This window comes from Grampus griseus, assembly GCF_964374135.1.
Source record: "Grampus griseus genome assembly, chromosome: 19".
Classification (NCBI taxonomy): Eukaryota; Metazoa; Chordata; class Mammalia; order Artiodactyla; family Delphinidae; genus Grampus; species Grampus griseus.
The window spans coordinates 46,127,472-46,270,924 of NC_139013.1; the positions used below are offsets into that span (position 1 = coordinate 46,127,472).

Sequence of the window (143,453 nt, forward strand, 5' to 3'; positions counted from 1 at the left end):
ATCAGTGAGTGTGAATATGTGAGAGATACATATTCCAAAGTGCAGACTTGGTCAGCAAATATTTATTGAGTACCTACTGTGTCGCAGGCCCTGTGGTGCGTGCCAGGATAAATGGTAAACAAAACAGGGGTCCCGCCTTGGACTAGGGAGTTTCTAAAATCACTAGTTCTAGCTGTATTATTCCATTTCCATGTCTATATCTTTTCACTTTTTATCGTACACCTAATGATTTTCAGGATCACATTTTAGCTAAGAAATCTATCCATTTGCTTAAGCCCCAAATAGGAAGTTCTGATCTACTGTCAGCAAAATCTGGAGTCACAAGTGCCCCAGTGAAAAGTATCCCCGAAAAACTAAAAATCCCCCAAATGCTAAGCTTCCTGACTTTAGGGGTTCTAGGATGGGGAACTCCGATAGAACTGACAGCACGTCCACCAGAGGGCGCTGTGGGGGCAAATTTGTGCCGGGAGGGGAGCTTGACCAGTGACCCTCAAAGCCAGGTAGGCGCCTAGAGTAATTTTTATTCTTCCCTGCGTTTCCTTCCCACACCTCGAACCATGGTCGCCCCTCCCCCCATAGGTGGTTCCCCTCTGAATCATCAGCTACTTTCAGGGGCTAAAAGAGGGCTTTTTTGGAAAGACGCCTTGCTTCTGTTCCTGACGCCCCATGTCTCAGGCCACTCAGTTTCCAGGCGGGCTGGGTGGGTGGGTGGGACCTCTCGGGCGTCAGAGCCCGGCGCTGCAGGGGCCGCGAAGGGGTTAACCCGGCGGGGGGGGGGGGAGGGGGAGGGGGAGGGGGCGCGGGCGGCGCCTGCGCTCTGCTTCTCTCCATTGTCTCCACGGCGGCGAGGAGCGCCGGCGAGCGCAGCCCGGGACCGAGCAGGGCGGTGCGGCTGGCGGGGCAGGCGGCGGCGGCGGCTGCGGCTGGAGCGAGAGCGCTACGCCACGCGACCGCGGCTTCCCGAGCTCCGCCTGGCTGCCCAGCGCCGCAGCCCGCCCGAGGCCTGGAGGGGTCCGGGTCGCCGTCCATGGTCGCGGCGTCCTGAGGCGGGGGACGCGCCCGGCGCCCCCAGCCCTCCTCCGCCTCCTGCTGTCGGGCGGGCCGCCTCCTCGGGCGCCTCCCTGCGCCCGCCCGCCCGCTCGCCCGCCGCCTCCCTCCCTCCTTCCTTGCAGCTCCCCCGGCTTTCGGGGGCCCGGGGGCGGCCTGTGGCGCGCCGAGCCCGCGCCGGACTGCGCCTCTTTGGACCTTGAGGGGAAACATGCGTTTGGCTTGGATCGTTTTAAATTCTTAGTTTGGGATCCCCGCTCGCCTGCCTCTTCCGCCCGCGGGTTTTCTTTTCTTTTTTTCTTTTTTTTCCTTTTTTCTTTCCCGGTCTCCTTTTTTGACTCCCTCCCCCTTTATGCTCGCCCAACCCTCCCCCCGCTGCTGAGAAGTGGGGGAGGGTCTCGGCCTCCAGGTTCCCGCCCCACCGGGGCCCGGGCGAGCATGGGGGGCAAGCAGAGCACGGCGGCCCGCTCCCGGGGCCCTTTCCCGGGGGTCTCCACCGATGACAGCGCCGTGCCCCCGCCGGGAGGGGCGCCCCACTTTGGGCACTACCGGGCGGGCGGCGGGGCCATGGGGCTGCGCAGCCGCTCGGTCAGTTCGGTGGCGGGCATGGGCATGGACCCCAGCACGGCCGGGGGGGTGCCCTTTGGCCTCTACACCCCCGCCTCCCGGGGGACCGGCGACTCCGAGAGGGCGCCCGGCGGCGGAGGGTCGGCGTCCGACTCCACCTATGCCCACGGCAATGGTTACCAGGAGACGGGCGGCGGTCACCATAGAGACGGGATGCTGTACCTGGGCTCCCGAGCCTCGCTGGCGGATGCTCTACCTCTGCACATCGCACCCAGGTGGTTCAGCTCGCACAGTGGTGAGTCCGCGGTTGGTGGAGGCCTCAGAGGGTGGAGTGCAAGCGAGGGCGCGCCGGGGCGCCCCACACCTTCGCGCGTGTGCGAAGATTTGGAGGTGGAGTGCGCAACCTGGATCTGTCTGCCTTCCCCTTGGTTTCCGAAGCCAAGGGATGAATGGGATACCCACCCTCTAGAAAAGAGGCTTTCTGAGAGGCTGCGGAGCCGGGCGTATTAGGGCTTCAGGTGTTGGTTCACTTATGGATGCCTATTGAAGTCTCATTCACTGGCATCCCCATCCTCAGATCTTGTCTGGCTTATCGCAAGTCGGCCTCGAAGCTTTCTTTCTGCAACTGCTGCATTGTGCTTGCCTCACCGGTAACAGAGAGAGAAGGATCCAATTTGACCAAGCAGTGTCTCCTAAACAAAGGGTGTGAAAAAATTGGGGCCAAGTGGTGTTTGGATTAGGGCTCTTGCTCTTGCTGGGAGAGACGGGTGCCCAGGTTTGCCACCCTGCTGGAAATCTGTTTGGATTGTTTAAAGTGGAGCGGCTGCTGTCATAGACAGGTGTGGCCTGCTGGATGGAGGGCCCAGCCGGGAGCCTCCCTGGGAGGCTTTGCAGGACCAGGGCCCTGGTTACCCGTGCTGCATGCAGTAGCCTTGGCTCAATGACTCTTGCATCCCTCCATCTTTTTTCTCCCCCTCCATGCTAAGTGCTTGGTCTTCTGGGTATTCTGCATCTTTTTTTAACCAAGAGGTGGCATTTTATTGCCTGACTGTTGGCACATGTCAGGGGGAAAGGAGGATTCAAAGAACCTGGATGAATTCATTTTGTGAACTTCTGGTGACAGGTCAGCGAAAAGCTGGAGGAGGATTTCCCAGGCTGTAACAGGCAGGGCAGAAAAGGCACTGCTCGGTGCTTCTGGAGGAAAACAGGTCTGTCTGCTTAGCTAACCTGAGAAGCCAGGTTAGGCTTCTAGAAAATTGGTCAGAAGGGGTGTGGGGCCGCTATTTGCTAATTGGCAAGTTGCAGTGAAGAAGTTAACATATTCATACTCCTTTGGGAGACTTCAGAAAATTTAGATATTGTGTAGAAGAAAGATTGCTTTATGGAAGATTTATTTGTTGGATCACTGTTCTAGCTATTGTGAAATAGGGTAGACTTTTTGTATCTCTATTTCTGTAAACGGTCTTAATCTTTTTTTCAGTTCTTTAAAATAATTGTGAAATCATTTTTAGGGAGAATTAGTGACTAATTTAGGGTAATATTTGAAAGTGGCTTTCAATTGCTAGGATGGAAATTTTTTTTTTTTTTTTTTTTTTGCTACGATGGAATTTTAATCCCTGAACAGACCTCTAGATATCATTGGAGCTTCTCTGACCTGCATGCCTCCAACTCTGCCCTGAATGAGATGCAAGGCATGACTACCTTTGGTACTTTTAGACATTTGATCAGCTTTAGACATCTTTTTTTTTTAAACATCTTTATTAGAGTATAATTGCTTTACAATGGTGTGTCAGTTTCTGCTCTATAACAAAGTGAATCAGTTATACATATACATATGTCCCCATATCTCTTCCCTCTTGCATCTCCCTCCCTTAGACATCTTGAACTTAATAATATTTCTTATAAAATTTGGTCCAGAAGGAGTCAGGTGTATTTTTGAGATGATTGTAGTTAAGTTTTTAAAAGAACTGTCATTAGTGTCTGATTTTAAGCTGAAGAGTACTGTAAGGAGGTTCTCAAAAAGCACAAGTAGAAATTTTGTGTTGCAAAAATGTAATCTTATAGAGGTTTCTCTGGAGAAGGAGTTCCCTTGCTGAAATTTCTTGTCTGTCTCTTACTAGAAACGTCTTTTTCCTTATTCCACTATCAAGTTCCATGCTGGAGCTATGAGCTTAAAATTGGATTCCAAAACAGACTCCTCAGCTATAAAACCTCAAGTTTTTTAAATCTAGTTGTAGTGAGGTTAGGAAGAGCCACTGAACCAGGGACTACAGGAAAAGTTGGAGCATATTAATCCCTTGAGGGATTAATATTAAATGGGGGGCGCTGTTAATATTTTGGGTAATATAGTTGTTATAGGACCATCCTGTCCTTTTGCAGGACATTGAACATACCTGGCCCTGCCCACTCAATACTCCCACAGATTTCAAAGTGCTCTTGGTGGGGGCGGGGTATCGCCTGATTGAGAACCACCTCCTTAGGGATTTGTTGTTTTATTCAAATAAAGTAATTAGTTTTTCCTGTGCAGCTCATTTGAGAGGAACTTTGATATTTCCGCTCTTCTGCAATGGTGGTTCTATCTCACCTTCTGCAACAGGCCACAGGCTCTTCCTTCCAGGACATCCTCTTCCTCTCTTGTTTGTTGCTGTAAGAAGAGAAATTTTGGAGCCTTGGGGAAGGTCTCAGCAGTTTTCACTCTTGTGTCTTAAGAGTAGAAGAGTGAAGATTTCAGTGCACAGTTGACTAGATGCCTGGAAGTTGATGTGATGTTGTTGCTTGTGTTCTCAAGGTGCTTTTGGAACTCTTCATAGGCGCAGAAAACAGCTGTCAGTGAAATAAGTGGGGGAGTTCAGTGAGCTAGAGGCTTCCTCAAAAGGCGCGAGCTGATGTTATGTCAAGAGGTAGAATACTGGGGTCTCAGCTCCTCCTTGGAGAAGCTGTGACTTTGGACGAGACACCTCACCTCTCTTGAGCCTTGTCTTTGTTATTTTTAAAATACAAATACAGCCAGCCTGTAAAATTTAAAATACAAATACAGCCAGCCTGTAAAAGTTGCTGCCCAAATGCTGCGAGGATACACACGGTCACATTTGCCTTCTCTGGGCTGTGACCCTTGCACGCCCTATTTCCTTTGCCTGGAATGCTTTTCCTTCCATTCCGCCCAGGGATAGCCTTTTATGATCCCTTAGGGCTCAACTTAAATTTCTCCTTAGAGACCACTCTTAAAAATTGGCTCCCTCCTGTCAGTCTCTCCAGTCACTCGCCTGTTACCTTAATAGCACTTAACACATTGTATTTATCCATTTACTCTTTCTGCTTTAAGTTGACTAAATTTTAAGCTCCATGAGAGGAAGACTGTGCCTCTTGACCACTGTTGTAACTCCTGCACTCCATGTGCCAGGCACAAATATTTGTTGAGTGAATGAATTAGAGTGCCGTATGTTCATCGGCTCATTTAATCATCACTATAACTCTAGGAGGTAAAACGTTTTAATTCCCATTTTACAGGTGAAGAAACTGAGGTGTAAAGGGAGGTTAAGGAACCTACACAAGGCCAGATAGCTAATAGGTGGCAGAGTTGGGATTGAAATGCAGCTCTGCCAGCATCAGAATCCACCTGGTCTCTTAGCCATCACCCTCTACTGCCTCTCAACCTAAAACATGAGGAAGCTGGATAGCGTCGTGGAAATTGCACTGCTTGCGTGTCAGAGGGCTAGGCTCCTCCTGCAGTTAGGCTGCTAGTTAACTGCCTGTCTTGTGACCTTGTGCAAGTGAGTCATTTAGCCTCAGAGTCACCATTTCTCCACCTGTAAGATGGAGATAATACCTGTTCTGCTTACCTTGCCGGGTCGCTGTCGTGGTCTCATGAGATGGTGTTTACAAAAGCCAAATAACATAGAAATGGGAAGTGGTGTTCTTACAGGGACACTTCTAGAGTTCTCTGCCTTCTTTCATCTCTTCAGAAGTTGCTGGACAGAGAGATTTAGGATCGTGTGAACTCTTTCCCCGAAATGGAAGCTAGTGTTCTCTACTGAAATCTGACCTGTATTGTGGGGGCCGTCCATAATAAGAATGCCACTTGAGAAGAGCTGCTTCATAGAATCCGAGTAGAGTCCCTTCTTTTCCACATAAAATGCGTTTTGCTATAAGGTGTTTAACTCCTAATGGTTGGGTGGTATTCTGGAGGTCTGGTCATCCATTTGTAGTCCTGTTTATCTCAGAATACAGATTTCTAGATGTGGGGGAAAAAATATAGAGGCTCCACCGTGTTGGAAGGAAGAGGTTGCCTGTTTCCTGGGCCCTAATATAAAATGGCTGGTCATTGAGGTCTCCCTCCAACTTCTTAGTCAGATGCATGTATACACGTGCACGTGCAGAAAACGAAACTGTTCTCTGTTGTTACCAAGCCATCAACAGGGGCTGATAGATGGTGACTTTTTGGTAAGTCTTTGAACGTGCCAGCAGGATATCTCATGGGTTCTACTTTGCTGCCACTCTAGGGTTCTCAAGTGATTTAATTTTCTCTGTTCTTAAATAGGGAGAGTTGCCAATTCCATCGGAGTGGATCAGAAAGCCTCTTTGTGCCTCACTATAGGTGTGCTAGATGTAATGGTTCTCTCCATCGTTTCTGGAAAAGGAAAAGCATTCTGTGGCCTCCTAAGAGCATGATGGGTCCCTGCCCTGCAGAAGTTTTATTCTTAATGAAGACTGGGTTTTCTTGGAAGACTTTTTAAAAAGCAGAGTTTTTTAGCTATTACCATGAGGGCTTATTTTCTATAAAAGAAAAAAACAGTTCCCTTGAGGAGAAGATCGTTTCTTGAAGGTAACAGTTAATTCTGCCTCACTGGGGTTTGAAAGGTGTTGCAAGAAACAGTGGTTTCACTCTTAAAGTGTGTGTTTTATGGGATGTGTACATTTTGCCATTAAACAAAGACACACCCCAACTAGGTCACGAGGAATACTCTCTGAGCCAAGCCACTCTTTACCAGAAATGCAACTCCAGTTCCTTTTGGGGAAAGGAACATGCTTTGTATTTGACAGATGTGACATTCAACCCAAGCTTATTGGGCACCTACATTTTAGCAAACCCAATTTTAAAACTAAACTTCAATTTTGACAGTTTCAAAATTGGAAAAAAGTCATAGGGAAGTGGTGGTAACTTAAGCTCTTGGTTTTGCTCTTACTAACCCTTAAGTAGGGTGTGTTTTTAATGACTGGGTCACTGAGGCTGAGGTACCAAAATCTTGAAGTGAGTCCAAAACCTAAATGCTGTTCCCCATCTTTTAGAATGATGGATGTGTACACATTTCCATTTGTTTCTTTTCCAAGCTTTGCCACGGCCTTGTCTCCGTCAGATGGTTCCTGGTGATTATGGTGGGTGTAGGCTTGAGTATGAGAATGGACTTCTTACAGGCCTGGCCGTTTTCACCTCTGAATCTTATTTCCTTATAAGAACACAGGTTTATCCTTGAAACCAACAGTTGGGTTCCTGATTTGGATAGGCTAAATGGATGAGGGGTGCGTAACCTGAAGACCAACCCTCAAGTGCGAAGCAAATAAAGAACCAGGTTTAATCTGAAAGCCGCAGCTGGGGTACACTGTAGGCTGATGAGACTGCTTACCTTGAGATCTCCCTCGAGTTGTTGGAATTGAGAGTACAGCCTTCCTCTGTTGGGAGTAGAGAGGAAGGAGGAATTCGCTGTGCCCCGTAAAAAGGAGGCATGGCAAGAATTTATGGTGCACTCCCGGATCTGTAAGGAGAAGGAGGCAGATGGAGACAAGAGCTCTCCTGATCTCTGTGAATGGTTCAAAGGGTTTTCAAGCTTGACTCTGTCCAGTCTTCTCTAGGGTCTCATTAACAATGCAGGGGACAGGACCCCGCTCCCAGAGTTCAGGAGAATCTGAATTTGTAACAAATGATTCTACAAATGTAGTCAGAATACCGTCTATATCTGAAGTGCACCCCTACCATGGATTTAACTCTTCTCTCCATAAACAGAGAGAAAGAACTCTGAATTCTTTTCTCATGCATTCATTAGCATCACTTTCAGTATCACTAAACTAGTCAGATATTTCCCAGGCAGAATACATACAAATCTTCTTTTCTATTGCTCCCAGAGGGTAGATCCACCCAGCAAGAGCATTGTTCATTCTTTGGCTGTTTTCTTTTACATGGTACTAAGCATTTTTCTCCTACAGATAGGCCTGAGCCAATCTGCCTTGGTCCCGAGTTGCTCCGAACAGAAGGTAGTTGTGGCAGTGTCCCCTATCCTTGTGCTACAGAAGGGCTTCCTGAGTTACATCCTCTTTCTTATATCCCCAGCTAGACAAGTACAAGATCTCAGGATGAATCCAGACTTTAAAGTGGACAAAATACCCTTTTTTTTTTAGCTGACTGAAAGTATGAGACTTTGTGTGTGTGTGTGTAGATCTGTTGAGCTAAGATATTCATTTATTCAACTGAGATTGAGTGCTTCCAGTATACCCAGACCTGTGCTAGGTGCTGGGAATGTATATTTATTATGAAGGTGATTGGCATTACTTTGTTCTTTCTAAGAATTTTTGCTTCCCTACTCCTTTAAGAGAAAGTCTGAATATTGCAGCTTGTGGAAGATCTTACCTTCTTCATCAGTTCCTCTGTTGAATAAACAAATTCAGGCGCTTGTCCATGAGGCTGCTACATGGATGATCTCCTCTCTACTCTTCACTCACATTATTCCTTGTTAACTAAATCCTCTATCTGGGCTGGGGCAGGTGATCTTTTCTTTGTGGTTCCAGTCAAGTGCCTGGTAAGAAGAAATTCCTCATATGTGCCAATATAAATGGTCCTCTTATCTTCTCAATGAAAATATCAAAAGAAAAACTGTTTTTTCATTATCTTTGACTTCAGTATCTTTGTCATCCCTAGAGCCACTTTTCTTTCTGGTCACTGAACACTGTTTTCTAGAAGCCTGATCCACCGCCTTTTAAACCCATCTCTCTAAAATTTATCCCAGGCCGAAATGTACATAAGGAAATGTAAGAGTTTTCCTCCTTGGTCTTGTGTTTGTCTCTGAGCTCCACGACATTGACACTTTAGTGCTGTTTTAAGTAATTTTTAAAGCCTTGTTTATGATAGGCAGCAGTAGTGACTGAAATGTCATTCCCCCCCTGGAATAATTATTAAATCTGTGTTATAGTTGAGTATTTTTTTGCCCAAAGTACAGAATGTAGGGAAATGTTCCATGCTGAAAGACTTTATGCAGACTTTGGCTGTAAGGTGATACCTTACTCTCTGAAGGATAATCTTTGGAGAAACCCCTCGTTACATTTCGGCATCTGTGGTCCTTTTGGTCTTGATGAATTAGACTCTGCATAGCGTGCCTCCAGCTTGCTGGTTGGTAGTACTTTCAGCCCTCTACAAAGGGTAATTGAATAAGCCATGCTTCAAAAGGAGTTGTTCTGAAATTAGCCACCTCTGTACTGTACAGTATCTTTTAAGGTCAAAGTTGATTTATTATGTGTGGGAGAAACTTAAATCTAGAGTCAATCCAGATGATCTGAGACAGAGGTAGGAGGAGAATGCAGGACTGAGACTCCAAGACTCCAGCCAGCTTGGTCATTTTGCCCATATTTCTCCAGTCTCTGGAGATCTTTTCATTTGTTTCCCTCTCAAATACCACGCCCCCCCCCCACCCCCGGCCCGCACTGAGAAGGTGCTTTTCCTTAGAGAAAAACTAAGAAATATTAAGACTCTTTTATCTTGATGCCTGCTTAAGTACTCCAGGAATCCTACAGGGATTTGAGGGAGCCCTTGGGATTCCAGCCTAAACCAATGAAGTACTTGGTCTACCATAAATACAAGTGAGCTTTCTGTAATATTGGTCTATTCTCTTTAAATCATACGCACATTTTTTTTTTGCGGTACGCGGGCCTCTCACTGTTGTGGCCTCTCCCGCTGTGGAGCACAAGCTCCGGACGCGCAGGCCCAGTGGCCATGGCTCACGGGCCCAGCCGCTCCGCAGCATGTGGGATCTTCCCGGACCGGGTCACGAACCCCCGTCCCCTGCACCGGCAGGCAGAATCCCAACCACTAGCGCCACCAGGGAAGCCCCCATACACACTTTTAATGCCCCCAGAGGCACAGCACCACCTAAGTCAGCTTTTCAAAGAAACTTTGTGGTAACACTGCCCACTACTGTGATAAGCATTACGAAGTATGACACGTATTATTAGATTTCCTCAATCCTGGTCAGAAATGGCTAAAACATTCAAAACTATTGCAGCCAGCCCTGGCGAACTCTGGTAAGTCCAAGGCCTATGCCCAGGGCTGGCTTGCAAGTTAGCTGCCTTCCATCTTAATATCTGATGAGCCCAGTCTTGTTGGCTGAGTTTACTGCATCCATTTCCTACCTCCTCTCAGCCCAGAGGCCAAATGCAATGTAAAAGGATAGTGAATCTAAGCATCTCCAGCATTTGGAGGTATAGGAATCTCCTATGAAGTGACAGACCTTTGAGCAATAGTATTATGAGCTGTTCTGTTTTTGCTGTGACTTTGGGAAACCTTTGGATTCTTCTACTGAACATTTGTTTGGAAAAAAAAAATCTTTTTAATGCAACGGTGGAGTCAGAAAGCAGCCGCTCCTTCTCATAATAGCATTTCTCACCAGGGGAATTTTTGGTAGCTTTTGGAGGAGGGTTTTGAGTAGGTTGTGGAAGATAAATCCCTCGGTTGAACATAACCAAAGGCTGCCATATCAGAACTCTGGTGCTTTCCGTGCTGACAGCAAGCCCTGAATTCAAAGTGCAGGACAGCAGAATAGAATAGGGAGGGCTGTGCTCAGTGAACTGTCCCAGTAGCATGACCAACGAGACTGGCGTTTCAGCATTCAAAGTCAGTTCATTAAAACACTATTGCAGTGTAAAAGGATCATGAAATGGAGGCCCTGGGTCAGAGGGCCCAAGGCCATTTACAAGAACAACATCATATTTCTGGATTAAGGGATGGCTGCAGGCCTAACGATGAGAATATAAGAGCCACGAGTGTGCCTCCTTTTTCCATATTGTGAAATGGTGGCATGGTGCTTGGCACTGACTGTGGGACTACCTCACATAGAGAGGATTCTACAGAGTCTGTGCTCTGAAGAATTTAGGTCTAATAAAGCACTTAGAATGTTTCCCAAAGTGAACAGTTCACCCAGTGTCTTTATAGGATGGTGAAAAGGGCATGCTGGAGATACTTAGAGTTTAGAACAAGCCAGGATTATAATACCAACATCCAAAATGCCTGTCCCCTGGGTTTCCCTGGTGGCTCAGTGGTTAAGAATCTATCTGCCTGCCAACGCAGGGGGAACACAGGTTCGAGCCCTGGCCTGGGAAGATCCCACATGCTGCAGAGCAACTAACCCCGTGAGCCACAGCTCCTGAGCCTGCGTGCCACAACTACTGAAGCCTGCCCGCCTGGAGCCCGTGCTCTGCAACAAGAGAATCCACTGCGGTGAGAAGGCTACACACTGCAACGAAAAGTAGCCCCCGCTCACCGCAACTAGAGAGAGCCCGCACGCAGCAATGAAGACCCAATGCAGCCAAAAATAAAATTAAAAAAAAAAAAGCCTGTCCTCAGCCTCTCTGCCCGCCGGAAACTGAGTTTTCACTGTTTCCAACTTCAGTGACTTAAGTACTTCTTAGGTCCTCATGTCTGAGCCACGTCTTACGTAAGCTACAGACAGAGGAAAGTCTAAAATGTTATTACAACTGTTGAGATTTGCTTTCCTTTGGAAAGTCATAGTTGTGTCCATTCTGTGTTTTCCTGGCTTTGTACTTTTCTTCAAAGCCTCTTACCAGTTCCAAGTCTCCAGAGCTCAATAAAGGGGAACAGGAAGCCAGCGTTTGATGCCTAAGAGCCAGCAATAACTAAGAGAAAAGGGCAGAAGCATGGAACTGGGAGGGGGAGTTCTGGGCCTTGAAGGTATCCAGGTCTCTAGGATTATAGATACATCCTGCAGAGATGACTTTAACCAACTTCTTCAAACAAGAAAAAAGCAGTAGGAACCTCTGTTCTGAGAGGACAAATTTCCCTTAGGTTATATAGTGGAGGCTCAACATTTTTAATTGATGGCATAATTACAAAGTATCTTTTACATAAGAAGCTCAAAACAATTAAGAAAAAAGTGATAAAAAATTACCACTTTTATAAAAGAGCAGGAATAACTTTCCTCTCTTTTCCCTGAGGGTCCCCAGGGTACATCTTGTCATGGGATCCAAGCTGGATCCTGACCCTTCCTTTTCCTGTCCATTCACATATATTAGATGAACTCTATAAAGTTTCAGTCCTGTGACTGTAAGATGGGAGGGTCACAGGGGTTTGTGCTATTTCAATTTTGGTTTCACTTGCACATTTTAGGAAATCACATAGTGGTGTGATTCTGAATAGGAGTTCTTGTCTCTTGGAATCTTTTCAAAAAATGAACTATTTCAGGCATGCAAAAGAGATAATGTACTTACCTGCCAAGCAGATTAATATTGGGTTGGCCAAAAAGTTCATTCGGGTTTTCCCATAACATCTTCTAACTAGAACATTGCAGATGTAATTGTATGGAGCTCGCTCAATTCCTATTTTTCTCCTTCCCTTCCCAAAAGTAACCACTGCCCTGACTCTCCTGTTGATCATCCTGTATGTGTTCATACTTTTCACTGCCTGTTTCTATCCAAAACAGTATTTAACTTATGTAAACTTTATAATGTCTCTATCCTTTCATATCTCTGTTTATAGATATAACTCAAAATGGATGTGAGATCTGTAAATCCATTGTACTATATGCTGCTATAGCACATTCATTTTTGCTGCTCTAGTCTATTGTAAGAATATACCACAGATATCACCATTTATCAATCCATTCTCATCAGTGGATATTAAAGTTATTTTCAGTGACTTCGAGGATGTTTTGCTGTTTCCTTGTATACTTGAATGAGAGTTTTTCTAGAGTACATCCTTAGTCTTGAGATAGCTGGGTCACAGGCTCATATATATACCTTCAACTCTTGATTAAATATTGCCCAGTAGGTTGCCAATGTGCTTGTACCAATTTATACTCCCCAAATAGCATATTTTCACTTGTTACGTGTTCTTGCCAAAACTTGATATTGTCATACTTGAATTTTTGGCAAGTTCTGGTGAGTGTGAAATGGTATATCGTTGTGATTTTTGTTATTTATATACTTGATATAATACATATTTACATATAATTAATATACTGATGTATATTTAATCATCATTCTTGTTCATGTCTTTTATCCATGTTTATATTGGATGGTTCATCCTTTTCTTACTAGTTTGTATGAATTTGTGTTTTTATTTCATTTTGTTTCCAGATATACATCTGTATATCCCAGTGTATGGGTTATCTCTTTATTCTCCTTGCGATTTCTTACGGTTAACTTACCTTTAATATAATTGAATATTCCAGTGTTTTCCCTAATGGCTTGTGCATTTTGTGTCCTAAGAAAGATTTTTCTTTCCTTGAGGTCGTAAAGATTATTGTCTTATATTTTCTTCTAAAAGTTTTAAAATTTTGCCTTTCATATTTGAGTCCTTAATCTATGGAGAATTAAATTGTTTGAATGAAGATAAGGATATATTTTCCTTCTTCCATATGAATAACCAGCTCTCCCAGCAGCAAGTGAGGAATGGTAAAGTCTTTTCCTACTGATTTGCAAAGCCGTCTCTATCAAGTTTCAAGATACCTCTATCGGGCTTCCCTGGTGGCGCAGTGGTTGAGAGTCCGCCTGCCTGCCGGTGCAGGGGACGTGGGTTCGTGCCCGGTCCTGGAGGATCGCACATGCCGCGGAGCGGCTAGGCCCGTGAGCCATGGCCGCGTCCGGAGCCTGTGCTCCAAAACGGGAGAGGCCACGGCAGTGGGAGGCCCGCATAGAAAAAAAAAAAGAAAAAGATACCTCTATCAAAATATCAAGTTTCCTTCCAGGCGTGGATTTGTTCCTGGGCTTTTTATTCTGTCCCATTGGTCAAGTTGTCTATCCTTGTGCTAATACTTTCTTAATTACTATAGTTTTGTCTTGCTGTGTAGAAGGGCAAATCCTTTCATATTGTTATTTATTCTCTTTCAAAGCTGTGTTGTCTAAATAAAGCTTTCTAGGGACAAATAAGGGAATCCAGGTAGAATCAACAAAATGAAGTACAGAGTACCAGGAACTGCTCTGTTTATAGCTGGGGTTTTTTGGTTTTTTCTTTTTACGGGTACGCAGGCCTCTCACTGCTGTGGCCTCTTCCGTTGCGGAGCGGAGCGCAGGCTCAGCGGCCCCGGCTCATGGGCCCAGCCGCTCCGCGGCACGCGGGATCCTCCCAGACCAGGGCACGAACCCGCGTCCCCTGCATCGGCAGGCGGACTCTCAACCACTGCGCCACCAGGGAAGCCCTATAGCTGTTATTCTTAATGAGGACATCTGGCAAACCGACCCTAATGGACAGTTTCACATTTTTTCCCCTACTATATTGCACAAACAGTAACATTTCCCCATGTCTTTGTATTGCAAACAGCAGAATAAACAGTTCCGTATGTTACAGATAACAACAATAAAACAACAGAAACTGCTTAGCTATTTTTGGCGCTTTTTGCTTCCAGATAAATTTAAAAATCAGCTTTGTCAACTTCTATGGGGGAAGAACTGTTAGGATATTTACTGGAGTTTTATGTTGAGTTTAGCAATTGCCGTCTTATAAAATTGGGTCTACCCGTGAACCTGATGGGAACGGACTTACAGATGTAAGAATAAAATTTTTTTACATTTTTAAAAACTTTGAAATAATTTCAGACTTACAGAAAAGTTGCAAAAAATGCAAAATAAAAACTGCATTTCTGTTAGCCAGAATCTTCAAATGTTACTGAAAAGACAAATAGTCGAATGTCCATTAAGTTCTTAACTCTGCAAAGCAGCTTAAAGTATTAATAAATAAAACATCTCAAGTCTGAGGAATCTACATGGACCTGTTCTTAGGAATGGGAAAGCCACATGAACTTAAAGTGACATGGTGTCTGAAGGGTGGCTAGCCCTAATATGGAGATCTACTTTCTTCAGAGTTGGTCTGTATCCTTATGTGATTGGAAATAGATCAAGTCCCAAGCTCTGCTCCCACGGTATGTGCTGTGATCTCATCTGATGGAAGAAGGGCTTCTTGCCCTTCAATTGAGAGTCTCAGACAGCTGGAGCCTGGGTAGTTCAGGTCAAGTCTGCCTCAGTATCACCTGAGAATGTCTTCTGGAGGCTTGGCTTGGCTGAGCCAGAGGTGCCTGCATAGGAGATGCCAGCCGTGAGACACCCCTTCTTGGAAGGCAGCTGTGCTCACCAGTATACCACTCACGCACACGTGAAACCGCTTCTTAGGAGAGGCAGCGTGGCGTAGCGGTTAAGGTTAAGTGAGGCTTATAATAATTATATCTATCATACAGTACTATTGTATCAATTAAATGAGCTTATAGGCATATCCACATCACTCAAAACATTGCCCAGCAGATAGTAAGTGATCAGTGAAAGCAACCTCTTATTATTATTTGATGTCTCTGGGTAAAGCTTAGTAATTATCTAAAGATCTTGAATCTTTTTTGTTAGATTTACCCCTGGGTACCTTATAGTTTTTTGGTTTATGCCGTAAATAGTATTTTTAAAATTTTTTATAATTATTTCAGGTTTCTGGTATATTTAGCAGACTTGTTGAACTCTTATAGGTCTAATAGTTTTAATGGAAAGCATCTACAGAGAAAATCCAAGAGAATCACGTTGGTAAATAATAACTGTTCTGTTTCTCCTTTTCTAATTCTCTTGTGTGTCACTCCTCTTCCTTACCTTAGGATTGCTGGCAATTTCCTCTGGAAAAAGTTTATTTGACTCTATAACCATAGGCATCCTTGTTTTCCTCCTATTAAAGGAAGTGCTTCTTGCATTGGAAGCATTGTGTATGTTTTCGATGGCTAGCCTTTATTTCCTTCTATTCTTAATTTGTTAAATTAAATATCACAAATGGTTATTTTATCAAAATTTCCCTTACATTTATTCACATCGTCCTTCTCCTTTAATTCATTACTGAGGTGAATTGTATCAATAGATTTTGTAGTGTTAAACTATCGTTATATTCTTTAAATAAACCCTACTTGGTTGTGATGTGTTCTATTTTTATATATTGCTAGATTTAATATGTTAATATTCTACTTGGGATTTCTGCATATGTTATAAAATTTCACTCATAATTTTTATACTCTCTTTTTCTTGTTATTAAGATTAATGTAACCTTTTATAAGGCAGTTAGGAGTGTATGTTCATTTTTTTCTCAAAGAGTTTGTATAAAGGTGCAGTAGAGTTCTGGCTGCAAACAGATGGCACACTCCAATTTAATTGAACAGACAGTTTACAAAGGTGTGGCCAGGATTAAAGGAACTAACAGTGGATGGTGAAGCATCTGGAGACTGGCCCCAGTGGGAAGTTCTTATAACACCTAGATCTGAAGTGCATGGGGAGGGAGCCATTACCAAACATGATGAGAACTGTAACCCTGGGAGAGGTGTCCCACAGAACTGTGGACTTACATAGGAGAAAGGAACCACTGCCATACCATGGCAAAGCGCAGAGAGCACCAGGTAATAAGTACCCCCAGTCTCTCTATCATCTTGTCCTCAGGTTTCTTGATTCCCATTGGCCAAATGCAACAGAAGTTTGGGAGGCAAGGAAACCGTGTCCAGACTTGTTATTCTTCTGGAGAGAAGGCTAACAGAGAGGAAAGTGGATCTGGAAGAAACAGATAAAGGCAAAGGAAATACCTGTATTTTGAATGCTTGGTGGACCTTACATGTAGAATTCTCCTGTAAAACTATCTGGACCTAGGACTTTTTTTGTTGAGTAGGCTTTTATCTAATGATTCAAGTTCTTCAGTGTTACTGGCCTGTTCAGGTTTTCTATTCTTGTGTCATATATTTCAAGACAGCCTCTGTGTCTATCTCTATATTATGTCCCCCTTTTCATTCCTAATATTATTTGTATGTTTTCTTTTTATTCTTGATAAGTCTTGCCAGACCTATTTTTTATTATTTTATTTTCAAAGGAGCATTTTTTGGTTTTGTCCATTGCCTCCCCTCTGCCTGCCACATTTCATTGCTTTATACTCTTAACTGTATTTTATCTTTCCTTCTACTTTCATTGGGCTTACTGTTCATGCTTTTCTAACTTATTAAGTGTACCCTATGCTCATTTACGTTTTAATCTCCTTTTCTAATATAGTCATTTAAGGCTCTAGATTTTTCCTTTGAGCACTTCTTTAACTGGGTCCCATGATATTTTAAAATATTTATTTTTTGGCCGCATTGGGGATTAGTCGCGGCATACAGGATCTTTCATTGCGGTGTGCAGGCTCTTTGTTGTGGCACATGGGCTCCTCTCTAGTTGTGGCATGTGGGCTTAGTTGCCCCGCGGCATATTGGATCTTAGTTCCCTGGCCAGGGATCGAACTGGTGTCCCTTGCATTGCAGGATGGATTCTTAACCACTGGACCACTAGGGAAGTCCCTGGGTCCCATGATATTTGATCTGTAGTGTTTCCTTTATCATTCATTTCTAGGTATTTTCTACTTTTTAGTATTTCTTTGATTCGTGAGTTATTTATAAGTATATTTTAAAATTTCCAAAAAATTTTAAGTTGGCCTCTAACATGATTGCATTATAGTCACAGAGCAGTCTCTATAATCCTGATTGGTTTTTATTGATGCTTGATTTGTGGCACACTGCATAGTCAGTTTCCATAAATATTTCATTCATGCTTGAGAAGATTGTGTTCTGATTGTTGGGTGAAATTTGATTCTGATATCCTTAGATCAAGCTTATCAGTTGTGTTGTTCAAATCTTCCTTATCTTACTAAATTTTGGTGTTCTTGATTTACCAGTTCCTGAGAGAACTATCTTAAACTCTCTCTGACCATGGCTTCGCCAACTTCACTTCATAATTTTGTCAAATTTTGCTGTGTGTAATTTGAACTTTTCTCAAGTATATGGTTGTTTAGAATTGTTTATGTCCTTCTGGAGAATTGCTTTTGTAGAGAACATCTTTATCTCTAGTAATACTTTTTTCTTTGGTCTATTTTCTTTCGTATTAATGCCAGCTTTCTTCTTGTAACTATTTGCTGGTATCTTTTCCTGTCCTTTTATTTTCAGTCCCTGTTTCCCAATGTCTTAGATGTGTCTCCTGTAAATGACAGATAGTTGGGTTTTTTTTCAACCTAATCTGAGACTTTTTTTTTTTTTGGTGCGGTACGCGGGCCTCTCACTGTTGTGGCCTCTCCCGTTGCGGAGCACAGGCTCCGGACGCGCAGGCTGAGCGGCCATGGCTCACGAGCCTATCCGCTCCGCGGCATGTGGGATCTTCCCGGACCGGGACACGAACCCGTGTCTCCTGAATCGGCAGGCGGACTCTCAACCACTGCGCCACCAGGGAAGCCCCCCTCAACCTAATCTGAGACTTTTAATTTGCAAGTGTAATCCATTTTTAAAAAAATATATTTATTTATTTAGGCTGTGCTGGGTCTTAGTTGCGGCATGTGGGATCTTTAGTCGTGGCACGCGGGCTCTTAGTTGTGATATGCAAACTCTTAGCCGCGGCATGCGGGATCTAGTCCCCAACCAGGGATCGAACCCGGGCCCCCTGCATTGGGAGAGTGGAGTCTTACCCACTGGACCACCAGAGAAGTCCCAAATCCATTTAAAAAGTATTCTGAATACCACTATATGTTAACTTAATATCTAATTAGTATAAAATATATTATTTAATATCTTATTAAATATATTGTTATTTAATATGTTGTTTTGTGTTATGTACCATATGTTTTGTTTGCATTTTTCTCCTTTCCTGCCTTCTGTTAGATAACTTGGGTTTTCTTTATCACCATCTGGAAGCTTTCAATTCTTTTAGAGGCTACTCTTAAATTTTTGGCTTGCATACTTGAAAAAAAAATCTAATGTTAAATCAGTATCTCTGCTCTCTTCCCAAATAAAAAAGAACCCACAGTTTGTCTTACACATTGTTGAGATTCAGTATTTTTTTTTTTTTTTGTCTGCTTTGGGTCTTCATTGCTGTGCGCGGGCTTTCTCTAGTTGTGGTGAGCGGGGGCTACTCTTCCTTGCAGTGCGTGGGCTTCTCATTGCAGTGGCTTCTCTTGTTGTGGGCTCTAGGTGCATGGACTTCAGTAGTTGCAGCATGCGGGCTCAGTAGTTGCAGCATGTGGGCCCTAGAGCATGCAGGCTTCAATAGTTGTAGCGCATGGGCTCATTAATTGCGGTGCGCAGGCTCTAGGGCATGCAGGCTCAGTAGTTGTGGCTCATGGGCTCATAGTTGTGGCTCACGGGCTCTGGAGCACAAGCTCAGTAGTTGTGGCACATGTGCTTAGTTGCTTCATGGCATGTGGGATCTTCCTGGACCAGAGTTCAAACCCGTGTCCCCTGCAGTGGCAGGTGGATTCTTAACCACTGCACCACCAGGGAAGTCCAAGATTCAGTATTCTAATTCCACTTCATTTTTGTACTCTAGAATTAGTTGTTGCTGTTCTTATTTGATAAAGTCTGCTTGTTTGGAGTCACCCACCTGCTTAGCAAATTCTTTGCCTACTGTTCCTTCTTTCATCATACTTCATCCTTCTGAGTTAAATTTCCTTCTTCCAGAGGTAGGTGTTAAGTTTTTTTCAGTGAGAATTTATTAAGCATAAACACTTTTTTTTGCTTGCAAATTAAAAAAGTGTTTTTATTTGCTGTAACTATTGAATGGTAATTTAGCTGGGTATAAAAATCTGGGTTGGCAGTTATTTTTTTCTCAGCAGTTGGACAAAGTTATTCTATTTCATTATCTTTTGGCATCTGATATTGTAATTAAGAAGTCTGATTCTCACATCTTACAGTTAATTTGTTTTTTTCTGTTAGCTGCTTTACAATCTTTTCTTCTTCTTTTTTTTTTTTTTTTTTGGTTTTTTTTTTTTTTTTTGCGTTATGCGGGCCTCTCACTGTTGTGGCCTCTCCCGTTGCGGAGCACAGGCTCCAGACACGCAGGCTCAGCGGCCATGGCTCACGGTCCCAGCCGCTCCGCGGCATGTGGGATCCTCCCGGACCGGGGCACGAACCCGCGTCCCCCGCATCGGCAGGCGGACCCTCAACCACTGCGCCACCAGGGAAGCCCCGCTTCTTCTTTTTTTAAAAAATTATTTATTTATTATTTGGCTGCGCCAGGTCTTAGTTGCGGCATGTGGGATCTTCATTGCTGAGTGTGGGATCTTTGTTGCGGCATGTGGGATCTTTAGTTGTGGCATGTGGGATCTTTAGTTGAGGCATGCAGAATCTTTAGTTGCGACATGCAGGCTCTTTGTTGTGGCATGAAGGATCTAGTTCCCTGACCAGGGATCTAACGCGGCCGCCTGCATTGGGAGTGTGGAGTCTTAACTGCTGGACCACCAGGGAAGTCCCTATAATCTTTGCTTTGTTCATGGTATTCTGCAAATTTACTGTTGTGTTGTGTGTTCAGGGTTTGATTTATTTTTATTTTTCTTGCTTGCTATTTGTCCCTGAATCTGAGAGTTCATGTCTTTCAAAGAATCTGAGAAATTCTCAACCATGTATCTCTTCAAATTTTGCCTTTGTTTTATTCTCTCCCATCTTTCCTTTTGGGAATCTTAGAAGTCATGTATTGGACCTTTTTCTTCTATCCTTCATGTTTCTTAAACAGTTCCATATTTTCTAACTCTTTATTTCTGTATGCTGCACTCTTGGTAATTTCCTGTCTCTACCTTTCAGTATAGTAATTCTTTCTTCACCTGTTTTTCAACCTGTTCATTGAGTTTTATGTTTCATTGAACTACATTTTAAATTCCTTGTGGGTTGTTTACTTTTTACCTTCAATTGTGTAAAAAAAATTTTAAATGAGTAAGTCACCTTACCTTCATGGTTTGTTTTTCTCTTTGGGAAAGTAAGTGCGGTTGGCTAGCTGCTTTCTGTTCTCTTTCTGCTCAGAAATCCCGTAAAGCCCTATCACTGGCATTACACTGTGGAGCAAAGAAGCACTATGAACAGGGAAGCAGGAAGCTGTAAGCCCATCATCATTTTGTTCTCTACTCCCAGAGCAAGAGCAGCTCCTGAGTCATATAGGGAAATCTTTGAGCACTGTACCTCTTGGGGGCCCACAGCTGTGGCAAGGATCTGTTTCTATGGCAACAGAAGACTTAACTCTTCCTCTGTACTCAGGATATGCAGAGGGAAGTTCCAGGATAAACTTTTAGAGCTTTCCATTTTCCAGGAAGCCTGGATTTATTCTCTTTCTTCTGTCCTGTATAGTAGCACTATGCAGTATAGTAGCCACTGGCCACCTATGGCTATTTAAATTACAATTAATTAAAATGTAAAACTTCCTTTGAGTCACACTAGCCATATTTCAAGTGCTCAGTAGCCACAAATTGCTAGTGACTACTGTAATTGGACAGCACAGATAGAACATTTCCATCATTGCAGAAAGTTCTATCGGACTGTGCTGTTCTGAAGTCTTCCATAGTATTCTCACAGTAGACAGAGAATTGGTAAGTGTGTAGTTTCAGAAAATAGATCAAGTGAACCTATTGATAACCAGAAACTAGAAGGCTTTCTTTAGAGTTATCACCATTCTGTACTGTCTATATGTGGGAAGAATTCAGAGAGGGTATTGCATTCTGAGAATGATTTGCGGGATGAAATGGTAAACCCAAGCCTACTTGTCTTACCTGTAGTTTGATACCACGGGAAGAGGGTAAGTAGAGAGGTGAATGAACCTGATGTTGAATAAACTTTGGGGAACATGGAGAAAAATTACTGCATGGGTCTATTGATTTTATGCAATTGTGATTAAACTGAGAATAGGGACGATGGGTTCATTAGTGACTGGAGATAACCAGCCCAAGGTCTTATTACTTGAAATTTGACTCAGGTTGGAAATTCCCTGTAGTGAAATCATCTTTCTCCACCCCCTTAAATTGCCATCTCATTCTCCTGAGTTGCAGTAGAACAGTTAAAGATTCTCAAGAGAAGAAAAGAGGTACCTTTTTCCTCCAACCCCCCCTCCCCCAACATATACACACCCACACCTTCTTCAAATTTAGCAACATTTCACAGCGACTGAACTCAAGATAGACCAAAAATAAGAACAATGTGGGTCATACCAGCCTGGCCCCAACAGGTTGTGAAGAGAAGGAAGAGCCAGTGACCCCAACCTTGTTCTTTGCCTATGACAAAGAACTGCTAAAAAAACGTACTTCACTCTTTATTATGGAGCTCTACATGGACTCAGAATCCTTCTCAACACAGTACTTGGGTCCCCAAGTCAGACTAACTAGCTGAAGTTGGCATGCGAGACTAAACCTGTTTACTGTTCTTTGTTAGGGATTTGAGGTTTGGAGTTTGCTATTCTGAGAAGGGACATTGTTCTCGTTGATTGCAGAGTACCATTATGAACCAAATATGGTAGTTGAGGAAGTTTTTTTTTTTTTTCTAATTCTATCTGGAGTATTCATGGCTCATGGTATAGAGTAGGTACCCAAATAAAAGTTGTTCATTGAAGATACACATGGAAAAGGAAGTTAATTCTAGAGGTGAAGATAAAGGTAATTTTTATGAGAAAGTATCCATTACTTATTAGTTCATCCTGGTGGAATTTGTAGGGTAGCTTGGAGTTGACTTTCTGGAAGAAAATTAATCCAAAAGAAAAAGATGGCTTGTAAGACAACTGGGAAGGATTTAGAAAGAATTCAGAGGCAGCATTTGTAGAAGAAAAAAGAAGAAACTGTAAAAGAGAAAAATGTCCTATAGCAGGTGAAAAGTTGGAAAGGACGAACTAATAGATGCTCTGCAGAAATAGAGAAGTTAACAGACCTTTGTGGTTTCCAGGTTAGCAGTTTTTTGTTTTTCAAGCAAATCTGGAAGCATGGATTCTTCCTGGGTTTTTTTTCCTGATCACAGAAATAATCAGAATATTCATTGTAAAGATTTCAAACATTGATGTATTGATAGAAAGCAAAAGTTCCCCATAATTCCTTTGGTATGTATTTCTCCAGATTTTTGCCCCCGTGGACTAGTAGATATGTTTAAAACAGTAGAAATCACATTCTGCTTATCTTGTTTCGCAACCTCTGTCTTTTTTTTTGTTTGTTTTTTGTTTTGTTTTGCGGTATGCGGGCCTCTCACTGTTGTGGCCTCTCCCGTTGCGGAGCACAGGCTCCAGACGTGCAGGCTCAGCGGCCATGGCTCACGGGCCAAGCCGCTCCGCGGCATGTGGGATCTTCCCGGACTGGGGCACGAACCCGTGTCCCCTGCATCGGCAGGCGGACTCTCAACCACTGCGCCACCAGGGAAGCCCAACCTCTGTCTTTTATTTAATGTTTTCTTCATTGTTCCATGTCATTCCATGTGCATGTGTAGATTTTATTTTGTTTTTGTTTCTGTTGTTATCTCCAGAAATTTGTACCTGCGAGGAGGGACCTATTCAGAGCAAATCCCCCCCGCCCACCTCCCAGCCATTGTGCCTGTTTGGGTGAACTCATGATGTAATAGGTTGATGCCCAAGAAGTTTGCCCCCAAAATGCTTTCACCCTTTTACCTCTTTGGTAGAGAGACCATATCTTTCATTTGGTCACACTTCTCTGTAAGTTGTTATAAGAATGCCGCAGGGAAAGATCACATATCCCCTCCTGTTAATTTAGTTTGTTCTCAGTAGAGCAATTAAATTATAGAATAGAAAGAGCCCAGAGCTCAGCCCCAAATGCAGAGAATATTTGGTAAATATATAACACCAGGCAATAGGATTCATAGGGCCCCTGTTCTTCTCTCCTTCAGCCTCAATCCTGAGACGATCTGAGTATGTCCAACTCGTTCCAGAGTTCACTGCTTCTTCCCATTTTTACTTCTGATGGGATGATTGCTTCTGCCAATAGCTAGACTTAGAGCATAAGAAAATTTTACCTTGGATCCACAATCTGAGCCGCCCTAAAAGAAAACAACAGGTGGGAGGCAGGGGTGGAGACATTTCAAGCCAGGCCTGTACAAGGCAGCTAATCTTAGGGCTCTGCACTCAATGGGTGCTTTTGCTTCCTCGGGGTGCTTCAAACAGGCAGCATGCTGGTGGGACCTGTAACAATCCACGGGGACCCGGACAATGTCTGGGATTACATCCCACAGAGGAGTCTCTGTCAGGTGACCGGCAGGCGAATGTCTGACTCTCCTCCCTCCTCCAGTGACCTATGGAGTAAGAAAATGACCAGTAACCAAGCAGGCATCTCATTTGAACTGTAAAAGAAGTCTAGTGTGTTTCTAAATGGACACGTGAAATGTTCCTAAATAAGAAAAAGCACCCTTTCCTGAGGTGGTTTTTTCGTGTGTGTGTGTTTTGTTTTGTTTTGTTTTAAGATGTTGCTATTCCATGTGACTATCAAGGCCACCCATGTGGGTAGGAAGTAAAGGAGCTGGCCCAGAACCTAGAAATTGAGTTTTGGATGAAGTTGAACCCATTATCCAACAGCAAAGTTAATGTTTGTAGAGTTCCTGTGAGCTCACAGCCCTTTTGTATGGCACGTGTTATTTCTCCCATGTCCCCAGAAAGTGGAGAAACTTGGAGCAGAGTGGGAAAAGTACTTGGAAGAATTCTGTAATGACTTGAGCCTGAGCCGGGCTTAATACTTGAGTCTTTGAACTCTTCCCTACTGAGACTGTTGCTTTTATAACAGTCTGTTTTTGTTGGTTATTGCAGCTTTTAAAAATAAGAAACATGCACAATCTTAAACAGTAGTATGTTATAGCAGTATTAGCAATAGCAGACATTTATTTATTGCTTACTAAGTGCCGGGCAGAGTTGTAAAAACTTCTCATATATTAACTCTTTCAATCCTCAACCTGTGGAAGTGGTTATGGTTATCATCCCCATTTAACAGATGACAAAACTGAGCCCCAGCAGTTAGGGAACAAGCCTAATTAGGTAGAAAGTGATATGACTCTAATAAATGGTATCTCATATTGTTATTAGATTGCAATCAGTTTGGCCATCAGAAATTAAATTATGGGAGGCTTTTTCCACCCTGTGTGCTTCCTACCAAGTACTACCAATGCCTATAGCATTCTTTGTGTTTTCATAAAATGATGGAGAAATAAAACACATTTCTTTACCATGTCAACTGTGAGAATTGCCACCCGTGACTGCATTTTTCTGCTTTTTGTCATAACATCAGTCCTCTCAACAGGTCCTATAGTCCATTGATCCTATTTCCTTCTCCATCCCTCACCCCCTCATGCCCTTACTCTTCTCCTTAAATAATGTTAAGTTCCAAGTCAGTCATTATAATCACTGCCTCTTCTAGTACACTATCAGTCCCCTTGCCCTCTTTTGCTTTGTCACACTTGCTTGGCCAAACCACAACTCCGGTTGAATCCAAATCTCTGCGTGCTCTGTGGGTGTTCTCCTTGGCTGGAGGGAACTCTGAACATGTTCTCTGGCCTCGCTGGTTGTTTTTTTTTTTTTTGGCTGTGCCGCACAGCTTGTGGGATCCTAGTCTGCAACTCATGATCGAACCTGGGCCCTCAGCAGTGAGTGCGGGGAGTCCCAACCACTGGACCGCTAGGGAATTCCCTGGCCTCACTGTTGATTCACGATCACTAACCTCAAGGAGACCCTTAGTGCTGCCTGGGAATCCTGCTGTATTTCTACAGTTTATTCATTCTCCTGCCCTCCTAGAGGATTGTTCCAGACCTTCTCCTCTCTTCTCAAAAGTCCCTTCTCAGCCTTTGCTGATGACCTTACTTCCTGTTTAATCGAGAAAACATTATTGGCGCTCACCGCCATATCTATGCACCTAATTGCATCTGTGCTATTTCCCCTTTCCTGTATTTAGTAGGTCTTTGCCGTCCATGCTCCCAGCAAAGCCCAAGGCCTCCACTTGCGCACTAGGTTTCGTTCCTCTTTGCTGAGTCAAGAGTGTTGCTCCAGCCTTCCTCCCCTCTCTCTTAAAAGTTACTTCTCTAGTGGCACATTCCTATCAGCATAAAACTATTGGTGTTTCTTTCATCTTGAAAACAGCAACCATAGATTCTCTTGATTATACTTTTCCTCCAGATACCAACCCGTTTCTCTACTTCCTTCTTGAGCAGACTCCTTAAGAATTCTCTTTTCTTGATTCTCTGATTTTTCTCCTTCCAATCTCCTTGATCCCACTGTAATCATGTATTTGCCCTCACTTTTCTATCAGAACTGCTCTTCTCGAGGTCACCGAGAACCTTCACGTTGCTAAATCAGTAGTCCTTTCTCAGTTCTCAGTTTGGGGAAGCCAGAATCATTTGACAAGTTGGTCTCCTTGAAACACTTTGTTCACTTGCTTCCAGGATACCACGCTTACCTGGTTTTCTTCCTGCCTCTCTCACTGATGTTATCTCCTTTGCTGATTCCTCCTTATCATTCTACCTCTAATGCTGAAGGACATAGAGGCTTAGTCCTTGGACCATTTCTCATTCTTTTGTATAGCGCAACCCTGGAGAAGTTTTTGAGGCTAATGTTATAAGTACTGTACATATGCTGATAACTCCAAAATTCATCTCTCCAGCTCCGATTTCTCCCTTGACTTTTTTTTTATTTAACTGCTATATTGAGATGTAATTCACGTGCCATACCAATCACCCATTTAAAATGTACAATTCAGTGGTTTTTAGTGTATTAAGAGAGTTGTGCAGTTATCACCACAGTAAATTTTAGAACATTTTCATTACCCCAGAAAGAAACCCCATAACCATTAGCAGTAACTCTGTTTCTCTCAATCTTACCCCAGGCCTAGACAACTACTAATCTACTTTCTACCTGTATATATTTGCCTATCCTGGACATTTTATAAAAATGGAACCATGTAATATGTGGTTTTCTTGTTTTTTGGTTTTTTTTTTGCGATACGCGGGCCTCTCACTGTTGTGGCCTCTCCCGTTGCGGAGCACAGGCTCCGGACGCGCAGGCTCAGCGTCCATGGCTCACGGGTCCAGCCGCTCCGTGGCATGTGGGATCTTCCCGGACCGGGGCACGAACCCGTGTCCCCTGCATCGGCAGGCGGACTCTCAACCACTGCGCCACCAGGGAAGCCCAATATGTGGTTTTTTTGTGTCTGATTTCTTTCACTTAGCATAATGTTTTCAAGGTTCATTCATATTGTAGCATATATCAGTACTTCATTCCTTTTTGTGGCTGAATGATATTCCATTGTATATTCCAATGGATTTTGTCTATCCATTCATCTGTTGATTTACATTTGCCTTGTTTCCACTTTGGGGGCATTAAAAACAATGTTGCTAAGGACATTCAAGTACAAGTTTTTGTGTGGACATATGTTTTCATTTCACCTGTGCATATACCTTGGATTGAAATTGCTGGGTCATATGGTTACTATGTTTGGTCTTTTCTGAGAAACTCCAGATTATTTTCCAAAGAAACTCCACCATATTATATTCCTACCCACAGTGCATGAGGATTCTGATTTCTCTGCATCCTTTCCAGTACTTGTTATTATCTGTTTCTTTGATAATAGCCATCCTTGTGGTTGTGAAGTGGTATCTCATTGTGGTTTTGATTTGCATTTCCCTAAGGATGTCAGGCATGTTTTCTCATTTGTTGCCCCTTTGTATATCTTCTTTGGAGAAATGTCTATTCAAGTCCTTGGACAATTTTTTATTTCGATTGTTTGTTTTTTTGTTGTTGAATTGTAAGCTTTCTGTATATATTTTGGATCCTAGTCCCTTATCAGATACATGATTTGCCAAAAGTTACCCATTCTGTTGGCTTTTCATTTTCTTGATAGTGTCCTTTGAGGCACAAAAGTTTTAAATTTTGGTGAAGCTTAATTTGTTTTTTTCATTTGTTTCTTGTACTTTTAAGAAATTGTTGTCTAATTTAAGGTCAGAGAGATTCACCTGGGTTTACTTCCAAGAGTTTTATAGTTTTAGGTGTTTGATCCCTTTTGAGTTAATTTTTGTCTGTAGTGTGCGGTAGGGGTCCATCTTCATTTTTTTGCATGGGGATATCCAGTTGTTCCAGCATCATTTATTGGAAACACTGTTCTTTCTCAGTTGAATGGTCTTGGCACCCTTGTCAATCAACCATAGATATTTGGGTTTACTTCTATACTCTCAATTCTATTCCTTTGGTCTATGTGTTTATCCTTATGCCAATACTGTTATGATTACTATAGCTTTGTCGTTAATTTTGAAGTCAGGAAGTATGAGTCCTTCAACTTTGTTCTTCTTTTTCAAGATTGTTTTGGCTTTTTGAGGTTGCTTTCAATTTCCTTTGAATTTTAGGATCAGTTTATCCATTTCTGTGAAAAAGGCACTTGGGATTTTGATAGGGATTGCATTGAATCTCTAGATCAATTTGGGGAATATTGACATCTTAACAACATTAAAGTCTTCTAGTGTATGAACATGGGATGTCTTTCCAGTTTTTTAGACCTTCCTTGATTTCTTTCAGCTGTTTTGTAGTTTTTGATGTACAAGCTTTGTCTTTGCTTTCATGGTTCATTTTTCCCCCTAGTTGTTTCAGCACCAAATGTTGAAAATACTGTGCTTTCCCCTATTGAATTATCATGGAACCTTTGTAAAAACTCTATTTACAGATAAAGAAGATGTGGTATATATACAATGGAATACTACTCAACCATAAAACAAGATGAAATCTTGCCATTTGCTACAATATAGATGGACCTTGAGAGTATTATGCTAAGTGAAATAAGTCAGACAGAGAAAGACAAATACTGTATGATTTCACTCATATGTAGACTATGAAGAATAAACAAACAAAATGAACAAACCAGGGGCTTCCCTGGTGGCGCAGTGGTTGAGAGTCCACCTGCTGATGCAGGGGACATGGGTTCGTGCCCCGGTATGGGAAGATCCCACGTGCCGCGGAGCGGCTGGGCCCGTGAGCCTGCGTGTCCGGAGCCTGTGCTTCGCAGCGGGAGAGACCACAACAGTGAGAGGCCCGGGTACCGCAAAAAAAAAAAAAAAAAAAAAAAAAGAACAAACCAAAGGAAGACCAGCGCGTAGATACAGAGAACAGATTAGTGGTTACCAGAGAAGAAGAGGCAGAGGAGAGGGGAAGGGCAAAATTGGTAAAAGTGATCAACTATATGGTGACAGAGGGCAACTAAATTTTTGGTGGTGAGCATGCTATAGTGTATACAGATGTAGAAATATAAAGTTGTACACATGAAACATATATGTTATAAACCAGTGTTACCAAAATAAGAAAGAAAGGAATAAGGAAAAGAAGAGAAACTATTCACCATACATCTGTGGGCCTACTTCTGGACTCTATTCTGTTCTGCTCTATATGTCTGTCCTTATGCCAATTCCACACTCTTTTGATTATTGTGGTGTTATAGTAAGTCTTGAAATCAAATATTGATATTGTAAATCCTCTACCTTATTCTTTGAAATTATTGTTTAGAGTATTCTCAATCCTTTGAATTTCCATATACATTTCAGAATCAGCTTATATGTTTCTAGGAAAAAAGCCTACAGGAATTTTGATTGGGATTGAGTGAAATTTATGAATGAATTTTAATATCGCAACCTCCAATCCATGAAAGTGATTTTCTCTACATTTATTTAAGTGATCTTTAATCTCTCTCAGCAATCTTTTACAGTTTTAGAATAAAGGTCTTGCACACATTTTTAAACATTTATCTCTAAGAATTTCACATTAAAATTATTTTAAAAAATTAATTGTGGTGAACATACACATAACAAAATTTACCATCTTAACCACTTTTAAGGGTTCAGTTCAGTAGTGGTAAGTATATTCATATTGTTGTGTGACCAATTTCCAGAACTTTTTCATCTTGAAAAACAGAAACTCTGTGCCCATTAAACAACAACTCCCCATTTCTCCCTCCCCCAGCCCTTGGAAACCACCATTGTACTTCTGTTTCTATACGTTTGACTACTCTTGCTACCTCATGTAAGTGTTTGTCTTTGCTACATCATATGGTGTTTGTCTTTCCGTAACCTGGCTTATTTCACTTAGCTTGATATCCTCAGAGTTTGTCCATTTATAGCAAGTGCCAGAGTTTCTTTCCGTTTTAAGGCTGATTAATATTCTGTTGCACACATATCACATTTTGTTTAACCATTCATTCATCGATGGACACTTGCATTGCTCCCATATTTTGACTATTGTGAATAATGCTGCTGTGAACACGGATATACAAATATCTCTTTGAGACCTTGTTTTCAGTTCTTTTGTATGTATACAAGGAAGTAGTATTGCTGGACCATATGGTAATTTTATTTTTAATTTTTTGAGAAACTGCCATACTGTTTTCCACAGTGGCTGCACCAGTTTACATTCCCTCCGACAATGTACGAGGCTTCTCTTTAATCCACATCCTTACTAGCATTTGTTATGTCTTGTCTTTTGGATAATAGACTTCCTAACAGGTGTAGGGTGATAGGTCATTGTGGTTTTAATTTGTATTTCCCTAATCATTAGTGATGTTAAGCATCTTTTCATGTGCTTGTTGACTATCCATATATCTTCTCTGGAGAAATTCTGTTCAAGTCTTCTGTCTATTTTTAAATTGGGCTATTTGTTTTTTGTTGAGCTGTAGAAGTTCTTTATATATTCTGGATATTAACCCCTTATTAGATATATGATTTGCAAATATTTTCTCCCATTCCGTAGGTTGCTATTTCACTCTGTTGTGTCCTTTGATGCACAGAGGTTTTAAATCTTGATGTGTCTAATTTATCTGTTTTTATTTTTGTTGCCTGTGCTTTTGGTGTCATATCTGTTGAGGGTACTTTTAAAAACTTCATTTTCCGGGACTTCCCTGGTGGCGCAGTGGTTAAGAATCTGCCGGCCAGTGCAGGGGACACGGGTTTGAGCCCTGGTCCAGGAAGATCCCACATGCTGCGGAGCAAGTAAGCCTGTGCGCCGTAACTGCTGAGCCTGTGCTCTAGAGCCTGTGAGCCACAACTACTGAGCCCACGTGCCACAACTACTGAAGCCCACGTGCCTGGAGCCCGTGCTGCACAACAAGAGAAGCCACCGCAAGAGAAGCCCGCGCACTGCAACGAAGAGCAGCCTTCTCCCGTTGCAACTAGAGAAAGCCCACGCGCAACAACGAAGACCCAACACAGCCATAAATAAATAAATAAGGAAAATATTTTTTTAAAAAACTTCATTTTCCTGTAGTTTATTGCCATATAAATATGATTGATTTTTGTGTGTTGATTTTGTATCTTATGGCCTTGCTAAGTTAACTTGCTGGTTCTAGTAGCTTTTGTGTAGTCCATAGAACTTTCTACACACATAACTACATAATCTGCGAATCAAGACAGCTTTACTACTTCTTTTTAAATCTGTATGCTTTATTACTTCATTGCAGTGGCTAGGATCTACAGTACAATGTTGAACAGAAGTAGTGAGACAGGCATCTTTGGCTTGTTCCCAGCCTTAGGAGGAAGCATTCAGTCTCCCATTATTAAGTATGATGCTAGCTGTTTCATAAAGTTTCCTTCTATTTTTGGTTTGCTGAGAGTTGTTATTTTCAGTGGCTGTTGAGTTTTGTCAAATGCTTGTTCTGCATCTGTTGTGATGATCATAAGATTTTTCTCCTTTATTCTGTTAATATGATGGATAACATTGTTTTCTAAGAGTAAAAGAATCCAATTGGTCATGATATATTATTCTTTTTATATGTTATTCATTTCAATTTGTTAAAATTTTGCTAAGGAGTTTTACTTTTATGCTTATAAGGAGTATTTGTAATTTTCTTTTCAAGTAATGTTTTTGTCTTGTTTTGGTACCAGTAATATTGGCCTCATACAGTGATTTGGGAAGTGTTTCTTTTCTATTTCCTGGACGATGTTGTGTAGTATTTTTTTTTTCTTAAACGTTTGATAGAATTCACCAGTAAAGTCTTCTGGGCCTGGAATTTTCTTTTTAGAAAAGTTTAACTAAAAATTTAATTTCTTTAACAGGTATAGGGCTATTCAGTTTATTTGTTTCTTATCAAATAAGCTTTAGTAGTTTGTCTTTTTCATGTAATTTGTCCATTTCATCTAAGTTGTTGAATTTATCAGCAAGAAGTTGTTTGTCATATTTCTTTATACTTTTAGCGGCTGTAAGAATGTTTACCCGTCTTTCATTCCTGACTTTGGAAATTTGTGTCTTCTCTTTTTTCTGATTAGTCTGCCTAGAGATTTATCAATTTTATTAATTGTTTCAGTGAACCAGCCTTTGGTTTCATTGATTCAATCTATTGTTTTTCTCTCTTCTATTTTGTTGATTTCTGCTTTTTATTTCTTCCTTCTTTCAGTTTAATTTGCTCTTCTTTTCCTAGCTTCTAAAGTTTGAAGTTTAAATCACTGATTTTAGACCTTTCTTCTTTTCTAAAATAAGCATTTAAAGCCATGAATTTCCCTATAAACACTATTTTAGGCCCTTGGGCCGCGCCCGGCGGGGCATGGCATCCGAGCAAGGCGGTCGTCGGCTGGTGGCCAGTGCTGGGTACCGGGCGGGGGCCGGGGAATCGGCTGCATACTGGGGCCGAGGGCCGGGGCAGGCGGGGCCGCTTTCTGCCTCTCGCTGGCCGCGGCAGCGACAGCGGCAGGCGCCAGCGAGGCCCCTGGGGAGTGGCGGCGCAGCCTGACGGGTGGGACCATCGGCCGCGCTCAACCGGCGCGATGCTTTTCTCGCTCCGGGAGCTGGTGCAGTGGCTGGGCCTCGCTACCTTCGAGATCTTCGTGCACCTGTTGGCCCTGCTGGTGTTCTCCGTGCTGCTGGCCCTGCGTGTGGACGGCCTGGCTCCCGGCCTCTCCTGGTGGAACGTGTTCGTGCCCTTCTTCGCCGCTGACGGGCTCAGCACCTACATCACCACTATCATCTCCGTGCGCCTCTTTCAGGATGGAGAGAAGCGGCTGGCCATGCTCCGCCTTTTCTGGTTCCTCACGGTTCTTAGCCTGAAGTTCGTCTTCGAGATGTTGTTGTGCCAGAAGCTGGTGGAGCCGACTCGGGAGCTCTGGTTCGGCCTGATCACGTCTCCGGTCTTCATTCTCCTGCAGCTGCTCATGATCCGTGCCTGCCGGGTCAACTAGCCTCGCAGAAGATAAGCTAGAATGCGGGACCCCAGGCTGAGGTCCTGCTGCACCAGAGGAGAATTCTGGGTCTGAAAGCCAGCTTGTGCCCTGCTGGGTGCCCAGCTTTCTCTCTATCAGTCATCTCTGAAATTGTTCCCTCAGCAGGGCTAAAAAGAGCAGCCTTGATTCTTAAAATGTATCCCCTCTTATTTCATGCTTTGAATAGCTAATCTTGAATTGAGATCCTGAGAAGGATCCTGAGAAGGCCAGACAGTCCTGAACTCCTCTGACAGTTGGAAACTGCATATAAGTAAAATGTCCTGATGGGCTCTGAGTATTTTCATGGCTCCTGGGAAAGTACCCACTGTGCAAAGGCTGCAAAGCTGGACTCGGATCTCCCCTGGCCAGCAGTGCTGACCTGAGAGCTTACTGCCCCATCTGCCCAGACAAGACTTCCTTAGATGCTTGAGCTCTAAAAAGTGTAAGCCCGCTTGTGTCTCCTCCCCAGTTGCGCTGGGAAGGATGGCTCTTTCTTCATTCCAGCCCAGGCAGCCCGGAGTATGTTGAATAAGCATGATCGGGACCCTATCTGGATATCTGTTGCCTGAGAAAAGAACTTGCTTTCAATGCGCTGCTTGTCTTCCTATCCCAGCAGACTGCAGTGTCACGACTTTTCCACTACCTCGTGGCCGGCATAGTGCACCTGAGACCTTTAGGCCACCCTAAGGGACCAGAGAGTGGAACAGGTGCTCTGAGGCGCATAGCCATTGAGACCTACACATGGGAAGTTTGCAGATGGTCTCAGGCCACGCCTGTTGGCCTAAGGGCTTTGGTTTGATGCCGGTCAGGTGCCAAATGAGAACATTTGCTGAGATAAAAATAAAATAAGAGAATGTTTTGCTGAAAACAAACAAAAAAACCCACTATTTTATTTAACGTTTAAAAATATTGTGAATTCTATAAATTTTGATATAGTGTGCTTTTATTTTCATTCATTTCAATATATTTTCTAATTTTTTGTGATTTTTTTTCCACCTATAACTTACAGGTTATTAGAAGTATCATATTTAATTGCCAGATATTTAGGGATTTTCCAGATAACTTTCTGGTATTGGTTTTTAGTTTAATTCTGTTGTGATCAGAGAACATACTTTGTATGACTTGAATCCTCTTAAATTTTTTTGAGATCTGTTTTGTGACTCAATATGTTTTAGTTTGCTGAACATTCAACATGCATTTGAAAAGAATGTGTTTTCTGCTGTTCTTGAGTAGATCTTCTATCAATGTCAGTTAGGTCAATTTGGTTGATGGTGTTTTTCAGGTCTTCTGGAACTATACTGATTTTCTGTCTACTTGTTTTATCAGTGATAGAGGGCAGAGTGTTAAAATCTCCAGCAATAATTGTAGCCACTCCACCTTTCTTTTGATTAGTGTTCACGTGGTTATCTTTTTCTATCCTTTTACTTTTAATCTATCTGTATCTTCTTGTTTAAAATGGGTTTCTTAGAGAAAACATACAATTTTATGTTGCTTTTATCCAGACTATCTTTGCCTTTTAACTGGAATGTTTGCATTTAATGCAGTTATCAGTATGATTGGGTTTAAGTTGACCGTCTTGCTTGTTTTCTGTCTCTGTTCTTTGTTTCTTTTTATCCTCTTTGCTTGACTTCATTTGGACTAAGAGAATTTTTTATTCTATTTTATCTCCACTATGAGCTTGTTAGCTTTTTACCTCTTTGGCTTATTTTTGTTTTAGGGGTTGCTATAGGTTTTACATCCTACATTTTTAACTTACCATAGTGTATCTTCAGTTAGTCTTATACTACTTCATGGATGGGCTAAGAACCTTGCAACAGTATTCTTCCATTTATTTGCCTTCAGCCGAAGATTTCTAAGTCCTTCACTGCTGCCTCAAGTTCAACTACTGTACCTGAGAGGAGGGTGAGTGAGTAGTCCCTAAATAATAAAATTGAGATTTCACAGTTCATAGAGCAGACATTATAAGATTTGAGCAAATCATATTAAGTTGAGACCTGAAAGCACATATAGTCTTATTTTTCTGGTTCTGTGGTTCAGGTGACTATAAGGGTGAGGAAATTTCAGTATAACAGAGACAGGTGAAGACTGAGCTATAAATAGTAGGAGGCTGCCAGTATCAATTTGATGCCAGTTAGAGTAGAAGATTCAACTTACTACCTTATATAAGAATCAGGGATCATATTGGGAATCTTTGGTCTCCTAAACCCTGGCAGAACTAAGCTCCTCTACCTGTTAGCATCCTTCTGAATATGAAGACTATTTGTCCTGTTTCAACCAAAGCCTTCCTCTCTCTCAAGCCATAAACTCAAGGACTTGTTACTTCCCAGCACTGAAGTGTTCACTAGCCAGCTCTCAGTTTTGAGTTGGGATCATTAAGACTTGCATAGCTGCTTTAGGCTCAGAGCTCATCTCTGCACTTCTCCTTTTAAGGATCTGTCTCTAGACAAGACTGGCCTGTTCTCTGGCAGCTAAGTTATCTGCTCTGTCATTTAAAAATTTTTGGACAACCTGTCTACAAATATGGAAGCAACTTCACTAATTTTCTTTCTCAAATGTTGAAATTATAAACACTTGAAAGGATAGTAATACCTGTATGGTACTTGGATCAGTAAGATTTATTCAGTGTACCTGGATACTTATGTTTAATTCCCCTGAGCACTATGAACTGAGCCATATGTGATTCAGTTTCTTTATCGTGTTTGCTTAGATGTTCAAGAAAATCCTTGGGCTATGCAATACTTTATAGGTTCAGTTGCATTGATTTGGGAGGGAAGAGAGAAGGTAAACATGAACTTGACATTTCTTGAGTGCTCATTCAGTGCCAAACTTCCCATCTTATAGACCGGAAACAACAAAGCCAGAATTTGAATCTGCCTGACTCAGCATCTGCTTGTGCAGCCTTTGTGATGGGTCGCATCTTAGATGTGATAGGGTTTAAATTCTCTTCCCTATTGTAAAATTGACAGGGGTGCTGGTATACAGAGGGAAGAGCAGACTGGATGATACTGTAGAAAGCTATGTCTTTAGGGTCTTTTGTTCCTTCTGTTTCAGTAAACTCTTGAGTGGAATCACATTGATAGGTTGGTGTGCAGTGGCAGTCCTGTGTCTGATTTGGCCTTTAGAAAAACATAAAACATTCATGTAACTTGATTTTTTAATATACTATTTGGGAAGCAACAAAATCTTTTGCCGACAGATGTGAAAAAGTCTGTGAAGCAGATTGGGACTGACTTATGAACACTTATCTTCTTTCCCCGGTAGCTAGATTTCAGACTCCTCCCACCCCTGAGGTGTATAGAGACCAAGTCCATACATGTTAACTACAGTCTGCACACCATTTACCTAGAAAAACGTTTGAGAGCAGACTTGAAACCTATTTTTATACTCTATTGTTAGGTAACAAAACCTACCCCAAAACTTAATGGCTTTAGAACACAGCCATTTTATATTTGCTCATAATTCTGTGTCTCAGGAATTGAGGCAGGGCTCAGCTGGCTGGTTCGTCTCTGTGTGGTCACAGGTGGGGCATTTCATGAGATTGTAGTTGATGGTGATGGGGGGGGTGGAACATCTAAGATGGCTTCACTCACAGGACAGGGACCTTGGTGGGCGTGGCTAGGAGGCAAGGATCTCTCCCTCTCCAAGTAGCTTTCTCACCACTTGTTTAGCTTGGGTTTCATTACTTGGGAGCTGGATTCCAAGAGCAAGCATTCCAAGCAGTGAAAGCAGAGCTGACGTTCTCTTAGGGTCCAGCCTCAGAAGTTACTTGCTGTCATTTCCTCCACATTCTGTGGGTCTAAACAGGAATCTGGGCTAGGAGAGGGGCCATTGCAGAGAAGCCTGTGGGATGGACAGTATTGTTGTGACTGTCTTTAGAAATATAATTTATCATTGAATCCTTCCTCTGGAGAGCTTGAGCCCCACCCCAGGCCATTTCAGTCAGAATCTGAAGAAACGGTGAGGTGAGGTGCTCTTAGGGAAGTCCCGTGTGTGCTCTTCTAAGCACTCAGCCTGGCTCTTTCTGGCTCCTGCAACATGGCATACGATGTGCGAGACCACTCCCTCTCCTTTGAACCATAGTGATCAGAGAAATTGAAAATAATTTAAGCGCTGTTTCATTTTTTTCTAGAACACAGTCCTACCTCTGTAAAAATTTCCCCCGTCTGTTCCCGCACACGCTGATGTTTAGTACTATTGTTTTTTATGATACTAAAAAGTATGGTGAATTCCCAGTACGAGCTTGGTCTTCTGTGTCTGTGTCTTCTGTGATAGCAGAACATTGGACTCCAGTAGTTACTGAGTTGAACCATTAAAAATGGCACCACTGCTGCTGAGGGTTTTCTGTGGTAGCCAGAATTGTGAGCCTATGGATCAGACAATTGCACATCCCTGTTAAGAACTCAGAAAGACATGTGATCTTGCATCTGAACAGATTTAAAATTAGATTCAGCCTGAAAAGTGGCCTAAACATTTTTAAAGGAGAAATTTTTTTTAAAAATGTGGAGGCATATTTAGAATGCCTTGAATAAATACAATTTACTTCTCTGCACATTACTTTATTTAGAAAGGCCTAAGGCAGAACCCCTTCTGATTTTGAACCATTTAAAATAGAGGACATTTACTTTATCATTTTCAAAACACACAAGTTTTACTCTTGAAACTACTGGAATTAATTGTATATGAGAGTGTTGTGGTTCATGAAGTGCTGAACCATGAGATTCAGCATGGGATTCTCCCTATACAGTTGGCCCTCTCTGTCCGCAGGTGCCCAATGCATGGATTCAACCATGGAAAAAATTCCAGAAAGTTCCAAAAAGCAAAACTGGAGTTTGCCACTCACTGGTAGCTATTGAATATTTACATAGTGTTTACATTGTATTAGGTATTGTAAGTAATCTAGAGATGATTTAAAGCGTATGGGAGGATGTATGTAGGTTTTATGCATCTTATGTAAGCATCTTGAGCATCCATGGATTTTGGTTTCCGCTGCGGGGGCAGGGGGTGAGGGTGTCCTGGAACCAATCCCCTGTGGATGGATACCGGGGGTGACTCTCCCTGTAAGAGGTGTGGATTCCCAGGCCCTCCTCTCCTGAAGAGGCTGTGTAATAGATCTCTGGTGGGACTTTGGAATCTAATTTTACTGAGTATTCTGGGAACTTCTTAGAAAGGCAAAGTCATGGGCCCCATCCCAGACCTTCTGAATCCATATCTGGGATGGGAGGATATCTGGGGTGTCTGGGTTTTAACAGGTTTTCCAGGTGATTCTTATACTTGCTAAAGTTGGAAAAGCACTGTTATAGAGAAATCCCTTTCTTAGTTCTCTGCCTGAAAACTCCATTTCTACTAGAAAGTATCCCAAAAGATTTTCACTTACAGAGTTGTACAACTATCACTAAAATCCAATTTTGTAACACTTCCATCCCCCCAGAAGTTACATTATATCTGTTTGTAGTCAGTCCCTGCTCAGTCCCACTGATCTGCTGTCCTGGATTTGTGTTTTCTGGGAATTTCTTATAAATGAAATCATACAATACGAAGTCTTTTGCATTTGGCTTCCTTCTTTTAGGTTCCTCCATGTTGAGCGTGTTGTTCTTTTTTAATGCTAAATAGTTTTCCATTGTATGAACTTACTGCATTTTGTCTGTCCATTCACCAGGTGGTAGACAATTAGACTGTTTTTAGTTTAAGGCAAATATGAATTATGCTGCTGTGAACATTCATGTGTAAGTTTTTATGTGGATATGTGTTTCCACATGGCAGGTCTTTGTTTAACCTTTTAAGAAACAGACTTTTCCAAAGTGGTTGTACATTTCAGCAGTGGATAGGGGTTCCAATTTTCTCACATCCTCAAGACACCTGATATTGTCAGTCTTACGAATTTATAGCTATTCTAGTAGGTGGGTAGTGGTATCTTATTGTGGTTTTTTATTTGCATTTCCCCAGTGACTAATGATGTTGAGCCTCTTCTCGTGTGCCTAATAGCAATTCATATATCTTTTTTGGTGAAATGTCTACTCATACCTTTGCCCATTTGTTTTTTACCAGGTTGGCTGTTGTCTTACTGAGTTTTAAAAGTTCCCTGTGTATTCCGGATATGTGATTTGAGAATATTTTCTCCCAATGTATGGCTTGTCTTTTCATTTTCTTATATGGTGTTTTTTAAAGAGCAAATATTTTAAATTTTGATTGAGTCCAGTTTATCAATGGTTTTCTTTTTTTTTTTTTTAAGATGTTGGGGGTAGGAGTTTATTTATTTATTTTTGCTATGTTGCGTCTTCATTTCTGTGTGAGGGCTTTCTCTAGTTGTGGCAAGCAGGGGCCACTCTTCATCGCAGTGCGTGGGCCTCTCGTTATCGTGGCCTCTCTTGTTTGGAGCACAGGCTCCAGACACACAGGCTCAGTAGTTGTGGCTCACGGGCCTAGCCGCTCCGCGGCATGTGGGATCCTCCCAGACCAGGGCTCGAACCCGTGTCCCCTGCATTAGCAGGCAGATTCTCAACCACTGCACCACCAGGGAAGCCCCCAATGGTTTTCTTTTATTGATCATGCTTTTGTTGTCATATGTAAAAAGATGTTTGTCTAATCCAAAGATCACAGAGATTTTCTCCTGTGATTTCATCTAGAAGTTTTATAGTTTTAGTTCTTACACATGTTTCTATTCCATTTTAAGTTAATATTGGGGTATGGTATGAGGTAAGGGTCTCAGCTCCTTCTTTTTTTTTTTTTTAAAGAACCACTTGTACATTCAATTGTCTTAGCCCCATTTGTTGAAAAGACCATTCTTTCTCCCCACTGAATTCACTTGGCAAAATCAACTGGCCATAAATGTAAAGGATTATTTCTGGACTCAGTTCTGTTCCATTGATTTATATAACTATCATTATCTTGGTTACTTACAGCTTTATAGTTAAGTTTTGAAATCTGGTAGTGTATGTTCTTCGAATTTGTTCTTTTTCAAAATCTTTTTAGCTATACTAGGTCCTTATATTTCCATCTAAATTTTTACAGTCAGCTTGTCCATTTCTACAAAATGGTTATCTGTTTTTGAATCCTGATGTTTTTCATTCAGGAGTCTTTGTGACTTCTCAGAGAGCAACTGAAACTGACTGCTCTTTGAGAGGTTATAATAAACGGTTCCTGAGAGACACTTGATGTACCGGCCTCTCTCCAGGTTAGGCGTATAGCGGGTTGAACAGCTAATGAGAACACAAGGCAAGGCCAACTCCTGAGTAGCGATGACTGGGGTGTTTCTCTTAACCTCGATGGCTCACCAGTAGTTGGCACTCCATAAATACATAATAGGAGTAAGAGACCATGTACAATAAAGAACGAGTTGAGGATAATGCCTTTATCTTCCCTGTTCTTTTTGAGCCTTCCATATTTTAAAGCCACCTTTGTAGCCATGAGTTGTGAAGCAGCCTGGCCAAGCCTGGTTCCCTCTTCGTTGAGTTACCAGCAGCTTCATGGTTTTATCAGATTTTTTTCACCTGTTCTTGCTTAAGCCTGTAACACATTATCACTCAAACCAGACATTCTTTTATCTTTTCAGAAGCTTGCCAGAGGAAACTCTGGTACTTCCCTTCCTCAGTTTTACTTAGAGGAACATTTTATCTCTGGCCTGCAAAGGATGGCTGTTCATCTTTTAACATTTTAAATGTGTATTTCTTTTGAACAGGCCTCCTTCCAGACTGTAGTTCTTATCTTCCTTCTCTTTCACTAGGCCTCTTTGGGCTGGATTTGCTTAAACCCAGCTAATGTTTATTGAGCATTTGACTATATGCAGGGTATCATTTTAGGCCCTACTAGATGTGCAGAAATGGACAAAACACGGTTCTTGCCCTCATGGAGCTTACGCTCTGGTCAAAGAGACAGTGTGTAGTAAAAGTACACAGATAGCTATAGGAGGGAGCATATAAGAGATGAGGAGGGTCTCGGGGTTGAATGGAGTACTGTTTTCCAAAGAATCTGCTGTGAATCAGAAGCTACCTTTGCTGCATGTTTTAAAACCCAGATCTTGGCTTTCACAATTTAATCCTTGGAAGTCTTTTGCAGTGGTTTAGCTATCAACCTTGCTGGGTAAAGGACAGGCGTCCTCGTCCTGTTGACTCACTTTGCTGCCATTGATTTTACAAGGATCAAATTGTTTAATGGACATTCTGCTTTCCCTTGGAAAAAAAGGGCTGTATATATAACAAATGAACCAATAGTGACACACTTATAAATGGAGTAACATAATATTTTAAGCACCTCATCTGTTATTTAATATTTTATTCTTCCAGGGGAGCTTAACATGGTTCTCTTTCATCCATGGGTCTCTTGAAAGTGGGATTTTTTTTTTTTTTCTCTCCAACACTGCTTAATATTTCCATCTGAAGGAGGCAGTGGCAGAGGATTTGAGACGGTGATTCTGTTAGCTGCCTCCCCTGTCCCTTTCTGTGTCGTGGGAAACCCTCGTCTTTACCAGAACGTCCTGGCAGGTGTCCTGGTTGGATCAGTGGTCAGTGCTTGTCTGGTGACCTCATGGATTCAGTTAGGGACATGTTCTTTGAGTGCCTGTTGTGAGAGTTTTGTTTATTTCTTTGTTTTTAATCTAACCCACACCCATGCAAAATAGATTCCCCATGCCAGAACCAGAATAACTCTGGCCAGGGCTCAAGAAAAACCTGGTAACTGACTAAAATTAAACACATGAACTCTCCCTGCCCTTTGCACTACAGTTTTTTATTAGGTATTCTTGACTGTTTTTTCCCCTTAGGAAAAGGCTGGGAAGTGGAAGCTTGAGTCATTATCCTAGGCATAGAGAGGGGATGGATGAGTGGGGAAGGTTACTGCTAATAAGCATAGGTGGGGCCAGTGCAGGTTTTTAACTGGATCTAAGATTTCTTTTTTAACCTAGCAATAAAGGTTCCATGACATTATCAATCCCTGGCTTTATCCAAGGGATCCCTATCGTGGTCCTAACTTGACTTTGAATGTGAACCGTATTGCACCTGGTGTCTATAATCCTGCGTTGCTCTTTTGACTAGGCTGAATCTTCTCTTTAATGATCTCCCTGATTACTCCCAGGTGGAGAATGTGGTATATTTATCCCTGACACCTTTCAGATTATAGTGGATCACAGCCCTGAGAAAAGGGCACTACCTAAAGTTGGTTTTTATTCTGACTTGAAAATCAATGTCTTGGAAATTAAATCGCTTTCTTTGCTGGTTTTCCCTTCCTGCTGGGGTAGTAGTAGTGTGGGAGTGAGGTTAAAGTCCCCTGAAAAAGCATGTGTGTACAGATAGTAGAGAACCGTGTTGTGGGACTTTTTAAAACATCATGAGCCCCTTAGAATTTAATGTTTGCATTTTTCTGGACCTCAAGAGGTTTTTATTTTTATCCAAAAAAAAATGAAGCCTTTCAAAAATACAGGACAGTACAGAAAATAATATGGCAAACATCTATGTTCCTATCACCAAGATGAAATGTTTAACATAAACACCCTTGCTGTGGATTTATCTGTTCTGTACTTATATGCATCTCCGTGATTTTGTGTGTGTATTAAAAATGAATAGATAGAAAGTATCTGTTTCTTTGTAACTTGGCTTTTTTGGTTTTTAATTCAGACTTGTGTTTTTGAGATGTATTTGTGCAGATCCAGCCCATTTATTTTAATTACTTTGTAGTGTTCCCTTGATATGTGGACAAATATATCTCAACTTTTTCATCTGTCTGCACAGTGAGGGACAGTTAATGAACATACCTGTTTGTTTTCTAATTGTTGTTGGCATATTAAGAGGGGTCCTGTTGACTTTCTTGTATGTAGATCTCACGTCTGGCAATTTTACTGAGCTTGTATTAGTTCTAGCAGTTTGTAGATTCTCCTGCCTTTCCTAACGCAGATAATCATATCACACTTGCGTTTCTTCCTTTCTGGTCCTTATATCTTTTGCGTCTTTTTCTTGTTGTGTTAGTTTGCTAGGACTGCCATAACAAGATACCACAAACTGAGCGGCTTACACAACAGAAATTTATTTTCTCACAGTTCTAGAGGCTGGAAATTCAAAATCAAGGTGTCGTCAGGGTCGATTTCTTCTGAACCTCTCTCCTTGGCTTGTAGATGGCTGTCTTCCCTCTGTGTGTGTATCCTAATCTCCACCTCTTATAAGGTCACTAGTCATATAGGATTAGGGCCCACCCTAATGACCTACTTTAACCTTAATTACCTCCTTAACTGCCCTATCTCCAAATACTCACATTCTGGGTTACTGGGTGTTAAGACTTCAACATAGGAATTAGGAGGGACACGGTTCAGCCTGTAACACTACGCTGGCTCAGCTGTCTCATACGCCACAAAATGGAAGCAGTTATGGTGGGCATCCTTGATTTGTTCCTGACCGCAGAGGGATTTTAAAGAGAACATTCTTAAAGTTTCACAACCGAAAGTGATCGTTGCTGTGGCTTTGTAGATGCTTTTCACTGGGTTAGAGAAGGTCCTTTCTGACCCTTCTTTGCCCTCAGGGATGGATGTTGGAGTTCCAACCTCATGAGAGCCTGCTTTCATCCGTTAGAGCTCAGAAAACTTAAATGCCTGGCTTTCCTCACAGCAGGGTCCAGAGAGATGACCTGGGCCCCATCCCAACGCTAATTTGGAAAGAGCAGTTAACTTGAGGCCATGGAGGCGGCATGCTGACAGGGTCAAATTCTAGCATGTAAATGGCATCGGGGATGAGGGGTGTGATGGTGGCGTTTTTCTCAACTGTCCCCGAGATGGGAGGCTCCTCATTGGTCCATTTGTGGTACGGTGTTTGGCCTTGTCCTCAGAAGCTTAGCTTCCATGTTACTCTGCCACCGTTAACCTTTTTGATGCCTAAACACCATGGTCATTTTCTGCTGGGCGCTGTGTTTTTGGCCAGTTTGTCCTCCCTTTCCCTCTATTTGGGTTTGCTCTGTAGTTCTTTCCTAGGTTTTTGAGTTGGACACTCTCAATAATGATTTTACGTTATTATCATTTTCTCGTATATTCATTTTCCACAACTTTTTAATATAAATTTTTTAATTTTTGGCTGTGTTGGGTCTTCGTTGCTGCGCGTGGGCTTTCTCTAGTTGCGGCGAGCGGGGGCTACTCTTTGTTGCGTGCGCAGGCTTCTCATTGCAGTGGTTTCTCTTGTTGCAGAGCATGGGCTCTAGCCACGCGGGCTTCAGTAGTTGTGAAGTAGTAGTTCTTTGCAGGCTCTAGAGCACAGGCTCGGTAGTTGTGGTGCATGGGCTTAGTTGCTCCACGGCATGTGGGATCTTCCCGGACCAGGACTCAAACCTGTGTCCCCTGCATTGGCAGGCAGATTCTTAACCACTGTGCTACCAGGGAAGTCCAGCATTTTCCACAACTTTATTGAGATACAATTCACATATAATTCATGCATTTAAAGTATACAGTTCTTTTTAGTGTATTCAGGGTGTGCAACCATCATCACCATCAATTTATCCCAGAAAGAAGCTCTGCACCCTCCACATCTTCTCTCTGCCCCCCCCAACCCAAGTCTCCCAGAATTAGGCAATCTATCAATACTTCCTGTATAGGTTTGCCTGTTCTAGTGTATGCATTTTAAATTTCCCATAGGTTCTGCTTTGCTGTCCCACAAGCTCTTTTAATCCACAGATGAATTATTTTTTTATCCCCTTGTATTGTTTTCTTTCTAAAAATCACTTTGACATTAACATAAGAAGCCTTTTGCTAATTTAGTATTCAGGATTCATGGCTGTAGAATATCTAGTGAAAATATTATTCTGAGATCTTTTGGTGAGGTTGGCAATTACATTTCCTTAGATGATCCAATACAAATGTATACTATTATCTGCTCTAAGTAGTATGGAAATTAAATCCCCTGAAATAAATGAACTAACTCTCCCTCAAATGATCTCCTGGGGACTTACTTCTTTCTATAAGTTACTTGGCTTGGAACCATATGAAATCATTCATTAAGTGCCTCCAGTTCTTTCAGTCTTTTTTAACCCCCACATTCATTGCCATATTTAATTGCCTTGATAGAGACATTGGTTTTATGTTTATAAATGTATAAGATATATTTTTTCTTTTCCCCAATTTGTTATTTTGAAAGATTTAAATCCTACAGAAATCTTAAAGAATAGGACAACAAATACCTATATTCCCCTCACCTAGATTTAGCCAATTAACATTTTGTCGTATTTGAACTCTTTTCCCTCACTCCCTTATCTCTTTCATGTATAATTTTTTCTGAACAATTTAAAAGTTGAGATGTAGGGACTTCCCTAGTGGCGCAGTGGTTAAGAATCCGCCTGCCAATGCAGGGGACACGGGTTCAGTCCCTGCTCTGGGAAGATCCCACATGCTGTGGAACAACTAAGCCCCTGGGCCACAACTACTGAGCCTGCGCTCTAGAGCCCACGTGCCACAACTACTGAAGCCCGCGTGCCTAGAGACCGTGCTCCACAACAAGAGAAGCCACCGCAACGAGAAGCCTGCGCACCACAATGAAGAGTAGCCCCCCCCCCCCTCACCGCAACTAGAGAAAGCCCGCATGCGGCAACAAAGACCCAACGTAGCCGAAGGGAAAAAAAAAGTTAAGGTGTAGACGTTACTGTATACGTATTTGTAGGATCTGTCAGACTGTACTGTTTTTGGAGTCTTGCCCTTGGTGGATTGTTTCCCTCTGTGTTTTGTAATTTTTGACTGCAACCTCATCATCAGAGTAGGAGGTGCAGGCCTGCAGCTGCAGAGCTCAGGAGAGGCTTTTCTTCCTCTGTAGCACAAGCAGACCAACCTCCCCCAACCCTCACTTTCTCTTTTCAGTTCTCTTGGTTTCTGACACTTGGGGATTTCCAGTTCTTTCTTTTGTTTTCCAATAGTATTAGGTAGTTGTAGCAGTAGGGTTTTCTGGTTTTCTAGGCTATCATATTACTGTAACTGGAAGTTCCCCTGGTTTTAATTTTGGGAATTGAGACTTGGCTCTTCAAATAATTTTTAAGTCTTAGGTTTGCTCTCCTGTGAACTTTCAGCAAGTGACTCAAGTTGGTATCGTTCTCACGATTTAACAAGTCCCGGATTCTTAGCTCCCAAATCATTATTAATCCTGATTACAAAGATCTTACCGGTTATTTTTTCTTAATGATTGGGGGTTGGAGAAGGGATGGGGTGGTGAAAAGCAGCAGGGAGGATGATGAAGTTGTTAAGTTGTAGAAGCCCTGAGGGCCCTGTTTTGCTTAGTCTTCCGGTTCTTAAGGGCATCAGCACATCAGCATTTAAATGTGTCAGAATGGTTTCCTTTTCTATACGATCAAGCTAGAGCAAAGTTATTACATTTTAAAAGATGAAAAGAATTGCGGTTCACTCCCCTGCTGAGGTTGTAGTTTGAAGGATTTATGACTTTTTAACATTTTCTTTTTTTAGACAGCATCTTATTTTCAACAACAGATGGAAACAGCTGTGTCTAGAGCATGTCCCCTTCTGCGTCTCATGAAATTTACTAGCAAATAATGGTTTAGAAGCTCTGAAAACTGAGAGAACCCTGTTTTGACAAACCTAGGCTTTGATATGATGGGTGTGAAACACTCAGTTTTTAAAAACTCTATAATTTTTAGTTTGCAAATTTGCACCTGCTCCAATGTCACTTAGAAAGCATCTCTCTCTCTCTCTCTCTCTTTTTTTTTTTTTCCCTCTCCTCTCCTTTTGGTCCACTTGACCTACTTCTTTTTCCCCCACATTACCCATTTGGATTATCTCAATCCTAATATTTCATGTAATGCCAAGATTACTATCCCAAGGAAGGAAGGGATGATGTCTTTAGGCACAAATGGCTCAGAAATATCAATAAACATTTTTGGTAATTGATTAAGTTTACTTTAGTTTTAGAATTAGAAGATGAAGTTTTTGTGATTAAGAGACCTCTATAGACTTTTGATTTTTCTTCTCTACAGTAAGTGGTCAGACTAAATGAGTAGTTCTTAACTAGGGAAGTTTGGAATCGTCTGAGGAACTTTTGTTTAACTTTTTATTTTGAAATAATTATAGATTCACAGGAAGGTGTAAGCATAATGGAGTGGTCCCTTGTACCTTCATGCAGTTCGCTTGCAGTGGTATATCTTATGTAACTGTGGCACAATATCAAAACGAGGACATTGGCATTGGTACCTTTGGGACGATCCACAGACCTTCAGATTTCACCACTTGACATCCACCCGTGTGTGTGTGTGTGTGTGTGTGTGTGTGTGTGCGTAGTTTGTGTAGTTTTATCACATGTGTAAGTTGGAGTACCAGCCCCCACAATCAAGCTATAGAATGTTCCATCACCACCAAGATCCCCAGTCCTTCCCTTTATTGTCATACCCATCCCTTTCCCCCCCATCCTTAACCCCTGGCAACCACTGATCTATTTTCCAGCTCTATAATTTTGTCATTTTGTTAATGCTCTATAAATGGAATCATACAGGTGTATAACCTTCAGGATTGGCTTTTTTCTTTTCTTAAAAAAAATATTTATTTATTTATTTGGCTGCACCAGGTCTTTGTTGCGGCACACGGGATCTTTAGTTGTGGCATGCGGGCTCTTAGTTGTGGCATGTGGGATCTAGTTCCCTGGCCAGGGATCGAGCCTGGGCCCCCTGCATTGGGAGCCCAGAGTCTCAACCACTGGACCACCCTTTCCAAGTTGTTGTGTATATCAAGATTTCATTCCTTTTTTGTTTTGTTTTTTTTTGTTAAGCAGTATTCCACAGTTCGGATGGACCACAGTTTGTTTAACCCCCCTGAGGAACTTCTAAAAAATACTTGTTTGCTGGTACAGCCATAACACCACCGCTGTCACTACCCACCCCAAATACGTCTTTTTTACTATACTTATTTTGTCATCATATTTCTTTTCATCTCGCCACTCTTCTATCTATCCATCAATCTTATTTTTTGACGCATTTCAAAGTAAATGCAGACATCTGTGTACTTTCCTCTAAATATTTCAACATGCATACAATTAACTGGTGTTCAGTATTTGTTTATAGTTTCTCTTGATATAAAATTTGCATACAGTGAAATGCACACATTTGAAGTAGACATTCACTGAGTTTTGACAGTGTATACGCAAGAACGATGCAAATCCCCATCGAGATAGAAAAAGTACATTACCCTGCCAGCCTCAGCCTGTGGGTCAGGAGAGTGAGAGTGGGGCCCAAGCATGAGTCGTTTGTAAAGGACCCTGACTCTGAGGAAGCTGATGCTGATGTATGCCTTTGTAAAGTACCGTTGCTGACCTGACAAGCCGCCTTCAGGCCAGCAGGCATGTTTAAGGTGAAGCCAGGGCTTCTGATCTCACAAGTGTGGGCGCCCCCGCTCCTGCAAGGCCACCTCCATCCTCAGGCAGACGGATCCGCCAGAGACAGTGAAATTAAGAGAGTTATACAGTGAACATCCACATAACCACCACCCAGACTCTACAATCAATATTTTCCTGTATTTGCTTTATCACAAACTCTCCGTCCGTGCAGTCCTCCATCGGCCCATCTTATCATTTCGATGCATTTCACCAAATGCAGTTTTAATCTCCCCATGATCTCCTCTGTGATTCTGCTCCATTGTGGCACCAACTTTTAAAATTAAAATAGAGCGGGTGACCCATGTGAAAATGAGGAGAATCTGAGCCCGCAGATGGGAAAAGCATTTTCGTTTGCTGCCATCAGGGATATGGCACGTGTGTTCCAGAGGCTAGACATCCTGTGACTTGGCTCCACGAAGCGTCTGTGCTGGAAGTGAGGGAGGAACCTCCTGAGGAAACGGGCTTTTCTTTTCCTTAAAGTCCTGCCCCAGGTAGGCCGACTGCCTTCCTGAAGCTCTATTCATAGATCCCAGAGGAAATCTCGGGGATTTTTATCTCACTACCCACCTCACCTTATAAAATTCAGTGAGTTCGGGTGGGTGGCTAGAACCCTAACGTTAAACACCAAATATCTAAATATATGTGTAAGGTGGGAACAGAGGGTCAGAGAAGAATTATATTCTCCAGCTTGAGGACTCCAGCTGGAGAGATGAAAACTGCAGCCATCAAGGGCTACTTGTGGGCCCAGAGGTCTTCCTCTCTTTGCATCTGTAATTCCCGTCACAGGTGTGCCTCGTGCTGCAAAACACAGCGCAAGTATTGAATAAGCAGACTTGACTCACAGAAATAGAGTTTTCCTCATGCGCTCAGATGATGTCTTTTCATTTTGTGCATTGGGATGACATGTCACATTTTCAAGAAAATCTAGACTTTAGAAACAATCCTTTAGGGGTTTCCTGATTGCTCTGGGCTCCTGGGCTCCCTGTGCAGGCTGCCTCTGCTGTAGCATCGTCCACTGGCTTGTTTGGCTTGTCATGGTAGCTCACTCACATTCTTCTGTTATATTCCCTTCGGTGGCAAAACTTCGCTTTTCATTGAATTAACTTCCTTCAACCCATAGGTTTGCTTCCATTTAAAATCATTTCTTCCCTCCTTGTTGACAGTTCACTTCTTACCCCCTCTCCTCCCAGCAGGACTACTTAGTTCCCTCTGGATTTGGGGTTCCTGTGGAAATGGCGGAGCCCTGTGGAAGATAATCGGCCTGCTGTGTGTTTCAACAGCGTAGCGTTTTCATGTACAATTTGTCTTCCGGAGTGTGAAGCGCCTTGTTAACTGTATTGATCCAGAAATGTGGTTCCTGGTTTGGAGAAGGAAAATAAAACCCAGCAACTGTTGTTGTGAGGGGCGGTGTACTTTCAGGGGTCTGGTTCTGGAAGTCCAGTCATGGCCTTCCAGGGAGAAGCTGACGCCCCTTTGCCTTCCTGATTCCCTGGGTGTTCTGCCGCCGCCTCGCTGGCCTCCGTGGGTCCAGGGATAAGCTAGGCACTAGCTCTTGGTCTCTGGTCTAAGATCCTGGGCAGAGAGAAAGAGTGGGGAGGGCACAGCGGGTAGAGCTGACACAGAGGAGATCACTGTGGGCTTCTCAGGTCTTGTGCTGGATTTTCAGCCCCTATTCTGATCTCTGAATCAGGCACGTCTACTTAAGGGTCTAGAATCATTGCTTTTTACTTTAAGAAGTGATTTAATAATTGACCAGTCAGTAAGAGCAGCGTTCTGTGCTTCCCTGACCATCTCCTCCATGCCCATCCTGTGATGGCATTACCGCACTGTGCCTGGTTCCTCTCCTGCTATTAATTCCACTGGGGGATTGGCCTCACCTGTTCACGTGGAGCGTTGCCTCTTCTGGAGTGCGAGACCAACTCTGTGGCGATGGTGCCTTGGCTTTCACTGCCCCCATCAGCTGGACAGTCTCAGCCCCTCCTTGTCTCTCACACCTGGCCTTTCATACTGGTCCAGTCCAAACAAGAGGGTCTGACTCTCTTCCTGGTCGGTTCTCCTGTGTAGCTCTCTTGTTTTAGAACAGTAATTAAAGGAGCAGGGTGTCTGGATGAACCTATTATTGTGATCTTATCAGCTTCCCAGAGCAAATGCAGAAAGAAGGCTTTCTAAGTGGCAGAGCAGGTGGGCCGATGTCCTTGTTCATTTGTAGAGCTGGCTTCCCTCTCCCAGCAGGCAGGGCCAGGTGTCGTCCCGTGCAGCACTGATGGGAGAAGAGAGCTGAGAAGTGTGGGAACGTCATTTGGGTTTTGCCCCTTGCTTCCATTGTAGTGATTTCTAAAGGAACTATTGCTCTGGTTTGAATAACGTGGTAGTGCTGGCCAACTAGAACTAAGTACCGGCCCTCCCTTTGTGCATATTCACTCCACTTTCCCAGTCCCCGACCTGGGATTTAGAATCTCTCCCTTCTTGTGCGGAACCAGGGTCCTGACTTAAGGTCCTGGGTGTCTCTTGTTGGGAAGAACTTGGTCCCCAGCACTTGCCGTGCTGCTGGGCCAGCTGCAGGTCCTGTTCTGTTCTCAGACAGTGAGGTCTTCTTGGAAAGGCTGCAGGCTTGATGATGGCACAGCTGCTCCCTCTGGGAGAGAGCCTTTTCCTCTGCCCACAAAGCCAGAGGCATCGTGGACACAGCAGCTCCGTCTGGAGCAAGAAACCCCTTCCTGCCGGTCTGTGGAGAGTCACTTCTGCTAGACAGGCACGGGAATGTTGTTCATGACCGCTTCAGGTGAGCTTGGAGACAAAGGATCTTGATTTTACAGAAGAGAAACAGCATAAACATGTAGTCTGTAGGGGGTGATTATTGCCTTTCCTACTGAACTGAGCTTGCCCTGGGCAAGTCAGCCTCGCCTCTCACTGGACGTACCCTCGAAGGACCGAGACCATGTCATTCGCATCGCAAGCTTTGGGGAAAACAAGTAGTGATTCTGCTCCGGTATTTCCTCAATAAAGACATTTGCTAGCCAGTGACCCAGAGCCATCCCGGAGCTGCTTAGAATCTGGATCCATTCCTTTGCTGAGCTGGCAGGTTATATTTATATGTAATGAGGACTATTTGCTGCTTCAGAAAATTTTGAGGGCTGCAGCCATTTTAGCTATTAGTAGCTGCTGGTTATTTCTATAGGTCCCCCTCCCCAGTTCACTTCAGAAGTCTTTTTTTTTTTTTTAATATTTGAAATAGAGGGATCCATAAAGATGAATTAGAATCTTCCTCTTCAGAGGTCCGTGCTTGAGGAAGTCGACTGTGAAAGGATTTGTCTCCTTCCATAGGTCCCAGTGGCTGTAATGTCAGTTCATGTGTCTATCTGGCGGCTCTGGTCAGAGACCCTGGAAATAAGGTGCTGGGCTGAGGGTTCCACCATTTTCGATGACAATACTGCTCATAAGTTCTAGTGGTCGTGGCCGGAACAGGTTTGAAAGTCAGGTATATAGTTCTGTCTGATGTCAGTGTTTCCCTTTCTTGGTTAAAGAATGAACGTGGCATTAGCACTCTTTAAAAAGAGTGGGAACTGTATCCTTGTACAGACTTAAAGGGACTGAAGTTCACAAGTAGTGCGTGGGAGGAGAAATTGCCACATACTTGTCTCATGGAAGAGACTTTTAATACCAGTAAGTTCAACCGTCCGCCTTGGTAAGTCCCTTGAGAAGCAACTGGAAAACCCAGTGTTCTCCGGCTCTGGTCATTTTATTGTCAGAAAAAGAAAGCAAACGGGATTGCAGCGCACAGACGTCGTTCATTCGGTAGCTAGACAAAGTGAGAATGCGTCAGGGTGTCTCCAGGTTTACTGCTTTGAGAATCAGTTTGTGTCCTCCCATTCGTTCAAAGGTAAAACTTCCCGGCGGGCGTGCCTCTGGTTCTTGGAGTGACACCCCAGTAAGTGTGTGAAGTGTTCAGCCTTTGAAGGGCAGGTGAGAATCCCCTCATGAACCCGTGGACCAAGCTTGCTCGAGGACGGTCGTGGCTCCACCTGTCAGACCCCTGGCTTTCGTTTAAACTTTTCACTTGTCTCAGGAAAACTTTTCTCCCCAGCACATTTATTCAGTCCCGTGGCATCTTCCCGTTCAGTTACTTGGCTTGTTGGAACTCAAGACTTAGGGTCCTTGTCAAGATGGCATTTCTCTGTACAGAGTCCTGATCTGTGTTTTCTTTCCGATTTGGTTAGAATCTCCTGGGGTTTTCCTTCATTCAGAATCCGATGGCTCCGGGGCCTCTTTGCAAAACCTCCTCCCTGTCAGCCACCTCCACCGCCCTGCTCCTCTGACTCCTGTGTAACTCGAAGGCTTGTTTGTTTTGTGCTTATTCACGCCAAGCAGACTTTTGATCTAAAGAGAAATTCAGTGGGTTATTCCAGTACAAATATAGATGGCGACAGAGTTTTGTTTTCTTGTTTGCTCAGCAAGAATCACCAGGTTTGATCAATACCTGGAGATGGTTTTTAATGATTTTTTTTTTGGTGGGGGCAGATTTTAGTTTTTTGGCTGTACCATGCAGCTTGTGGGATCTTAGTTCCCCGAGCAGGGACTGAACCCGGGTCCTCAGCAGTGAAAACACGGAGTCCTAACCACTGGACTACCAGGGAAGTCCGTTTTTAATGATTTTAAATGATTTAATTTGGTCCTTGATTGAGAGGGGCTTGAGGAAGACAAGCCCCTTCAGCCCCAAGGCTAAAGAGCCTTCCCTTAGCCGGGAGGTTGGCCGGTTCAGGGCAGCAGGATGGCCCAGTTTCTTCTGTTCTTTCCTCTGCTTTCTCTGGGTCTCTGTCAGTTTTGAACCTTCTTCTAGTTCAAGTTCCAGAGTCAAAAGCGTTAGGAAGTAGGATTGAAAATAACTTTACAGGAGAAAATGAAAACTTCGTAGACAGGATTCATCAGCACAGGCCTCAGAATGGTCATCCACAGCTGCTTTGCGAGGAAGTTGGTGGAGTCGCTGCTGTCTGTCTGCCTTGGGAAGCGCTGTTTTAGCCCTGAGCTGAGTATGGAGGGGGTGGAGGCCACTGTAAACCCCTCAGCAAATGTGGGGTCTGAGGGAGAAGAACCTCTTGTTCTGCCTCTCTCGGCCTGTAAGTACTCTGATACTTGACCTGCCCCCTTCCCTTTTCTTTCCCTGCAGGAGTGTATAGATCCGATGATAGCCTGGGGCTGTCCTGTTAGGTGGGCTGTTCTCATCAGCGGTGTGCAGCTTTTTCCTTTTTTGGCTTTCAGTAGCAGTGTAGCAAGGGGCACTCTGAGAATAACACCACAGTAGCAGTTAAGTCCAGGGATTATTTCCCCATACCTGCTGGCCCAGCAGCACCGCAGGCAGCAGAGGCTGAGGAAGAAAAGCCTGCCAAAGGCCTCGCAGAAGAGTGAGAGAAATGGTTAAAGTTGGGGGCAACCTGAAGGGGAATTGGAGCCCTCCTGGACAGTGGGGGTCCCAGCCCTTCGTGTTGCACTTGGGCACAAAACAAGCAGCAGCTCTCATCACGCCGCTTTGGACAGAAGTGTTTGGATTGAGTTTGATAACCGGTAAGACGTTAGATAGCAGTAACTAGTAGGCCTTCTGCTTGCTTTGGGCGCAGCTTTGGCTGGTGGGAGCCAGGGGAATTGTCCCCTTTCCTTTTCTCCTTTAAATAAATCAAGTCTCTTCACCCAGAAGCTGCACCAGGCTTTCTGCACACCTCTGTTGAGATTTTCGACCATACTGGTTTTCCCTTGTCCTGGTTCTGAGCTGCTGCATCCCAGGGGCTGCTGCCTGCTAGGCTTTTCACGTTTAAATGTAAATGATTAGATACTGGCCTTGATCTCCAGCCTGCGTAGCATGTAGGAGCTGTGAAGGAAGCCCTCAAAATGTCCCAGACCTGCTGCTGCAGGAAGAGCCCGCTCTCAACTGACTTCAGGTTAAACACTGGGACTCATGACAGACCCTTGGCGGTTACCTTCCCCATTGCAGACTTGGCATCAAATATCCGTGGGATTTGAAAAAGAGCAGCGTAATAAATCAAGACGAATTATAATAAATCTCTGGTACTGTGAGGTATCAGAAAAAACTAGAGTCTTTTTATTTTGTTTGTGGTGAAATGGCTTCGATCACCTAGGAACCAGTTTTTGTGCCATCAGAAGACTCTGGTTCTTGAAGTTTGTCCTTAGGTCTCATTTGATCCTCTCAGTTCTCCATGTGAGTAGAGAAGTATTTGGAGCTCAAAGCTTGAGTTTTTTACTTTCCCTGTAATGACTGGAAGTTGCATAAATCAGTTTTTTTGTTTTGTTTTCACCACGCCACACAGCTTGAAGGATCTTAGTTTTCCCACCAGGGATCAAACCCGTGCCCCCTTGCAATGGAAGCGTGGAGTCCTAACCACTGGACCGCCAGGGAATTTCCATAAATCATTTTTAAAATTTTATTTATTTATTTATGGCTGTGTTGGGTCTTCGTTGCTGCAAGTGGGTTTTTCTCTAGTTGCAGTGAGCGAGGGGCTACTCTTCATTGCGGTGCACGTGCTTCTCATTGCAGTGGCTTCTCTTGTTGCGGAGCACGGGCTCTAGGCACGCGGGCTTCAGTAGTTGTGGCTCGCGGGCTCTAGAGAGCAGGCTCGGTAGTTGTGACGCACGGGCTTAATTGCTCCGCGGCATGTGGGATCTTCCCAGACGAGGGCTTAGAACCTGTATCCCCTGCATTGGCAGGCGGATTCTTAACCACTGCGCCACCAGGGAAGTTCCCATAAATCAGTTTTAAAATGGACTAAAGATCTTAGGCTGATAGATTTGACTGCTCTCCCCTCTCCTTCAGGCTGGCTTTGGTTCATCTGACCCTTGGAAGTCCTATTGTTTACGTTCCTTCATCTCTCCCGTCCTCATTTCTCCCATCTCTCCTTTGCACTTACAAAGTCTAGTGACGTAGTGTTGGGACAGGATTATATGACTAGATAGCCTGGGTAAGTTAGGCTGATCCAACCTTACCTGGGCCAGGAGTAGGGGGATAAATTCTGTCTACACATTTGAGCACCAGGACCATGAAATCCACACTTAGCACACCAGCCTCAAAGGAGGTTTAGGAGTCCAGACACTGGGATATTAGTCTCGGCTGTACCCTTGATTTGGGGGAAGACTTCTGAGATTATCTCTTAATTTCTCCTCTGTTCTATGAGGGGGCTGGAGTTTCTTAACTACACAAGGAGGAGGCTGAGAAAATGAGGCAAGAAGATCTCAGGAAGGCTGCCCAAGGGTGACCTCCTTTCAGGGGGCACAGTGAATTCAGACGTGCAGTGACACTCTGGTGTTCCCGCTGCAGGTTTTGTGATGCCTTAGTCAGAAGTGACCGAAGGAGGAGGACATGAAAAGTATGGGAACTTTGCAGTTGACCCCTGTACCCAAGTATAACTTCCTCTTCGCCAGCCTACTTAACAGAATTCATCATCTTGCCATCATCTTGGTTTAAAGTGTTAATTCAAAGAATCAGCTTTGTCATGGCTTCTGACCTGGCTGAGGCCTTTTAATGAAAATTGGCCTAAGTTCAGTATTACGGTGAGAAGCTCCCCTTCTGAAGAGCCTAGCTGCTGAGACAGTGGAAGACACTGGTTTGTATTGTATTTCCCTCAAGTTAATCTGTGAAACATAAAATTAGGTTATACTTTTGACTTGACACAGTATCAGTGTTCTCGCTATTACACTGCTTAGAAGGATCTAAGCAAATGTCTGTTCAGTGACTTCAAAAGAATCGAGACAGTTTAAAGAACCTGCTTTGACAGACCTGTTATATCTCATTTACAATAACATGCTTAGAACCTTATTTGTTTAAGAGCATCTCAGAAGAAGGTAATGCCTTGTAGTTGTTCCATTAGGAAGCAGTTGGGAGTTTAGGGTATCAGAGGCAGGCACCCCACGTCTCTTCGGAATATGCGTTTCTTAGTCTTGTGGGAAATACTGCTCCCTCCATAGAACCTCTCTAGGCCTCTCTGAAGGCCTCTGGAGAAGTTCCCTCCTACAGCAGCGCAAGGTTAATGCTTTGACCGTTTACTAAAATTGACAGTTGCTGAAGTGAGATGAATTATTTATCAGAAAGGGTTGATTAAAAGAGCTAAGTAAAAAGGAGTGCAAATATGGAATATGTCTTTACCTTTTCATAGCAGCTTTGGCCGCATGCACCTGAGTTCTTTGTGAGACCATCTCTCCTTCAGGTGACTGTAGGTGATGGAGGCTTCGTGAGGGGGTTTGGGGGAAGGATGATGCATGTTGGTCCATGGAGAGGTTTAACAGTCAGCATGTGAATAGCAAATACCTCCTTGCCTTTTCTAATAGGGACAATTTTTCCAATTTTTTTTTTTAAGCAGGGGTATCAATTCTGAAAATATTTTAGAATATTTACCATGTGTGAGGCCTGGGGCTACCCAACTCCTTTAGTTTACCTGGAAATAATACTGCCTTTCTTCAGGGGCAGAAGAAACCAAGGGCCTTCCTGAACTGAAGGGGACCCACAGTCATCACTAACTTTAAATCCATAAGCCTTAGAATTAGAAGGAATCTTGATGCATAAGCCAGTCTCCTCACTTTACAGGTGAAAAAGTGGAGACTCAGAAATGCCAAGATTTAGGGCTTCCCTGGTGGTGCAGTGGTTGAGAGTCCGCCGGCCGATGCAGGGGACACGGGTTCGTGCCCCGGTCCAGGAAGATCCCACATGCCGTGGAGCGGCTGGGCCCGTGAGCCGCGGCCGCTGAGCCTGCGCGTCCAGAGCCTGTGCTCCGCAACGGGAGAAGCCACAACAGTGAGAGGCCCGCTTACCGCAAAAAAAAAAAAAAAGAAATGTCAAGATTTACCCCTTGATGAGAATGCTCATATTTTAGCTTCCTGCTCAGTCCCTTTCCCACCACACAGGCTGCAAGCTGGGCACTTGGAGCCAGGAGATACACAAGGAGTGCCTGCAGGGAGGTCGGGAAGGAGTCTCCAGCCTGGCGGTGGTGAGGGTATTCACATTTCTGGAGGCCAGGGGTACATTCCAGCCTACATTGGGGTGGGTGTTGACAGCCAGGCTCTACTTGGTTTTACTTTTACCTTATCCCCCTTCATCTCCGACTCCCCTCCCACCCCACCCTGCTGGGTTCACCTTTTCCTTGGATAGGTGTTCATGTTACGTTACTTTAAAAAATATATGGTGGCATTTCATGTGTATATTTTAGATTTCAGCCCAAAGATCTTGATCTATACTTGTAAATGTTTGAATTAATAAATGAATGGAGACAGTGCACTGGTGGCTTTGAGAGTGGATGATGAAGTCTGGGAGGTCACTTTGTGAGCCCTGAAGTTCTGCAGCTGTCAGAGAGGTGGGGTTGTCCCCCTGCCACTCGGCTCATCTGGTTAGGGAGGGACCCTTTCCTATCAGAATGAGGGGAGGAAACTTTGGGCCCAAAGATTCACCTGAGGCTTTTGTCCTCAGGGTAAAGGTGGGAACAAGGTGGCTGTGACCTGCCTGTGTGTGTCTGCCTCCTGCCAGGTGGACTAGAGGAGGAGTGGAGGTTGTCTCCCAGCTTAGGATTTTTGTTAAAACATTATCCTTGTAGTTCTTCCTTTAAACTTATAGATACCCAAAGCAGTATAGGAGTATTATTCCTGACAATTTCTCCCCTACCTTGAGTTTCACATTGGCTAATCTTTGACTTACGGGCCTGATTTTTTTTTTTTTTTTTTTTTTTTTGCGGTACGCGGGCCTCTCACTGTTGAGGCCTCTCCCGTTGCGGAGCACAGGCTCCGGACGTGCAGGCTCAGCGGCCATGGCTCACGGGCCTAGCCGCTCCGCGGCATGTGGGATCCTCCCGGACCGGAACACAAACCCGTGTCACCTGCCTCGGCAGGCGGACTCTCAACCACTGTGCCACCAGGGAAGCCCACTTAAGGGCCTGATTTTCAACCAAAACTCAGTTGCTCTGTCCTTAACTGGAAAGGAGGAACCGGTCAGAGCTTTGGTCGACTTGTTTTATTCCTTCCTCCCTCCCCATCCTACTTCTCCATCTGGTTCTCCATGTTGTTCTGAGGTCAGTCTGCCTGGGCTGTGATTCGGCTCCAGTCACTTGAAACTGTCTGACCTTCATCTCCCTGAGCCTCGATTTCCTCACCTGTAAAGTAGGAATAATCATGGTGCCCCGCACAGAGGTTCAAGGGCTTACATGCAGTAGTGCAAATAAAGCGCCCAGTACCCATGCCAGGCATGGCTCCGGAAGTGCGGGCCACTGCTCTCATTTTCCTGTCCTCCTCCTCCCCCAACGACCTCCTGGGTGGATGGAAGCCCTGCATGAGGAGCAGGTTCAGAGCTGCTGTGGTAAGAGCCCTGAGCCCTTTCCTCGCTGCTCTTGGCCATTCTTGCAGCGCTTGGCACTGGCGTGTCTTGCATCGGTGAGAGCCAGAGTGGCTCTTTGGAAGGACCGACTGCACCTCCCTGCCCTGGGCTCACCGTGCATCCTCCCTCGCACCACATGTGCCTGTCCCGTGCCCCACGGAGGGCCCTGGGAAAGGCGCTGGGAAAACCAGCTGGTGTGCGGGGCTCGGAGCTGGTCACTCGGGCGTGTGGTGTTCAGTGAATTCAGATGATGCAGCTGCTCTTCCTGGGGGCACGGGGTGTTTCTCACCTTATCTTAGCGAGGGATGGGCCTTGCTGCCGTGGCCCTTGCTCAGTAGCTCTTGTGCCTTCAAATAAGGGAGAAGGGAATGCACTTTCATGGAGCGAGAAGCTATACCAATCTCATTGCTTTGGTAATTATAGTATAACACGTGCTAAAGGCAGGCAGCCAGGGCTGAAAATGGGGAAGAGGGAAGCAGAAATGATACGAAAGCCTGGGGCAGCTCTGCGCTGCTCCTGCCCGGGCTTGTTACAGAGCTGGTTGTGCTAAGCAGCAACCTTGTGCCCACGCCCCCAGGTTTTTTCAGCTGGAGTCGTTCGTCTGGGCCCAGACCGCTGGTTTTGCCTTCTTAGTAAGTAGCAGTTTCAACCACTATGATTTTCACTGAGATCCAGGGATAATTGGGGTGGGGGTTAGGGAGCGGGAGGACGTAACAAAAAAATCTTCTTTGGTTCTTGTAATTATGAAAGTAATCTGAGTTCATTATCACAAAATCAAATAATACAGTGTTGAAAGTAAAAGTTTGTGTCTCTTCTCCCGTCACAGTCTCTTGGTCTGTGGGTGACCAGGTAGCCGCTGTGAAACGTGGGTGTGTCTGCAGACATGTGTCCGTGCTTATGCTTCTGCAAGCATGTGTGAGTTGCTTGTGGGTTTCTTTCTTTTTTAAGGGCGTCACACTCTACGTATTGTTCTGCAACTTGCTTTTTTTTTTTTTAATTCAATTTGTGGACAAATTAGTATACAGAAGTTTTACCTTTTTATTTTGGCTGTCTAATAGCCTATCATATGGACATTATACAAATTATCAACCAGACCTCCATTAACCTGAAAATAAGGAGATAGTGTGAAAGTCTGAATAAGGAGAGTGTGAAAGTCTGAAGTCTGATCTTCTCCTCTGTCAGGTGACGCTACTTTCCCAGCTCTGCAACAGTTGGGAGGTGTCATCTCTAGAGAAACTGAGCGGGGGTTTATGGACTTGGCCAGACACCAAGGAAGGGAAGATGGGAGTGAGGTACCAAACCAGAGGCAGGAAGATCGGATGAGAATCCGAACTGTACCAAGAGGCTCCAAACTTCCTGTCCTGTTCAATTCCAGAACTCCTAGAGTAGAGGCAAGAGTTCGAAGGATCTGTGTTTGAAGAAACTGAACTTACTATAGAGGAAAGATCTGTAGATACTAATGTCTGGTCACAAATGAAAAAGCTGCCTGGCACTTCTGTTACCAAAATCCCCAAATAAATTATCAGCTAACCAATTCAATAGTGTATTGGGAACATGTACAAACAAGTACTGTTTTCCCCCAAATTACTAGGATAGTTTAACATCAGAAAACCTGTCATATCAATAGACAAAAGGAGGGAAAACATGATCTCAGTTGATACAGAAAAATAAATTGATAAATTCAGTAGCATTTTATGTTTTAAATACTCAATAAAATAATGATAAAAGGAACTTCCTTAGTTTTACAGAAGTTATATAACAGAAATCTATAGCAAACATTATATTTAATTGAAGAAACTGTTTCATTTACTGGAGGTTCTGATCAACAGATTAAGGAAAGAAAAAGAAATTAAATGTAGGAGTTGGAAGGGAAGAGATAACACTTTATTTTCACATGATATAATCAGATACAAGATGAATCTATCAAATTAAATTGTATTTCCCTATGCTACAATAATCAACTCAAAATTTAAGAAATAATAACAGAAGAAACCATAAAGTTTCTGGTACTTAACAGAAACAAGAATATATAGAACCTCTATGGGAAAGTCAAATAAATAGAAAGATATTCTGTATTCCTGCATGAGATCTAATATTATACAGATCATAATCTTCCTTTCACATTGATTTATAAACTCAGTGCTATCCCAGTAACTATGGAGTAACAAATTACTTCAAAACGTAATAGCTTAAAACAAGAATAATCATTCTCTCTCACAACTTTTGGTAGTCAGCTCTCCCAGGCATTTTTGTCTTTTGGGCCTCCCATGAGGTTGCAATCAGATGATGGCTGTGGATGGGACCATTGCAAAGGCTTTTCACTCACATGTCAGTGCCTGGTCTGGGAAGACTCAAGCAGTTGGGGCTTGAACAGCTGGGGATCCGTGGGCATCTCTGTTTATGTGCAAGCTTTCTGCTTGATCTCCCCAGCATGGTACCTTCAGGGTAGCTGGACTTCTTACACGTTGGCTCAGGGCTCCCACATCCCTTGTCCTAAGAGAGAACCAGGGGGAAGCCTTTTTGGATGCAGCCTTGGAAGTCACGTAGCATCACCTCTGCACATTATTGATTCAGGCAGGTTGTGAAGGTCACTGTAGGGAGAAGGGAAGGGAACATAGACTCCATATATCAATAGAAGAATGTTAATATCATTGTAAAAAGAGCATGTGGGATGAAACATGTATTGGTGCAGCCATCTTTGGAAAACAGAGTCTGCCCAAATTGCAGTTCCATTCAGAATTATAACTGAATTTTGGGGGGAAGAACTTTTATTCTTAAATGCATTTGAAATAACAAAGCCAACTTTTAGAAAGAAAAAGGGGACTTTTGCACCAGATACTCTGTAAGCTACCAAGCCATCGTACTAAAAGCAGTACGGTATCTATGCAAGAACAGGTAATAGACAAAAACGGAATAGAATAAAGATCTCAGAAATAGACCCATGTATATATAAGAACTTAATATACTATAAAAAGTTACCACAAATCAATGAGGAAAGCATGGATTGCTCAGTAGATAGTGTTGAGAAAATTAGCTTACTAGATGGAAAAACATAAACCAGATCGCCACGTAATATCCCATACAATGGTAGATTCTGGAAGAATTAAAGGCCTAAATGAAAGTGATAACACCACAAAATTAATAGAGGCCCAGTATCCCTTATCCACAAATGTGAAATGCAGAAAGCTCTGAAAACCAAAAGCTCTTTGATAACCCACATGGCAGCAAAAGTTGAGTTGAGGTGAGGCTCTTTGTAATCATTTATTTATCCTGCTTAATGTGAATGTCACATATTTCACTGCAGTGTTTTTTCAAACTGTTGTTATGAAAACTTTCAAACATTCAGAAAAGTTAAAAGGATAGTCCAGTGGGCACCTGTATATCTACTACCTCAACTCAGTGCTTATCAATTTGCTGTATTTGCTTTATCTATATATGTGTGTATGTATATATTTTTTCTTTTTTTGCTGAACCATTTGAAATGTCGCAAACATTGTGATACTTCATCTGTATATACTGCTAAGAATAGGTATTTCCTAAGGAAAAGGACATTTTCCTACAGAATCATAATAGTCACATTTTAAAAAGTTAACAGTAATTCCATAATATCATCTAATACCCATATTCAGACTTCCCCAATTATCCCCAAAATGTTTTTCCCCACTCAACACATGTTTCTTGAGCATTTGAACATTATTTGTTTACTGTTCATTGACTAATGTTTAGTGAACATTATTGAACACCTACTGTTGTAAGTCACTATGAAAAATACAAAAATAGATGTGTTCGCTCTCCTTGGGAACAATCTAGTGTGGGAGAAGCAAACATACACAAAAAAATATGACGCAGGACAGGCTGCAGTAAGTGTCATAATACGGGCAGAAACAATACTATAAGGACATGAAGCAAGGAATCATCGATTCCTTCTGAAGGGAGCCTTCCTCCTGCTATAGTGTGTTGGGAAAACAGCTGAATCCTCCTCCTGGTCCTAACTCATTCTCTCTCTTTTCAGACCTTAGAGTGGTTCTAATTTGAGGGATATTTGGCCTTAAAGAGACCCAAAATATACATTTTTATATGGTTTTATTGAACTAAGATCCAGCCAAGGTTCATACATTGTATTTGGTTGGTATGTTTCTTTCATTTCTCTTGATCCAGAACTGTGTGTGTGTGTGTGTGTGTGTGTGTGTGTGTGTGTGTGTGTGTGTGTGTGTTGTGTGTGTGTGTGTGTGTGTGTGTGTGTGTGTGACATTGACTTCTTGTGAGGACCAGAACCAACTGACTTATAGAATGTCCCTCATTCTGGATTTGTCTGATTGTTTTCTCATGGTATCATTTAACCTGTTTCTCTAGATACTATCCTTTGTATTGCTTTGTCAGCTGGAGGCGAGGTCTGGATTAGTTTCAGTTTAAACATTTTTGACAAGAATATAGGTGGTGTTGCTATGTACTTCATATTGTATGACATAAGGAAACACGTAATGAATGTCAGGTTTTTCCACCATAGTTCTGTTAAGTTTGATAATTTGGTTAAGATGGTGACTGCCAGATCTTTGCCTTGTAAAAGTACTTTTTTTTTCTCTTTGCAGTTAGCAAGTTACTTACAGGGAGATTCATTGGTGACTTGCAAATATCCTGTTCTCCAACAACCAAATTATTTTTAGTGTTCTGATGATAATATCTAATGGTTTTATTATCCATTGGTGATCCTTACCTTAATCAATTATTTCCTTGGTGGGTCACTTCAAAACTATTAATGTGTATGATATGTGCTGTCCTAGACGTTACTTAGGAGTATTACATGACATCACCTTTCTTAAGTCTGGAACCATCTGAATTCCAAAACTCCTCTAGCCCTGAGGTTTGCAGATAAGGAATTATAAAAAAGTAGGGAAAAGTGCAGAGTATCTTTGTGTCACAGGAGCAAGGAGGAACTTCGTAAAGCACAAATAAGGCAAAAAAACACAGATGGTGTTTAAAGCTTTGAGACTCAGAAGGGAGATGATGTAGAAAGAGAATAATGGGGTGTCAGGACTGAGCCTTGAAGCATAGACCATTATTATTGGTTGGGAGGAAGAGGAAGAAACAGAAAAGGAGACAGAGCAACCAGTGGGGTGAGAGGACAACCAAAGGAGCACAGTTTAGAAGCCAAGTAAAGACAGTGAGTCACCGAGAAGGGAGAGATGACCTGGCCCTGCTCCTGTGAGAGCTCAGGTAGACGAGGACCGAAAGGTGACTGTTAGGTGTGGTAGCGTGGGTGCCAGTGGTGCCCTTGACAAAGCAGTTTTGATGGAGTGGTAAAGGGAAAAACATCTGATTGGAATGGGTTTAGGGTGAGAGGGAAGAAAGGCGTTATCGAGTATAGACAAGCTTTTGGAGGAGTTTTTGATACAAAGCCATGCAGAGAAATGGCAAGATAGCTGTCAGGTGAAGCGGAGTTAAGAGAAGTCATTTTTCCAAAATTAGAGACATATTAACATATTTGTTTGCTGATGGGAAGGATAAAGAGGAAAAAAAAAAATAAGAAAGTCGCATAGGCCAGAATAACCACCCACATTTTGCAAACACACCTGTAAACCAGAGGATGCACGTAAAGTAGATTTAAACGGTCGCTCCCAGGGGAGAAGGTCTGCAGGGAGCAGGATGGAGTGACCCCTGGGGATGAAAGGACGCAAGAGAAAGGCCTCGCCCAGACCAGTGTGCCGTAAACTGTGCAGCGTGATCCAATCAGCCGGCACACCGGAAGATTGAAACAGAGGTCTCGGAGGAGCCGCCTGACGTCTTGCCGTGAAACCAGTCAGCCAGCCTCCGCTCACAGACACGTGAGGGTAGAATAAAGCCATCTGCAAGGTGTCAAAATGTAAGATAATTATCAATAATTACCTCTGGGGAGTTGAAGTGGGGACCTGTCCTTTTCCCCTTTTGTACTCGTGGTGGTTGTAAAGTATCTGTGCCTTAACTAAGCCGTTCTCCTTTGTGAAACTCACCCAAGGATGAAACTGGACAAGTGCCCAAGATGCTCAGGTGCTGCCAAGACGCAGCGTGGTTTCTGTTACTGAAAAACTGAGGACACTGCTAAATGTCTAGCTGTAGGAAATCAGCTAGATCAATTCTGCCTCCATACAGTAGGGTCCTGCATAACCGTTTCTTAAAAGAGATGAGGGCGATTATATCATTTCCATGGAAGAAAATGTATTTTAAAATGAAAAAGTAGATCTCAGAATAGTGTAGATGTAAAGAAAAAAAAGCCTTAAGATATAAATATTTTAATCCAGAAATATATTTTAAAAATAAAACCCTTTTCTGTCACATAAAACTGGCCTCAGAGTTTAGAGTTCAGTGCCAGCTTTCCCCGAGAGGGCAGCACACTGGGAAAGCCTTTAGCTGGAGGAAGGTGGCAGTTAGAATTGGCGAACATTTCGTCATATGCTTAAGTGATTGGGGAAGAAAATCCAGCAGTGGAAAGAAAGAAGGTGGCTTGCCAGGCCGGGGCGGGGGTCTCAGTCTGTGTGGAGAGCAGGCAGTGGGGCAGCCGCACTCCTGTGACGAATTCATTTCTCAGGAGGCCAAGTTGGGTTCTAATCCATACCCGCTGTTCCTTTTTTATGGTTGATCTGGTTGATTGATTTTGCCTATTAAAGCGAAACTCAAACATTTGTCAGCCCAAAAAGTTAAAGACCCAGTGATCTAGTTCTGGAGTGTGACCTCTGGAGGAAGAGAGCCCCAGGTGTGTGCGAGGGTCTCCAATACCAGCCGAGGCCGTGAATGGAGGTCCAGGATTGTTCTAGGGTCTGGAGTCTGTACAGCAAGGTCCGCATCTCCAGCCCTGTATCCTGCCTCCCTCCAGGGCTTGAAATGGAATCTCCCTAATCCAAGTTTAGGAGTTGGCCCTGGTAGCTAAGGCTGTAAGAACACACTTCCCTTTTCACCTTGTATCTATTTCCTTACTTGTCTGACCCTTTTTCCTCTTCTGTGAAATGGACCTGAAGCTCCCTCACCAAGTTATTTTGAGTGCACCCAAGAAACATGGGGGTCCACTCCCTCCTCTCTGGTTTCATTCAGCAAGTGGATGGAATCAAGCTGATGCCTGAGGAGGACCAATGGGGCCAGAGAAAGGTGGGAAATAAAAAAGAACAAAAAGAAAGAAGGCAAGAAGAGTTGCTTTACAGATAGATGTCTACAGTTGGAGAACTTCATTTGTGTTTTTATTTTTTGTTCTGGACCCCAGGGATATGTACTCTAAATATTCTTAGCTGCTCCCCTTTACTTCTGGTAGCCACCATATTTGCACACGTGTTTAAGTGGAGTCCCTTAAGTGTTACTTTCCCTCAAGGCTCAGACTTGGATCCTTATATGTTCTCCTGGACTGGGCTTATCTGTTCCCATGGCTTTTTTTGCCTTTTTTTTTTTTAAAAAAAACTGTTTCTAGGCTAATCCATATCTCCAGTCCAGATCTTCTCTCTGGGCCTCAGTTCCTTACAGCAGATACACCAGATAGCTCTATTTCCATTTCCCTCACATTCCCGAAATGTGATATGTCCCAAACTGAACCATCATCTTTATCCCTGCCCTCCCTTTCTATTAGCCATCCTCCTTCAAGGATTCGTATGTCCATGAAAACCACTATCTACTCAATTTCTGAAGCCAGAAACTTGATCATCATTGTTAACTACTTTTGCACTCATTCCTCTCACTTCTAGGATAAAAAAATCCAAGAGAATTAATCCATTAGAAATCTTTCTCTTTCTTTTTTGGGCCACACCACGCGGCATGTGGGATCTTAGTCCCCAACCAGGGATCAAACCCGTGCCCTCTGCCCTGGAAGTGCGGAGTCTTAACCACTGGACCACCAGGGAGGTCCCCAAGATGTTTTGTTTTGTTTTTTATTTATTTATTGTTTGTTTGTTTGTTTTTGGTTGCATTGGGTCTTTGTTGCTGTGCGCAGGCTTTCTCTAGTTGCAGCGAGCTGGGGCTACTCTTCATTGCGGTGCGCGGGCTTCTCACTGCAGTGGCTTCTCTTGTTGTGGAGCACGGGCTCTAGGCGCACAGGCTTCAGTAGTTGTGGCACATGGGCTCAGTAGTTGTGGCACACAGGCTCAGTAGTTGTGGCTTGTGGGCTCTAGAGCTCAGGCTCAGTAGTTGTGGTGCACGGGCTTAGTTGCTCCGTGGCATGTGGGATCTTCCCTGACCAGGGCTCGAACCTGTGTCCCCTGCATTGGCAGGCGGATTCTTAACCACTACGCCACCAGGGAAGCCCCCTGAGATGTTTTTAATCCATATACTTTTCCACCAGGATTGGGCACAACGTGTAAGGAGACACCAAAAAAATAGGTAATCAAGATAAATAATTGTTCAGAGTTGAGTCGACCAGAGGTCCTTTCTGGATTCTGAATCCACCAGATGGCCCATTGGGCAGCCAGCCCAGAGGTCCCAGTAGCACAGGGGACCTTAATGTTTACCAGGGGTTGGCAGCATAGCCTGGCCCAGGCCTGCTTCTCTCCATTCACATGACTTTTGGCCTGAGTGACTGAGCAGCCCCCTAACTGTAGAAAATAGATTCATCTTCCAATGTCCACCCACTAGAGACAGTGGCCTATGCATAAAATTGAGCATTAACAGTTTAACACATAGGATTAGCTATGTTGTCACACATGCACTCACACAAAAGCACCAAGTTTTAGAGCAGAGAGCAGTTTTAGGTTTAGATTGTCCTATCAACCCCCCATCCTTTTGCAGGTAAAAAATGTAAACAGAGCTCTGGCATGAGTCATCCAACTGGAAGCCGACGCCTTTGGGACCAGCAGTCCCAGGCCCACACTGAGAGGAGGCATTGCAGTGGATGGAACTCCTGCCTTCACCTCTGAGATGCAGGGACCTTGTTGGCCCAGTGATGAAGCCCAGGTGCTGCCATTCTTCATACCCTTCCCGTGTGCCAGCAGCGAGGAGTGAGGCTTCCTTTTACAGTCCCTCTGCTCTCTCCCTCCCCAGTCCTGGACCATTTGTCCACCAGTTATCTAGGTGGGTGAAAGATGGCATTTTAAAAATTGAGACCAGGGGAATTCCCTGGTGGCGCAGTTGTCGAGAATCTGCCTGCCAGTGCAGGGGACACGGGTTTGAGCCCTGGTCCGGAAAGATCCCACATGCCGCAGAGCGACTAAGCCCGTGAGCCACAACTACTGAACCCATGTACCACAACTACTGAAGCCCGTGTGCCTAGAGCCCATGCTCCGCGACAAGAGCAGCCACTGCAACGAGAAGCCCGCACACCACAATGAAGAGTAGACCCTGCTCGCCACAACTAGAGAAAGCCTGCATGCAGCAACAAAGACCCAACACAGCCAAAAATAAATTAATTAATTAAAAAAAAATTGGGACCAGGCTTCCCTTCACAAGTTGATCATTTGCTGGCTTTTGCAATAATGAGCTTTTTTTTCCCTTTCCTTTCCTTTTTTTGTCTTTATTTTTAAACCTCCCTCTGGTGCAGAGGGTTGAGTTAACGCTGTTGCTCAATTTGTGGCATATTGTCCTTGGTCTGGGTAAGGCTGTTCTCTTGGTTTTAGTCACCTCTACATTGATTTCCTCGCATTTCTTCCTGTTCTCCATTCCCCTCCCCTCTGTAGCCAACCATGCAAATGTGCTTGATATATATTGTCTTATTGGCGTATTAGGAATTGTTGCTTTGTGTGCATATGTGGAGTTTTTGGTTTTGGATTTGAATTTTTGTTGATCACGTACACACATCTTTAACTTAACTGTCTTGGTGCTCCAGATCCTTTGTGTATCTTTACTCGGCACTGTGTTCATCTCTCTCCTGTGTGTGTGTTTAGTCCATTGCTGATGCCCGCTGCGCACCACTTCACAGGGTACAGGCTCCACGTGGCACTTACCCATTCCCGTTCCTCATCCGGGCTGCCTGCAGCTCACTGCTACCCTGCTCTGTGCTGCGGTAAACTTCCTCTGCTGCCTTCTGATTGGCCTGTGGGAGGATTTCTCAGGGAAACATACCAGAAGTGGGCTTGCGCGATCATAGACCAGTGAACTTTCTACGATCATTTCTTCTGGGGATTCAAAAGAGGTGGTTGTATCCCATTTCTCTCCATTTTCTCCTAAGTGCTAGGAAGGTATGTTGCTTAGTCTGCTGTAGCTTTTAGCCTAGCTCTGGAGTCTTGCAGTGATACCGTCCAGAGAAGAGACAAAGGTTGGGGCTTAGTCTCTTGTGGGTCAGTTTGAAGTTTGAGTTTCTTTACTCTGAATAGTTCAGACTCACTCTGCTCCTTTCGTGTCCACATACAAAATGATCTGCGACTGCTGAGGGTTCTTCTGGTGTCCTGTTGTCCATGGCTGTTTCTAGACCTCTTGTATGGAGGCAGCATGGTGTAGCGGAAGGAGGCCATACAACGGAGTTGGGCCGGCATAAGCACACGTTTGACTTTTCCACGTGCTTGGCAGCCCAGTCCATGAGCTGGAGTCATGCCGTCAGGCCACAAAGTGGGTGTGGAGGGCCCGAGTGCAAGGGCATACAGCACAGAGCCTTTCGGGGGGCCCATACCTCTTCCCCCTTCTCGGCTCGCCACTTATGAGACACAAAAGCCTCCAGCAAGAGTGTTGAGAGGAGAGAGCACAGTGGTCCGTGAGTTGGTGTCTAAAGAGTGCTGAGCTGTATTAAAACCTTTCACATGGTGAAATATTTATGGATAAACTTATTGTCTGTAATTGGCTTCAAAATGATCCAGGTGTTGGGGGTAGTGGGTGAGGTAAAGATCAGGTGACCATATGATTTGTTGTCCAATCCCAGGCATGTTTGAGACTGAAAGAGGGGGCTTTTTTTGAATTTTATTTTATTTTTTTTTATACAGCACGTTCTTATTAGTTATCCATTTTATACGTATTAGTGACTACATGTCAATCCCCATGTCCCAATTCATCCCACCCCACCCCCACAGCATTCCCCCCTTCGTGTCCATATGTTTGCTCTCCACATCTGTGTCTCAATTTCTGCCCAGCAAACCAGTCCATCCTGAAAAGAGGGGCTTTTAATTACACCAGGACAAGTTTAAACCATGATTGTCCCTGCAAACCAAGACAAGGACATCCCGGGGAAAATGAGACAGAATTGATCCTGAGTTGATCACTGTTAAACCTGGGTGATGAGTACTTGGGAGCTCATTATATCCTCTATTTTTTGTATGTCTGAAATTTTCCATAATAAAAAGGCTTCATAAAAGGCAGTGTAGGGCTTCCCTGGTGGCACAGTGGTTGAGAGTCCGCCTGCCGATGCAGGGGACGCAGGTTCGTGCCCCGGTCCGGGAAGATCCCACATGCTGCGGAGCGGCTGGGCCCATGCGCCATGGCCGCTGAGCCTGTGCGTCCGGAGCCTGTGGTCCGCAACGGGAGAGGCCACAACAGTGAGAGGCCTGCGTACCTCAGAAAAGGCAGTGTATCTGTCAGACGGCTGAAGCATTCAGAAGCCCTCCTGTACAGGAAATGGCTGTTGGGTTCCTAGGCAGCCCCTACCTGGGGTAGAAATCCCAGGTCACCCCATGCTGCTCTTCCACCGCCTCTGGGCACTGCCCTTCGGGGGCAGGATGGGGAGGTGGGGCCCTGCCTGCTGTTGTTGGTAGGAGGAATGAGAAACTTGAGGGTGTTCTAGCTCAACATGGCTTGGTTTGGGGGCAGGAAAAAAGGTCAGCCCTTTTTCCTGTTGCCAGAACTTTCAAGGCCTGCCCAGGTGGCAACCGAAGCACCACATCCGCTCCACACCCCAGTGCTGGTGGCAGGGGTGCCTGCGGTCTGTGCACATGCACGTGTGATTATTTTCCACACTCTCATCAGGACCACGGGGTTGGGCAGGAAGCAGCATGACTGCAGTGGCATTTTAACCGACATGATCCCACTTAACCCTCACTGTGGTATAGCAGTTGCTGGAGCCTTGAGTGGTAGAGGGTAACCTCTGCTGGGAATGGACTCAAACAAACAGTCTGACATCCGCTTAATTTGTTCTCTCTTTCCGGTTATACAGCTGGACCTTTTTCACACAGTTCCACAAAGTGCGGTATTTATTCATCCAACAGATGTTTTCGAGAGCCAGCCTATCATATGCACACTCTAGGGACACAGAAGTGAAAGAAAAAGACTGCCTTCAGGGGGCTTATATTGTAGTGGGAGTGGCAGCAGGTGCAGTGGTGGTGAGTGCTAAGAAGAAAAAGTGAACTGAAGGGGGAGTGGGTTAAGAGTGGTGGCTGTTTTAGGTGGTTGTCTAGGAAGGTGAGCGGGAACGGGCAGATGTCAGAGAGAGAGTCTTTATGGGGGACCAAAAAGCAAGCGCAGCAACATGGGGGGAGCAGGGAGAGGAGGAGGGTCACCCTTCTCAGATGCTGCTGATTACTGGAGAATTGACTTTCAGATACCACCATGTGGAAGTCATTGGTAACCTTGGTAAGAACGATTTGGGGGATTGGAGTAGTTGAAGAGGGAATGGAAGGAGAGGGAGTGAAGAAGGCCATTGCAGACAACTCTTTGAAGGTGCTTGTCATTGTAAATGGGACAGTTGTTAAAAGTGGGGGTGGGATTGAGAGTATTGTGGAAGATGGGGACCACTGCATGTATGCTGACTCAGTAGAGAGGGAAAATGCATCTAATGGAACTTGTTGTAAACGGCCCTCTGGTATGCTTTAGCAAATATTAAGTAGCCCTGATCATGAGGGAGGGGAGGCCCTGGTTCAGTTTCCTGTTTCCCTTGGAGTTCCCTCTTCTCCAGGCTAAAAGTAAGTCACAAATGTTCGGACTGTCCTCAAATATCTGTTTTAACATGCTTTCATCTTCTATTTACAATCTTCCTCTTGTTTTCCAAATGGTTCTGAACTTTTGGGTTTTAAATCTGAATCTACAGATTCATTCTTGAGAAAAACACAGCTATCAGCAGAACCTGGCATGTTATTTCAGGAGGCTGATGGATCCTCTGACGTCTGTTCCAGGAGCGTCCAGTCATGAGGCTGCGTGTCGGATACATTCCCTACACCATCAGTCACTTAAGGCTCTGAAAATGGTGGAAAAAATGAGAGCCCTGAGGCCTTGTCTTCTCTCTTCTTCTCTAGATCATCAGTTCCTTGAGGGGAGAAATTATATTTAATGTCTTGGCTTGTTTCCTTACCACTTAATAATAACTGGAATAAAAATGAGTGAACAGGCAGACTGACTCACTTAGTTGCTCATCCTCCTTGAGTGTGGCACATACGTAGCTGTACACTTGTCAGTGATGCACAAGAGAGGATGCCACGCTTCGGTAATTTTCGGTAGAGCCAGGAACCCCAGTAACTTCCGCCTTTACAAAGTTGATCCTTGGGGCTTCCCTGGAGGTGCAGTTGTTAAGGATCCGCCTGCCAATGCAGGGGACATGGGTTCGAGCCCTGGTCCGGGAAGATCCCACATGCCACGGAGCAGCTAAGCCCGTGCACCACAACTACTGAGCCTGTGCTCTTAAACCTGCGAGCCACAACTATTGAGCCCACGTGCCACAACTACTGAAGCCTGCACACCTAGAGCCCGTTCCCCGCAACAAGAGAAGCCACCGCAATGAGAAGCCCGCACACCGCAACGAAGAGTAGCCCCCACTCGCAGCAACGAAGACCCAGTACAGCCAACAACAACAACAAAAGTTGATCCTTCAGGAAAATAACCACATCTCCTATTATATTTTGCATTGGTTTCCTGTTACTGGTGTAACAAATTATCACAACACAAATTTATTCTCTTACGTTTTTGGAGGTGAAATTCTGAAATGGTCAAGGTGTTGCCAGGATTGCATTTCTTGTGGAGGTTCCAGAGGAGGACCCACTCCCTTGCCTTTTCCAGCTCCTAGAGGCCGCCGGCTTTCCTTGGTTCATGGCCCCTTCATCCGTTTTCAAAGCCGGCAGCCAGCATTTTCAAATCTCTCTCTGGCGTCTGCTTCCCTGGCTCTGTCTCCTTTCCCTTATAAAGGGCCTTGTGATTCCACTGGGCCCACCTCAGTGATCCAGGATAGTCTCCCATTTTAAAATCCGTAATTTATCACATCTGCAAAGCCCTTTTCACCATACAAGATAACATTTGCAGCTTCCAGGGATTAGGATGTGGGCACCTTTGGGGGACCATTATTCTGCTAACCAGACATTTCTATAGCTCTTTACACGTATGTTCTCATTTAGTGGCTAGGTTGGTAAAATTATTCCTGTTTTACAGGAGAAAGTGCAAGGTCAGAGAGGTTAGGCCAGTTCCCCTTGGCCCCAGAATTCATGGCTTGAATGCTGGACTTCTGACTCCTGTCCACCTTGTTCCATTCTGTTTGGCTGCTTGTGTTTTAGTTCTCCTGTCTTCCATAGATTTCAGTTCGTGACACTTGTCAATATTTAGGTTCTTGACACCAATATTTGGGGAAGTCGATGTGCTGACTTGACAAAATAAGGGAATGTCAAAACCTATGTAAACATAGTTATCGAGGCAAAATAGCAAAGTGAAGAAAGAATTTAATTCCCAGTTGGCGTGGCCTTCCCATTCCCCATAAACATACATGTGTAAGGTCCAGGACAGAGACTGCTTAGTGGCTTACTATTTTGTCCACTAACATGTACTTGGTTTTCATGTTAACAGCATATTACTAATATTTTGCTTGCCAGCCAGCCAGCCAATGTATCATTAGGAGATCCCAGACTTTTTTTAACCTTGGAACTATTAGGAGTAAAGATTTAGGAGGTAGTGCCGCGTTCTTGCTACCACGTTGGAATCTCTTCCTCTGCCCTCCTTGCTCCCCTGCATCCCCCGCTCCCATTTTTGTCTCCCAGGCTCCCAAGTAGTCTGAACCAGTCTAGTATAATAGCGCACTTTCCATGTCTTGATAGAAGTCATTCACTGTTTCAGGGAGCTTAGAATCGATGACCCTTCTTGCCCATGCTTTGTGTCTGGAGGGTCCACGGGAAATACTTTTTAAACTCACTGGTCAGTACCTCATAGCTCTCTAGGGTCTCCCCGTCTCTTTCACTGTGGTACTCAAAGCCGTGGATGACAGAAAAGCAAACACTGAAGCATGAAGGTCTTCTCTTACCCTGACAGTTCTCTTTCATAGGATTGATCACTCCACTGCTCTTGAGCTCTCAGAACAACTCCATTCTATTCTCTTGGCTTCTGCCTCTTTAGGTGTCTTTTTTTTTTTTTTTTTTTTTTTTTTTTGTGGTATGCGGGCCTCTCACTGTTGTGGCCTCTCCCGTTGCAGAGCGCTCTGGACGCACAGGCTCAGCGGCCATGGCTCACGGGCCCAGCCGCTCCGTGGCATGTGGGATCTTCCCGGACCGGGGCACGAACCCCTGTCCCCTGCATCGGCAGGCGGACTCTCAACCACTGTGCCACCAGGGAAGCCCTAGGTGCCATTTCAAAGCACAGTTGGGGCCGACAGGACCGTATCCTCTGAGTTCCTTCCTCCAGAGGATGCCCTGCTGAGAAGGGACCAGGTCTAGGTCCAGGCAAGAAGCCAGCCAGTGTTCATTTTGCTAAATAACATAACCAAGCTCAGCCTGCAGTGTTGCTGCATGCCAGGGCCCAAGCCAGAGCTGATAGTTTTTATGGAGTGAATACAGCAGCACATGTTCTGCATCCTGAGATTATATTGGGAGCTGTGGTGGAGCCTTCTAGCAGACCTCCGGTGACACGAAGGCCAGGGCTGTCGGCATGAACAGGTGCAAGTTCTGCAGTGCTAGGAAAATGGCATTTTTTAGTATGAGCAGTCACTTAGATGTGTGTCATGTCCATGCACCTGGTGAGTCAGATACTGGCTGAACATGATCTAATAGTGTGTTCAAGTGTTTTCCTTCTTGTCAGTGAAAAATCTCTATCAGGCATATATATGGGCATGGGGATGGACAATGCCTTCAGGAACCCAGAAATAAACTCTTGGTCCTGTATGGATTATGTGTGAAACTTTCCTTTTTTGTCCTTTTCCCTTTCCTAAATCTCCTTTTCTCCTCCACCTCCACCTCCAAACAAACACACCATAAAAAAAAAAAGTTACTTGAAGGTTGGAAAATTTAAGTATATCAACAAAGACCCCACGACTTATAGCACAGGGAACTCTACCTGGTATTCTGTGATAACCTATATGAGAAAAGAATCTTCTTTTTTTTTAATTCTTAATGTAGCCAATTTTTTTTTTTTTTGGCTGTGTTGGGTCTTCGTTGCTGTGCACGGCTTTCTCTAGTTGTGGCGAGCGGGGGTGCTCTTTGTTGCAGCGTGTGGGCTTCTCATTGCAGTGGCTTCTCTTGTTGTGGAGCACGGGCTCTAGGCGCGCGGGCTTCAGTAGTTGTGGCGCGCGGGCTCAGTAGCTGTGGCGCGTGGGCTTAGTTGCTCTGTGGCATGTGGGATCATCCCGGACCAGGGGTCGAACCCATGTCCCCTGCAGTGGCAGGCGGATTCTTAACCACTGCGCCACCAGGGAATTCCCGAGAAAAGAATCTGAAAAAGAATGAATATATGTATATGTATAACAATCATTTTGCTGTACACCTGAAACTAACACAACATTGTAAATCAACTATATTTCAATAAAATTAAAATGTTAAAAAAAAAGGCCCCAGGACTTGGAAAAGATATAGGCCAGCAATAGGGCAATTCCCAGCATAGGCCTGTTTCTCTGGGAAAGTCTGCTGAGGGCAACTATTGTGAGTGAGGCTAGACCTGCATGACTGGTGTCTTGCGCAGACCGCATGCCCCTCTAGAATCGGGAGAAGTGAGGCTCCTTTTCTGTAGTTAACGTGGAGGCAGTCCACCTCCGCTGGGGGAGATAACTGCCTTCTTTGCCTAAAACCCAGGTGTTTACGTTCCCTTTGTCTTTTTTGAGGGAAGGTGGTCCTTGGCCCCACTCAGTGCTGTTGAGTTTGTGAAGAAAAGGCTGGGGAATTCTGCCTACTCCTAAGATGTGCTCTGGCATTGCCCAAACACCAGAAAGCCCCCTCCAGCAGCGGCTGTGGGTGTTGGATCCAGGGGGCATGGGTGTGCTGAGGATTGGAATGAAGGAGGGATGGCCATTGAGAGGAAAGCATGGTATCCAGCTAAGTAACTAGACATTTCCTGGCCAGACTTGTCTATCCTATTGCCTGGCTTTAGGTAATCCCTAATATTTAAGCATTTGAAGAAATTCTGGCTTGCCCTTTGGATACTAGACCATCTTGCTCTTTTAACATATAGTCTATCCTTTAATTAAGACATCTCTAAAATAAAAGCCAGATGTTCATCTGGAAACCACATCCACACTTTTTGAGTCATGATTGGATGCCCCTAAGCTTGCCCAAGCATGGTAGGCCATGTGACAAGGGATTATCATTTGACATTCATGTTTCCTGTTCAGGAGCTGGGAACTTGATCAATCTCACACTGCGACTTTCATCTTTTTTGTGTTTGTACCTGCTCAGGCTCAGATCATCAGACTATCATGTCCCTACTTGCCCCCCTCCCCATAATCCCTCTCCTAAACAGTCCTTCCAGGGCCTCTCTCTGGAAGAAATGGGTTAGAGGGTCAAAGGGAACAAGACCAATTAGTAGCTGTAGTTCCTGCTCCTGACAAACGCTTTGCCCATTCTTCTCTTGGCTGGAATGCTGGTGTTGGGCTCCACCTGGCAGGAGCGCAGCCCAGACTTGCCGTGGCAGCAGGTGGGTTTGAAGTCACCAGGCACACGTCCATGTGCACAGCCTGCAGCTCTTCCCTTTGTTCCCACTGTAGATACGTCATTGAGCCTGTTCTCCTTTGTAGTAAATGAACAGGACAGACGTATTGAGTATGTGACTGGGATTCAGTCTGTATATTTTTAAAATATTTACATATGTGTTTTTCATATATTCATTGATTCTAAGGCACGTCCATGTCACAGTTTAAGAACTAAACACAATTTAACTTTAAAATCAGGATGTGTCATATAATCACATGTTCAAATTATAATTGACAGCTTTTTTCTCTCTCTCGGAGCGTCATACTGGTGCCTGTTAAAATTGATGGCATCTTAGAGTCCACAAAATACATTGTGTAGTGTCAGCTCATTTTGCAGTTCTTTGCCTGAAGAATTTGTGAATTTCCTCAAATAGCCAGATTTACCAGCAAGCCTCAGTATATTCAAGTTGCACTGGATGCAGCCAAGTAAAATGGCCACATCACATTTCACATGGCTTTGCTCTGCACAGAGCACTCACACATCCACCTTTGGTTGGGTTTTAGAACTATATTGGACAGTAGGCAGGACACTATGCAAATATTGCTGAGGAGCTTGTACAAGGCCACCTGACTTAGTGATTGGGAGAGCCTGTTTCTTCTGACTCCTAATATAATTTTCTTTCTTCCAAACCAGTCAGCCTACAATTCAGAAACAGCAAAAATATGTTGGGAGTGGAATCTACCATGCTTAGAGTAGAGAATAGAGATCACTACTGAGAGAATCTTGTTGGGAGTGGAATCTACCATGCTTAGAGTAGAGAATAGAGATCACTACTGAGAGAATCTTTATAGTAGGCAAAAATTGGGAATCTAAACACCCACAGAAGAAAATAGCTAAGCACAATATATTATCACTATAGAATGCATAGACGTTGAAAATGACAGGTGTGTGGATTGTTGCTGATACAAAGAGAATGTGTATTTAAAAGAGGGAAATATGGATATCCAGGCAGAGAGGATTCTGGGAAGGTGTGACCAGAACGCATGTCTCATCTCTTTGATTCTGATGCCAACCATTGACCTCTTTCAGCAAGCAGGGGCAGGTGGGGCTCAGAGGAGTCAGAAAGGCTGAGTTTCTGAGTAAATGCTAAGACAGAGAAGTTATGGAAGAGGAGGCAAGAGACCCAGAAGATGGAACCAAGACACTTGACATACCAGTAATAGGAGTGCTAAAAGGAGAAAAAGGTAAAGGAAGGGCATATCAGTCAGGACAGGCTAGGACTAGGTTAAAATGTAATAGCAAACAGTCCATAACCTCAGTAGTTTAACTCAACAAGTTTATTTTTCCCCCATAATGCAGTAGCCAGTATAGGTCTGGGAGGAGGGGGCTCTGCTCATTGTTGTTATTCAGGAACAAAAGGTGATAGAGGCTTCGTCTCAACATGGTAAATCATGAACTAGTACTTAAAGTTGGCTTGGAAGTGCACAGATCACTTCTGCTCCTATTTCATTGGCCAACGCAAATCACAACTCCACTCTTAACTTCAAAGGGAAGGAAGTATGGTCCTCCCCTATAGATGGAAGGAGGAAAGCTAGAAATATTTGCTGAACGGCACTCCTGACTTACCACTAGGGGAAATAAGTAAAATACATCTAAGTGTATCCTAGTAAAATTTCTTAACTTTAGGATGCAAAGAAAAGTCTTCCAAGCTTTCAGGCCAAAGGAACACATTATTTACAAAGGAAAAAGAACCACACTGGCATCAGATTTTCTATTTGCAACACCAAGAAGCTGAAAGGTGGTAGAATTTTATCTACAAACCACTGAGGAAAAAAGGAAGGCAACTCAAGAATCCTATACCCAGACAGACTTTTATCTAACATAGTATTGGAAGTCCTAGCCATAGCAATTAGGCAAGAAAAGAGATAAAACACATCCAAAATCAGAAAGGAAAAAGTAAATTATCAAATGACACCTTTTCCAGTGTTTTATTATGAAAATTTCAAACGTACAGAAAAGTGGAAAGAAGTTTAACTTATGCATCTTACTTTTTGATGCATTTTGTTCTAATGCAGACATTAGTACACCTCCCTCTAAATGCTTCATTCAGCCTGTCGTTAACTATAGTTAAGTATTTGTTTACACTTTTTTTCTCATTGGTAAAATTTACAAGCAATGAAATCTCAAATCTTAAGTGTACATTCACTGAATTTTGACAAATGCATGCATGTGTGTAACCCAAACCCTCCTCATGACACAGAACGTTTTCATCCTGCCAAAAGGTTCTCTGAACCCTTTTTCAATCAATCTCTGCCCCAACTGCTACCCCCTAGAGACAGCCACTGGTCTGATTTGTTCCACCAGAGGTTAGCTTTCCCTGTTCTAGAACTTTGTACAATTCTAATTATATGTGCTCTTTCATGCCCTTCACTCAGCGTGTTTTTAATATTCATCCATGTTCCATGTATCGGTAGTTCATGCTTTTTATTGCTGAGTAGTGTTCTATTGCATTCCATGATTATACCACAGTTTATTTATCCATTCCGTTGGTGATCAATTGGGTTGTTCCTGGGTTTTCTTGTTAAGAATAAGGCTGTGATGAACATTCTGATAAATATCTATTTGTAGACATATGTTTTCGTTTCTTTTAGGTAATATTTAGATGGGAATTCTTGGGTTAGGCTAGGTGTGTGTTTTGTCTTACAAGGAACTACCAGACCTTTTCCCAAAGTGCTTGTGTCTTTTTACACTCCCTCCAACAATATGAGAGTTCCAGTTGGTCCACACCCTCACCAACATTGTTGTTGTCAATCTTTTAAATTTTAATGTTTGGCATTTTAATAAACAAATGTATTAAAGTTCTCCAGAGAAACAGAACCAATAGGAGATGTAGATAAAGAGATTTATTGGTATTATAAGGAATTGACTCATGCAATTATGGTAGCAAGAAGTCCTGTGATCTGCTGTCTGCAAGCGGAAGACCCAGGAAAGCCCACCAGCTTTAGTTCCAGCCTGAGTCTGAAGGCCTGAGAACCAGGAGAAAACCTATGGTATACAGCCCAGTCCAAGGGCAGGAGAATACCAGTGTCCCCAAACAAACAGGCAGAGAGCTCAAAATCTCCCTTCCTCTGCCTTTTTATTCTCTTCAGGTCTTCCACAGATTGGATGATGCCATTACTAGGGAGGGCAATGTGCTTTACTCAGTCTACTGATTCAAATGTTAATCTCATCCAGAAACACCCTGACAGACACACCCAGATATAATGTTTAACCAAGTATCTGCACACACCATGACCCAGTCAAGTTGACACATAAAGTTGACCAACACAACAGATAAGTTAAATACACACACAGACACACACACACTAATGTATTAAATTGATTTTAAGTATCAGTGTGGCTCTCTCCTCATACCTGCTTATGCGAATTTTATTGGCTTCTGGGGCAACAGGTGAGCCCCAGACCCTAGAATGGAATCTAGAGGCTGAGTCCAGAAGAGAGGTGTTGAAAGAAGCAACAGTCAGAACTGGTGGGCCTGTCCCTAGTCCAGAATGTTTTCCAGGAGAGACTGAACCAGACATCAGCAACTGATAAATTGTGCATTGGTTTCCAGTTATTTCTTTGATAGAGGGAGAGAGAGAGAGAGAGAGTGTGTGTGTGTGTGTGTGTGTGTAGAATGTGATACAGCCTCTGCTCTTGGGGACACATTCGGTACAGAATTGTAAAAGAAAGCCATCCGGTATTACCCCTTGACCTTTTATTTGTAATAAATCCCATTTAATAAAATTCATTTAGTCAAGTCTCAAAGCACCACAAGGATGTGAGAGGAAAAAGTCTACACTGGAAACTAGGAACTGGATGGTAGGGATGGAGTATGGGGGTGGGACTGCCTGCGCCCCTAGGTGAGAGAAGTTACATCAGCCCCTCACCCAGACATAGGGCCTGCCTGCATAGCGTGGCTTCCTTTACCCTGGTTGCTCCTTTTGATTCTTCTCCCTTTAGGTGATCCCAGAGACAGGCAGAACTGGGGCAGGGCTAAAATAGCGCATCAGCATAGGAGGGAGGGTCTGAGAGGGAACTGGGGCAACGTGTAGAGCACATGTCCTGCCTGCCCAAGAATCAGGTCTTAAAGGAGAAGGTTGCCGTTTTGGAAAATGAGAAAAACTTTGTATTGCATGATAAATTCTGTAGAGGCTTGAGAGAATTGTTGTAACTTGAGCCGCTTGCCCCGACCTTTCCTCAGTTGCTCTCTCAGTCAAATGGAAGCACCTGGGTGAAGTCCAAGGGGCCCAGTTAACCTGACCCAGGAAGACGCTGGATGCACATGGCCATGTGTGCATTCCTGGGTCACTCTTGGTTCACTTGCCTGACACCACCTCCCTTTGGCCCGGTGGTAACAGGGTTAAGGCCCTGCACCAGGTGCAGGCTTGTCTTTTCTCGGGAGATTCGGTTTCTGGTCCAGCCGGTCGAATGGCAAGGATTCCCCCACTTAAGCCAGACGCTTGTTGAAAGACAGGAAGCAACTGGGCTCTGGCTGATCACCTCTCTGCATAACCTTGGGCTGATCTGATGATGAGAGGAAGAAAGAAGATGAGGTCTCCATTAGGATCTCTCTCTCTCATTGATTGGGGGTGGGGGGATCCTGCAGCAGCATTTGCTTGTTAGAGCCCACCCAGCACAGAATTGGGAGATTGTAGACAAATTCCCCCTCGGTGCTCTGTCATTCATTCCTCCCTCATTTTGAGAGGCTGGCAGAAAAGGACTAGGAACCGGGTGAGTTCCCTGTCTCTGCCACAGCCTGGTGGGAGCAAAGGCTTAGGGGAACCGGTGTCAGACTTGGCTGGCAAGCCTGAGCTAGCCGACACCTCCCTTCACGCTGTCAGATGTTAAGGACAGAATGCGGGCAGGGCTGCCTCTGAAAAGAGGTTAGGCGGGAGAGAGGAAGGCAGCTGGGCGCACGTGCTGTCTGCTCGCCTGGCTTCCAGGGCATGATGGGTAGAGTCTAGTCTCAGCGCAGTTGGAGAGTGTCCTGAGAACTCCACCTGTAGCTTGCTTTCTCACGAAGCATCTCTTACCCGTGTTTTCTGAGTGCTGATGAGGTCTCATGAAAATTGACAGAAATCGTGTTGATCGGATGACTTTGGGGACCGTTGTTTGGTCTTTGTTTGCGGGGCTGATTTTAATTCAGTTGGGACTCTTTTCCAAAATGGTATCAAAATTTCCTAGAATTCTTTTAACCTTCAGATGGCTCGTAAACATCATAGTATTTATTATTACATAGGGCTATTGATGCTGAATCGTGACTGGACAGTTATGAGAAAAGATTGGGGTGGGAGAGTGGTAACATCCATTTTGATCATTGGATGACCTCTTGGGAAAGAAGGTGGGGACACTAGTTTCCCCACCCCCCCGCCCCGAGGCTCTCCATATTTTTCCATCCCTCTTACCTTTTGCCCTTTATTTTCCATTTAAAAGGTAATTTGCAAACTCAGTGTCTTAGAACCAATGCTATAGGCTCAGTGCCCGAGTGGAAAGCAGAGCTCTGTCCTTCCATATTAACAGAATTCCCGGGAAAAAATTATCAGTTTTGTTACAGGTTATGAGATTATCCAGGACCATGGGTGCTTCAGGAGAAATTGCTGGGGTGATGTGGAAGGTTTGAGGTGAATATTTGGTGCTACCTTGTGTCTTTGCAGCATTTTGCATTCTTTTTTTTTTGTAATTTATTTATAAAAATAAATTTTTATAAATTTATAAAAATTTGTGTTGGGTCTTCGTTGCTATGCACGGGCTTTCTCTAGTTGCGACGAGCGGGGGCTACTCTTCATTGCAGTGTGCAGGCTTCTCATTGCGCTGACTTCTCTTGTTGCAGAGCACAAGCTCTAGGCTCGTGGGCTTCAGTAGTTGTGGCTCATGGGCTCAGTAGTTGTGGCTCGTGGGCTCTAGAGCGCAGGCTCAGTCGTTGTGGCGCACGGGCTTAGTTGCTCCACGGCATGTGGGATCTTCCCGGACCAGGGATTGAACCCGTGTCCCCTGCGTTGTCAGGCGGATCCTTAACCACTGTGCCACCAGAGAAGCCCTCACATCCTTTTTGCCATGTGTCTCCTCCTTCTGTACCAGTCAGCCTGTCCCACAGCCCAGGGAACATGGTGCACACTGGGTGGTCAGACTTCCTGGTTGTGTGCCAGCTCTGGTGCTCTGGCTGCGTTACCTTGGGCAAGTGACCTACCTTGGTGTCCTCTTCTGCAAAACAGAGTTAACGTTAGTACCTACCTCATATTCAGGCAAATGAGAAGACACGTAAAGCCCAGTGGCTTCCCATAGCAACGTAAATGCAAGCTGTTATTTATCATCATGTGCACAAGTGGGCGGGACCTCAGTGTGTTCAGTGCCACGTCAGCTATACAGAAAGTGCCACACACAGTGCTCCAAAGTTCTGTGCTCTGAAGAGATGCGACCAGCAGTGATGGCCGCTGGCCACCCCCAGCACACTTTTGCATGACCTGTGGCCAATGTGCCCTGCTGGTCCGTCACCCCCATCTCTCAGCCCACCCCCCAAATCCCTTCTCCAGCCTGTTCCTTCCTCCTCGTCAAGCACTGCCTGGCTTGATGATGATGATACCACTGTTCATTTGTTTAGCTTCTTTTTAGTGTGCTTTCAGGTTCTCATCTCATTTGATCCTCAAAAGGGAGGTAAATGTCTCTTTTTCAGATGAAGAACTGAGGTCCAGGGAGAGTAGATAACTTGCCAAGGTCTTGAGGCTGGAAAAGCCAGGTTATCTTGGTCTTTCCCACTCATGACAGACCCTGAGTTATTTTTTTGAGCCTTACACACACACACACACACACACACACACACACACACACACACACACACACACACACACGCAGAGTTAGGTGATGCAAGTGGTAATGACCCTGCTTTCATTAGAATATAGGTCTCTCCCTACTATAGTGGTGCTTCCTGCAAGACATAATATTTCCCAGCCCACCTCTTTTTTAAAACCCTGTTCTGAGATGTGTTTCCCAACACCACCAAGCAATTAGCTTAATTCTGATAGCATCTACCTGGAGATAGCATCAGATCCCACAGGTCAAGGGCTCAGTCCCACAAGACTGCCCCCACTTCAGATGCCAATCACAAGCCCGGGTTGTCACCTCTGCTTCTGCCCAACTGTCTATTGATTGGAGGTTCCCATGCCCCCCCCCCACATTTGTTTAATATGCTAGAGTGGCTCCCAGAACTCAGAGAAACATTTTACTTACCAGATCAATGGTTTATTATAAAAGGATGTAACTGAGGAACAGCCCAAGGGGAGAGAAGCACAGGGCAAGGTGTGGGGAAAGGGCACAGGGCCAACGCTGTCTCCAGGCACACCACTCTCCTCAGATCTCCATGTGTGCACCGGCGCGGGAGCTCTCCAGACCCTGTCCTTTTGGAGTTTTATGGGGGCTCCATTACATAGGCATGATTGATTCAACCATTAGCCATTGGTGATTGATCCAGAGGTGGGGCTGAAAGTTCCAGTCCTCTAATCACAGGGTTGGTTCCCTTGGCAACCAGCCCCCATGCGTAGGTTAACTAGGGCTTTCCAGAAGTCACCTCATTAACATAAACTCTGGTGTGGTTGAAGGGGGCTGGTTATGAATAACAAGACACTCCTTTTCATCCTTTCACCTTTGGCTCTGGAGCTATTTCAGGAAGTGATGACAGAAAACCAAATACAATTGGTCTTAGGGAATTCCAAGGGTTTTAGGAGCTCTATGCCAGAAACCGGACAAAGACCAAATGTATACTTCTGACTATAAATCACAATATCACACCTGCGGTCAGCTTTTTCTTCCCTAATGGCAAGGACTTTAGATTGGGAGCTAAGAAATCTGATTCTGGTCTCAGCTCCGCCCCTAAATTGTTTGACTGATGGCCTCACTGGGGTCTCTTTCTTTATCTGTACAGTGAGAGGATTGGTCTAAACCTGTGAGTCTCAACTTGTTTTTTCCTAGGACATAAACATCGGGTGACATTCCTTCCTAGACCTTCTTGTGGGGTGGCCTTCTTCCCAGCACCGTAGCTGTAACTCGACCCCTCTCCTGTACTCAAGGAATCACGTTGGGATGTGAGGGTTTGAATGATGCTATTGTAGCAACAACAATGACTCTGTTCTGAGTTATCAGAAAAGTGAGTAATGTACAAGGTGAAGGGCTTTTCTTTAGTAAGAAATCACTTTACCACCTCCCAGTGGCTGCATCAGGACATAGTGTTAGAGGACCTGTCAGGAGCACGTCCATCCTGGCCTGCCTGCAGCCCTGAGCCCTCAGCCCGCAGACAGCGTGCTAACTTAGCAAGTTTAAAGTGGAAGCATCCTGTAGTCAAAGGGTTGCAAAACCTTGGTCTTTTTAAAACATTTTTTTAATAAATTTTTTATTTTTATTTTTTTGGCCTCACCACACAGCATGTTGGGATCTCAATTCCCCGACCAGGGATCGAACCCGTGCCCCTTGCATTGGAAGCGCGGAGTCTTAACCACTGGACCGCCAGGGAAGACCCAACCTTGGTCTTTTGAGTCAGAAAAAAGGGTGAACAAATCTCCCAATGGCTGGTCATTCTATGGAATGTTATTTAAGTATTGGTTTATTTGCAGGGCACAGCCATGAGGGTAGATTCAAGGGTACAGAGGGACTTAGGTTAGATGTGAAGAGCATCCTCATTCTACCAGACTCGAGTTCATTACTCACCTGTGCCAGGAAACTGGGGATGGACCCTCCCCCATCACGTTTCTTTTCTGTCTTCTGGTTTTGTCATTAATGGATTCAAAAGCATCCAGAGATCAGAAAATACAGCCCTTTCTCAAAGCTTGGCCAGAGTCCTTGGGATGGTAGCACTTCCAAGAATTTTTAGCCAAGACACTTAGATGCTAAAGCTCTTTGAGGAAAGGGGTTGGAGGAATGGGAACGGTGCCACGGAGTCTGAGGTCCACATTGCCTGGAGTGAACCGGACTGTGGATTTTCTGTCTGGTCCTGTAGCTCAGAGCATTGTCACTGAAGAGAGGAGGGTTTGGAGAAGACTTCAAGCAAAGTGCTTGTGCCCTACACGGGAACGTGGGAGCCAGCTTGCTTCCTGTCTGAGCACCACCAGCTGCCAGAGTGGAGGGCTTTCCATACAGAATGAGCGACTCCCCTCGGGAAGGACACTGGTGAAGGTGTGAACTCCTCTTCTCCTGGAGCAGCTAACAGTCAACATGAACCCTCGCCTCATAGTAAATATTGCTGATAGATATTACCAGCATCCAGTGAAACTGTGCGTGGGACATTTTGACTGCAAATTAATAGAAGAGTCTGATCTTCACAACAATATTTTAGTGTGCTGTATTTGACCTAGGAATTCCAGACTGAGAAAGTAGGGATTATGGTCACAAAAGGGAGCAGCTGTGATGTTTAAAATTCAATGTGGACAAGTAAATAGATAACTTTTCAATCTTTTTGGTAGAATGGAAAAGAAGTAATCCATTTTAAAGTAATTTTTATTTTATTTTTTAGTTTTTGACTGCAACGTGCGGCTTGTGGGATCTTAGTTCCCCGAGCTGGGGTCAAACCCAGGCCCTCGGCATTGAAAGCACACAGTCCTAACCACTGGACCGCCAGGGAATTCCCCATTTGACAGCAATTTTTTTTTTTTTTGCGGTACGCGGGCCTCTCACTGCTGTGGCCTCTCCTGTTGCGGAGCACAGGCTCCAGATGTGCAGGCTCAGCGGCCATGGCTCACGGGCCCAGCCGCTCCGCGGCATGTGGGATCCTCCCGGACCGGGGCACAAACCCGTGTCCCCTGCATCGGCAGGCAGACTCCCAACCACTGCCCCACCAGGGAAGCCCTGAAAGCAATTTTAATAAAAGTAAAATGGGGGAAATTGAAAATAGTGGATCTGTATTTATCTATAAAAATAAGTCAAAAAATAATTTATTAAAAAATAGATCAAAGGACTAGGTTTACTTAATGGAGTTCAGCTCAGAAGATTCTCAACCAAAGTCTCCAATACTGATACAGTTCCGATGAAGCTCCCTGGGTGTATAAGCAAACTTCCTCGGGAATAAAACAGCAGGGTCTGTCGCCTATCGTTGTGAAACAGCTGTTACTCTTGGTGGCATATGGCCAAGGCATGTGTGGCATCTGGGAGCGCTCTGGAGGGCCGCCTGTGGCTCGCACACTCTCGGAGGACAGCTGCCCGAGCCACGGGAGGAAAGATGCTCTGGATGAGGGACGGAGGTGCCCAGGACTATAGGGATTCCTGCCACAGGTGATCCAGCCAAGTGGTTTGAGGGCTGGGAGGCGGAAGGATGTTAAATTTAACTCTTATTATTCAAAGACAGATTATTTGGTTGCCTTGATTAGATCGATGCCTCCCTGTCCCCGTTGCCCACTGGACCCCCTTGGGAAAGGGGAAAGGGTCTAAAAGAAAATAAAACTCAAATCAGCTGTCAGTGACTTCTGATAAACTTCAGCAAGGGGCATGACAAGGGTGAGCCCCAGTGAAAAAATGGGAATTGGAGGCTGTAATCAGAAAACCACATGTTACCTGCCTTTAATGAAGAAGTAGGCGGTAGGATGTATCTAGACTGTAATTCGCCATTTTGACTCTGACCCCACAATGGCCAGAGTCACCTAAGAGTTTCCACATTTATGATGGATATGTTTGGTTTGGAAAAAAACATTTCATTCTATTTCCTCTTTTTCAGGTTTCAAGTGCCCCATTTGCTCTAAGTCTGTGGCTTCCGACGAGATGGAAATGCACTTTATAATGTGTCTGAGCAAACCTCGCCTCTCCTACAACGGTAAGAGCTTAGCTGGGGCGGGAGGTGTGGGGGGAGCTCTGAGCAAGGGTCTTTGCAGCCTCTGTGGCTCTGGGCAGCATGTCCACCCCGCCTTCCGGCAAGAGGAGTGGAGCAGGGAGGAAGGCATAGGGACGGGGTCTGGAAGTCCCTTGGGTGGCCAGTTAGCCCTGCCCTTTCTTCCACCCACTTAGTTCCTTGCCCCTGTGGTCGGGAGACAGGGCTTGGTCACACAGCTGACAGCAGAGGGCCCAGCGGGAGTGCCAGCCCTCTGTGGGGAAGGGAGTCTGGGCTGTGCCTTGCACACAGTGCTTCAGCCTGACTCTCCACAGTAGAGTAGGTGTGATTTGTGGACACCTTTGGGGATTGAGAATGCTGACCTGCCACCTCATCGCTGCCCCGAGGCTGTGCTGCTTCCTGCCTTGGAGGCGGCCGCGGGGCTGAGCAGTGAGTACAACGGGGGACTCAGTGAAACGCCCCTGCCACGGCACCTCTGTGGACAGAACGAGGGTCAGCACCTGCCTGGTTTACTTTGGGGGAGGCTTGGAGCTCAACTGTTCTGGGTTCAGAGCCTGCCTTGGCCACTTACTTACTGGCTGTGCGGTCTTGAACAAGTGCTCAGTTTGCAGAGCCTTGGTTTTCTGGTCCCTAAAATGGGGATTTCAGTACAGGCTTCGTAGGATTTTTGTCAGAATAAAGTGAGATATTACACATAAAAGCTTTCAGTCCGGAGCCTGACACATGGTCAGTGCTCAGGAAGTTACAGCCGCCCCGAGAGATGCAAGGCCATCCCTGGGCTTCTTTTCATCCTTTTCTGAAGTGGACTGTCTGCTCTTGAGTTCCTTGCACCCTGTGCTGCCAGTGACTCTTGGGCTTTCCATCCTTACGTGCTTAGTTTGGTCTTCAAACCACGTTCCTCAGAGAACTGTGTCTTCTACGAGAATGGGCACTGGATCTGAGAGGGGTGTGCCCGACCTGACCCCAACCCCGGCCTGCCTTGTAGGTTAGAGTCACGACGATGCTTAGGAAAACAGCACTGAGATTTCTCAGGGCCCCAGGGCTGGGCAGGAGGTGGGCCCGCATCACCTGACCCCCATCCTGTCCGTGAAAGTTTCCCAGGTCGACTCTCCTTACAGACCTTCCTTGGGCTCCTGCCTCCTCAGACCCACCTGTGTAGGCCAGATAATTCCAGATTGTTCCTGCGAAATTAATCTGGCGAATCTGATTACCTGATTCTCCTGAAGACACGTCCTGCTATTCTCTGATCTCTTTTCTTGCACCGCCAACAGATTCTGGACATGGGCCGGCTGGCCAGTTACCCTTTGTCTCAGATACACGTGGTCTGGTGACCTTTGCCATCTCTGAGCCCAGGTGTCCTTCCCTTTCCTCTCCTCCCTGGTTGTCCAGGGAGCCCCCATTCTCCCCAGGGGACAGCCTGTCGCATCCCTGGGGACTGACTGATGCTGAGTCTCTGAGTCTCGTCCCTCAAGCTCTGGGCTCCCCGTCAGGCTCTTCGAAGATGCTCAGCTCCACTTCGTTCCTTGTCTCTGCCTGGGACCAGGGAGGGAGATGACTGAGTCTTCTCCCGCGGCTGACAGCCCTCCCCCGCCGTGGCCTCAGAAACCGTGTTCACTTATTTCCCACGTGCACAGCACCCCCGTGAAGGCTGCTTTTTGTCCCGTGGGGCGCTGGGCAGAGTTCTCTGTGGACACTGCCTTGCTGTCATGAGAACACAAAGCAGCCTCAGAGTGGGCTCACCCGACAGGCCTGGGCTCTTGGCGTCATGAGGGAGAACTTTGCAGGGCAGCTGTGGAGGGCAGAGCGCTCTTGGGGCCACTCTGTAAGGAGGACCCACATGCCCGGCTTGGACAGTGGGGGAGGTGAGGGCATGGGCTTCTCTCCCGGAGAACTGCCCGGGATACCTGCAGAGCCTCTTCCATGTGAGCACGTACGTGCCAGTGCCCCCATAGGTGTCCTCCTTGCCTTTCCTCTTTGCCTCCAAAGAGAGGCAGCCCTGGAGAGCAGTCCTGACAGCCCAGCCCGAGCACAGGTCGCCTGCAGAAGCCACACTCAGAGTCGGAGTCCCCTTAGAGGAAGCAGAGGTTGGCCAACCAGTCTGAGGCATAACCATGGCTGTTCTTGGTCTCTTCTCACTTCTTCCTTCCTCTCATTGAAAAGCTACCTCTTTGGGTGTGTGTGTGTGTGTGAGAGAGAGAGAGAGAGAGTGTGTGAGTGTGAGTGTAAATTAGAAGCTTTAAACTGGACGATCTCTTTTGCAAAAACCAGTCCTTTACCACCTGAGGCAAAGAAAGGCATGTTGTTCCTGGTCCCATCAGTGGAATGTGTCTTAAGGTGAGGAAAGTGCTTCAGAAACAGTGGCCTGGCCCCTCCATCACAGCTGGATTCCTCACATTCAGCCTTTGTCTTTTCTAAAGACACCTAACCCTTCCGGATAAGAGAAAGGCATTTGTCACTTGGGGTTTGTATATGGAGTGTGAGTCTCCGGGCTGGTCTAGGGCCTGTTTTAGTTCAGATAAGGCACAGGCCTTTCGGGGCCTTAGGCCGAAGTCCCAGGTCGGACCTCTAGGTATTTATTTTGGTTTTGCCAGTAACGTATTTTACCAATGATTTCTTATCATCCTGAGCTCCCCAGCTTCGCTTTATCTCTTCTACCAAAAAAGAAAAAAGTGAAGAGACTTAAAGCATTTGTGAGGTGTAGAACTCCCAGAATCTTTCTGGAAAGGGGAGAATCTGAGACTTCCTTAGTGGATTAAGAAGTGCTATATTCTTGTGAAAATTCACTGGGATTCCTGGTCACTCCCATCTGCGCGCACACACACACACACACCCACACACGCACACACACGCACATGCACACACACACGCACGCGCGCACACACACGCACGGACACACACGCGCGCACACACCCTCCCTGTAGCTGCTGGCACCAGTTGGGGAAATTTTTGGGAAATTTATAGCGGTTATATAAGATGAAATTTAGTTAACCACCAAGTTGGGGGGGGGGAGTAGAAACCTCCTAAATGAGACAGATAGAAAGTAGTATTTTTCTTATTATGAGGGTTGGCCTGAGCCGTGGGTTGGAAGGCCTCCAGTAGCCACCTGCCAGATTAAAAAAAAAAAAAAAAGCCAGTTTTGGAAAGGCAAGACTAGTTTAACTGGTTTACCCAGTGCTCAAGAGAAATGTGAAGGCCAGTAACTGGTGCTTCTTGGCAGGCACCTGGTTTGTGAGTCCTGGTGACCCATTCGGAGGGGTAGGGAAGGGAGCTGCACCGCAGAGCGCAGAATCTTCTATCCTCCATCCTCTTCGGCGGGCAGCTCTGAACCCAGGACCCCTCAAAGATGAGAGAGAGCTGGGGGGGGACCGGGACCCCTTTCTGCAGGTAAATGTGGTCAGCATGATTGGGCCTTGTAATTTCTCTTCCTTTCCAATATCTGTTTGTGGTTCTGAGATGCAGGAACTTGCATTCTCAAGAACATGCACTCAGGTTTTGACCATCATACTGGTCAGCCAGCAAAACAAGCCTCGAGATGAGGGGCCTGATTCTGCTATGAACAGAAGAGAGTCACAGTACTGGAGTGGAGGGGGGTCGTGACAGATGACTGATTGTCCATTGAAAGCCGAGGAGACCCTGGTTCCAGGATCAGCCAGGGGTCCTTGGCTCTGGGAGAGTCTGGCGTGTGGCAGGTCCATTTGCCAGCAGTATTAAGAGAGCTTGATGGCTGTCAAAGCAGCTTCAAAAGTTCCTTCCCCCCCTTGCTTTCTTCTGGGGCGCAGACCCATGCCCTGCTTCTTAGGTCCTGACCATCCATCCCTCCTCTCTACTGACAGTCATTGCCCCCAACTTCAGGGCTCTTGAAATGGTAAATGTCACACAAGGTTTCTTTAAAGGAAAGGGAATCTGGCTTCCCCCAAAGCAGGAATGCCTCCTGCTAGTTTAGCCCCAGCCAGCAGACCTGTGTAAATAGTGCTTGTTTGGCCCGTGTCTCTGCTCCCAGCGATCCTGTGGTTGGGATGGCAGTGCCTTTTCTTGGGCCTTGGGGAGCCAGGTTCTGGCCGGGGAGTGTGCCCAGCCCAGTGGGGCACTGCCAGGAGCTATTGTTCGATGCCTAGCAGCGGCTGAGTCTGGCTGCGAGGTGTCTGTCTGGAGGTGTCTGTCTGGGCGCTCTTCCTGCAGGAGGGAAGGGAGGAGGACTCCCAGCAGGCCGCTGGGTGAATGAGGAGTGGGTGGAAGGGAGACCGGAGGAGAGGGGACTGAATGGGGTCACAGGGCAGCCTCCGTAAACATGAAGCCCTGCGGAGCCGCTCTGCTTGTGATCGCAGCCCATCTCGTCAGAACAATTGGATCCAGAACAATTGGGTCGTGCCTCACAGTCTGTGGGTTGCGGTGGAGACGCCACTGCTGGTAGGGGAACTGTCTACTCAAAGTCTCCCCTTTGCCTGGAGATTTCCCAAGAGGGGAGCTGGCGACGCCTGGCAGTGGTAGCACTGCCCCTTCCTGTCCCCCCAGGAGGCTGGGCCAGCAGCTCTGCGCATGCCGAAGGGTCTCAAGCCTGGGCTCTTCCACACCTAGGCTGGAAATGAGGCTGGCGGTGGAGACTTTGTTTCTGAGTGATTTGCTGGGGATTCTCCCTCTGGCTCCCACCTTCCTTCCTCCCAGGACTGTGACTGCCATCAGGCAGCAGGGGAAGTGGGTTCTGTACGGCACCGCTCAGCTGCACCACACCAGCCTTCCCTCCATGCCGCCGGCAGCTCTGCGGGTCCCCTCGGGGGGCGTCGAGCCTGTGCTCTCTGCAGGGCAGCAGTACAGCTCCCTCAGCCTGGCCTGTTCATGCTGAGCACCCAGGTTCCTCCACCAAGTTCACAAAGAGGAAGATCTGAAGCTGTCTGTGAGATGGGTGGTGGTTTCCAGCCACAAGGAAGAGACTCTACCGCCTGGTCTTTTAAGGAAAGGAGGCAGGGTGGCCAAGTGGAAGGAACTTGGCGTGGGAGTCATGGCCACTTACCAGCTGCCTGAGGTGAAGCACAGACCCCACCCCCACCCCCAGGGTCTTTAGGACTCACTGAGATGTGTGTGCGACATTTGTGGCATACAGCTGGCCCCAAAGAAGTGAGGGCTCCTTTTTCTCCTCCTCCTCCTCGATCACTTTTCTCAGATAAACGGCAGCTGTCAGGGAGGGGGCAGAAGTGTGCCATCGCCTCCCACCGCAGCGCTATCACAGAGAGCATCGCCCGCCACTCTGGGCTGGCTAGAGGGCCAGGCGTTGGCACCGTCAGCACCATCCCTCAGGCCAGGCACACTTCCGCACTCCCCCGTGGGCAGGGCCGTTGGCTTTGCACACGGTGTCGGGCAGCTGGCGGCTGTGGGTGCTTGAGAGGCCGTAAGAAAAAGGAAGAAAGCACAGCTTGGGTCTGTGTTCTCATCAGCCAGCATCGGTTGAGCCCCCCTCCTCTAGGGACCTCGGGTGCCCGGGGGCGTTTGGGTCCATCTGCAGAGTGGCCTTAACTTGTGCCCCGGCTTCAGACTGCAAGGTCCTCCGACAGCAGACAGCAGGCTCCCATCACAACAGTGCGGAAGCCTCGTAGGGTCTGGGTGATAGCCAGGCTTCAGCTCCAGCCATTTCCCCTCGCCTGCTAGGCGCCCAGGGACGCCTGGGGGCTGCTCACTCCTAGAGCCCAGGGATCGGGACGGGAAGTTTTACCCAACCCACTCAGGCCTGTGGCTGGATTTGGGCTCCTGCCTTCCGCTGTGGGGAGATGTCGCTCCCCGGGCACTGCGCTGGGTGTGAGCACTCCCTGCTGCCCCGTGCTCTCAGGGTCCCAGCCCTGGCTCCTCTTCATCCCAGGACCCCTCAGGCAGCCTTTTGCAGCCAGGGCTCTGGGTGCTGGTGAAATGTGCTGCCCACTGTGCCAGCCTGGCAGGCAGCTGTGCGGTTTAGTTCTTCCCATCCGTGCTGCAGATCCAGGCTGGCTGCTAAGTGTGCGTGAAGATGCTCTGTAATGGGTTGTGTGGTGGCGATCGACTGTTCGTAAGAAAAGTCCAGTGTCTAGCCTCCATGTGCTCAAGTCTGAGTCCTTGATAAGAAGATGAACCGCCCTCGTGCCTCTTTCTCCTTCCCCTTCCCCTAGTGATACCTAGCGAGAAAAGAGGAGAGTCCAGTCCAGTCCCACTGAAGAAGCAAGCCCCAGGTCTCATCCCCTTGCCTGGCTCCCGCCCCCTATCCCAGCCTGGACCTGACAGGACAGACAGAGCGCAGCTCATGCAGAAAACTGTTTGGGACTGAGGGAATTCTGACTTGCCCCTGGGCTCCCAGCTGACTCACCAATCAGAAGGGGACGCTGATTCGGAATCAGTAATGTTGCTGTGTTCCCAAGGAAATCATAAGTGAGGAGGGAAGCACGGAAAAGGGGCTGTATCCCAGACCCTCACTTTACAGATGAGATGCCGGAGGCAAAGAGAGTGGGAATAAATGCCCAAGAAGGTCTGCAGCGACTGCCTTCTCAGAGCTGGTCTATTTTTCCTCCCGTCTTTATTGGAGTTTTTTCCTCCTAGTATTTTATTATGAAAAATGTCAAACGTACAGCAAAGTTGAGAGTTTTGCAGTAAAACCCAAAATACCCCCCACCTAGAGTGTGCATTGTACTGTACTTGCTCTATCACATGTCTCTCCACCCACCAATCCGTATTATCCTTTCGATACATTTCAGAGTGAAACGAAAACACTAGTCTGTTTCTTTATTGGGGGTTGTTAATTATAAAAGTAATGCCTGTTCAAACAGTTCAAAAATATATAAAAATATTTTTCTTCTAATCCTCCTTTCCTCCACTACTATTAAAGTGTGTGTTTCCCTCCAGACTTTTTCCTGTGCTTCCACACACACAAATATTTAAATGTGTATGGTATCTAGTGCTTTTTTAAAAATGGGATCATACCCTTTTACAGATGTGCCCCTTGCCACGTTTGGAGTCTGAGGTGACACTCCAGTGGCAGACTGACTGTGTGCTGTCTGCTCTTCCCTCCACGTCGCCCTTTCAGGTGGGCTCTGGGGCTTTGGGTTAGGCAGATCTTAACAGAGAACATGACCACAGGCTGTCCTGGTGGCCTGGAAGCTGAAAGTGACTTCTCTCCCAGCTCTTGTGCATAAGGACTTAAGTATTGAATTGACTCTATCTTAGTTGTTTTCCTTGGGGTTCCTGATGGGGGGCTCTGAGTCACCATACCCTTCTAGGCCATGAAGAATCCTCATTTTATGGGCCCCAGATGCTTCCCCTTCCACTAAAGTTATCAGAGGGCACAAAGAAACTGCAGTGGTGGAGGGCAGCCCCACAGAGGGTCCCTGGCCCTGCCCCATTCACGAGCTCTCTGACTTCGGCAAGGTGTCTGATTCTCTGGCTGCAGTGTCCCCTTTTGCAAAACAGGAATGACACCGTGTACCCTGCCCGGCTTGTAAGATCCTGAGGCACTGAACACACGTGAAATCTCAGTGTGTGTGATTGGCAGTGCTCACGATCAGTTAAAATCTTTCAAAAGTGGGGAGTTGCCCTGCTTCAGGCTTTGCTCTCTTTACATCCAGAACCTGTTCTCAGGGTACTTCTCCTATGGTTTTGAGAACTTCCGGGTAACCTTTTGCTGACTTCACCTCTCTCACCTGCCTTTCAAATATCAGAATTCACCTGGGTTCAGTCGTCTGCCTTCTTGAGCTTTGTCTAAGCTCTTTATCCCACATCTACCCCTGTTGCCCACATCTCTCCTCTAAACCCCAGATCTGGACTTGAATGGACTCCAGCAGGTTTCCATTAGCGCGTCCTGGGGGAGACGCCCGGTCAGCGCCTACCACCCAGCTCTGAGCTCATCATTACTTCCCAAGCTGGGCCTCCTTCTGGCTCCCTCTCGCTCTGACAAGTGTGCGCTCCCCTCCCCTGGCCCCCGTTTGCCCAGCTGCCCCAATTCATGCCATCCACCTCCCCCCATTGCTGGTGCCGGCCTTGAGTTCATCTCTCCTGCACCCGGCATTAGCCTCCATAGCGGGCTCCCCATCTGTGGGCTCTTCCAGTCATTTCCAGTAGTTTCAGGAGACTAGATGTGATCAGTGCGTCTCCAAGGCCCTTCAGTGACCCAGATAAAGGCCAGGTAGCACAGCAGGATACAAGTCCGTCCTCAGGAAATGGGTCTCACCTACCCCCCCCCCACGGCCCCAGGACTCTGCACCTACTACAGCAAACATCCTGCCTTGCCAGGTGCACAGACGCTGTCCCCTTTGCCCGGAATAGCCCTCCCTGAACAGTCCCCACCCCGATTGGGCATCTCCCGTACTTCTCACATCTGGATCTGTGTGTGTCGTAAGACTTCCAGGAATTCCTGTGCTGTTCATTTCCGTCTTCTTGTTCAACCGCCCCTGCTAGGCTATGAGTTTCTTGAATCCTGAGACCGTGGCTTATTCACTGAGTCGCCAGTGCCCAGAATGTCATAGAAGTGTCGCAGGGGATGCTGGCTCGGCCCCCTGCTGTGCTCGGGCTGTCCTGGCCACGGCTTCGCTTGGGGCCGCGGTGGGCAGCGGCTCCCTTCCATTCATTCTTTTCTGGTGGGGTGTGGGGTGTCTTTTCTAAATATTTAACCGAGTTAAAATTTGTATAACACACAAGTAACCATTTTTACGTGTACAGTGCAGTGGCATTTGGGACATTCACAATGTTGTGCAACACCATCTCTTGTCTAGTTCCAAACATGTCATCATCCCAGAAGGAGCTCCTTGCGTGACTCCACTCACATGAAGGAGCTAAAGCAGTCAACCCCATAGAACCAGAGAGTAGAAGTGTTGACAGGGGAGAGGGAAACAGGCAATTGCTATTCAACTGGCAGAAAGTTTCAGGTATGGGGCTTCCCTACAATAGTAGACCGTACTCTTACATTTTTATTAAGAGGGTAGATCTTATGTTAAGAGATCTCACGTTACCACAAGAAAAACAAAGGAAAATCGCTTACTCATTAAGCAGTCACTCCCTAGTGCCCCCTGCCCCCAGCCCCTGACCTACTTTTTTGTCTCTGAATTTGCCTCCTCTGGACATTTCACATAAACGGGATCAGAAAGCAGGTGGCCTTTTGCATCTGGCTCCTTCCACTCGGCACCATGTTTTCGAGGTGCACCCACGTTGCAGCAGGCGTCAGCTCTCCACCCCTTTCCTGGCTGAGGGGATACGCTGTTGTGTGGGTCCACGCGGTTCATTTCTCCATTCATCCGCTGGAGGACCTTTGGGTTGCTTCCACCTTTGGCTCTTGTGAATAATGCTGCCGTGGACACACATGTACACGTATTTGCTGGGGTACCCGTTTCTTCCCTTCACCCTTGCCTCGTACCACTCTCCTCATCACCATTTTTTCCAAACCAGAAATCCAGTGCACCTGGTCGGTGTGTATGTTTAGGGGGAAAGTCTGTTCAGGGAACCATTCTGTCTCGTGCTGCCTCTGCTGCATGTCTCCTCCTCTCCAAGCCTTTTTCGTCCTTCATCGCCTGGGCCGCTTACTTGGTGATTAATCCCATTTTGTCTTCAGGTAGTTAGTGTGTGGTTTGCGTGTCTTGTGTCCACAGTGAGGACCCTTACATCAAGGTCTCTCTTGGGCTTTCGCTGACTCAGGTGACCCATGCAGTCCCAAGCAGCTCCTAGATCCCTGCCTGCTGGTGACTGACCCCCCACTCTCCTCTGTCCCCCCTTTGCAGATGACGTGCTGACTAAAGATGCGGGTGAGTGTGTGATCTGCCTGGAGGAGCTGCTTCAGGGGGACACGATAGCCAGGCTGCCCTGCCTGTGCATTTATCACAAAAGGTACGAGAGGGCTGGCAGGGCCAGCTTAGCTGCACCCCAGACCCCAGAGGGCCCCTTCCCTGTGCGTGGGGGGAGAGAAGGGCAGACTGTCACTAGCCACCCCGTCCCCCAGCACTCTGAGTGGAGTCGAGGCAGAGGTCAGCAGGTGGGGAGTTCTGGACGTGCTGAGCGCAGAGCCTGGGTGGTGGGCCCGACGGGGAGGCTTGTGGAGCCCCTGCCCCCTGGAAGGTTGAGCCCCCGTCCATCTCTGTGAGCCCCTCTGCTCCAGTGTGCAGACCCTGGTCTGTTGGGGGTGTGGTGGTCAGCACAGAGGGGTGTGCTGGCTGCCCTGGCCCCGCCCCTCCTCCCCAGAGGCCCAGCAGGCAGGAATAGCCACTACCTGTGGGCCCCAGTGCTGCGAGCGGCTATAATTAGCAGGACTGAGATTCGCCCTCAGGCTCCAGCATGAGCCTCATTCTTGTTTCCAACTGGAAAGAAGACACCTCCTTACCCAGGACAGGAGGACGCTCTGTGCTGCCCGCGGCCTCCACCTGTTCTCGGCCCCTGGAGCCCCAGAGCTGCTTCCGGACACACAGGCTTTTCCAAAGCCTGACTCACGGGGCCACTGGCCACAGGGCAGCACGTGGATGTGGCTGGTGTCAGAAAGGCGCAAGTGAGGCCTAAGGGGAGGGGGTCTTGGCCTGGGCGCAGCACCCAGCGCTCCAGTGTCCCAGGGAAGCATTGACCAGAGCCAGAAGAAGGGAATCTTCAGCTCTGGGAGAGACTTATGCAAATGATCTGTCTGGTTCCTGTTTTGAAAATACCCAGATGTTTTACAGAAAGCTGTCTTGGGCCAATTTCTGTTCCCTCTCTGTTCAGACAGTGCTTTCTGTAAACACTAGAGACCAGGATTTCCCCGCTGGCCTCTTGTCTGGCTCTCCTGAGCAAAGACACCAAGCCACAGGGCCAGTCCTCCCCTGGCCCATCTGCTCCAGGAAGGAGGACTAGATGCTGGCTGCCCGCCACAGCCAGCCAAGCCAGGCAGAGCCTGGGGGCCTCCTGAGAGGGAGACTAGGGAGGGAGCCTCAGGCTGCTCCTGTGACTCCGGAGAGGGCTTGCTCAGGGCCGTGACCAGCCTGCCGGGGCTTTGTTCCCACTTCTTTGCCCTTTAAGCCTTGGAGATAGTTGACTGGCTGCCCTGGGCAGCCCCCCACTCTCACCCTCTGACCCGTAGCTGTTGCCGTCCTCCTGGGCTCCGTGCCCCTGAGGCCTTGTCCCTCGCGAGGGCACACTCCCTGCCTCCTGCAGTGCCTAGGTCCAGCCCAAGCCCATACGCACTGCACCGGGACTCTGGCTGTGCCAGGTCCCCCCTGGGTGTCCTCCCTCCTGCTAGCAGACAGTGGGTATGTGGGGTCCCCGCAGGTGAGCGTCAGGCATTCCTGACGCTTGGAGCTAGCCCCCAGGGAGCGGCCTGGCCAGCCGGTGATGTGTCTCCCTTGCCGTCTCCCCTCAGTTGCATAGACTCATGGTTTGAAGTGAACAGATCTTGTCCAGAACACCCCGCGGACTGACCCTGCTGGGCTCGCTTGCTGACTCCTCTCAAAGGTGAGCCCGTGGTTGGGGTCGCGTTGCTCTGGGGCCTGGAGGCGGAGAGGGGGGCTGAGCTGCCCTCACGGCACCCCACGCCCCGCCTCCCCCGGCCAAGAGGGGTCGGGGGTGAGGGGAGCATCTCAGCAGCAGGGGTTCCGTGAGGTGGGGAGGGTTCCTGGGAAGGATGAGAGTCCAGACTCGCACGTTGCGAGGAAGAACCTGCCAGGTAGAGGAAGGTGAGTTGGGGGAAGGCCCCTCGTGTTCCCCGTGTCTAGGGCAAATCTCCCCGAGGAAGGTTCAGGAAGGTCCCTTGGAAAGTGCTGGGCAGGAGAAGCAGCACAAGCCCTGGGACAGGATGCTGCTTTGCACCCCAGCTGTGCCTCGTGCTTGCTGGGGGGCCGGGGCAGGTCCTTGCCCCTCGGTGGCGTGGGTGTCTCTGCTGCTTCTTTGGGGACGGGATAATCTCGCTTGCGTCCCCACGTGGACAGCACACTCATTGGACAAGACCGAGTGTGGGACGGCGCCTCATTCCCTGCAGCGCTTGTCAGCAGTCAGCGCTTGGCTGGTTCTTCCCGCCTGCACCCACCGCCCTCACCCCCTTCCAGATGAATCTGAGGCCTCCAGGCCAGACCTGGGGCCCCGCCACCCAAGTCCCTGTTTGCACAGCAGACCAGCATAACCAGCTTTCTCCCGAGATGTGCACATGTGCTCCCCTGTCACCGTCGTCCAACCCCAGTTTCTCCCGCAGGCGCCCTGCTTTACTGCTGACCATTCTCTCCTGTCCCCATCCTAGCTGGCCCTCTCGAGTTCTGGGCTGGCACTCTTCTGTTTTCTGCCAAATGAGAAACCAAAACCCACCTCACCTCACGTGAATCCAAGGGTTTGGGGGCCTCTTTTGCGCTCTCTCTCCTCTCTCTCTCCTTCTCCCTCTTTCTCTCGGGGCCTCTTTTGCGCGCTCTCTCTCTCTCTCTCTCTCTCTCTCTCTCCCTCTCTCCCTCCCTCTCCCTCTTTTTCTCGTTTTTTGTTTTCTTTTGTTCTTTGTTAGGTTTATTTTATTTATTCCAAGTAAACTCCCAGAACAGCTGATGATGTCAAACTATTCAGGGACATTTGCCCTTTTTACCTTCACCTCAAAAACTGAGGACGTGGGGTGAAGAAAAGGCGAGGGGAAGCGTGAGGCAGAGGGAATGGAGCTTGGTGCTGGCTGCAAGTCCAAATTCCCGGCATGATGTTTGGCTTCGGGGCCCCCAGACCGGAACCACAGGTGCCCCTGCCCGGCCTCAGCGGGATGCACGCGGCTGGCCTCGGGCCCGATGGAGCACGACTTACATCTTACGGTCCCCACAGGGACAGCCAGGCCCCCGTTCCTGAGAGGAGGCTTCGGACACTGGGGCAGAGCTGAGCTGGGGACACCAGTGGGAACAGGGCACCCCTCCTGCACTGACTTCCAGAGAATGGTTCTCCCTTTCTCCCTGAGGACACCAGATTGAATGAGAGCGAGTTTGAGAGAAGAAAGAATCACCCAATATCCTTCCCCTCATCCTCATCTCAGGAGGGAAAGGGCATTTTCTTTTTCACCTTTGAAAGGCGTTGTGGGTCTGTCTCTAAAGTGTTTACAAAAAAAAAAAATTATAAAAAAAAAATGTCTAGTGTCGACTGGTGTTTTCCCTCGTGATGTTTACAGATTGCCGTCTGCTGCCCGGCCAGAACCCGCTCAGTGACAAAACGACCAGAGCCGGGTTCTCGCCACTCGCAGAGCAGAGCTCACAGCCCTCCCGTGCCCGGCACCCGGCGGTCTCTCCATCAACCGCTCTGCCTTGGTTTTTTTTGTTGTTGTTGTTTGGTTGGTTTTTTTCCCCAATTTTCTGGCTTGGTTTTGCACTTTTCTCCCCTTGGGACCCTGATATCTTGACTTCATTGCCAAAAACCAACCCACTGAGGACCTTCTCCCCCCCTCCTTTCCATTTCTCCTCCCCTCTTCCCTCCTGGTTCTGGTCAGTTCAGAGGATTTAACAATCACAAGTGTCCTGCAAAAATGCCTGAACGTTTTTCTTAGACCCTTGTGGATTTTTTTTTTTCCAGAAAACCTAGACAAACAAAAGACTTATTAAAGGGATATGTACAGCTGCCCCTGTTTTCAGGCATTCTGTTTGAGAACATTCTAGCCATTGATGTTCACATGTGGCATCAGCCCCTGCAAGATAGGTTTCTGTATTTATATTTTAAAATACAAAAAAAAAAAAAAACCTTATAAAATGTTTAAAAATACGTTCAAAGCTGGGGGAAAAGGCTTTCTTCATTAGTCAAGGTGTTTTGATATGGTATTAAAATAATGTCTAATAAAAGATGCACTGTGTGACTTCATTTTAATCAAGTATTGTTACACAATCAAGAAATGGGCGTTGACGGTCTGTCCCCTGCTCCCTTGCCTACCTCCTTAGCCTTCCTTCAGGCTAGCATCGGGGCTACAGGTGTGTGATGTGGTTCTCAGCGATCACGCCCGGGTGAGGGAACGTGGCAGGTCAGGCCGGAGTCCCGCAGCTTTACGACCCATTCAAGCCTCGTGGAATCTATCTGCCATCAGCTGTGGAGCGGTCGTGACAGAACTCTTCTGGAAAGATCTGCAGGGCAAAGACCTTGCAGCGGATGGAGGCTGCAAGGATGCGGGTTCTTCCAGGCACTGGCCCAGACCGCCCCCCGCCCAATCCCTGGCTCCCCATTCCACACCCTGCCCTTCCTGTTGCTCCGGCCACATCTCAGTGCTGACTCATGGGCATCCTTCATTGAGGCCCAGAATGAGGCCCTGGTTTGGGGCTGAGCCAGCTCAGAGCCCTTGAACTAGAACCAGCCACTCAGGGCTCACACGAGTTGGCACACCTTGGGCTGGGTGGGAAGCTCAGGGCAGCAGGTAGCAGTGCCCGCCTGGCGCCTCTGTCCCTGTGCCAGACCGGCTCCCGGAGCGGCATTCCAGAGCCTCCTGCAGAGCCTGTGAAGAAAGCTGTGGAGGAAGACTCCTGCTCCGCCCCTTCTCGGGCCTCCTGTGTGCTGCTGCCTCTATGGGCTCTGACCCCACCAGGCCCAGGCTCTGCAGTTGTCTTCTGTCAGACACTTGCTGAAGCACCTGCTCTGTACAAGGGCATTGCAGGCTGGTGGGCAAATCTGAGCCAAGGCACTGGCACGCTCAGCATTTCAGAGAAATACTCAAGAGGAGTTTGTGGGTCTGAGCTTGTGGGGTAGTGACCCCGGGTACCCGCAGTCGCCATGGTGGCAAAAACCTGGGCTCTAAACTGTCTGTATGGGGCTCCTTTGCCTGGCAGAACCACGCTGGGGAAAGGACTTCATCTGAACTTCAGATGCCCCACACGTGAAGTGGGAACAAAGTCAGGCGGCTCAGAGGCCACCGTGAGGGTCAGAGGATCTGCCCAGAAGCCCCTGGCACGTGCGTAGCAGGCTCGCTCGTGGCTTTGTCACCGCAAAGAGCACTGTTCTATTCACAGCACCTCCTGCTTCTGCCTGGCAACTATGTCTGCCTGTTCTATATTTAATTCCTCCAGCAAAGCTGGCCCTGAGGATCTCCTTGCCTGACCCCTGGGCCTGCAGGCAGAGGAGGCCTCTGTGCCCACCTCGGTGGCTTAGGCCTGGCAGCCTTGGCAGCGCCCTGGGTGAGCTGAGGGGTCGAGCTGGGTTGGGGCAGGGCTGGAGCCCACGCCGGCTGCTATTCCAGGCTCCTGGGGCTGGTGCCTATCCCACCCCCAGCGACTTCACTCCCACCTGGCACACTGCAGCCCTCTGCTGGTTGCCGTCTCCTCCAAATTCAGACCCAGACTGCCAGCTCCTGGGCGGGGGTAGGACCGGGGTTGTCCGGGCTTTCCAGATGGAACTGGTGTCTGTCATCCTCCATCCCAACAGCTCTCCTCAACTCTGCCTTTCCGGGAGGGGAGGGAATTGGCAGGCACTGGGAGGTGGGTTCCACCCACTCCCTCTGCTAAGGGTTCAGCACACGTGAAGGGGAGGGGGCTTCCTGGAAAGGGGCACCTCACTAAAACCAGTCATCTAGGAGCCATTTAATGGTGTCGAGGTTTTTAGGTCCTTATTCCTAGGGAATAGATGCTGAATTATATAGGTGAATGATGTCAACAAATTTGTAACTCAATTCCAAATGGTTCCCCAAAAAATACACGCACGAAGCAAGTAAGGCAAAAATATTCATTGTTGAATCTTCAGTGGCTAGTATTTCAGTGAACAGTGTACTTGTTCTTCCAACTGTCCTGCGTGTTTGGAGTTTTTCCTAGTAAAGAATTGTGGGGAAGTGGCCATTTGCTGAACACCTACTAGTTGCCAGGCACTGAGGGGCACATCAGAGACAAGCCCTGCCCTGTAGGGGAGGAGCCTGCCCCTGCAGAATGCTGCCCCGGGGGGCTGCTGGTGGTGGGCTGCCTGCGTGGAGGGGAGGGCACTGGTGGCTGATGGTTAGATGGTTCGAGTCCGCTTTATTGGGTGCTTGTGGGGGAGGGCCCATGGGACTTGCCCCACACCACCCCCTGGCACATCCAAGGGACAGAAATGTCACAGAGGAGCGAACTCAGGGCTCAGCCCCAAGTTAGCAGAAAGGAGGGGTTCCAAGAACCGAGCTGGTCTCAGGAGCCAGAGGGGCTGCCTGAACAGCTGAGGGGAGATGTGGGGAGGGGCGGAGGGAGTGGAGGCAGGGAAGGAGCTCAGAGGTGGCTTGGGAGAATGGGAGTGAGGCGAGATGGAGTGTGCCCCTGGCTCCCCTGCACCCCTCGCCCAGCCCTTTTCCTAAGGGCCAAGGCCTCGGGGTGAGGGAGATGGGCCTGCACTAGAGGCTCCTGGGACCTGCAGGGGCGTGGAGAGCTTAGAGACTGGTTTCCAGGACTCCAGACACCTGCTAGACCCTGGGAAGTGGGGGGCCCAGAGCTGAGAGCTGCAGGTCCCTGCAGAGGTGAGTGTTGGGCACCACTGCCCCAAGCAGATACTGGTTTCTAAGCTCTGAGGTGTCGGGCGCCCTCTCGTGGGCTTAGGGGGAACAACTGCCAGGTACCCCGGACAAGGTCCTCTGATCAGGAATCCTGACCGAGGCAGGAGCAGGCCCCAGGGTGGACTGAGCCTGAGGTTGAGGCAAAAAAGCTGGTAGTATAATACATCACACTGTGGAGAGGTGTGGTACCAGGAAAACCACTTCCATTTGCAATGGTTGGTAGCAGCCACTTGAAGGACATGTTCAGAATGTTCTAGAGTACACTTGGGGCTCAGTGGGGGAGTCTGTGGTAAGTGATGATGGACATGGGCAAGTCCTTAGGCCCTGGGGCTCTGAGAGGCAGAGCAGCTGCCCCTCCTCAGGCTGCAGCAAGTCAGAGGGCAGGCCCAGGATGAGGGACGAGGACGTCACCAGCCAAAGGACAAAGAACTTGGAGGAGGTGGGGGGGGCAGGCACAGGGGTTCATTCACAGGTGCTGCCTGCTCATCTCCAGACAACTGCACGTGGGGTTCAGGTTTATTTTGGGGGTCTATGAGTGTGGAGCGGAAGGTCCCTTCCCCCACCAGCAAAGGAGCATTCCTGTCACCAGGCAGATGGAGTTGGGCTATAGGTGCTGGGGCCCCCAGCCTTTGTTCTCCTGCCCTGGTAGTGGGGAGGCTAAGCTGGAGGGGGGTCGTCCTCGTCTTTGGGGTGACTGACCCACACCACCTTACAGGATGCGTAAGCGAGCAGAGAGGAAGCAGCTTCACCGGGAATGACCCTGAGCCATTTACTGGACCAAAGGCTCCTGAGGTCAGCAAAAGGGCCAGGGAGAAGACGGCCGACCAGGCTTCTCCCTCCTCTCTCTGGCCTCGGCTTGGATGAAAGGGCTAGCGGGCTGGCGAAGACCCCTGCAGGGTCCAGGCAAAGGCAGAGCTGTTCCATGGCAGGAAAACAGGTTCCGGAACGGGAGGTGCCACTCTCTGGGGGCTTGTGGGCCAGGTGCTCCGAGCCCCTCACAGCACCTTGCCTGGGTTCATGAGGCCTCGGGGGTCCAGCGTGGCCTTGAGCTGCCGCATGGTCTCAATGCCCACCGTGCCCACCTCCTCCTGCAGCAGCTGCCGCTTGCCCAGACCGATGCCATGTTCCCCTGTGCACGTGCCACGGAGTGCCAGTGCTCGCCTGGGAAGCAGCGGGAAGAGGTCCTCAGCGGGTGCCCCTCCCACTTCCCTCAGCTCTCCCCTACCCTGCTTCCCGCTTTGCCCTTACCTGACCAGCTGTTCTGCAAAGGCCTTGACCCTGAGGAGCTCCTCCTGGTCCTCCGGGTCTACCACCAGGATGCAGTGGAAATTGCCGTCACCCACGTGCCCAACGATGGTTCCTGGGGGCCCAGAGGACACAGCTGCTGCCCCAGCCCCGCCCCCACCCTCCCACCGCGCCCCACATGGGGCAGGCATAACCTGTGAGTCCCGAGGCCTGCAGGTCCTCCTTGGTCTGCACCAGGATCTCCGGCAGCCGGGAGATGGGCACACACACGTCGGTGGAATAGCCCTGAGTCGGGGCAGGCCGGTGAGCTTCCCTCCCTCACCCAGCCTGCCCGGGAGGTAAGGGGTCAAGGGTACGAATGGGCTCGGGGGTGCTCGGCCTCTCACATGAACGTGCCTGCCGTCTCTAAGCCTCAGTTTCCCTGTGCAACAAGGCGACTGGCCCGGCTAGGCTCCCAGGGCTCTCATCCTGCTCCCCACCCCCGCTACCGTGCAGGCCCCCCAGCACCTGGAGCCCAGCCTCCCCTTCCGCTTCACCACCTCTTCCTCCAGGAAGCCTGCCTTCTGTGTCCACACTGCCCCTCCTTGGTCCCTGCACCCAGGGCCTGGCTCGGGGCAGGGGCTCCCTCCCGAGGATTTGGCAGTCCTGCCTGCCGGGGCCTCTGCCTGCTGCCCTGGACAATAGGGCAGTAGGCTGAGGAAAGGCTCCTGTGTCCACCCCAGCCCGCTCACCTTGCAGCCCGGCCGCAGCGCCAGGGCAGCGTACCAGGCGTTGTGCCGTGCTGCCCAGAGCCGGCTGCGGTCCTCCGCCTCCTTGGCCCAGGAGAAGTGAGAGCCTCCATTGTGCCGGATGATCTCCTCTGTCGGGGGCGGGGGGTTGACACCAGGCCCTACTCTGGGGCAGCCCAGGCCCCGCCCCGCCCCGCCCACAGCACCCCAGCACACCTGTGCGCTGCACCTGCTCTGCCAGCGCCTGCTCGGAGCCGTGGAACTCGAGGAAGAGCGTGGGCGCCACGCAGCAGTTCAGCTTGCTATGCCTGTTGCAGGCATCCATCATGACGTCATCCAGGAACTCTGGGACGAAGGAGAAGCCACGTGAGGTGACGCGTGGCCTTCAAAGGGGAGCCCACCTGGACGGCCCAATCCCAGGCTCACCAATGCGGGCCACGGGCACTGCAGCCTGGAGGATGTGTACGGTGCTGTCCACGGCCGCCTGGACGCTGGGGAAGGCACAGGTGGCAGCCACCGTGGCCTCAGGGGCAGGGTGCAGGCGCAGTGTGGCGGCCGTGATGAGGCCCAGCGTCCCCTCGGAGCCCACAAACAGCCCGGTGAGGTTGTAGCCAGCTGCGCTCTTCCTGGGTCCCCGGGGACATGAGGTAGGTGAGTGCCCAGGCCACGTGACGACGGATTTGTGGCCAGAAGCCAGGTGGGGAGCTGAGCCTGAGGTCTGGGCTCACCCGCCTCTGTGCAGACTGCCACCCAGGCAGCCGTTTCCTGGCACAGCCCAAATAGGCCTCCGGACCACCAGCTTTGGCCCACAGGGCAGTTTCATGACCCGCCTCTCCAGGAGGCCCCCGTCGCCGCCGGTAGAGGGCGCTCACCGGAAGTGACGTCCCCGGCCCGCGGTGTGAAGCAGCCGCCCTCCCGGCAGCACCACCTCCAGGTTCAGCACGTTGTCGCGCATAGTGCCGTAGCGCACAGCGTTGGTGCCCGAGGCGCCGGTGGCCACCATGCCGCAGAGAGAGGCGTCTGCACCTGGGTCTGGAGGGCAGAGGGCAGGCAGAAGGAAGCCTGGGGCGGGTGCCCGTGGGCAGAGGGGTCCCGCCAAGCCCCAGAAACACCCCTGCCACCAGGGAGCCCTCCAGGCCCAGGAAAGTCCTGGAGCCCCAGCCTACCCACAGGGAACCAGAGGCCGCTGTCGCGCAGGTGGGAGTTGAGGGCTTTGCGGGTGACGCCGGGCTCCACCACCACAGAGAAGTCTTCCGGATTCAGCTCCAGGATTCGATCCATGTGGGTCAGGTTGACACAGACGCCGCCCTGGCGGAGGGCGTTCAAGCGGTTACTGACCTAGATCTTTCGCCAGGACACAGCCCCCAGGACCCCAGCTCGAGGCTGACCTCCCAGCAGCCAGACCAGAGCCCCGGGATGGCAGGTAAGGAGGGCTGGACCTGGCCAGCCAGGCTGGTGTGGTGGAGGAGGCAGCTGCCGGTGTGACAAGTGTGGTGGGACTAGAGCCTGGCCAGGGGAGTTGTCCATCCACCATACATACCTGCACGGCACAGACTCCACCCTCAAGCCCGGTGCCCGAGCCGAATGGGATGATGGGCACGCCTTGGCCATAGCACAGGGCTGCCAGCCGGCTGACCTGCTCCACATTCTGGGGCCACACCACGGCGTCCGGAGGTTGGCACCTGGAACCAGACCCTCAGCAATGTAGGGGTGTGTGGTACCCTCTGGTCCTGCTCAAGTTTGAAGATATGGCAGGGCCTGAGGCTGCACAGTGGGCGAGGGGCAGAGAACACCCTTCTGGGGGCATAGAGGAGAGGTGGAGGATGCCAGATCACCCAAAAACAGATGGCGGGGGTTGAGGGGCAGAAGATAACCCAGGACCCTCACTCCCAGCCAGGGGTTCTGATGCAGGGGAGTGGCGGAGCCCACCTGTGCATTGACTCATCGTGCCCATGCTGCTCCCGGACCACAGCAGCAGTAGTCACATGGGGGCTCCCCACAACTGCCTTCAAAGCCTCCACAAAGCCCTCGCTGAGTTCACCCTGCAGGGGAGAAACACATTGGCAGGGTCACTCAAAGATACCTGGGGCCACCTGGCCAGTGGGAGGGGTGGGAGTGGGGGTTCCATTGCCTGTGAACAGAGGCACCCACACCCCTACCCCGCTTCGGCCGGGGGCTCGTAGGGCTCTTGGAGCCCTTCTGGGGATTTCTTCCCATTTTACAGATGAGGAAAAGAAGCCAGCAAGTCCAGGACAGGGCCTGGCCTAGAACCCAGCTCCTTGCCTCCCAGGCATTCTTTCAAAATGTGTGTGTATTCCGGGGCCTCAAAGGGGTGCCCTAGAGTCCACAAATCTTTCAGTTGACACCCCCCAGCCCCACTCATGGCAGCTGTGAGGGCTTCGGCCCAGCGCACTGAACACCCACATTTGACCAGGGGTGAGCCCAGCGAGCCTCTGCTCAAGGTCTCCTGGTGCTGGGGCAGCACAGAGTCTGGCCGGAACTCGGCATCGGGGGCCCCCCACCCTCTAAGGGGCTCCTCTCCTCCCACCTACCTGCGTCCCCCTGGAGCAGTAGCCCCTCCAGGGGAACATCCCCCAAGTTGCAGCCCGGAGCAGGCTGGCCATAGCTGGGCAACAGCCGGTGACCACCCCAGCCTATTGGCTGTGCTGGGGGCAGGGCTGCTTAAGGTGGCACAGCCTTAAGGTGGCCCTGCCAGCCCTTGCTGAGTCAGTACTTCTTAAAGAAGAGGTGAGGCTTACTGAGCACAAAGGGAAACAGAACAGCCGCCACTTCTGGCTTAAGACTATGCAGTGGCTTCTTGTGGTCCGAATACCCAGAGCTCCAGCAAGGCTCAGGGGCTTGGGACACACCCTTGATTTTTCTCACCCTGCAAGTCCCAGCTCCGGTGTCACAGTTAGAGTAGGCCTTGATCGGGGCTATGAGGAGGAAAGCACAGGGAGGCTCTTGGGGGTTAGGATGGGGGTAGGGCAGTAAGGCAAGCCAGGAAGACTTCCTGGAAGAAGAGTGCTAAGGATGAGCAACAGTTTGCCAGATCAGCCAAGGAAAAGACTGTTGCATCCCTTTGTCTCCACTCTCCCACTGGGCATATCCCAGGATCGAGGGGAGTGAGGTGGCTGCTGCTCTTGAAAGTATTCCAAGCTCTGTTTTCCTCCCACAGCAAATTTGAAGAAGCATGTTGCTAACATTACTGAGATAAAGCTATTTCTGGCTTTGTTTTTCTTCCCAGTCAAACCAGGAATACAAACTCCTACTTGGGTCCTTCTCCCCAACCACATTTGAATGAGCCCACATTTCCATTCTCAGTGTGTTGCTTAACTGGCTTATCTCAAAAATCATCTCTTTTACAGTTGGTTAGTTCAAATCAAGATCCAGGGAAAGTCCACAGAATGTATTTGGTTAATGTGTCTCATAAGCGTCTTAATCTAGAACAGTTTCCCTCTCCCCCATTCTTCCATGACATTTATTTGTTAAAGAAACTGGGTCACTTGTTCTGTAGAATTTTCCGCATTCTGTTTTTGGATGATTGTATCCTTGTGAGATTCTGTACTTCTTGTAAACTGTTACATCTAGATGTGGTACTGTCTAATACACTTGCTGAACTGATAGCAATGTTCTGTATCTGTGCTTTCCAATATGGTAACCGTTAGCCACATGTAGCTGTTGGTACTAGAGGTATCTATGGATGGAGGAGAGATGCCAGGTAGAGTTTTGTGGCAAACCCTAAAAAGAAGAGCCATGATAGAGATTCCTAAGGTTCTGGAGCAGGGTCATGACATCTGCAACAGAGACCTACACACTATACAAAAAAACTGCCCCGGCCTACTACTGGGTCCTGGTTAAGATGGTGAGTGTGACCACAAGATACCATTGAGTGATCATGTGGCCAGAGCTGGCTGTCATGACCTGTCTTCTATCAGACCCACCAAGTCATAAAGTCAGGCAGGTCCAAAACAAAAAGGGGAGCAAGAAAATTGGGCACAAGCAGGGCCAGAGGGCAAAGTCAGCTGCATGAGTAGGTGGCCCAGACCCCCATGTCACCCACCATTGCTTGGCCAGTACCTTTCCCTCAGCTCACACCTACAGCCGTATGGGGGAACTCTTATGACCAGCTGATGGAGGAGGAAAAAGTTCAAGCTTGATTCGTGAATGGATCGGCTCAATATGAGGGTTTGAGCTGAAGATGGACTGTTGTACTACAGCCCCACTTGGGAGTAACCCTGAGATCCTCCCGATTGGCAGAGCTCCAGGTCATGCACCTAGTCATCCCCTTTTGTAGAAAGAAAAGGGGTCCAATAGAAGAATATATATGGGCCCATGGGCAGTGGTGAATGGCTTGGCTGGTTGGTCAGGGGCCTATGAGGAGATTGGAACATCAGGGTCAAGGAGGTTTGGAGAAGAGGCACATAGATGGATCTTGAGGACCAGACACAAAGTGAGGTCTTTATAGCACACGTATCGTATGTTAACGCCCACCAGAGAGCATCTACCATGGAAGAGACTAAACCAAGTAAACAGCGTGATTCAGCCAGCAGTCATCGGCCAGCCGCTGTGAAAGACCCCCCCAGCGCTGGCACAATGGCAGTAGGGGAGAGGCTAGTAACAGGTCCACCGGCATGGACACCCACTCACTAAGGCTGACCTAGCTACTGCCACTGCTGAGTGTTCACCCTACAGCGACACTGGATCTGCCACATGGCACCATTCCTCAGGGAGACCAGCCAGCCACTTGGTAACAAGTTGACCACGTCAGACCCTTTCCACTCTGGAAAGGGAGCAATTTATCTTGACTGAAATCAATGCAGTACATATTATGCGTATGGGTTAGCCTCTCCTGCCTGCATGGCCTCAGCCAGCACCAGCATCTGAAGGCTCACACAGTGTTTGACCCACCGACATGGTATATCACATACCATCCCCTCAGGCCAAGGGATCCACTTTTTAGCAAAGGCGGGCGCAGTAATGGGCAGATGACCACGGGATCCACTAATCCTAATGTCTACCTCCCCATCCTGAGGCCGCCGACCTGACAGAGCAATAGAAGGAATGGCCTTTGGAAGGAACAGCTAACATTCCAGCTCGGAGACGCATCAACTCAACCAGAGTGCCCAAAGAGGAAGATATTTTCATATGATTAACGGATAAAGGGTGAGTATCCAAATTATTTTTACCTTTTTATTTCAAAATAATTTCATTTATTTATTTATTTTTGTTAAAAATATTTATTTATTTTATTTTATTTATTTGACTGCACCAGGTCTTAGTTGTGGCATGTGGGATCTGTAGTTGAGGCAAACTCATAGTTGCGGCGTGTGAGATCTAGTTCCCCGACCAGGGATCGAACCCAGGTCCCCTGCATTGGGAGCGCGAAGTTTTAGTCACTGGACCACCAGGGAAGTCCCTCGAAATAATTTTAGACTTACAGAAAAGCTGCAAAAATAGTACAGAAAGTTTCTGTATACCCTTCACTTAGTTTTCACTAATGTTTACATTATACATAACCACAGTACAATTATCAAAACTAATTAGTAAAATACTAATTGATACAATTAGAGAATTGGTACATTACTAAACTGCAAATTTGATTTCACCCGTTCTTCCACTAATGTCCTCTGGTTTTCTGGGGTGCTAGTTGTCTTGTCTCCTTCATCTCCTACAGTCTGTGACAGTTCCTCAGTCTCTCCTTGTCTTTCTGACCTTGACGTTTTGAGGAGTATGGATCAGTTACTGTATTGAACGTTCCTCAGGGTGGGTTGTCTGATGTTCTCTCACGAGTAGATGGAGGCCATGCATTTTTGGCAAGAATACTACAGAAGTGTTGTTCCCTTCTCAATATATCATATCAGCAGTGTAAGGGGTCAGTATGTCTTATTACTGATGGCAATAGCCTGGATCATTGAGTTTAGTTCATGTCTGTGGTGTTTCTGCGCTGTGAAGTTACTCTTTTTCTCTTTGTAGTTAATGAATATACCAGGGTAGAAAGTTTAAGGCTGCAAATATCCTGTTTCACCTCACTTTCACTCATGATTTGTAGCGTCCATTGGTGGATCTTGCCTGCCTTCATCGTTGTCATGGCATTCTAACAGTGATTTTCTATGTCTCTTATTTCTTTGATATTATTTAGTTAGAATTATTCTCTAAGGAAGAGCCATCCCTTCTGCTTCATTTATTTATTTACTGAATCATTTGTACATTACCAATATAGACTCATGGATTTTTTTTTTATTCCATAGGTTATAATCTAATACAATCATTATTTATTTTGTTGTTCAGATTATCCCAGCTTTGGTCACTGGGGGCCTCTGTCATATAGGCTTGTCTGCCCTTTAGACTGGCCCTTACCTTTTTATGAGCACTGTCTTACATTGTAGTACCATAAGATGCTCCAGGCTCATCTGGTCTTTTCCCTGCCCAGATCAGTAATCAACTGCTTTTCCAAGGAGTTCTGTTCCTTTTAGTCAGGAATAGTTTTTAGAAACCAAGATTTGGATGCTAGATGTGCTCTTAAAACCCAAAAGGAGGAGTCAAGATGGTGGTGTGGGAAGACGTGGAGTTAGCGTCTCCCCACAACTAGGGCGCCTGCTGGCTGCTGGTGGGGACTCTAACCCCCAAGGAGACAGGAGGAACCCCAGAGTGAACCTGTAGGACGTAGGGGGACCGAGGGGGGAGGAGAACTGGAGGTCAGACCAGATCGGCACCCCTGAGGCCAGGGAGATCAGGAGAGGCAGGTGGTAGGGACTCTCCGGGAGGCACGGGAGAGGAGTGGAGGGTGATTGCCCTGCTCACTGGGGCCCGGGGAGCCTGCTGAGCTCCCAAGCCGGTCCCCTGCAATCCAAAGCCCCCTCCAGGCCGTGTGGGTCCTGGGGGCTTAGAAGGGAGGCCAGGGAGATCAGGAAAGACAGGCGGGAGAGGAGTGGAGGGCGATTGCCCCGCCCACTGGGGCATGGGGAGCCTGCTGAGCTCCCAGGCCGATCCCCTGCCCTCCAAGGCCCATCCAGGCTGCGTGGGTCCTTGGGAGCATAGGAGGGAGGCCAGGGGGATCAGGAGAGGCAGGCAGGAGGGGCCCTCTGGGAGGAGCAGGAGAGGAGTGGAGGACGATTGCCCTGCCCACTCGAGCCCAGGAAGCCTGCTGGGCTCCCTGGTGAGGTGCCCTGCCCTCTGAGACCAGGGGTGGGGGGCACGCCTGGGCCCCTTCTGTTCCTGGAGCCTAAGCCCCGCCGCCCACAGCCCCCGGGGTTTTCCAGCCCTGTAGTCCTGAGCATTGGCCCCACCCACCACCCAAACCTCGCCCTTTCTTAGGCCCCACTCTCCACAGCCAAGGCCTTTCCCCCCTCCTTTTTTTTTTTTTTTTTTCTTTTCCCTCCTCCTCTTTTTTACTATTATGGTACTGACATACCTTGTGGTTGTTGATTCATCTATATTTTTATTTTTACATTCTTTCTAACGTATCTGTTAGTTTCCTAGTCTAATTTTATTTTTTACTTTGTTATTGTTCTCTCTTTTTTTCTTGGGGGGGCACCCCATGCGGCTTGTGGGATCTTGATTTGCCAACACGGAGTCGGGGGGGAAGCTCCTGTGGTGGGAGCTCCGAGTCCAAACCATTGCAAAACAGAGAACCTCAGACTTTTGCAAATATTCGTTGGAGTGAGGTCTCACAGAGTTCCTCATCTCAGCACCAAGACCCAGCTCTACCCAATAGCCTACAAACTCCAGTGTTGGAAGCCACAGGCCAAACAACCCATAAAACAGAAACACAATCCCCCTCATTAAAAAAAAAAAAAAAATGAGACTGCAAAAAAATATGTCATAGATGAAGGAGCAAGGTAAAAACCTAGAAGGCCAAATAAATGAAGAGGAAATAGGCAATCTACCTGAAAAAGAATTCAGAGTAATGATAGTAAAGATGATCCAGAATCTCGGAAATAGAATGGAAGCACGAATTGAGAAAATAAAAGAAATGTTTAACAAAGATCTAGAGGAACTAAAGAACAGACAAACAGAGATGAACAACACAATAACTGAAATGAAAACTACACTGGGAGGAATCAATAACAGAATAATGAAGGCAGAAGAATGAATAAGTGAGATGGAAGACGAAATGGTGGAAATAACTGCCGAGGAGCAGAATAAAGAAAAAAGAATGGAAGACAATCTCAGAGGCCTCTGGGACAACACTAAACGCACCAACATTCGAATTATAGGGGTTCCAGAAGAAGAAGAGAAAAAGAAAGGGTCTGAGAAAATATTTGAAGAGATTATAGTGGAAAACTTCCCTAACATGGGAAAGGAAATAGTCACCCAAGTACAGGAAGCACAGAGAGTCCCATACAGGATAAACCCTAGGAAAAACACACCAAGACACATATATATCAAACTAACAAAAATTAAATACAAAGAAAAAATATTAAAAGCAGCAAGGGAAAAACAAAAAATAACATACAAAGGAATCCCCATAAGGTTATCAGCTGACGTTTCAGTGGACGCTCTGCAGGCCAGAAGGGAGTGGCAGGATATACTTAAAGTGCTGAAAGAGAAAAACCTACTACCAAGATTGCTCTACCCAGCAAGGATCTCATTCAGATTCAATAGAGAAGTCAAAAGCTTTTCAGACAAACAAGAGCTAAGAGAATTCGGCACCACCAAACCAGCTTTACAGCAAATGCTAAAGAAACTTCTCTAGGCGGGAAACACAAGAGAAGAAAAAGACCCACAAAAACAAACCCAAAACAATTAAGAAAATGGTAATAGGAACATACATATCGATAATAACCTTGAATGTAAATGGATTAAATGCCCCAACCAAAACACACAGACTGGCTGAATACATACAAAAACAAGATTCATATATATGCTGTCTACAAGAGACCCACTTCAGACCTAGGGACACATACAGACTGAAAGTGAAGGGATGGAGAAAGATATTCCATGCAAATGGAAATCAAAAGAAAGCTGGAGTAGCAATACTCGTCTCAGATAAAAGAGACGTTAAAATAAAGACTGTTGCAAGAGATAAGGAAGGACACTACATAATGATCAAAGGATCAATCCAAGAAGAAGAGGTAACAATTATGAATGTTTATGCACCCAACAGAGGAGCACCTCAATACATAAAGCAAATGCTAACAACCATGAAAGGAGAAGTCGACAGCAACACAATAATAGTAGGGGACTTTAACACCCCACTTACACCAATGGACAGATCATCCAAACAGAAAATAAATAAGGAAACACAAGCTTTAAATGACACAATAGACCAAATAGATCTAATTGATATTTATGGAACATTCCACCCAAAAGTGGCAGAATACACTTTCTTCTCAAGTGCACATGGAACATTCTCCAGGATAGATCACATCTTGGGTCACAAATCAAGCCTCGGAAAATTTAAGAAAATTGAAATTGTATCAAGCATCTTTTCTGACCACTACACTATGAAATTGGAAATCAATTACAGGGAAAAAAACCTGTAAAAAACACACATACGTGGAGGCTAAACAGTGCACTACTAAATAACCAAGAATTCATTGATGAAATCAAAGAAGAAAAAAAATACATAGAAACAAATGACAATGAAAACACAATGACCCAAAACCTTTGGGACGCAGCAAAAGCAGTTCTAAGAGGGAAGTTTATAGCAATTCAATCTCACCTCAAGAAACAAAAAAAATCTCAAATAAACAATCTAACCCTACACTTAAAACAACTAGAGAAAGAAGAACAAAGAAAACCCGAAGTCAGTAAAAGGAAAGAAATCATAAAGATCAGAGCAGAAATAGATGAAATAGAAACGAAGAAATCAATAGCAAAGATCAATAAACTAAAAGCTGGTTCTTTGAGAAGATAAACAAAATTGATAAACCCTTAGCCAGACTCATCAAGAAAAAAAAGGGAGAGGACGCAAATCAATAAAATTAGAAATGAAAAAGTAGAAATCACAACCAACACTGCAGAAATACAAAGGATTATAAGAGACTACTGTGAACAACTATATGCCAATAAAATGGACAACCACAAAGAAATGGACAAATTCTTGTAAAGGTACAATTTTCCAAGACTGAACCAGGAAGAATTAGAAAATATAAACAGACCTATCACAAGTAATGAAATTGAAACCGTAATTAAACATTTTCCAACAAACAAAAGTCCAGGACCAGATGGCTTCACAGGCGAATTCTATCAAACATTTAGACAAGTGCTAACACCAATCCTTCTCAAACTCTTCCAAAATATTGCTGAGGGAGAAATACTCCCATATTCATTCTACAAAGCCACCATCACCCTGACACCTAAACCAGAAAAAGATATCACAAAAAAAGAAAATTATAGACCAATATCACTGATGAACAGAGATGCAAAATCCTGAACGAAATACTAGCAACAGAATCCAACAGCACATTAAAAGGATCATACACCATGATCAAGTGGGGTTTATCCCAGGAATGCAAGAATTCTTCAATATATGCAAATCAATAAATGTGATACACCACATTAACAAATTAAGGATAAAAACCATATGATCATCTCAATAGATGCAGAAAAAGCTTTGGACAAAATTCAACACCCATTTATGATAAAACCTCTCCAGAAAATGGGTATAGTGGGAACCTACCTCAACATAATAAAAGCCATATATGACAAACCCACAGCAAGCATCATACTCAATGGTGAAAAACGGAAAGCATTTCCACTAGGATCAGGAACAAGGCAAGGATGTCCACTCTTGCCACTCTTATTCAACATAGTTTTGGAAGTCCTAGCCACAGCAGTCAGAGAAAAAGAAATAAAAGGAATACAAATTGGAAAAGAAGAAGTAAAACTGTCACTCTTTGCCGATGACATGATACTATACATAGAAAATCCTAAAGTTGCCACCAGAAAACTAGAATTAATCAATGAATTTGGTAAGGTTGCAGTATACAAAATTAATGCACAGAAATCTCTGGTATTCCTATACACCAAAAACGAAAATCATAAAGAGAAATTAAGGAAACACTCCCATTTACCATTGCAACAAAAAGAATAAAATACCTAGGAGTAAACCTGCCTAAGGAGGTGAAAGACCTGTATTCAGAAAACTATAAAACACTGAGGAAAGAAATCAAAGATGACATAAACAGATGGAGAAATGTACCATGTTCTTGGATTGGAAGAATCAATATTGTGAAAATGACTATACTGCCCAAAGCAATCTGGGCAGTATTCAGATTCAGTGCAATCCCTGTCAAACTACCAATGGCATTCTTCACAGAATTAGAACAAAAAATCTTACAATTCATATGGAAACACAAAGACCCGAATAGCCAAAGCAATCTTGAGAACGAAAAATGGAGTTGGAGGAATCAGGCTCCCTGACTTCAAACTATACCACAAAGCTACAGTAATCAAGACAGTATGGTACTGGCACAAAAACAGAAATATAGAACAATGGAACAGGATAAAATGCCCAGAGATAAACCCATGCACATATGGGCACCTAATTTATGACAAAGGAGGCAAGAACATACAATGGAGAAAAGACAGCCTCTTCAATAAGTGGTGCTGGGAAAACTGGACAGCTACATGTAAAAGAATGAAACTAGAACACTCCCTAACACCATACACAAAAATAAACTCCAAGTGGATTAAAGACCTAAATGTATGACCAGACACTATAAAACTTTTAGGGAAAAACACTCTTTGACATAAACCACAGCAAGAACTTTTTTGACCCACCTCCTAGAGTAACAGAAATAAAAACAAAAATAAAGAAATGGGACATAATTAAGCTTTTGCACAGCAAAGGTAACTATAAACAAGACAAAAAGACAACCCTCAGAATGGGAGAAAATATTTGCAAACGAAACAACAAAGGATTAATCTCCAAAGTATACAAACAGCTCATGGAGCTCAATATCATAAAAACTAACAATCCAGTTAAAAAATGGGCAGAAGACCTAAATAGACATTTCACCAAAGAAGACATACAGTTGGCCAAGAGGCACATGAAAAGATGCTCAACATCACTAATTATTAGAGAAATACAAATCAAAACTACAATGAGGTATAACCTCACACTGGTCATAATGGCCATTATCAAAAAAGCTAGAAACAATAAATGCTGGAAAGGGTGTGGTGAAAAGGGAACCCTCCTACACTGTTGGTAGGAATGTAAATTGATACAACCACTATGGAAAACAGTATGGAGGTTCCTTAAAAAACTAAAACTAGAACTACAATATGACCCAGCAATCCCACTACTGGGCATATACCCTGAGAAAACCATAATTTAAAAAGAGACATGTACCACAATGTTCATTGCAGCACTATTTACATTAGCCAGGACATGGAACCAACCTAAATGTCCATCGACAGATGAATGGATAAATAAGATGTGGCACATATATGCAATGGAATATTACTCAGCCATAAAAAGAAATGAAATTGAGTTATTTGTAGTAAGGTGAATGGACCTAGAGTCTGTCATAGCGAATGAAGTAAGTCAGAAAGAGAAAAACAAATACCATATGCTAACGCATATATATGGAATCTAAAAAAAAAAGAAAAAAAATCGTACTGATGAACCTAGTTGCAGGGCAGGAATAAAGAGGTAGACATAGAGAATGGACTTGATGACATGGGGTGGGAGGGCGAAGCTGGGGCGAAGTGAGAGTAGCATCGACACATATACACTACCGAATGTAAAATAGTTGGCTGGTGAGAAGCAGCAGCATAGCACAGGGAGATCGGCTCAGTGCTTTGCGGTGACCAAGAGGGGTGGGATAGGGAGGATAGGAGGGAGGCTCAAGAGAGAGGGGATATGAGGACATGTATATGCATATGACTGATTCGCTTTGTTGTGCAACAGAAACTAACACGGTTTTGTGAAGTAATTATACTCCAATAAAGATCTATTAAAAAAAAAACTCAACAATAAGAAAACAAACAACCTGATTTAAAAACGGGCAAAAGGTCTGGGCTTCCCTGGTGGCGCAGTGGTTGAGAATCCGCCTGCCGATGCAGGGGACACGGGTTCATGCCCAGGTCTGGGAAGATCCCACATGCCGCAGAGCGGCTAGGCCCATGAGCCATGGCCGCTGAGCCTGCGGGTCCGGAGCCTGTGCTCCACAACGGGAGAGGCCACAACAGTGAGAGGCCCACATACCACAAAAAAAATAAATAAATAAATAAAAACAAAAACGGGCAAAAGGTCTGAACAGGCATTTCTCCAAAGAAGATATACTGATGAAAAGGTGCTCAATATCATATGTCATCACAGAATTGCAAATTAAAACAAAACAAGATGACACTACACATCTATTAGGATGATTAAAATTTTAAAAACTGACATCGAGTACTGATGAAGACACAGAGCAACAGGAATTCTCATTCATTGCTGGTGAGAATACAAAATGGTACAGTCACGTTGGAAGACAGTTTGGCAGTTTCTTACAAAGCTAAACATAATCCTACCATGTGATCCAGCAATCGTCTTTCTAGGTACTTACCCAATTGAGTGGAAAGCTTCTGTCCATACAAAAGCCTGCGTACAAATATTTATAGCAGCTTTCATAATCTCCAAAAACTAAAATGTCAACAACCAACCAACCAAAATGTCCATCCAAAGGTGAATGGGTAAAGCAACGGCAGTCCATTCATACAATGGAATATTTGTCAGCCAGAAGTAGAAATAAGCTGTCAAGTCACAAAAAGACATGGAGGAACCTTAAATATACATTGCTAAGTGAAAGAAGTCATTCTGAAAAAATTACACCCTGATTCCAACCATGTCACATTCTGAAAAGACAAAACTAGGGAGGCAGTAAAAAGACCAGTGGTTGCCAGGGATTTGAGACCAGGGGGCTGGTGATGAATAAATGAAGTACAAGGGATTTTTAGGGTGGTAAAGCTATTCTGTATGATACTGTAATGGTGGATACACGACATTATGCATTTTTCACAACCTATAGAACTTTACAACACCAAAAGTGAACCTTAGTGCAGGCAAATTTCTTTCTTTCTTTCTTTAAATATTTATTTATTTTGGCTGTGCCAGGTCTTAGTTGCAGCAGGCAGGATCTTCGTTGTGGCATGCGGGATCTTTAGTTGCGGCATGCAGGCTTGTTAGTTGCGGCATGCGAACTCTTAGTTGTGACATGCATGTGGGATCTAGTTCCCCCACCAGGGATCAAACCTGGGCCCCCTGCATTGGGAACACAGAGTCTTACCCACTGGACCACCAGGGAAGTCCCCAGGCAAATTTCTAAAAAAATCATTTAGGAGATTGGCGGATCCCAGGAAAGAATGCAGACTGTGACAAGACAGTCTAACTCTATCTTTCTAAATGTATGAAATGACCTCACTGAAGAGGGTGGGGGAAACAGGTGCTGACCTAAATGAATGGAGTTTATTAGACTAAAGGCAAAAGGAATGGCTCATAAGCACTGTACTCTAATCAGTTAAGTTGTTTCCCACAGGGGTACGAGTTAACACTTCTGATACAGCTTTACGTGTAACTGGATTGATTGAATAAAGTAGTAAATGGGGAAAAGAGACAAGTCTCCCATTCAGAAGAATTCCAAATAAATTATGCAGCTACACCACCCTCAAGGGAGGAAGCATAACTTCCCACTCCCTAAATGTGGGCTTTTCCAGGTGACTTCCTTCCAAAGTACAGTACGGAAAGGGGGAAAGAAAAAGGGTCACATTATAGTGGAGAGACCTGGCAAATGCTACTTCAGCCAGATGATCAAAGTCAACATCAACAGTCAAAAACCACATTGATGGTATGTACCTGTACCGAGTTGAATAGCATCCTCCCAAAATTCATGTCCTTCTCAGGACCTCAGAATGGACTTTATTTGAAAATTGGGTCTTTGCAGATGTAATTAGTTAAGACAGGGTCCTGCTAGAGTAGGGCTGGCCATTAGTCCAATGTGACTGGTGTCCGTATAAGAAGAGGCGAAGAGACACAGACACGTGAGGAGAGAAACGTCACGTGACCATGCAGGCAGCAGTTGAGGTGCTGCAGCTCAAGTGAGTCAAGGAAGCTGGGAAGAAGCAAGGAAGGATTCCCCACTATGGGTTTCAGATGCTGCATGTCCTTGCCAACGCCTTGATTTCAGACTTCTAGCCTCCAGAACTGTGAAAAAACAAATTTATGTTGTTTTAAGTCACTTGGTTTGTTATGCTTCATTACAACAGCCCTAGGAAACTAATATAATACCCTTGATATGGTATGATAAAAATGGTCCTTTTTACCTCTGATGTCTTCCTCCCCAAAGCCCATAACCTCAGTCTAACCATGACAGAAACACCAGACATGTACCAATAGAGGAGCATCCTACAAAATGCCTGACTTGTACTCCTCAAAACTGTCAAAGTCATCGAAAACAAGGGAAGTCTGAAAAAACCACAGCCAAGGAGAGCCCACCTTAGTCCATTCAGGCTGCTGAATGGACTTCAGCAACCCATGAACAATATTTATTGGCTTAAATAATATTTATTTCTCACAGTTCTGGAAGCCAGGACGTCCAAGATCAAGGCTTCGGCAGATCTGGTGTCTGATAAGAACTGCTTCCTGGTTCCTAGACAGCTGTCTTCTTGCTAAGTCCTCACATGGTGGAAGGGGCAAGAGAGATTTCTGGGGTCCGTTTTATAACACTAATCACATTCATGAGGGATCTGGCCTCCTGACCTGATCACCTCCCAAAGGCCCTACCGCCAAATACCATCACATTGGGGATTAGGTTTCAACATATGAATTTTATGGGGACACAAGCATTCAGTCTGTAGCAGAGCCTAAGGGGACATGAAGATTAAATGTAATGTAGCATCCTGGATGGAATCCGGGAACAGAAAAGGACATTCGGTAAAATTAAGGAAATCTGCGAAAACTACAGACCTTAGTTAATAATATACTAATGTTGGCTCATTAATTATAACAAATGAACCATACTAATTAATATAAGATGTTAATTAATAATAGATGGAGGGACTTCCCTGGAGGTGCAGTGGTTAAGACTTTGCCTTCCAGTGCAGGGGGTGTGGGTTTAATCCCTGGTCAGGGAGCTAAGATCCCACATGCCTCACGGCCAAAAAACCACAACATAACAGAAGCAATATTGTAACAAATTCAATAAAGACTTTAAAAATGGTCCATATCAAAAAAATCTTTAAAAAAATAGGGACTTCCCTGGTGGTGAAGTGGTTAAGAATCTGCCTGCCAATTTGGGGGACGCGGATTCAATCCCTGGTCCAGGAAGATCCCACATGCTGTGGAGCAACTAAGCCCGTGCGCCACAACTGCTGAGCCTGTGAGCCACAACTACTGAGCCCATGCACCTAGAGCCAATGCTCCACAACAAGAGAAGCCACCGCAATGAGAAGCCCACACAACGCAACAAGGAGTAGCTCCTGCTTGCCACAACTAGAGAAAGCCCGTGCAGCAATGAAGACCCAATGCAGCCAAAAAAAAAAAAAGTAGATGGAAACTGTGCACTCTTGTGGGGGCATATTTGGAACTCTGCTATCTGCTCAGTATTTGGTAAATATAAAACTTTTCTGAAAAAATTAGGTCTATTAATAAAAATATAAATAAAAAAGGGGATTAATGAGGGGGGATTGGATCTTAGTAGATAACTAAACATACCAAAAGACACAATAATGAAAAGTGTGGTATTGTTGCATGAATAGACAGAAAGACTAATGGAACAGAATAGAAAGTTCAGAAATATAACCAAATACACACAAATATTTTATGTATGATGAAAGTGGCACCTTAAGTCTGTGTAGTAAAAATGGACTTATTAACACATGTTATCAGGGAGAAAAATAAAATTGGATCCGTATCCAAGGTAAATACCAAAGAGATAAAATATTTAAATGTAAATAAATGAAATCATAAAAGTATTAGAAGAAAACGGCATTTTTGGAATTAATGTGTTGATCCAGTAGATTGCTAATCACAGGTATAAAATTTCTGTTATGTGAAATGAATAAATTCTAGAACTCTACTGTACAGCACTGTGCTTGTATATAAGTACACAGTGCACTTAAAAATCTGTTAAGTGGGTAGATCTCATTTTAAGTGTTCTTACACTTAAAACAATTTTTTTAATAAAAAATTTTTAAAGATCTAGTAGACAAGTAAAATGATGAAAGACCCCCTTTTTTTTTTTTATTTTAACATCTTTATTGGAGTATAATTGCTTTACAATGGTATGTTAGTTTCAGCTTCACAACAAAATGAATCAGTTATATATATACATATGTTCCCATATCTCTTCCCACTTGCGTCTCCCTCCCTTCCACCCTCCCTATCCCACCCCTCCAGGCGGTCACAAAGCACCGAGCTGATCTCCCTGTGCTATGCGGCTGCTTCCCACTAGCTATCTACCTTACGTTTGGTAGTGTATATATGTCCATGCCTCTCTCTCGCTTTGTCAGCGTTTACCCTTCCCCCTCCCCAAATCCTCAAGTCCATTCTCTAGTAAGTCTGTGTCTTTATTCCTGTTTCACCCCTAGGTTTTTCACGACATTTTTTTTTTCTTAAATTCCATATATATGTGTTTTTTTTTTTTTTTAACTAAACAACAAGTATTGCTGAGGCTTCATTGCCACGTTCCTTAGAACCAGAAATGTTTGGTTGACAGTTCTCTGATTTGTGTTAATACACTTTTATTTCAAAAAGTACTTTTGTTCCTCCATTTACTACCCCACTGTATCAGTTAGCTATTGCTGTAGTTTAACAAGCACCTAAAACTCCATGGCATAAAACAATAAACATTTATTCTTTTATTTGATCTCTTTTTTTAAAAATTGAAGTATAGTTGATTTACAATGTTGCATTAATTACTGCTATACAGCAAAGTGATTCAGTTATACATATATATACATTCTATTTTTAAACTCTTTTGGCTGCATTGGGTCTTCGTTGCTGGGTGTGGGCTTTCTCTAGTTGCGGTGAGCGGGGGCTACTCTTTGTTGTGGTGCGCAGGCTTCTCATTGCGGTCGGTGGCTTGTCTTGTTGCGGAGCATGGGCTCTAGGCACGTGGGCTCAGTAGTTGTGGCTCACGGGCTCAGTAGTTGTGGCACACGGGCTTAGTTGCTCCATGGCATGTGGGATCTTCCCGAACCAGGGCTCGAACCTGTGTCCCCTGCATTGGCAGGTGGATTCTTAACCACTGTACCACGAGGGAAGCCCTCCATTTTTAAAACATTCATTTCCATTATGGTTTATCACAGGATATTGAATATAGTTCTCTGTGCTATGCAGTAGGACCTTGTTATTTTTCCATTCTATATATAAAAGTTCACATCTGCTAACCCCAACCTCCCACTCCATCCTTCCCCCAACCCCCTTTTCCCTTGGCAACCACCAGTCTGTTCTCTATGTTTGTGATTCTGTTTCATAGATAGGTTCATTTGTGTCATATTTTAGATTCCACATATAAGTGACATCATATGGTATTTGTCTTTCTCTTTCTGACTTACTTCAGTTAGTATAATAGTCTCTAGGTGGGTCCATCCATGTTACTGCAAATAGAATTATTTCATTCTTTTTTATGGCTGAGTAGTATTCCATTCTAAATATGTACCACATCTTTTTTTTCTTTAGATTTTTTTATTTTTATTTTTATTTTTATTTTTATTTTTATTTTTGGCTGTGTTGGGTCTTCGTTGCCGTGTGTGGCCTTCTCTAGTTGCGGCGAGCGGGGCTACTCTTTGTTGAGGTGCACAGGCTTCTCACTGCAGTGGCTTCTCTTGTTATGGAGCACGGGCTCTAGGTGTGTGGGCTTCACTAGTTGTGGCAAGCGAGCTCTAGAGCACAGGCTCAGTAGTTGTGGCGCACGGGCTTAGTTGCTCTACGGTGTGTGGGATCTTCCTGGACCAGAGCTCGAACCCGTGTCCCCTGCAATGGCAGGCGGATTCTTCACCACTGAGCCACCAGGGAGAGTCCCCCACATCTTTATCCATCCATCTGTCAATGGACATTTAGGTTGTTTCCATGTCTTGGCTATTGTGAATAGTGCTGCTATGAACATAGTGGTGTGTGCATCTTTTTGAATTATAGTTTTGTCTGGATATATGCCCAGGAGTGGGATTGCTGGATCATATGGCAACTCTATTTTTAGTTTTCTGAGGAATGTCCATACTGTTTTCCACAGTGGCTGCACCAATTTACATTCCCACCAACAGTGTAGGAGGGTTCCCTTTTCTCTACATCCTCTCCAGCATTTATTGTTTGTAGATTTTTTAATGATGGCCATGCTGACTGGTGTGAGGTGATACCTCATTGTAGTTTTAATTTGCATTTCCCTGATAATTAGTGATGTTGAGCATCTTTTCATGTGCTTTTTGGCCATCTGTATGTCTTCTTTGGAGAAATGTCTATTTAGATCTGCCCATTCTCTGATTGGGTTGTTTGTTTTTTTGATATAGAGCTGCATGAGCTGTTTGTATATTTTGGAAAGTAATCCCACGGATAAAGAAGATGTGGTACATGTATACAATGGAATATTACTCAGCCGTAAAAAGGAACGAAATTGGGTCATTTGTAGAGATGTGGATGGGCCTAGAGACTGTCATACAGAGTGAAGTAAGTCAGAAAGAGAAAAACAGATATCGTATATTAACGCATATATGTGGAATCTAGAAAAATGGTATAGATGAACCAGTTTCCAAGGCAGAAATAGAGACACAGATGTAGCGAACAAACGTATGGACACCAAGGGGGGAAAGAAGGGGCGGGGTGGTGGTGGTGGGATGAACTGGGAGACTGGGATTGAGATATATACACTAATATGTATAAAATAGGTAACTAATAAGAACCTGCTGTATAAAAAAAAAATTAAAAAGAATTATAATAATTTAAAAAAAGAAAAAAAGAAAGTAGTCCCTTGTCATGTCTGTCTTTTCCTTTGCAAATATTTTCTCCCATTCTGTAGGTTGTCTTTTTGTTTTGTTTAAGGTTTCCTTTGTTTTGCAAAAGCTTGTAAGTTTGATTAGGTCCCATTTGTTTATTTTTGTTTTTATTTCTATTGCCTTGGGAGACTGACCTAAGAAAACATTGATATTATTCATGTCATTTATTCTTTTTTTTGTTTGTCTTGTTTTGTTTTTTTCTTTGGCCGCATGCGGAATTCCCCCAACCAGGGATCAAACCTGGAAGCATGGAGTCTTAACCCCCGGAAAACCAGCGAAGTCCAGTAAACATTTATTCTTGTTCATGAGTCTATAGGTCAGCTGGGTGATTCTTCTGGTCGTGGCTGGTCTCACTTGTGCATTTTTGGTTAATTTGGGGGGTTGGGTAGGCAGCTCTGCTGATCTCAACTGGAATTTCTCATATATCTGGGCGTCAGCTGGCTGTAGGCTGGTCTAGAAGGGACTCAGAAGGACAACTTGCTCTCTTCCACGTGGTTTCTCGTGTTCCAACAGCATTCTAAGAGAAAGCAGGAATCTGTGAGGGCCAATATATCATGATTTTCATAGCTTTGTAGCCAAGCAAGTCACAAAGCCAGCCTCAATTCAAGAGGCAGGGAAATAGACTGCACCTCCTGATAAGAAGACCTGCAAAGTCAAGTGGTAATTGAGGCCACTCCTTTTCCATAATGACCTCTAAATCCCACTGAGATATCAACTACTTCTGATACAGAAATAAACTTCCTTCAAGCTATTTAGCAAAATGTGACCCATGGCTGGACACAAAGAAATGATAGCTTGTGTATGAAGAACACCTCAGTGTTCTTCAGGATTGCTTTCCTGGAAAAACAAAATACAAAACCAATTTCCCATGGCATAAAAAAAGCAGTGTAGGGCCTTATGCAGTAAAGGGTTAACTTAGCAAGTGTGGGTTGTCTAAACCTTGTACCTTCCAAAGGAAGGCTTGACTGTTGCCCAGCCCTTGTGAGGTAACTTCTAACCTCTAAGCTGGTAGAATATCCTGTCTGATAAGAGTGTTTTTCTTTACCTGGAGACCTTGAACCAGCCAGATGCTTTACGCTGGGGCCCTCGGTCCACATGGTATCAGCTCGACCTGGGGAGGGGCTGGAGACTAAGGTCAGCCGTGTGTGCAGTCAGACATGCCCATAGCACCAATCTGCAATAAAGACCCTGGACACCAAGGCTTGCCTGAGCTTCTGGTGAGCAATACTCCATGTGTGATGTCACATACCATTGCTGGGAGAATCAAGCGATGTATGCATGACACCACTGAGGGAGGACAGATGGAATCTTGTGCCTGGTATCTCGAGGACCTTGGCCTTTGTGCATTTTTCCATTGCTGATTTTAATCTGTGTCCTTTCACCGCAGCAAACTGTAACCATGAGTGCAGCAGCTTGCTGAGTTCTGAGTCCTTCTAAGGAAAAACTGAACCTGAGCATGGTCTGTGGGACCCCCTAAAACAGTCATATTATCATTTTGAAGCCATAGACAGATTATCTTTTTCAGAATTAAAACTTGTTGGCTTCTCCAGGCTTTTGTTTTTCCGTTTGTAAACAGGTATTTGGACCAATAGCCTCCTGATCTATTCTATGTATGGATCTACTCATAAAATAGGGGAAGCTTTGATGCAGTTGCCTTATTTTGTAATAATACTTTGTCCAATAATACTCAAACCCACATCTTTCTGACTTGTATGAAATTATCTCTAAATTCTCTATAAAAAACAACGCACCCAGTAATAAACCTGATTCCAAATGACTATGATTTTTTTTTCCCCAAGGTGGGATAAACAGGATATTCTTTAGGTGTCTCTCCACAAGGAGGAGATATAGCAAGGAGCTAGCTGGAGTTCTTTGCAGTCCCAAGACCCGGCTAGCAGGAAAGAAGAACTGAAGAAGCAGCTACCTACCTTGGTGTTATGCGGGGCCACCGCCGTTCCCCTGAGGTGGGCAGCCCTGAAAAGTTGGACGATGCTGGAAGCTACCCACTCCAGCAGGATGCAGGATGCGTAGGCAAGCACTTGGTACGCTCAGGTGGACAGGACTACAGAACTGCATGACACTGATAGTAGCTGGGTTTCAAGCGTCGTTACTACTTGCCTCAGTCATTCATTCATTCCTCATCTATACCAAGCACAGTGCTGGAAAGGCCTCAATAAATGAGACAGACAGTCCTTATATGCCCGGAGGATCCTTGATGAAGACTTCTAAGCCATTAACCATGTAAGATCGCTTCATTCACTGAGGTGAAAGATGGCCTTGTCAAACACTCAGTTAAGATAACTAAATTTTTCAAGGTTCAGGTTGGTTCTGTTCTCCAGAGTTAATTTATGTTAAAAACAAAGGAAAGATAGCATGAGATACTCACTTTGCTCCAAATAAGGAGAATTTTTGCAGGCTCCCTACTTTGTAATTTTGTTTTGTTTTTTAAATATTTATTTTTTATTTCACGCCAGGTTTTAGTTGCAGCACATGGGATCTTTGTTGTGGCACATGGGGTCTTTTTTTTTTTTTTTTTTTTAGTTGCGGCATGTGGGCCCTTTAGTTGTAGCATGCGGGCTCTTAGTTGCGTCACGTGGGATCTAGTTCCCTGACCAGGGATCGAACCCGGGCCCCCTGTGTTGGGAGCACAGAGTCTTAACCACTAGACCACCAGGGAAGTCTGTGTAATTTTGCCATGAAAAAAAAAAATAGAGGCCACTTCTCAGAGCCCCAAATGAGGAGGGAAAGGCTGTGATTAGATATCATTCCTTTCCATCATCTCAGGTATATAAAAGAGGGAGGCAGGTCGACTGGCTGGGAGAAATTGGTGACCAGATGGAGTGGTATTGTCAGACACTGGAAATAATACAAGGAAAGGAACATCCACTGGTAGGTGTCTGATTGTGGAGTCTTGGAATCATGATTATAGGGATTATGGAGCCTAATACGTGATTATGGAGTCTTGGCTCAAACCTCACCTGCTGAGTAAAGTCTTCTCTAGCCATTCTACTCAAAAATGCACACACACCCCGACACTCCTGATACGACCCTCTTAGCAGTGAACTCCATCTGACATGCTCTATGTTTTACTTATTGTTTATTGCCTGTCTCCCTAAGTAGAATGTAAGCTCATAAGGGGAGAGAGCTATGGGTCGCTCACAGCTGTGCCCAAGCACAGTGCCTGCCACCAGCAGGTGCTTGACAAATGTTGATGGCAGGAATGCTGAATAAAGGAGTAGAAAATAATGATGCTTGGGGAAAAAACCTGAACCTCTCACTCAGAAAAAGAATTGTTCTAAAACCTGGCAAGGAGTAAGGAATTGCTGTTAGAATTTGGCCAAAAATTCTTCTTAAACCTTGACCTTCTCAGGTTCTGAGTCTAGATGAAGTAACAGAAAATTGATAATTAAAATTTAAGGTGATCAGGAGAATCCAGACTGTGTGGAAGTTCTTCAGAATAGACAATCCAGTGTTTTCAGCCTATAAATGGCAAAGAAAAAACAAAAAAAGATATGGAGGGGGGGACCTATGTATTAAAAGACATTAATCGTGGGATGTGGATTCATTTGGATCTTGAGTTTTTAAAATTTGAAGAAATGTTCATGGAAACAATTTGGAAATATGAACAACAACTGGACATTTGAATACTATTAAGGAAACTTCTAAAATATTTTAAGTGTGATAATGGCGCACAGTGACTGTGCTTTACAGTGTGATCCACAGGCCCCTGGGGTCTCCAAGACCCTTGCATGGGATCCAGGAGGTCAAGGCTCTTTTAATAACAACACTTCGGCATTATTTTCCTATTTCGTTGAGTTGACATTTGCACTGACGGTGCAAAAGCAGTTGGTGGGGGAGCTTGCTGGTGCCACAGCAGGATTCCAGACAGTGGCACCAAGCGGCACTGGAAGTCACTACCTATTTTTTTTCTTTTGGCAGCACTGCGGCCTGCAAGATCTTAGCTCCCCAACCAGGGATGGAACCCATGTCCCCCTGCAGTGGAAGCATGGAGTGCTAACCACTGGACCATCAGGGAATTCCCTGGCAGTCACTGCTTTCTGCGCTCTCACGCAATTGCAGGAAAGAAGTGCCAGTTTCACTTAAGAATGACCTTAATGGAGCAGTAAAAACGATTAATTGTATTGTCTCAACCTTTGAGCGCATGTCTTTTTAATATTCTGTCTGATGAAACAGGAAGTACATACAAAGTACTTCTGCTGCACACACAGAAGCAAGACGTTGTCTCCAGGAAAACCACTTGTGCGGTTGAGTCGTGAGCTGAACTAGCTGCTTTTCTCATGAAACATTTTTAGTTGAATGGCTGACAGTCAAACAAAGGCTGGGTGTTTGGCAGACATTTTCTCAAAAATGAATGAAGTGAGCTGTCATTTCCAGGAAAACAAGTGACTATATTTCTTGCCCAATGATAAAAGGAGCTTTCAAGTAAAAATTTGAATTTTGGCAAAAACCTGATTCTGCTTCCCAATACTTATTAAAGCTTTTCTGATGAGACCAGTGGTGATATTATTATGGTCATTTGATACTATTTGTAATAAAATGTATCAACATTTCAAAGATCTTTATGACTCAGTAAGCCAGTGTTTTTCAAAGACCAGGGCATGATGTTACAAAATCATGCCTGGATAAATGATCCATTCAAAGTACAAGAAAGACCAATGGATTTTAATATAACAGAGTATACAAGTTCTTTGATAAAATCATATGATCTAGGGTCTATGACCCATGGGAATGTCATCTGAGCACGTAAACAAAAATAAAATTTTTTGTCAATATCTATGAGCTAACCACACTGTTATTTATGAGGTTTGGGATATTTGCTCCACTTTAAACAGTCACTATTATAACAGTTAAAATCTCTTTACATCCAATAACAGTGCCATACAAGCATGTACTTACTGTTGGTGCCAGTGCTTGTTGGAACGGAAGTGGATATTACAACATGCTCGGAAGATCAAACAACCACTAGGACATGCTGGGTAGTTGATTGAGAAGAGAGTGAAACCTTAGTGGAAGTTCAAAAAAATTTAAAGCAACATTTAAATTAAAATATGCAATATGTTTTTTTAAAAAACATCCTCTATACTTTTCCTTTATTCCTAAGAGGAAATTAATAGAAAATAATGTGGTTTTGAACTTTGCACGGTCTTCAGAAACAGTCCATGCACACAGTACTCTATGCTGTTATGCATAAGGCAGTAGGGAGTTTATTTTGTGTCAGTTTATTGGGGGAAGAGTGTATATTTCTTCTTTTTGTACATTTCAGTATTTAGTCTTTATGCATAATTTTTACAAAAATAGGATCACACTCTACATACTCTTGTGTGATCTACATTTTTTCATTTCTCAACTCATTAGACACCTCCCCCATGGAGTTAGTATACATTATCATTTTCAATGTCTCCCCAAATTCCATTTACATATCAACTTAATTACATCTATTGAAAGAGTTTTAGACTGTTTCCAGTGTTTTGCAGATATAAGCTGTAATGTGAGAACATTCATGTATATACATCATGTACAAGATTAAAATCTATGATAATTTAAAATTTTTAACTTTTGATACAATGAGGACTTCAGAAAGATTTTATGTACTATAGTCCCACCAGAATTGTATAAAAAAATTTTCCAAGTTGTTCCAGTCCTGGGTCTCATTACCCTTTTAAACACTGGCCAAACTTATAGGTCAAAATGATATTACATATGTTATCATATAGCTTTTCTTTGATTTTGAGTAGAGAGAAAACATTTTTGATAAATTCTGTGTATTTCATCTTTAATTGGTTCTTCATATACTGAGCTTATTTTTCTTAATGGGGTTCAATTAACATAAGAGGAGTTCATTAATTAAGACTACCCTTTTTCTTCATTCATGTACCATGTATATTTGCCCAGCTTATTTGTCTTTCACTTCGTTTATAGCATTTTTTTCAAAATTTGTCTCTATAGTTGAATTTGTCAGTTATTTCCTTGATGATTTCTGCCTTTGGTGTCATAGCTTCTCACCCAAAGAATATAAAAAACATTCCCTTATCATTTCTTTACAACTACTTTGATACTTTCACTTTAAAATTTAAATCGTGAATCCGGCTTATACTTAATTGTCCTAATATGCAGTCTTAGGAGTTTAACATTTTTTTCCTCCAAATTGTTAATTAGTTGCCCAAGAACAATCATGGAAAATTCCAATCTTTCACAAGTGCTGTGAAAAAATTAGTATATACACTTGAGTCTTTTTTTTTTTTCTGGAGCCAGTACTAAAAAGTTTTCATGTTTTAGCTTTGTAATACATTTTTATATCTAATAGTTATTAGTCTCTCTTTTAAAAAAATATCCTGAGTATTCTGTTTTTCTTTCTGATGAAGTATGGAATTATTCCATCAAACAAAAAATAATCAAAAGGGTACAAACAATAAATAACAGAAATACCTTGCTGAGACTTTGAGTTTTATTAATTTACAGAGTTATGCAACAATCACTTCAACCCAGCTTATTATTTTTTTAAATTCTGGTAAAATATATATAATATGAAATTTACCATTTTTAAGTATACAATTCAGTGGTGTTAAGCACATTCACAGTGTTGTTTATCCATCACCATCATCTCTTTTCAGAACTTTTTCATCATCCCAAATAGAAACTCCCTACCCATTAAACAGTAACTCCCATGCCTTCCCCCACTCTTGTCCCCAGCAATCTCTACTTTCTGTCTATGAATTTGCCTATTCTAGATACTTTATGTAAGCAGAATCATACAATATTTGTCCTTTTGTATGTGGCTTATTTCATTTGTATTTTCAAGGTTCATCCATGTGGTAGCATGTACCAGAACTTCATTCTTTTTTTGACTGAATAATATTCCATTATATGTGTATACCACATTTTATTTATCCATTCTTCTGTTGATGGGCACTAAGGTTGTTTCCATCTTTTTGCTGTAGTGAATAGTGCTGCTATGAACATTGATGTACAAGTAATATATCTGAGCAGAACCCTATGATAGGGTCTTCCCAGGAGAGAACTGCCCCCACCAATGTCCTCTGCCTGCCTCTTGTTTGTAGAAAACTTTAGCCTTGTAGGCCTTCCCCAAGTTCCAAAGAGCAAATTTAATCAGAGAAGTGAGAAAATACAAAAACAAAGAGAAACAGTCAAGCAAGGCAAAATAATAATTGTTCGGCCACTAAACAAACTCAAGGACCTTTAGTTCCTTCGCAAGGGCTATAGATAACATTTTGAACCATATCCTTGAGCTATTTCGCAAATCCTGAAACCTCTGCCAGGTGGAAGAAGTTAACTACATGTTTACCACAAGCACGTAGACCCCAAACTGGTTGAAACCAGAAGGTTGATGATGTTGACTCCTGATTACCTCGCCACCAATCAATCATAAGGATGTCCATGAGCTGATTACTCCACACCCCACAATCCTCTCCCTCACCCTGTCTTTAAAAATCTTTCCCTAAAAGCCATTGGGGAATTCCAGTGTTTTAAGCATTATTCGCCTCTACTCCTTGCTTGGCCTTGCAGTAAACCCTGCACTTTCCTTCACCACAGCCTGGTATCAATAGACTGGCTTCACTGTTTGCATACAGACCCAAGTTTGGTTCAGTAACAGTAGTTTTTTGAGACTATATGTTGTTTTAATTAAAAACTAGTTGCTACCACTACACACCTATTAGAATGGCCAAAATCCACAACACTGACAACACCAAATGCTGACAGGGGTGTGGAGCAACAGGAACTCTCATTCATTGCTGGTGGGAATGCAAAATGGTACAGCCATTTTGGAAGACAGTCTGGCAGTTTCTACAAAACTAAATATATTCTCATCATAAAATCTGACAGTTGTGTTCCTTGATATTTATACAAATGAGAAACTTACTTTATTTCCACACAAAACACTGCACAGGGATGCTTATAGCAGCTTTATTCATAATTGTCAAAACTTGGAAGCAACGAAGATGTCCTTCAATTGCTGAATGGATAAATAAGTGGTGGTACATGCATACAATGGAATATTATTCAGTGCTAAAAAGAAATGAGCCATCAAGCCATGAAAAGACATGGAGAAACTTTAAGTGCATATTACTAAGTGAAAGAAACCAATCTGAAAAGGCTACATACTGAATGATTCCAACTATGTTACATTCTGGAAAAGGCGAAAGTGTAATAGGGAAGAAATTTCGTATTCTATTACAAGTTAATCACTAAAGGGATGTTGCCTATAAGCTTAAATTATACATAATTGACCATCTCTGGGAACCTCTGCCTCCCAGGTAATGTGTATTAAGCTAAAATACCTTTCTTCAGCTCACAGGAAACATCTTGACCAGGCCCACCTGTGAATGACTGCAGGAAGAAGAAATTAACATACCCCCTCCAGAGGCTGAGGGGAACCAGGAAGTGTTTGACCCTACTCCCTCCCTTTTTTTAGTGTAAAAGAAGTCTGAGTTCTAACTCAGGCAAGATGGTTCTTTGGGACACACATTCATCTTCTCGGTCTGCTGGTTTTCTGGGTTAAGTCGCTATTTCTTGCCCCAAGAACGTCTCTTGATTTATTGGCCTGCGGTGCAGCTTGGACTTGGTAACAATCCTAAGAGTACAGTAAAAAGGTCAGTGACTTTCAGGGACTCAGGGAGAAGGAGGGAAGGATGAATAGACGGAGCACAGGGGATTTTGTGGGCAGTGAAACTATTCTGTATGATACTATGGTGGTGGATACCTGTCATCATATATTTGCCAAAGAGGTATATATTTGCCAAAACCCATAGAATGTTCAACACCCAGAGTGAACCCTAGTGTAAACTATGGACTTCGGGTGATTTGTCAGTGTACGTTCGATCGTAGCAAATGTACCACTGTGGTACTGGAGGTTGACAGTGGAGGAGGCCATGCATGTGGGGGTGCAGGTGGTATAGTGGAACTCTATGTTCCTCATAGACGAACATCTGCATCTCCTCATATTTTACTGTAAACCTAAAACTTAAAAAAAAAAAAAATTTGCAGCACATGGTATCTTTATGGCCGATTTTATTATTTAAAAATATCAGAAAGGTGTGAACTTAATGTTACATAGTTATCTTTGAAAAGTGAGATTATGGGTAATATTTATTTTATACATATTTTCTAATTTAAATGCTGTTACCATAGATTACCTGTGTAATCTTTAAAAGCCAGGATTTGTATTTTGGGGTAGGTAGTGGTTATAACTCATAAACCGCTCTGGTGGAAGTGAAGTCCAGGCCAAGGGATTATCTTGGTCAGCGCTCATCCGACCGGCTAAACAAGGTGAAGACTTTCCTGAGAGTCCCTACGGTGAGGCCCTGCAGGCTTATGGGAAATGTAGTCCCGAAGTTCGATGGACCACCCCTCGGAGGACCCTGGGACGGCAAGCAGCCCCTGCATCTGCGCATGTGCAATGCTGCGAGCGCGCCGGTGGCCGCCCTTCCCCCACCTCCCGCCGCGAGTGGGTGACAGGGCTCCGGTCTCCACGCGTTTTAGCCGCCCCGCGCCGTGACCCGGCCTGGCACTGAGCCACGAGCGGAGGCTGTGCCCCTCCAGGTATGAGGGGGCCTGCCAGGCAGCTCCGCGGTGTCTGGGGGCCGAGGGGAAGGAGATGAGGGATGGGCTCGTGCCCGCGTGGGGTGGAAGCCCAAACTTCGGTGACTCGCAGGCGGCGGCGACCCTCGGGGTGGTGTCTGGGGCGGCCCGGCCCTCTCCTCGGCGCGGGACCGGCTGGGCCCGCCTGGCCGGACGTGCGGGGGCGGGAACGGCCGAAGGGGAGGGCGGTGGCGAGGGCCAGCCTTCCTCCCTTTGTCAGGCAAAGCGCCTCCGACCCGCCGCGAAGGTCTTCGGCCGCGCGGCAGCAGGTCCTGAAACCCGGCGGGCGGGCGGGCAGGCGGGCGCAGGGCGAGGCTGGGGGCGGGGCCGGGCGCACCTGGCAGCGCCCGGATGCCGCGTGCGGCTGCCCAGGGCCTCGCGGGATGGAGGGAGGCTTGAAAGGTTTCCCAAGTTTCCTGATGCGCAAATTGCTGAATGAGTAAGACCTGTGACCTCTTTGCAAGAGCCTTTTCAGCTGAAGTGTTCACCCAATCCTCACACCTACCCTGTGTCTTCGCTTAGTTCCTCAGTTTCAACAGAAGGAAAAGTGAAGGCTCTGGTGAAGTGATTTACCCAAGGTCACACAGCCAGCTGGTATTTTGTCATATGAATGGGAAATATTTTTTCATTTGCCTTTTAATTTTGCTCGTTGGTGGTTTTTGCCATGGAGGCGTTTTGAATTTCTTTATGGTTGAATTTACTGCTCTTCCTTTTTATGACACCCAAAAACCTTCACTACTTTGAGATTATACAAGTTTTACTAATGATTTCCACTGGTACTTTAGAGTAAGTTATATTTTAAAGAAATTTGTTGGGACTTTTATTTTTAAGATGTTGGAGGTAGGAGTTTATTAATTAATTTATTTTTGCTGTGTTGCGTCTTCGTTTCTGTGCAAGGGCTTTCTCTAGTTGTGGCAAGCGGGGGCCACTCTTTATCGCGGTGCGCGGGCCTCTCACTATCGCGGCCTCTCTTGTTGCGGAGCACAGGCTCCAGACGCGCAGGCTCAGTAGTTGTGGCTCACGGGCCCAGTTCCTCCGTGGCATGTGGGATTCTCCCAGACCGGGGTTCAAACCCGTGTTCCCTGCATTAGCAGGCAGATTCTCAACCACTGCGCCACCAGGGAAGCCCTGTTGGTACTTTTTTTTTTTTTTTTGCGGTACGCGGGCCTCTCACTGTTGCGGCCTCTCCCGTTGCGGAGCACAGGCTCCGGACGCGCAGGCTCAGCGGCCATGGCTCACGGGCCCAGCTGCTCCGCGGCATGTGGGATCTTCCCGGACCGGGGCACGAACCCGTGTCCCCTGCATCGGCAGGCGGACTGTCAACCACTGCGCCACCAGGGAAGCCCTGTTGGTACTTTTATTATGATCCAGTTAATGATTACATTTAATTAGGGGGAATGGACACCTTTATGATGTTGGATCTTACTGTAGGCCTTCCCATTTGTTCCTCTTTCATTTTTCCCTCTTGCCAGCATTTATAAGTTTTTTCGTAAAATATTCGCATTTTTATTAACTTTATTCTTATGTAGTAATTTATTGCTATTGAAGATGGAATTTTTTTTCCATTATTTCATCTTTTTTCTCTTGAGTTTGTTGATATTTCCCACTTTTCTTATTTTGTGTATTTGGGATTGCTCCTTTTTCTCCTTAATTAACATAGCTAATGTTTATCAATCTTTTGTGAAAGAATAACTTTTTAATGTCTGTAGCATCTGTAGTAACGTCTCAATTATTCTTGACATTGGTTTTTTTTTTTGGCTGCATTGGGTCCTCGTTGCTGCGTGCGGGTTTTCTCCAGTTGACGCGAGCAGGGGCTACTCTGACGTGCACAGGCCTCTCATTGCAGTGGCCCCCCTTGTTGCGGAGACTGGCTCCAGGCGTGCGGGCCTCAGCAGCTGTGGCACATGGGCTCAGCAGTCGTGGCTCGTGGACTCTAGAGCGCAGGCTCAGCGATTGTGGCACACAGGCCCAGTTGCTCTGCAGCATGTGGGATCTTCCTGGACCAGGGCTTGAACCCGTGTGTCCCCTGCATTGGCAGGAGGATTCCTAACCACTGCGCCATCAGGGAAGTCCCTTGACATTGGTTTTAATGCTATAAACGTCCTCTAAATACTGTCCTCTAAATACTGCTTTAGCTGCATTCCTCAAATTCTGGTATGTTTTGTTTTCATTTCCATTCAATTCTGTGTTTGCTTGTTTTTTAAAAACTTCCCTTGTGACTTCCTTTTTTACCCATTGGTTATTTAGAAATTTGTTATTTAATTTCCAAACATTAGGGGATTTTCTACATCTCTTTCTATTATTGATTTCTAGTTTAATTCTGTTTTGGTCAAAGAATATACTTTGTTATATATTTCAGTTCTTTAAAACTTGAGATTGGTTTCATGGCTAAGGATATGATCTACCTTGGGGATTTTTAAAAAATATTTATTTATTTATTTGGCTGTGCCGGGTCTTCGTTGCTGCATGCAGGATCTTTTTAGTTGCGGCATGTGGGCTCTTTCTTGTGCCATGCAGGGTCTAGTTCCCTGACCAGGAATTGAATCTGGGCTCCCTGCATTGGGAGTGTGGAGTCTTAACCACTGGACCACCAGGGAAGTCCCTGGGAATGTTTTTTATGTACTTTAATGACTATTGTGCTGTGTTGGTGGTAGAGTTTTCTGTCAATACTAAATGGGTCAGGGTGGTTGATAGTGTGGTTGAGTTCTGTATCCTTACTGTTTTTTTATCTACCTCTCTTGTCACCTACTGAGAAAAGAATATTGAAGTCTCAAGTTATAATTGTGATTTATCTATTTATTCTTTCACTTTTATCAACTTTTGCTTCTTGTATTTTGAAGTTCTCTTGTGCATATACATTTAGGATTGTTATATGTTCTGGTGATTCGATACATTTATCATGTGTCATTTAGCACAGTGACATGTAATATCACACTTTATCCCTGGTAATATTTCTTATTAAGTCTACTTAGCTTGATATTAATCAGTCCAGCTTTCTTTTGATTAGTGTGTGCAAGGAATATCATTTTTTATTTTTTATTTCCTCTTATTTTGGCTGTGCCTTGCAGCATGCAGGATCTTGGTTCCCCAACCAGGGATCAAACCTGTGCCCCCTGCATTGGAAGCGTGGAGTCTTAACCCCTGGACTGCCCTGGACTGGAAGTCCCAAGGAATATCATTTTTTATCCTTTTATTTTTGATCTAGCTATTATTGAAAATTCAATTAACAATCAAGAAGGAAGAGAATTTTATTTGAGCCAGCCTGAGGATTGTAACCCAGGAGACAGACTCTAAGAAGCTCTGAGTACTGTCCTGCCTGTTAGAAGTTGAAGGCACAGTCATATACATTTTTTGAGACAAAGGATCATACATCAAAATGACGTACTGACATAAAGTTCACCAATATACAGTAGTCCAGGTAAGCACTTACAAAGCGAGCAGCAAGTCATCATGACCCCCTTACAGAGTTGAGAAAGAATGTTAACCTTTTAAGAAGTTACATTGCTAGCATCAGAAGAAAGAAAAAAGATCTTTATGGTTGAGTAGGCATTCCCATCTTTGAGAAGGTCTGGTTAATGTGTAATGCGGCTGGATGTTGCACACTAAACAGAGAGGGAGGAGGCCCAAAGGACAGAATTTTACATTTAAATTTCTTGTTCTGTCTTAAAATTTTATTTCGTCACTATGTTTTTATATTTAAAACACATTGCTTTTACTTTATTTATTTTTAGCTGTGTTGGGTCTTCATTGCTGCATGCGGGCTTTCTCTAGTTGCAGCAGGAAGGGGCTACTCTTCATTGCAGTGTGTGGGCTTCTCATTGCGGTGGCTTCTCTTGCTTCAGGGCACGGGCTCTAGGCATGCGGGCTTCAGTAGTTGTGGCATGTGGGCTCAATAGTTGTGGTGTGCAGACTCTAGAGCACAGGCTCAGTAGTTGTGGCACACGGGCTTAGTTGCTCCGGGACATGTGGGATCTTCCCGGACCGGGGATCGAACCCGTGTCCCCTGCATAGGCAGCCAGATTCTTAACTGCTGTGCCACCAGGGAAGTCCCAAACACATTGCTTTGTAGACAGCACGTAGTTTGGTCTTTTTTATCCAGTTTGGCAACCTTTGTCATTTAATTGGTGTGTTTGTACAATGAATTATTGACATGGTTGGGTTAAAATCTACCATCTTACTAGTTTTCTTCTACTTGGCCCATCTGGTCTTTGTTCCTATTTTCCTCTTTTTCTGACTGCTTTTGGATTTAGTGGTAGTTTTTCATGAATCCATATTTTTCTCCACTATTTGGTTATTGTTTATACCTCTTTAAATTTTTTTGTGGTTGCCCTAAGGTTTAAATAAACTTCTTGAGTGAATCACAGTGAACCTTTAAATATAGTCTGTTGTTTGTGTGTAATGTAAGATCCTTAAAACAATATACTGCCATCAACAATTTCATCATCTCATCTATGTGCTATTATCGTTATATATTTTACGTATGCTATAAGTTCACAAAACTTGTCTACTCTTTTTGCTTTAGACAGTCAAGTATCTTTTAGATTGATTAAAAGTAAGAAAAAATGTCTTTTATATTTCTCTTCATTTTAACCATTCCCAGAGATCTTTATTTCTTCGTGTAGATCCACATTTCTGTCTGTTATCATATTCCTTCTACCTGAAGAACTTCTTTAAATATTTCTTGTAGTACAGGTCTACTGGGAATGAATTTTCTGTTTTTGTTTGTTTGAAAAGGTTTTTATTTTCACTTTTATTTTTTGGAAGATGTATTTGCTGGGTATAGAATACTGGATTGGTAGTTTTTTCTTTTTTTTTTTTCTTTTTCTTTTTTAAAGCACTTTAAAGATGTCACTACATTGTCTTCCAGCTTGTATAGTTTCTGATGAGAAATTCTCTGTGATTCTTTAATTCAGTTCCAGATCACTGCAATAAAGCAAGTCACATGAATATTTTGGTTTCTCAGTGCATATAAAAGTCATGTTTACCTTTACTGCAGTCTATTAAGTGTGCAATATCATTATGTCTAAAAAAAATGTGCATACCTTAATTTAAAAGTACTTTATCACTAAAAAATGCTGACCATCATCTGACAATGCAAAGTTACCACAAACCTTCAATTTGTTTAAAAAAAAAAAAGGCAATCTGTGATGAGCAATAAAATGAGGTATGTCTGTATGTAACATGTCAGGTTTTTTTTCTGGCTGCTTTCAAGAATTTCTCTCTAATTTTGGTTTCCATTGGTTTGAATATGGTATGTCCAGATGTGTACATTTTATTTTGTTTTTTGATATTTATCCTTTTTGGATAAATTATCTGAGTTTCTTGGATCTGTGGTTTGATATCATTCAGTATTTTTGGAAAATCCTTGGTCATTATGTCTTCAATACTTCTTCTGTCCCATTTTCTCTTCTTTTGGGATCCCAATACATTTTTTTAAAGATTATTTATTTATTTATTTATTTTATTTATTTTTGGCTATGTCAGGTCTTAGTTGCAGCACGCGGGATCTTTCGTTGCAGCACGCGGGCACTTCGTTGCAGCACATGGGCTTCTCTCTAGCTGTGGCATGCAGGATTTTCTCTCTCTAGTTGTGGTGCGTGTGCTGTGTCGTTTGCGGCACGCGGGCTCTCTAGTTGAGGCTCATGAGCTCAGTAGTTGTGGTGCAAGGGCTTAATTGCCCCGCGGCATGTGGGATCTTAGCTCCCCAACCAGGGATCGAACCTGCGTTCCTGCATTGGGAGAAAGATTCTTTACTACTGGACCACCAGGAAAGTCCCTGGGATCCCAATACATTTTTGTTAGGCCATTTGATATTGTACTACAGCCCTTGGATTCTCTGTCCTTCTTTTTCCCCCTTTGCTTTCTCTTTGTGTCTCAGTTTGGGTAATTTCTTTTGACCTATCTTCAGATTTACTGAAAATTTCCTCAACTCTGTTGTAATACCTATTGAAGGTATTCTTTCGACTCTGTTACTGTGCTTTTCTTAGCATTTCCATTTTTTTCTTGAAGTTTCCATCTCGAAATTCTCTGTTCATTCATTTTGTAAACCTTTTCCTTTAAAGCTTTAATATATGAATCATAGTTTTAAATTCCCTGTCCAATAATTTAATCAATCATGGTTTCTTTTGACTGTTTTGTCAGTTGACAGTGGGTTGTCTTTGTCTTACCTTTTCAGATATTTCATAATGTTTGATTGAAAGTGAGTGCTGCCAGCATGATCCTTTTTGCCCCTTCTGAACAGGCAAAAGGACTAGCTCAGGAGGTGGTATTTTCTCAGGTGATGTGTAAGGATTTCCAAACAAGTCATTCTAGAAGTTCTGAGGCAGGCCAGATCTTTAATAACAATACCTTTCTTTTTCCTCTATTTCAGTTCTGCCTTCATAGTTCTCTGCCTTTACCCAAAAGCTGTAGAAAATGAACAAACCCCAGGTGAGTTGTTTGTTTATTCCCAATTTTATTTTTCTGTGCATTTGAGGAAGTTTATAAGGACCTAGAAAATGAAATAGAAAGGTATAAATGAGTAAAACTCAGGAAAACATAGTAAGAATAATCAGTACCAGCAGCCAAAAAGTAAATCAAGTTAATTAAGTGTCTTGCATTGATTATGAATACCATTTCCTTGGTTCTCTAGTATTAGGTCTGAATAAATTTTATGGACCTTCATATAGATGGTGTTTTGAACAGCATCCCCAGAAAAAAAAATTAAACAGCTTATTATTTTGTCTCTGGTTATTTCATATAGCATTCTTCAGGGTACTATAGTGTGTATTTTATTTTTCTGGTCAGATTAGCATGATGCTAGAGAACTCACTAAATATGCGGGTGTGTATTTAAATTCTCCCCCTAATTTCCATGAGTTCCATTGTCATTACTTTCTTGAATGGCATTGCAGAATGTATTTGTACATATTTACACAAGTATAAGTACAGGTTATTATAAGATAGCATATTAATCATACTGTTCTGTTTATATGTGTTTTGTTTTACTTTTAATGAACAGACTTAATTTTTTAGAGCAGTTTTGGGCTTATGGAAAATTTAAGTGAAAAGTACAGAGTTCCCATATACTCCTTTTCTCCCTCTGCACAGTTTCCCCTGTTACTAACATCTTGCATTAATGTGGTATACCTGTTACAGTTGATGAGCCAATATTGATACTTTAAGTAAAGTCCATAGTTTACATTAGGATTTGCTTTTGGTGTCATGCATTCTGTGCATTTTGACAAATACATAATGACGTGTACCCACCATTATCATATCTTACAGAATAGTTTCACTGCCCACAAAATCCCCTGTGCTCCATCTACTCCCCCACTTTCCTTGAGCACCTGGAAACCACTGATTTTTTTTTTTTTTTTTTACTGTCCCCCTAGTTTTGCCTTTTCTAGAACATCATACAGTTGGAATCAGTCAGTATGTAGCCTTTTCAGATTGGTTTCTTTCACTTAGTAATATGCATTTAAAGTTCCTCCATGTGTTTTCATGGCTGATAGCTCATTTCTTTTTATCACTGAATAATATTCCATTGTCTGGATGTACTATCATTTATTTACCCATTCAGCAATTGAAGGACATCTTGGTTGTTGCCAAGTTTTGACAATTATGAATTAAGCTGCTATAAACATGTCTGTGCAGTGTTTTGTGTGGATATAAGTTAATCATTTGGGTAAATGCTAAGGAACACAATTGCCAGTGTGTACAGCAAGAATATGTGTAGTTTTGTGAGAAACTGCCAGACTGTCTTCCAGAGTAGCTGTAACATTTGCATTCCCACCAGCAGTGAGTGAGAGTTCCTGTTGCTCCACATCCTCGTCAGCATTTGGTGTTGTCAGTGTTGTGAGCTTTGGCCACTTTTTTTTTTTTTTAAGGGCTTCAAATGCTTGGCTTTTTATTTATTTATTTTTGGCTGTGTTGGGTCTTCGTTTCTGTGCGAGGGCTTTCTCTAGTTGTGGCAAGCGGGGACCACTCTTCATCGCGGTGCGCGAGCCTCTCACTATTGCGGCCTCTCTTGTTGCGGAGCACAGGCTCCAGATGCACAGGCTCAGTAGTTGTGGGCCTAGTTGCCTAGTTGCTCTGCGGCATGTGGGATCTTCCCAGACCAGGTCTCAAACCCCTGTCCCCTGCATTAGCAGGCAGATTCTCAACCACTGCGCCACCAGGGAAGCCCCACTTTTTTAAAAAAAATGATTTTATATTCATTTATTTATTATTTATTTATTTAGGCTGCTCCGGGTCTTAGTTGCGGCATGTATGCGGGATCTAGTTCCCCAACTGGGGATCAAACCTGGGCCCCCTGCATTGTGAGCATGGAGTCTTACCCACTGGACCACCAGGGAAGTCCCAAACTTTGGCCACTTTAATAGTCATTTAACAGTGTTTTATTGTTGTTGTAATTTATAATTCTCTGATGATATGACGTGATGTTGAGTATCTTTACGTGTGTTTATTTGCCACCTGTATATCTTCTTTAGTGAGGTGTCTGTTAAGGTCTTTAGCCGTTTTTAAAAACTTGTTTTATTGAAGTATAGTTGATTTACAATACTGTGTTAATTTCTGCTGTACAGCAAAGTTATTCAGT

The 143,453-nt window shown here is 45.3% G+C and overlaps 3 protein-coding genes across 4 annotated transcripts; 2 read left to right on the forward strand and 1 right to left on the reverse strand.

Moving 5' to 3' along the window:
• Window positions 1-857: 857 nt before the first annotated feature.
• On the forward strand, window positions 858-100,717 carry ZNRF1 (zinc and ring finger 1). Of its 2 annotated transcripts, none has more exons than XM_082676437.1 (5): window positions 858-1,909; window positions 86,865-86,960; window positions 96,695-96,800; window positions 98,293-98,384; window positions 99,717-100,717. In XM_082676437.1, exons 1-4 carry the CDS (start codon window positions 1,486-1,488, stop codon window positions 98,348-98,350), a joined length of 684 nt encoding a protein of 227 aa, XP_082532563.1. In that variant the 5' UTR covers window positions 858-1,485; the 3' UTR covers window positions 98,351-98,384; window positions 99,717-100,717. The 2 variants fall into 2 exon arrangements, with proteins under 2 accessions (XP_082532563.1, XP_082532564.1); XM_082676438.1 differs by having other exon boundaries at window positions 100,054-100,717.
• On the forward strand, window positions 32,355-32,765 carry LOC309836435 (transmembrane protein 203-like; the record flags this gene model as incomplete). Its single annotated transcript, XM_082676439.1, has 1 exon — window positions 32,355-32,765. The coding sequence occupies one exon, from the start codon at window positions 32,355-32,357 to the stop codon at window positions 32,763-32,765; it is 411 nt and encodes a 136-aa protein (XP_082532565.1).
• A 1,883-nt stretch (window positions 100,718-102,600) lies between the features above and the next one.
• Window positions 102,601-107,981, reverse strand: LDHD (lactate dehydrogenase D). The gene is made up of 11 exons (XM_082677922.1): window positions 107,891-107,981; window positions 107,268-107,380; window positions 106,879-107,020; window positions 106,505-106,646; window positions 106,211-106,370; window positions 105,765-105,964; window positions 105,555-105,683; window positions 105,342-105,469; window positions 104,805-104,895; window positions 104,614-104,725; window positions 102,601-104,526 (listed from the first exon to the last, which is right to left on the reverse strand). Exons 1-11 carry the CDS (start codon window positions 107,960-107,962, stop codon window positions 104,361-104,363), a joined length of 1,455 nt encoding a protein of 484 aa, XP_082534048.1. The 5' UTR covers window positions 107,963-107,981; the 3' UTR covers window positions 102,601-104,360.
• Between the last annotated feature and the right edge of the window lie 35,472 nt (window positions 107,982-143,453).

Excerpts from the sequence above, each read along its gene's own strand:
- LDHD (XM_082677922.1), bottom strand. The coding sequence starts at position 107,962 with ATGGCCAGCCTGCTCCGGGCTGCAACTTGGGGGATGTTCCCCTGGAGG. Across the intron at positions 107,021-107,267 it reads CACGATGAGTCAATGCACAG|GTGCCAACCTCCGGACGCCG; the intron begins GTGGGCTCCGCC and ends GTCTGGTTCCAG. Across the intron at positions 105,965-106,210 it reads GGCCGGGGACGTCACTTCCG|GAAGAGCGCAGCTGGCTACA; the intron begins GTGAGCGCCCTC and ends CCGGGGACCCAG.
- ZNRF1 (XM_082676437.1), top strand. The coding sequence starts at position 1,486 with ATGGGGGGCAAGCAGAGCACGGCGGCCCGCTCCCGGGGCCCTTTCCCG. Across the intron at positions 1,910-86,864 it reads GTGGTTCAGCTCGCACAGTG|GTTTCAAGTGCCCCATTTGC; the intron begins GTGAGTCCGCGG and ends CCTCTTTTTCAG. Across the intron at positions 96,801-98,292 it reads CTGTGCATTTATCACAAAAG|TTGCATAGACTCATGGTTTG; the intron begins GTACGAGAGGGC and ends GTCTCCCCTCAG.